Below are 118,195 nucleotides of genomic sequence, written 5' to 3'. Positions count from 1 at the left end.
GTCCAGCATCCCATTTTCCTTTGGCATGTTGTTGCCTGCCTGTCCACTTGCCTGCTTCTCACCCTCACCCGTCTGGCTGGCTTCACTCTCCCCACCCCTTTCTTGAGTTGTTGTCACTCTTTCCCTCAAGGAAGCAGCCCATCTAAACACTGAGCATTTCTCCATCTTGAGGAAAGACCCTTTGGGTGGTTCCCAGCCCCAGGAAAGGTCTGACTAATGGATGGGTGAATTATGACAGCCACAGCAGTGGGGGGTGTAAAGTGGTGCTGTTGCCACCTCCTCCTTCTCATCATCACCAGCTACTTTGCTGGTAGAGGTTGGTGGGTGGCAAAGGCAAGTTAGCTCTGTGCACCTGGCTTCCACCAGTAAGCACTGCTGCCACTGACCAAGAGAGGGAGGGGCAACATGTGGGGACTTCAAAAGGCTAGATGAGTGTCTTTCCCCAAAGATTAAATAAGCGCTTATATTGATTTCGTAATTGGCAGAGGGAGACCAAATTGAGATACATCCCATCAATCCTTACCCAGTGGTTTCTGTTTGGCATCCAATGAAGGCCTCGGGGGAATCAGTGCCTGTAATGAAATTGAAATTATATAGATGTTTAAAACTGTTTTGAAATTGTATTTAGGTAAGGAAGTGTTAATAGAATGTTAGTAGGTAGGTTCAGATGCGCTCAGATCTGATTTGTGCCAAAAATATTTTACCTCAAAGAACCATTAACATCAAATGTATAAAGGGAGGGCGTGTTCAGATACCTTTAGCCAGAAAAGACCCATTGGGAAAGAAAGGATCCCTGAAAGAAACAATGGAGAAAACTTGAGTGTTGGCTGAGAAAAATGAGACCTGTAACAGTATGACTGAAGTATATACACCATTCAATCTGTTGCCTAGCAACCAGGGAGAGGCCCAGTTTTTTGATACAATTGCCCCAGTGCCTTCTGAAGGCCCAGCTCAAGTATACAGAGAGTTTAACATGTCATGGAGGTGGGAAATAGAGTGTCATAGAGTGGGAAAGGGAGGGAGAAAGATTAAAGCTCCCTTACAGCTATTGCCCTTTATTGGGAAAACCTTTTCTAGGGCATATATTAGGTCCATTTACAAAATCTACTCAGAATGGGAAACATTTTGTGATTACAGTGGTTGACTTTGCAACTCGTTTCCCAGATTAAATAAGTCCATATACTGATTTCATGATCGACAGAGGGAGACCAAATTGAGATACATCCCATCAATCCTTACCCAGTGGCTTCTGTCTGGTTTCCAATGGAGGCCTCAGGGGAATCAGTTCCTGTAATGAAATCAAAATTATATATATGTTTAAAACTGTTTTGAAATTGTGTTCAGGTAAGAAAGTGTTAATAGAATGTTAGTAGGTGTGGATGCACTCAGATCAGATCTGATTCATTCAGAAAATATTTTACCTCAAAGAACCATTAACATCAAATGTATAAAAGGAAAAATGGAAATGGACTGCCTTCAAGTCGATTCTGACTTATGGCAACCTTTGAATAGGGTTTTCATGGTAAGTGGTATTCAGAGAAGGTTTACCATTCCCTTCCTCTGAGGCTGAGAGGCAGTGACTTGTCCAAGGTCACTCAGTGAGCTTCATAGCTGTGTGGGGATTCGAACCCTGGTCTCCCAGGTCGTAGTCCAACACTTTAACCACTGCACCACACTGGCTCTTGTATAAAGGAAGGGCCTGTTCAAATACCTTTAGCCAGAGTTACAGTAAACTGGAGAGGTTTTGAGGGAGAATAAAACATAGGGGTTAACCATGGGCAAAGTGAATGTTTTATTCTGGGGAAAGACATTATGTCTCATGGGAGACAGGTATACATTGTCACCAGATCCCCGAAAGAAACAATGGAGAAAACTTGAGTGTTGGCTGAGAAAAATTAGATCTGTAACAGTATGAAAGAAGTAAATACACCATTCAATCTGTTGGCTAGCAACCGGGGAGAGGCCCAGTTTTTTTAATATAATTGCGCTAGTGCCTTCTGAAGACCCAGCTTAAGTAGACAGAGAGGTTAAAAATGAGTCATGAGAATCTCTAAGATCCCTGGCACAGAAGAAAGCTCTTTTAATGAATCCCAAAGAGAACAAATCGGTAGGGAGAATCGCTTATTCTACAGGAAATGACTGTACCCTAACAGAATGGGAGTTGTGATGCTGAAAAACCACATAATTCCAAAGACATACAGACTTTAGCGGGTGAAATTGACCCATTATGTACCTGTGGCTGGACATATGGGAATTGGGAGAGCGCGTAGGCATGTAGCAATGAATTTCTATTGGCCAAATACCTCTAAAGAAGTTATAGAGTACTGTAAATTTTGTGAGGTGTGTCAATGAATGGGAAAGGGAAGGGGAAAGATTAAATCTCCTTACAGCTATTGCCCTTAATTGGGAAAATGTTTTATAGTAGGTCAATTCACAAAACCTACTCGAAATGGAAAATTACAGTGGTTGATTTTGCAACTACTTTTTTAATCAGTGGCATTGGCCCTATTAAAAACATTCTCACGTTTAGGATTTCCTGAGAATCTCATATCGGATAGGGGAACTGTAATCTTGTCAGATGTGATCAAATTTTGTGGAGGTATTGTGGTATAAAGCACGTCACATCTACAGCATTCATCCACAAACAAGTGATGTTTTCCAAAGAGCTTAGGCATTTAGTAGAGTGTTTTGGGATTCCCTTCCTCATATTTTGACCCTCGTAGAAACAACCAGATAAAACACTCTCACCTCCTGCTCTGCCTGCTTCCTGTCCTCTGTGTGGCTCAGGAGGAAGTCTTCGGCCAGGGCCACTGCCTGGGAACTGGTCTTTGCTCCACATCCCCTCACCTAGCTCTCCACCTCCGGTGAAGGGACAGCTAAGAACTGCTCCAGGATCACCAGGTCCAAGATCTGATTCCTTGTGTGTTGGTGTGCCTTCAGCCACTGAGGACAAAGATGGTGGAGTTGGCTGCAAACGTCTTGGGGTTCCGTGGTATACTGGTAGAGGAAACGCCTGACCTGCTGGTGCTGCAAATGTGGGCTAAGATTGCCTTTCTCACCCATGACCTTCTGCACAGTTCTTTCCCAGAATCCCCCACTGTTCCCAGTTTTGATGGCATTGGGGACTCTTTCTCATTTGGGGCAGCTGGGTTTTGCTCCTCCATCTGGGCTCCCAGGAAGCCTGCAGGACATCCAAAGGAACTCTTTTGTCTTCTGCCCATTTGTATCCATCCTAATGCATTGTTCTCTTATAGAACTACTCTGTGTGGAGGTGCTAAACAGTTCCGCCATGCACAGGTAAAATGGAAAATTTGGCAAAGAGGCCTAGGCATGCCTGTTATTGTACAGGGATGAAAAATAGCTTGCTGTATAATTGTATGCAAGTCTACTCAGAAGTAAGGACCACTAAACAAAAAGAGACTAACTAGTGAGTGGAACAAGACAGTAATTGAGCAAAACCAATAACAAGTAAAGAGAGTTTTAAAAAGTGAAACTACAGACTCTCCAGGGTATTTTTGGTGCTATTTCCCAAGGCTGCCAAACTGGTCTGTGAGTTGTCTTTTTCTGCAAATTATCACAGAGGCATGTAGCAATTGAAGCCTGGAGGGCGGGGAGACACTTTCCTGGCTTTGTGTGTGTTATTATTGCACAGTTAGCGATGTTTATTTTTAATTGTCTTTAAAATATATCTTCGATTTTAATTTCTGATTCTTCTCTCTACTACTTCCAGAACTTCTATGTATGTGTGTGTGAGAGAGAAGTGTATGTGACGATGGTACGCTCCTGGACCAGATCTGTGGAGTGGATATGGGAGCACTGTTTGGTGGTGGTTCTGTTGCTACCTGCAGGGTCATGACCAGAGAATAGCACTGAGGGATTCGGGATAATGTCTTGGCCCTATGACCTTTGTTGCATTTTGCTTATCATACTTTGGACACATCATGAGAAGACATGATTCACTAGAAAAGACAATAATGCTGGGAAAAACAGAAGGGAGTAGAAAAAGAGGAAGGCCAAACAAGAGATGGATTGATTCCATAGAGGAAGCCACAGACCTGAACTTACAAGATCTGAACCCTACCACCAGCACATAACTCAAGTGCTTAAAAGTTTGCGCTGGCTGCCAATATGTTACGGTGCCAGGTTCAAGATTCTTGAATTAATTTACAAGGCCCTTAAGAACTTGGATCCAGGATTTCTTCAGGATCCACTGATCCCTTATATCTCAGCCTGACCACTGAGATCTTTGGGGAAGTCTGTCTTGGTGGCGAGGGGCCCATGGCTCACATGCATGGCTCATAACTAGAAGCTGTGCTTTCAGTGTAGTGGGTCCAAGCCTGTGAAACTCCCTCCCAAGTGACATCAGACAGGCACCGTTTTTACTGAACCTCAGGTGCATGGCTAACACTTTCTTTTTCCAGCAGGCATTTTAAAGTAGTGTTTGGTTTTATGATGTTTTTATGTACATCAATATTTATTTATTTGATTTATATCCCACCCTTCCTCCCACCAGGAGCCTAGGGCAGCAAATGATATATAAAGTCTTCAATAAATAAATAAACAAATAAATAAGGAGCAGTAGGATCATCTCTCTCAAAGCAGGAGCCAAAGAGAAACCAGCCACAAAGGGGAGTTTTGGCCTCTACTGACCTGGTGAGATTCCTGCCACTTCAGGTTCCCACAGGAACCTGGAAAGAGATGACAGCAATTGACACAGTCTCAGTGAAGGCTGCGTACACATCCCCCTCACCCTCTCAGATCTGCAATTCCCAGCAGCCTTAACGAATTGCAGTCCCTGGGATTGTTTTTTTCCAGGGACAGGGGGATGTGCTTTAAATGAATGCTGTGTACGAACCAGAGACCAAAGAATCATCATTGAGCCAGAGCTGCTCCACCCCCCAAATTGGGCATAGTGGATGACAGCATGCAAATGGAAACCTGAAGTAGAGTGCGGTTTTCCTTGGGCAGGAGATGGAGAGAGCAAAGAGTTAAAAACGGTGTTGTGGGGCAGGGAAGGAAAATCTCCGGTAGGGCTTTTCAGCCTCTGGGGGCTTCTCCATGCAGCCCAATGCAAAGGGGGCAGCCAGACTCCGCAGTCCCCATTGCAGGAACCTCAGCGAACCTCCTAGTGAGGGAATTTGGGAGGAGGGGAGAAGTCGATCAGAACTCCTCTCCCACCATTGCATGGCCAGGTTCGCTTGGGAACCTGAAGTGTCGGAAATCTCGGCGAGAGGCCAAACCTCCCAAGTCTGTGCGTGCAGCGCAATGTTCCTCTCCTGCTTTGAGAGCAACGCGGGGAGACAGCAGTGAGCTTAGTGTGGCAGTGACTGGCCCAAGGTCACCCATGGAGCTTCATGGCTATGTGGGGATTCAAACCCTGGTCTCCCAGGTCATAGTCCAGCACCTTAACCACTACACCACACTGGCTCTCAACCCCAAGGAAGAGGGCAGGAAATGGCCCCAAAGGAAGACCAGGATATGCATTTCATTTCCTGACAAAAGATGAGAATGCCCTTTTTTCTGGTCAGAATGTTTTGTAGGCTGCTCTGAGAGTTTCTCAGGGCCATAAAAGAATATATAAATATGCTAAATAAATTGATAATGTGAGATACTTACGGTCAGGTTGGGGAGCCTCGTGGCGAACGCCAGCAGCCATTTGATGCTCCTGGTACACAGATCATGTTCTTCCTTTTGGTCCGATATGATGTAAAAACTCAGCTCCTGTGAGGCGAAAGAGCACCCCAGAATCCAGGAGCCAGTCTGGGCTACAGACACAGACTGGCAGCCCCCGCCATGGAGTCCCTCCCACTCAGCCCCTGCCTAAATGAAACCTTCCCTCATGACTGGCTGCATACTTACTTCCAACATGGAAGACAAGGTCTTCTAGCTAGCAGGCCCGTCAGCAGGGCCTTGAATGCGTCCTCCAGATCCTGAAGGTGAAGACCATTTTCATTCAGGTGCAGCCGTAGATTTGGGGCAAGACAAGTTTTGGAAATAAGGGGGGGAAAGATAGCATATTATTAGCAATGGATATAAGGAAGTGATACTGAAGAAAACTAGCAGAGAGAGAGAGAGCTTCAGCAGAGACTGAGGATTGCTTACAGAGGGGGAAACTGAGCTCACTCTCTACCTGAAAGAACAGCAAGAAATGTAAAGATATTGCACCAGATATACAAAGTCCAAGAATAACGATCAAAGAAGTAATCTCCAAAGAATTTACCTCAAGTCATGGATGAGAGTGGTCTTATTATGTACCGATCTGGCGTTAAACAACAACACACACAGGCCAGTGGGCACAGCAGATGAGCAACGAGGAACCAAACCATCAGAGGAGTGGCAGCAAGGAACAAGGTGCAGATAGCCCTGCCTTTGCCTTCTATGGTAATTCACCACATCCCCATGGCTATGTTTCCCTCTGTGGGTAATCACTGAAATTGGGGTGGCATCACCCATGTTCCTCCGTGCTAAGACTCTTCCTAAATACCTATTATGGGCCCAACACGAGCCCACCAACAAAGCCTACCAGAGCGAATTGTCCCAGTAGGCCTCTGTAAGCATTGGGAACAGTCACACCCATTCAAACTTTTTCACACAGGGCCCATCTACTCCCCCTCCTGTCTCACACCCAGGGAGGGCCAGCCTTCTGCCAGTTACAGACTCTCACTCTGAAGGCATCTGGCGACTTTCTCCTATGATTTAGTTCACTGCACAGGCTCCCACCCTGTGCAGGAACCACACATGCGCCACATGCCTTCCCCACCACCAATCTCCTCTAGACTGGTTTAACAGAAAACAAAATTAAGAAATACAAAACAAGACAAAGTAATAGAAGGGGGTAGTGCACTCGCTCTCGGGACTCCCTAAGGGACTCCCCCAGGGGCAATTCCCTTTGGTGTCACCCCTTCGGTGGCGACCCCACCGGCGGCAGACCTACCACCCAAGGGCAGCTGGGCTTTTATGGCTCCTGGCCCAGCAAAGGAGCTGCAAGATTAACTGCAGCCTCTGTCTGGAGCAAGGGCCAGGCAGGGGGTCCCAGTCCTTGCAGCACTTACCAGGGACTTCAGCTGTCTGGACAGACAGCAGCCCAAAGGAGCTAGCAGCCAGCACCCAGATGCCAGATACTCACCCCCAGGGCAGGTCTTCTTCAGTCCCCTCGTGCTGCAGTAGAGAAATTTGTGAAGGATAAAGCCCTTGAGGGCTAGTAGTCAAGCTGGCTCTCTCTTACTCCAGGGTGTCTCTGAAGGAGGTGTGGGAAACCTCTGGCCCTCCAGATGTTGCAGAACTACAACTCCCATCACCCCTTCCCATTGACCAAGCTTGCTGGGGTTGATGGGAGTTGCAGTGCAGCAACATCTGGAGGGCCTAATGGTGTTTGGGGATCACAAGTGGGGGAGGGTGACTGTCAAGGTGCCCTTTGGTGGACTTTCCCCCTGAAGGATCCAGTTGGCCACTGTGGGAACAGACGGGGCTCTTTGTGGGAGGGAACCTCAGAAGTGTAGTGGCACGTACCAAAGTGCAGGGTCCCTTCAGGAAAGTCACAGTCCTGCCCCGTCTAAGATTCTGCAACCGTCTAAAATTACAGAATAATCTGGCCAGGCCTGAATGCTGCTTTCTTCTTCTCTAGCAGTGCCACCATTTGCCTGCCCTTTCTCACTGTCAAGAGATGTTGCTCGAATTACTGAGTTCAGTGTCTACAGGTTTATCTCCTGCCGCTACCAAAGTGCTGGATGATGTAGATGGGATGCTATCCTCAGGATTCTCTCTGTCTACATCTGCAATTACAGAATTCTCCCTCTCCACAACTTGTCTGGGCTTTTGGGAGTAGGAACATTCCCCTTCCATGCTGATTGGCTTGTACTGGAGATATAGGGACTCTGATTCAGATCTGGCTCCCAAAACATTAGTGGCCTAAGACCTCATGGGACCCCTGAAAACTACACCCCTGTGAGGGATTGCTGAGCACCAGTCAACCTCTTCCTGGGCTCCCATCCTAACCATCTCCCTTCCCCCAAAACTGGACACCACCTCCTCCCTGGCAACCTCACCTGGCTTGGCTTCTGGCTTTTTTCTCCTGAAACAGGGGCACCTCCAGGAGGGCTTTTTGTTGGCCCCTGAAGGGCTGACCCTGCCAGGCCTGCGCCACAGAAGCCTCCACAGCCGCCTCAGACTAGAACAGAAGAGGGAGAGGTCAGAATGAGGCCCATAGCTGGAAAGGTTGTGGGGAGGGGAGGGGGGTCTGGAGAGGCCAGGGATCAGAGCAGGCAAGACAGAAATAGGGGCGCGGGCCCAAGTTTCAACTCTTTCAGGGCAGGTATCGCCTTTGTCATTTCAGGTGCATCAGAATCACTCTGTGTGTGTGCATATGTCTGTGTACTAAACCTTCCTCTCCCCAACGATCCCAGCGAAGCCGAGATTCCTCTCCCTGCGTTGCAAACTTTGCTCCGAGATGAGGATGAGGAGGCCTCAAGGAGTGCCCTGCAAGCCTCCAGGTGTGTGAGGAGAGAAGAGCCAGAGGCAGAACGTTGGGAGCAGATGGAGTGTGATGGAGAGTGATTGACAGGGAGGCGGAGAGAGTGTCTGTTGGGACCGTTGGAGAGATGGAAGGAGAAGAAAGGAGAGTGGGGAGGAGGGGGGCTTGGGGGAAAAGTTTGGGGGAGGAGGGGGGCTCCTGAGGAGCAAAGATTTGCCCAGGGTGTCAAAATGTTAATATTAGCATTTCGTGTAAGAGGGCAACTAGTTCCGTATATTACTTTGTTTAAATAAATACATATTTACTGTATTCATCTAGCCTTCCACGTGTCTTGTGGAGGGAGAGTCCTGCTGGTCTCAGGAGGGGGGTGGCAGGTGCCGTGATGGATTGCGGAGGGAAGCCCCAGAGCTCAGCAGCAGGGAACTGGGGCAACTGGCCAAGTGACCTGCAGGAGCCAAGGCTACATAGGGAACCCACTGACTCTTCCCCCAGGATACCAACACAAAACCAGGAATGGTGGAAAGAAATCTTACTTACATTTTAAACATGTTGAGGCCTCAATAATAGGGTAGTTTTAAAGGAGTTAACACTAATCCTTTAAGCTATGAGTTCCTTCATTTTTCAATTTAAGAAAACAATTACGTAACAAACACTGCTATCAGAAATGAACATCCCACCCAAAACAGAACAGAGACGTATAAGCAATTGCTTAGAGGGTTACATGGCAACTTTAAAAAAAAGTTAAACCCTTGACATTATTGATTTGCTAAAACCTCTCATGTCATCAAGTAGCCAAAAAAAAAAACAGCTGTCTGTCACATTCCAATGCACACTCCTGATTCTCACCTCTAGCAGAAGGAACAAGTGAAGCATTTCCTTCGCTCTTCTCCTGAGGCGCCCAGTCCCTCCTCCAGGGGTGTAGCTGTCCGGGGTCGTGGGGGGTCATAGGCCCATTCCTTTTTTTGGAGCAGGGTCCCAACCAGGCCCCTATGTACTGTATGAACTAACCAGCACATGGCAAGAGTCCCCTGGAAAAGGCTGGGCCCACGCAAGCAGGGTGCCCTCCATGCCTTGCTGAAGGCGGGGAGCGGACCTGAATAACTGCTGCCACATCGTCTTCAGCCTGGTCTAGTCTGGAGATGCTGATTCCTTTGTGATCCGTAAGCGGATTCAAGAAGTGCCCTGAGATGGAACCTTTTATCAAACTTATGAAATGAAAGCACACCTCTGCGTGTTTTCCTTTTGTGATGATTGGAGCTAATCAGAGTGAAAGGAGATGACTCAGCTCCTGAGAAGAGTCTTCTCAGGAGCTAACACACAGTCTCCTCTTTCATGCCGATTGGCTCCTAGTGTGGAGTGTGTGAGAGGGCAGGGAGAGCAAGGGTGCAAGGGAAAGTGGAAAGGGGTGTGTGGTGCGACTGTCATGAAGGAACCCTGCACTTAATGTGCCAGTACACTATTGCCCCCCTCCTTCCCGCACAAGCCCCCCCACCCTCTGCCGAGGCAAATCCAGGCTCTCGGAGGGGAAAGGGATGTTCTGAATTAGCCCTGCAAGGGCAGCAGAGACCATTTGCTAGAAACCAAGTCCTGGAAAGGCAGAGAGAAAAACCACGGTGGGAGATTTCAAACCCCCTCCCCATACGTGAACAGATGGTACCCTGAAGCTGACCTTAAAACAGAAGGGGGGTGAGAGAATAATCCCCCTGCTCTCTGAACTTCTTTGTCTAATTTCGGATATTTATAGTTATATCCTGACTGCTTAAACGTGTCCCAAGGTACTTTTTCTCCTTTACATTTTTGTTGAAAATCCAGCCCAAAGGAAAATTGGGAAGTTTCCTCACCACTCTGTCATTTGGGTGGGTCTTTATTTCTGTCTTTAAAATATTTATGGACTGGTCTTCATTATCAAATTCTAGTGTGGTTTACAAAGTATATTGAAGCAACAATATCACTAAATGCCAGATATTGAAATCAGCAACCTCCCCCTTCTCTAACAGATGCCAAACCACAATCCAGAGGGGTGCACAAAATATCTTTGCGTTTCTTGGTTTTTATAAAAGCAGGGGTTTGCTTCACTATACATTCCTTCTCCTTTTGATCAACCACATCTATGCAGGTTCCACCTCCCCACTCAAAGTGGAATCGGGATTGGAAGTGTGCAACAATCCCACACACTCCTGCTAATTGGATTCCCGATGCCAGACTGTCTGTGTCATCAGCTGCTCTCCACCCCCAGGCCCAGTACCCCACACCCTAAAAGACACTGTCCTGGGATCAGAAAGAAAATAATCATCTGGTCCTCTTCAAAGTACTGCTAAGTGTTTTGTTTGAGCTAATGGGAGTTAATTATCTTGCATACACATAGCAAATTTTCAGATACTTTAAATAAATAAAAATAAGCTTAAAAGGCTCACTCTAGTCCAGTCCATTCTTGGGGCACTATGCCACCAAAAATCTCCTTTCCCTCCCACCCCGATAATAAAAAAGATCCGGTCCAGCCCATGAAGAAATCAGAAGATTTACAAACCTGAACTCAGAAATGCTTGCTTAACAACCCTCTAAATTTTCATGGCGATACACAAAACAGTCAGAAAGAATCGAGAGTTCAAAGCGTAAAAAGAAAGAAAAAAACCTCAGAGCCCTTTTGGACTTCTTTCTGTCAGAGTTCTCATAATCTGTTGAAATTCATTAAAAATCAACCATTTTCACTGAGTACCTGTAATCCTATTACAGACTTTGCCCCGTTCTCTGACCTTCATCTCCTGCAGTTTAAAAGTTAAAAAAATGCCTGGCTGATTTTTAATTAATTTAAGAAAGTTTGCATTGAACTGAATGATGGGCATGCTCAGTAAGAACCAACTGTCCGTGTTCTAAAAGCCAGACTCCCAGCTGCTTGGCATGACTGCATGGGGGTAAATCCCACTGGACTCAATAAGCATGCAAATGATCAATCCATTCTCAGCAAACTTGCACAGGATCCCATTTCTTACCTCCCAGATTAAAAAGCAGAGAAATTCACTTTGTTGTTTGTTATGTGACTTCAAGCTGATTACGATTTATGGCGACCCTATGAATCAGTGACCTCCAATAGCATCTGTCATGAACCACCCTGTTCAGATCTTGTAAGGTCAGTTCTGTGGCTTCCTTTATGGAATCAATCCATCTCTTGTTTGGTCTTCCTCTTTTTCTACTCCCTTGTTTTTCCCAGCATTATTGTCTTTTCTAGTGAATCATGTCTTCTCGTTATGAGTCCAAAGTATGATAACCTCAGTGTCATCATTTCAGCTTCTAATGATAGTTCTGGTTTAATTTGTTCTAACACCTAAGTATTTGTCTTTTTCACCATACTACTATTTTACTGCTATTGTAAACTGCGCAGAGGCAGCACACCAATGTTGTTAATAACCAGCCAAAAATTATTAGCTTATTTAGTTATGTATTTGCTTAGAGGTATTTTGCTGTCTATGTCTGTCATTGTACTACCGACCTTACTGTATGCCTGTGAAACATGGACCATCTATAAACGACACTCCCAACTTCTTGAAAGATTCCACCAACGCTGCCTCTGGAAAATTCTGCAAATTACTTGGGAAGATAGGTGGACTAATGTTAGCGTATTGGAAGAAGCAAAGACCACCAGTGTTGAAACAATGATCCTCCGACATCAACTTCGCTGGACTGACCATGTTGTTCGGATGCCTGATCATCGTCTTCCAAAGCAGCTACTTTACTCCCAACTTAAGGATGGAAAACAGAATATCGGCAGACAGCAAAAGAGGTTTAAAGATGTTCTCAAAGCTAATCTAAAAAAATGTAACATGACCATCGAGAACTGGGAAGCCTTGGCCCATGAGTGTCCCAACTGGAGGTCGGCCATTATCAAAGGTGCTGTGGACTTCAAAGAAGCATGAATACAGGGTGAAAGGGACAAACGAGCTAAGTGGAAGGCACATCAGACAAATCCTCATCACGACCGTCTTCCATCTGGAAACCGATATCCTCACTGTGGGAGGCTGTGTGGATCTAGGATTGGTCTGCCGTCACTGACGGACTCACTGTTAAAGACCTTGCCTTGAAGACAATCTTATTCGGCCACGAATGATCGCCAATGAATGAATGGTGTGCATTTACCTAAGTAGCAGGCTTTTACCCTGCATTTCGATCACGGAGACTTAAGACTTAGTAAAATTTTTAAAAAGGTAGATTCTCTTCTATGGCACACATTTTTTCCTTTTGGTGATTAGTTTATTTACAACAATGTAGGTAAAGCAGGAAATCTACTCCCTCAAGTCCATAAAAAACCTTTTGGTTCTTTTGTCAGTGTTCAGATGGATTCCAGAGAAATGCTTCAGTGTGCAGGATTTAAATATCTATTGGTTTTACTTGACATGTTTTTAGGATGGGATGAGAAATACCTGCCAGACATGCAGATGCCTTCATAGTGGCAAAGAAATGGGACAGAGACCTCATCCCATGGTCTGGCCTCCCCCCCCCTCCTGGACAGTGTCTGTAGATCTCATTTTACTGGACAAGTGTTTAAAATTATTATTATTAATAATAATATTTATTTATTTATATATTTCTACCCCACCTTTTGGCCAAAAGACCCTCAAGGCAGCTTACAAAAAATAAACACAAATATAAAAATGCATCAACAAAAACAACACAATTTACAAAATGAGTGGTCAGACGCTCTAACACTTTCCCTTCTTCACATCAGAAGTACTGCTTGTTGTTATGTAAAATAACTTTGTACCTAAATAATAAAGCAGAGTTTAACAGCGGTCTGAGATGCTTTTGTGTGCGTATGTGTTTACCTTAGACGCAGGCTTTTACCCTGTATCGAGATCACTGAGGCTTGAGACTTAGTAAAATAAGAAAAGCTACTTTATTTATAGAAATACATAGTAGAGAGAGAAAGCATACTTAGTTCTAACTAAGCTGGAGCTGCAATGCCCAGACTTGGGAGTTGCCCTCGTGGCTCAGGAGGGAGAGAGGAACTAGTTGGAGAAGAAGAGAGGGAGGAAGGAGGGTCAGATAAGCTTCCCTAAGACAAATCAGTCTGCGATGGAAGGAAGACAAGTCAGAGCACAGCACAGGTAAAGGCAGCCAAGCCTAGCCCGCTGGAGGACCCTCACTCTATCTCCCTTATATTAACAGAGGCATAAGAATAAAAACAGCAGTGGCTCTTGCCCCACTTCCAGCACTGCTAACTGTGAGCAAGGATTGTCTCCAGACGAGATTTTGATGGCATGGCCCATGTGCGTGCCCTATTCACTACGTTTTCTCTCTCATCCTTCCACGTTAAAGTTAGAGGATGAAGCCATGTTGAAGTACTGTTGTGTATTCATTGATGCTGTTAGAACATTGCATTCATAGGTCAAAGAGGCCTTTCCAGAGCCCGTCACGGAGCCTGGTCATCCCACTCTCCCTGTTGATTGGTGGCAAGGTCCATATCTAGCGATGCTGACGACCCGTTCTGCCATCAAGGTGCAAACAACTGGACACATGTCACAGTGCAAGAAAGTTGAGCTGAGCTGAACCCAGAGACCTTCCTTCTGAACCTCTACCAACCGATTCTGTACCTGATGCAAATGAGACAAAGTTTTCCCATGACCCAGGACCTAGAAGAGCGGCAGCTGGTCCTGAGTCCTAACAGCCTAATTACCAGCACCTGGGGTGCGGATTGGCAGACTGATAGGAGACAGTAGCTACAGGCCAGAATAAAGCCTTTAAAAAAGTCCTCTTGTGAGCCTTAGCCCTGACAGGCAGCTGTGACTTTGACCCATGAAACAATTTCCCTGTTGACCTTGTATCTTTCACACTCATTGTGGCACCTGGATTCACAGCCACTTTGGACACTGAAAGGAAGAGGTGTTCTGGTGCTACAACTGAATTTGGCTCATGTTTCTCATCCTAAAACTCCTGCTGGATTGAGGAAGATAACTGACAATGAAATCTTGAAGAGTTGCCTGCAGAGGCAAGCCAAGATAATACTGGAAAATGCAGAAAGGGGGTGTTTCTTTATATACATGTTGGCCTCTTTCACTCTACTGTGAGTAACTGTTGGATATGCTCCCTACTCCCTGTCCATGGGGACGGAGGCATTGCCCTTGTACCCATCCCTTTGACTGAAGAGAACATCACTGACACAGCCCCCATTTTTGTGCCTATGGAATGGAAATGGTTAAGTGCAAATTCTACCTGGGACATAGCCCCTGTGGCCCAACAAAAGGGAGTTTGGTATGCCCTGGCAAGATTAGGTGAGTTGTTTTTTGGGAAACAAGACCAAAGGAAAGGAAAGGACTGGAGAAATAACCACACCCAGAATCCCACTTTCTGCCGAAATTATCATGATTTTCATGATCCCTGTAACTATTCTATTGATAACATGATCCATTATTCTGCCTTTACAATTCTGGTGGTCATCAGGCATGGGTCTGTAAATACCTGAACAATTGGGAAGCGTGTTTTCAGAATGGGACTAGGAACCCCCATGATCCAGGTGATGGTGTCCCTTGGTGGGGAATAGCTGGCCCCTACTACTAAAGGTACTATGTTCAACCATGGAAAAGCTGGTCTTTCCCTCTTCCACAAAGGCCCATGGGAAGCTCTAGCTGAACATTATTGTTCTGGGGATAAAGCCTATAAAATATTGCTAAAATATTGGATTGGCTCCTGCTATGCTGCCTCGCTTATACCAGCTGTCAGGGTCACTCAGGTACTCCCAGTTGGTAGAATCAGGAACAAGAGAGCCTCACGAATCAGAGGGGAAAAAAGAAATCATAACCTACTCGCCACTCTGCACAATGGGACATAGAAAACCGCAGGCCCTTAACGATGAGCTCAGTAATAAGGTGGTCTTTCCTGCCCTTGGCTGGCATGGCCACCATAGGTTCTGGAGTATTGAGACTTCAATCTGTAGTGGAAATTCTTGCAAATGAGACCAAAGAAGCTCTTCCGCTGGCCTCTATGGCTATAAAGACCCTACCGGCAACCCAAACCCAAATAAAGAAAATGGTTCTACAAAACAGGATGGCGCTGGACTATTTGTTTGCTGAAGATGGAGGGACTTGCGCCATCATTGGGAACGAATGTTGTTCCTACATAAACAGTTCAGCTGGAGAGATTGAATCCTATGCTAACTCCATAATATAACATGCTGAGAAAATAGCAGAAGTAGCTTATGTTCACTGGAGTAGCGATTTTGATTGGTGGGGATGGCTACCGGATCAAGGTGGATGGCTAGGAGGCCTAGTAAAAAATCTGCTAAAATATGTTCTAATGGGATTATGCTTGCTGGTGTAATAATCCAGTTGGTGTTACATTGTATTAGATGTTGTGTGACAAAGACTACTAAGTCCATCACGAAAACTGATGTTCGATTGATGCACATGGAGGTAACAATGACAGAGGGGGAGGAACTACAGGAAGCAGATAAAGTAATACATGAAATGTCATTAATTGAATATTGAATCTGGCAGCTAGAAACTGCCAGAGGGGGGGATACGATAGGGAAAAACTGGATAACTTGGGTGCTCACCCGTCTCTGGAAAAGCCAAAAACTCTCTGTCTCTGCAAAGGAAAAACTGACAAGCCACCGAACTAGCAGGTGAAGGAAATGGAACAGTCTGTGGTTAAGGTAAAAGAAGAACTGTCGGGGGTCTGAAACTCCCCATAAAAATCCTATTTGTAGCCTGGCTTCCCCATATGGATCCTTGCAAAGCATTTATACATCTCTTCCCTTTTACAGATCCTTTGATGTGCTGAAGGTAGCCATTCTGACAAAAGGTCTTTCAACACTACAAGCATTTATAAGGTTTGTTCCCTGTATGAGTTTTGTGATGCAAATTCAGTTTGCTACTCTGACTAAAGCTCTTTCCACACTCCAAGCATTGATAAGGTTTGTCCCCTGTGTGAGTTCTGTGATGCGAAATAAGTTGGCCGCTCTGACTGAAGTTCTTTCCACACTCGAAGCATTTATAAGGTTTGTCTCCTGTGTGAGTTCTTTGATGCATCGTAAGGGCACTACTCGATCTGAATGTCTTTCCACACTCCAAGCATTGATAAGGTTTGTCCCCTGTGTGACATCTTTGATGCGAAGCAAGGTGGCCACTCTGATTGAAGCTCTTTCCACACTCCAAGCATTGATAAGGTTTGTCCCCTGTGTGAGTTCTGTGATGCAAAGAAAGGTGGCTACTCTGACTGAAGCTCTTTCCACACTCCAAGCATTTATAAGGTTTGTCTCCTGTGTGAGTTCTTTGATGCGAAGCAAGGCTGCCACTCTGATTGAAGCTCTTTCCACACTCCAAGCATTGATAAGGTTTGTCCCCTGTGTGACTTCTGTGATGCAAAGTAAGGCTGCTACTCTGACTGAAGCTCTTTCCACACTCCAAGCATTTATAAGGTTTGTCTCCTGTGTGAGTTCTTTGATGCAAAGCAAGGTGGCCACTCTGATTGAAGCTCTTTCCACACTCCAAGCATTGATAAGGTTTGTCCCCTGTGTGAGTTCTGTGATGCAAAGTAAGGGTGCTACTGCGACTGAAGCTCTTTCCACACTCCAAGCATTTATGAGGTTTGTCCCCTGTGTGAGTTCTTTCATGTATACTAAGGGTGTCACTCCGACTGAAGCTCTTTCCACACTCCAAGCATTTATGGGGTTTGTCCCCTGAATGGGTTCTTTGATGCACAGTAAGGTTGCTGCTCTGACTGAAGCTCTTTCCACACTTGAAGCATTGATAAGGTGTGTCCCCTGTGTGAGTTCTGTGATGCAAAGTAAGGGTGCTACTGCGACTGAAGCTCTTTCCACACTCCAAGCATTTATGGGGTTTGTCCCCTGTGTGAGTCTGTCTCTCCTCTTGTCTCTTTGCTCCATATTGACTCCTCCGTTTCTGCTCCTGCACTTGCTCCTCAGCTTTTTCCAGTGATATTTCAGATGGTTCTCCCTCAGCCTTGACCCCCCAGATGTATCCTGATGGAATGAAAAGGAAAGGAGATAAAATGCTGTGGAGAAATCCTGTGACTATATTATGATTTGTACTTTGAAAACATATTTCTGGGAGCTCTGTTGATGTCAGAGTTTAACTGCCAAAGCTCAAGGCCTTGTACAGAGTTAGTTTAGGAGTAGGTGCTTGGTAACAGGTTGTGAAAAGAGATGCGGAGAGAGACAATTTTAACAAAAATCTGCTCTCTTGTTCCTCCATTTAAGGTGGACAGCCCAGTACTTATGCACAGCTGGAATTTACAAACCTAGGATGGATCCTGTCTGACAGGAACATGGCCCTTTCCACTGCCAGAAGGCAGCTCGCATCCCTTCCCTCCCAAAATGTTAGCCCCGTTACCTGCAACTCAAGACACTGCTGGAAGATGAGACCCCGGGTCAGAAGACACTCACCAAGCTACTGGGAAAGAACAACAGACAGCACCTACCCTGTGGAATTCGCTCCCTTTGAATATTAGGCAGGTGCCATCGCTGCTACCTTTTCGGCGCCTTTTGAAGACTTTCCTCTTCCAACAAGCCTTTTAGGCTGAGACCTATCCCAGTCTGCATCTGTGTTAGAATTGCTTAATAAGTTTTTTAATAATGCTTTTAACCCTTTTTTAAAGTTGTTTTTTTAAAACATGTTTTTAACACTGTTTTGTGTTAATGTATTTTAAGATCTGCTTTTATGATGTTTTAAAGTGTTTTTAGCGCTTTGTTTGCCGCCCTGGGCTCCTCCTGGGAGGAAGGGTGTGATGTTCCTGCTTATAGTGTAAATATGGTAAGTGCTGTTTATATAGAAGACATATGGTAAGTGGAGTTAAAAAGGAGGGGGAGTACATGAGCAGTAGAATGCTGGATGATTGGCTGAGCGTTTGAATGGCTGGGAGTATAAATGGAAGAATGACAGTTGAATCTGGGTGGATGTTGGGAGTGTGGAGAAAGAGGTGTTTGAGGGTGGAGGTCAGGAGTGTGGAGAAAGAGGGAGTTGGAGTTCTGATTAATAATAAGTCAAGTACAAAACAGGAATAGATGAAACCATATGCTTGTGAAACATTCTAAAACTAATCTTGTTATTTCTGATATTTAATAACTACTTATTTGGTTTACCAAAGGCCTGATCCTTGGCTGGGGGATATACATACCAGAAGGGAGGGCAAGGTAATTACCAAGGCTGAACAGAAACAGTATCTAATGGTGGCAGCGGTGAAGGGAGGAATGATAACAATTCAAGTATCCAGAGCAACCCAGAGTTGTATGCGTTATCTATAAAGATACAAGGGGGTTGGGAACAGCATAAGCACGCAGTCACAAAAGTAACCAGCTAGAGAGAGACTCAGGCAAAGTCTCTGGGAGTATTGGTTATAGGACGTGACTGGTGGTGCTGCCTAGCAGGGGGATCTAGTGAGATCTGTGCTAGAGCGGAGTGAGAAACCATATAAAGGACGGTCCGGACTGGTGGTATCCCTGGTGGTGCCTAGTGAAAGGCAGTAGCCACAAGCAGGTGGGAACCTGACAGGGAGAAGCAGGGGAGGACGTCACATGTGGTGGCTGTAGTGGTGCGATACGAACAATAGAGTCCCTAAAAGTGGTGTGGCTAAAAGAAATAACAAATAAAGAATACTTGTGAGAGTGACTGGCAAAGAGTGTGTGGCAAAGTGTGAGTGAACTCCTAAAAACATGGCTGAATATATAAAGATGAAAAGAGAGGAGCTGGTGGAGAAGTGCATAACATTCAATTTACCTCACGAGGGTAAAGGGGTAGATGAATTGCGAGTAGCATTGATAGCATTTGCATCTGTTCAACAAAAACAACCTGTCAGAGAAGAGAACCCAGAAGGGTACTCAAGCAATCCCGCTTATATAGAGTATTTGAGAGAGAAGTTAAAGTTGGAAACTGAGAGATTGAGGATGGAAGGTGCAAAGAAGGAAAAACAGCGGGAGTTGGAAATTGAGAGAATGAGAATGGATACTGAAAGGATGAGAATGGGGTTTGAGGAGAGGGAGAAGCAACGAGCATTGGATGCTGAGATACAGGTGGAAAAGTTAAAATTTGAAAGAGAGAAGTTTCATTCTGATGAAACTAGAAAGGACAGAAATGAAACCAAAATAAAGGTTACACCAAAAGATTTTGCGGTGTTTGAACCTGGACAAGACCCACAGATTTACCTCAACACCTTCGAAAAGGCAGCACAGATGTGGGGGCTACCGGAGGATAAATATATGCAATATTTATCAAATCTGATCAAAGGGGAATTGGCAGAGGTATACTAATATTTCCCCTCAGACAGGCCTGTCACATATGCCGAGTTTAAAGAGGCAGTGTACAAAAGATTCAGACTGGGACCTGACTACTTTAGGAAGTTATTTCGAAACTGTCAGATCCAAGCAGGGAGGTCTTTTGTTGAACTGGGAGCAAAATTGATGGACATATTTGGAAAGTGGATGGGAAGTGCCAAAGCTCAGTCAGTGGAAGAGGTGAAAAGCCTCATGATACTGGATCAATTATACCATCAGTTACCACCAGAAATAAGGCTCCTGGTCAAAGACCGTTCCCCTACATCTGTTCAAGAGGCCGCAGAGTTGGCAGATCACTTTGCCTCCAATAGAACTGGCTGGGTGGGGAAAACATCAAGAGAGTTTAAACCCACCCAGACCATACAGTGGTGGCAGAAAGGATGTAGTACCACAGCGAGTGAGTCCTCCAATAAAGTCTGAAGGGCACAGGACACCCCAGAGTGGATCTGTGTACCCTAAAATGGAGCAGAAATTATGTTATAAATGTGGTAGACCGGGGCACCTACGGTTTCAATGTGAGGTTGCCAACCCCATTAGTAATCCTGCTCAGGGAAGGGCAGTGAAAACAGAACCAAGGGAGTTAGAAACGAAGAAGGTTCAGTTCTGCCAGATAAACTGGACAAATGTAAAAGACTTTGATTCAAGTCTGAGGGAAGAAGTGAGTGTGCAAGGGGCAAATTATTGGGCATTGCTTGATACTGGTGCCGCTCAGACGTTACTGAGGCCAGATTTGATAAAATCTGAGGAAATATTACCTCAGGAAATGGTGTCAATCCAAGGAGTGAGGGGTGAACCAGAAAGCATACCCATGGCCCTGATAAAATTAAAGTGGAGAGGAAATGAGGAAATATGTAAAGTAGGTATTAATGCCCAACAACAAGAACCAGTGATAGTGGGAAGAGATGTTATGGGGGCACAAGGAAAAATATATGTGGTGACCAGACAACAACTTGGCAAAGCAAAAGAAACCATGTTAACAGAGGCCGAAGAAAACAGGGTGGAACCTGTTATCGAGCCTAAGGTCGCCATAGCAACCCCTGGCAGGCCTGCTAAAAGAGACAAACTGTATCAAATGGTCTCTAGTGAAGAGGCAGAGCAGTTCAGGGAAGAGCTGGATAAGGATGCAAGTTTGAAGCAAATGAAGGACCAAGCCCTTACACAAAATATTCCCTTTACTAACAATCTGAGGAATCAAATTGTGTGTGAGAATGGGATTTTATATAGACTGTGGATGCCTGCTGAGAGAGAGAGAATGAATGTGAACCAGTGAAACAATTGATGGTACCTAGCAAATACAGAGCCAGATTGCTAGAGGTAGCCCATGAAGTCCCATGTGCAGGGCATCTTGGAATAAAGAAGACCAAGAAAAGATTGGCTGCACACTATTATTGGCCAAATATTTCTAAAGACGTAAAACAATATTGTTTATCTTGTGACATATGCCAAAAGGTGGGGAAAAGTGGAGTAAAGACAAAAGCACCATTGAAGCCCCTTCCTATAATAGGACAACCCTTTTATAGAGTGGGAATAGATTTGGTGGGCCCTTTTTCCAAACCCACAAGGCATGGCAAGAAATATCTATTGGTGGTGGTGGATTTTGCCACCAGATATCCAGACGCTGAAGCACTAAGATCCGTGGAAGCCCCTGTAGTGGCAGAGGCTTTATTAAAAATCTTTATGAGACTGGGTTTCCCTCATGAAGTGCTGACAGATCAAGGCAGTGTATTCATGGGAGAAGTGATGCAATGTATATGGAAGTGTTGTGGTCAAAAACATTTAAAGACAACTACTTACCATCCAGCAACTAATGGGTTAACTGAGAGATTCAATGGGGTTCTGAAGGGCATGATAAGAAGTTATGTTCAAGATCACCCACAAGACTGGGATGAACGTTTGGGGTGCTTCTTATTTGCCTACAGAGAAGTCCCTCAGGAGTCAACAGGCTTCTCACCCTTTGAACTGATATTTGCTAGAAAAGTGAGGGAACCTTTGGAACTGTTAAAAAATTCATGGGAAAGGACCCTGGGAGAGTACAAAACATCTGTAGTCGATTTTGTATTAGACTTCCGCAACAAATTAGCATCAATGATGGAAGTTGTGCAAAATAATTTAAGTCAAGCTCAGGAGAAGCAAAGTTACTGGTATGATAGAACAGCCAGAGAATGTGTGTATGATGTGGGAGATATGGTTATGGCATTCATACCCAGGAAACACGATAAATTACAGGCCAACTGGGAGGGACCATATACCATAAGGGAAAAGCTTGACACAGTGACGTATGTGATAACCACAGACCAATTAAAAAAGCATAAAGTGGTTCATGTAAATATATTGAAACCTTATCACACCAGGGATGCAAAGGTGTTGCAAGTTACCTTATTCCCTGAGGGAAGTGGGCCTGAACTTCCAGATTTGGTACAGGAAAGCAAAGCAAAAGGAGGGGTAGATCAATTGGAATGGTCGGAGGAGGTGAAGGAAGAAGTCAAGAAACAGATTCTAAGAGTTTTTAAAAATTATGGGGATCTCTTCAGCAATAAACCTGGCCAAACCAGTATAGTCAGACATTCAATTGATACTGGAGATCATGCCCCAATCAGATCTGTTCCGTACCGTGTGAATGAAATTAGAAAGGAGGTTGAAGACATGTTGGAACTAGGAGTGATCAGGGAATCCATCAGTCCCTGGGCCTCAAGTATTGTACTGGTTCCGAAAAAAGATGGAACCACAAGGTTTTGTACTGATTATTGTTTAATCAATAAAATTACTGTCCCAGATGCATATCCTATGCCTAGGCTGGACGCAATGTTAGAGCTATTGGGAGCAGCAACCATTATCTCTACCATAGATCTGTGTAAAGGATTTTGGCAGATGGAATTAGACGAGCAATCGAGAGCCAAAACTGCCTTCAGTACACCAGATGGGTTATATGAGTTTGTGACTTTACCCATGGGACTAAGGAACTCACCAAGTTCTTTTCAGAGATTAATTAATACTGTGTTGCCAGGCATGTCAGATTTCGCAGTGGCCTATATAGATGATGTGGCCATTTTCAGCAAGTCAGTGCCTGAGCATGTCCAACACCTGACAGCAGTATTAGAGGCACTTAAGAAAGCAGGGCTAACAATAAAAGCCAAGAAATGCCAGTTTGGGTTGAATGAAGTGATCTATTTAGGACATAAGGTGGGGAGTGGGAAAATAACCCCCTTATGGAGCAAAGTTGAGGCAATACAATCGTGGCCCATCCCCTTAACTAAGAAACAAGTTAGGGCATTTTTAGGTGTAGCTGGTTTTTACCGTAAATTTGTAAAAGATTTTGGGGAAATCGCAACCCCCTTGCATGAGCTAACAAGGAAAAAGTGTGCTGAGCGTGTGGTGTGGACGGATGAATGTCAAAAGGCTTTTGACCTTCTGAAGCAAGCCTTGTGCCAAGGGCCTATATTAATAGCACCAGATTACGAGCAACCATTCATTGTGGCTACGGATGCTTCGGACCTAGCGCTGGGAGTCGTCTTGCTACAAGAGAAAGGATGCACCAGACATCCAGTGGCATATCTTAGTCGCAAGCTGACATCGAGGGAGAAGAATTATTCGCCGGTCCAAAAGGAGTGCCTAGCGGTCATGTGGGGACTGAGCAAGTTGCGCCCATACATGTGGGGACGAAGATTTACAGTGACGATGGATCATCGAGCATTGTTATGGTTACAGACTATGAAAAATCATAACACTATGCTGCAGAGGTGGTCCTGGGCTCTACAAGATTACCAGGTGGACTTCCAGTTCATAAAAGGCAAGGACAATGTATTGGCCGATGGACTTTCAAGGCAGGTGGCCGGGACTGCAGTGACGTGACCCAGACATGGGTGCAAAAAAGACATTTTCCCCAAAGAGACTTGTTTTTTTATTGTTAACGCGTCGTATGAATCCTAGAGCAGGAATAATACTTTGCTGTTATTTTAAGGGGGGGGGATGTGATGTTCCTGCTTATAGTGTAAATATGGTAAGTGCTGTTTATATAGAAGACATATGGTAAGTGGAGTTAAAAAGGAGGGGGAGTACATGAGCAGTAGAATGCTGGATGATTGGCTGAGCGTTTGAATGGCTGGGAGTATAAATGGAAGAATGACAGTTGAATCTGGGTGGATGTTGGGAGTGTGGAGAAAGAGGTGTTTGAGGGTGGAGGTCAGGAGTGTGGAGAAAGAGGGAGTTGGAGTTCTGATTAATAATAAGTCAAGTACAAAACAGGAATAGATGAAACCATATGCTTGTGAAACATTCTAAAACTAATCTTGTTATTTCTGATATTTAATAACTACTTATTTGGTTTACCAAAGGCCTGATCCTTGGCTGGGGGATATACATACCAGAAGGGAGGGCAAGGTAATTACCAAGGCTGAACAGAAACAGTATCTAATGGTGGCAGCGGTGAAGGGAGGAATGATAACAATTCAAGTATCCAGAGCAACCCAGAGTTGTATGCGTTATCTATAAAGATACAAGGGGGTTGGGAACAGCATAAGCACGAAGTCACAAAAGTAACCAGCTAGGGAGAGACTCAGGCAAAGTCTCTGGGAGTATTGGTTATAGGACGTGACTGGTGGTGCTGCCTAGCAGGGGGATCTAGTGAGATCTGTGCTAGAGCGGAGTGAGAAACCATATAAAGGACGGTCCGGACTGGTGATATCCCTGGTGGTGCCTAGTGAAAGGCAGTAGCCACAAGCAGGTGGGAACCTGACAAGGAGAAGCAGGGGAGGATGTCACATGGGGCAGGATATAAATTAAATAATAAATAAATAAATAAGTACGAGTAGTGCTGTGACTAATGAAGCAGCTGGGTCAAAGCCGAAAGGAAGCCCAGAGGCTGATGCGCAGAGATGCGAAATGAGAGTCCGGAGTTGCATGACGCACACAATAGGAACATGGAATGTGAGAAGCATGAACGAGGGAAAGTTAGAAATTGTTAAGCAAGAAATAGAATGCATCAACATTACAATACTTGGAGTGAGTGAATTAAAATGGATGGGAATGGGACATTTTCAATCAGGCAACTACAAAATATTTTATGCAGGAAACAAGAAATTAAGAAGAAAAAGGTATTGCTTTAATAGTGAGAAGTGATATAGCAAAAGCAACTAGGAGCTATTATGCAAAGTCTGAGTGAGTGATATTAATGAGATTTAATGGGAAACCTATCAACATGACCATCAACCAAGTCTATGCTTGTAAACACATGCAAGTAAAGCAAATCGAGAAATGCCAGATTACAGCAAAGCCTTTGACTGTGTAGATCAGTGATTCTCAAACGGTGCGCTGCGGTACACTGGTGTGCCGCAAGAGGTGACTAGGTGTGCCATGAATATTATGAAAGTATATTTTAAAAATGAGAAGAAACCCATTTGTATAGAGATTTATTACATCCATGATCATATAATTTTTATATGTTTTACAGTGCACCGCGAACCAAAAAAGTTTGAGAACTACTGGTGTAGATCATGAAAAACTATGGAATCATAGAATCATAGACCTTGTAGGCCATCGAGTCCAACCCCCTGCTCACAGCAGGAAATCCACAGCTAGAGCATCTCCCGCAGATAGCTGTCCAGCCTCTGCTTGAAGACATCCAGCAAAGGGGAGCCCACCACCTCCCTAGGCAGTCGGTTCCATTGCCGAACTGCCCTTACTGTCAAGAAGTTCCTTCTAATGTCCAATCTGAATCTACGCTCCTGCAACTTAAAACCATTAGACCTAGTCCTACCCTCTGGGGCAGCAGAGAACAAATCTGTACCCTCCTCTATGTGACAGCCCTTCAGGTACTTAAAGAGTGTAATCATGTCACCCCTCAGCCTTCTCTTCACCAGACTGAACATGCCAAGTTCCTTCAACTTTTCGTCATAAGACTTGTTCTCCATACCGGCTATCATCCTCGTCGCCCTCTTCTGAACCCGCTCTAACTTGTCTATATCTTTCTTAAAATGAGGCGCCCAGAACTGAACGCAGTATTCCAGATGAGGCCTGACTAATGCAGAATATAGTGGGACTATTACTTCCTTTGACCTGGAAACTATAGCTCTGTTTATGCAGCCCAAAACCACGTTTGCCTTTTTTGCTGCAGCATCACACTGCTGGGTCATGTTCAACTTGCGATCCACTACAATTCCAAGATCCTTCTCACACGCACTACTGCTAAGCTGGGTATTTCCCATCCTGTACCCGTGCATTTTGTTTTTGTGGCCTAAATGCAGAATCCTGCATTTGTCTTTATTGAATGTCATTTTATTAATTTCAGCCCAATTTTCTAGTCTATCCAGGTCCCTTTGGATTTTATTCCTGTCTTCCATTGTGTTGGCTATCCCTCCCAGTTTTGTATCATCCGCAAATTTCATAAGGCTTGCCTCCACCCCATCATCTAAGTCATTGATAAAAATGTTGAAGAGTATCGGCCCCAGGACAGAACCCTGCAGCACTCCACTCGAAACCTCCTTCCAGTCCGAAGCAGAGCCACCGACGACCATGTGATGTTCCTCTATTAGTGTATATATGGTAAGTGCTGTTTGTATAGGAGATACATGGTAAGTAGAATGAAAGAGGGAGGGGGAGTGAATGGGCAGTAGAATGCTAGATGATTGGCTGAGTGTTTAAAATGGCTGAGGGTATAAATGGAAGGATGACAGTGGAATCTGAGGGGTGATGAAAGTGAGTGGGTTGTTTTGGTGGGTTTGAGAGAGTTGTTTGTCAGGAGAGCATGAAAGAAGGAGGGGGGTGGAGTTCGGATTAGTATTAGATAAAACCATATGCTTATGTGCCTTATGAAGTAATCTAGTTATCTTGTTATCCTTGTTATCTGTGTTATTTAATAAATACTTAATTTGGTTTACCAAAGGCCTGATCCTTGGCTGGGGTTTCACAGACCAGAAGGGAGGGTGAGGTAAATAACCAAGGCTGAAGGGAAGCAGTAGCAAATGGTGGCAGCGGGTGAAGGGAAGAATTAATACCACAAGTATTCAGAGCAAACCAGAATTATAAGCAGTCTGAGTAAATCAAAGGGATTGGGACAGCTTTAGCACTCAGTCACAGAGGTAACCAGATAGAGAGACTCAGGCAGAGTCTCTGGGACTACTGGTTATAGGACATGACTGGTGGTGCTGCCTAGCAGGGGGATCTGTTGAGATCTGTGCTAGAGCGGGGAGAGAAACCATAAAAAAGGACAGTCCGGACTGGTGGAGTCCCTGGTGGTGCCTAGAGACAGGCAGTAACCACGAGCAGATAGGAACCTGACAGGAAGAGCCAGGGAAGGGCGTCACAGACCACTCTTTGAGTAGCGGTGGGATACGAACCAAAGAGAGTCTCAAACACAGGTATTGGCTGTAGCAGTGAGATACGAATACTGGAGAATCCCTAACAGTGGTGTGGCAAACAGAAATAACAAAACAAGATTACTTGTGAGAGTGACTGGCAAAGAGTGTGTGGCAAAGAGTGAGTGAACTCAAACACCATGGCTGAATATATAAAAATGAAAAGAGAGGAGCTGGTGGAGAAGTGCATAACATTCAATTTACCTCACGAGGGTAAAGGGGTAGATGAATTGAGGGTAGCACTAATAGGATTTGCAACTGCCCAGCAAAAACAACCTGTCAGAGAAGAGACCCCAGAAGGATACTCAACCGATCCTGCTTATATAGAGTACTTGAGAGAGAAGTTAAGATGGGAGGCTGATGAGAAAGACAAGCAGAGGGTGTTTGAGGCTGAGGAAAAAGATAAACATAGGGAGTTGGAAACTGAGAGATTGAGGATGGAAACTGAGAGAATGAGAGTGGATGCGAAATTACAGGCAGAAAAATTAAAATTGGATAGAGAGAAATTTCACTCTGAGGAGACAAGGAAAGACAGAGATGGAGCAAAAATAAAAATTACTCCAAAGGACTTTGCTGTCTATGAGCCTGGTCAAGATCCTCAAATTTATCTCACAACCTTTGAAAAGGCAGCTCAGTTGTGGGGGCTACCTGAAGATAAATACATGCAGAATTTATCAAATTTGATTAAAGGGGAATTGGCAGAGGTATATCAGTACTTCCCCTCAGACAGGCCAGTAACATATGCTGAATTCAAAGAAGCAGTGTTTAAAAGATTCAGACTGGGGCCTGATTATTTTAGAAAGCTTTTCAGAAACTGCCAGATACAGACAGGGAGGTCTTTCGTGGAGCTGGGGGCAAAACTGATGAACATATTTGGGAAATGGCTGAAAAGTGCAAAAGCTCAGTCTGTGGAGGAGGTGAAAAACCTCATGATATTGGATCAGTTGTGCCATCAATTGCCGCCCGAAATTAGGTTGCTGGTGAAAGATCGTTCCCCTAAAACTGTAACAGAAGCAGCGGAGCTAGCTGATCATTTTGCCTCAAACAGATCTGGGTGGATGGCAAAACCACAAAGAGATTTTAAAGCTAGACCAAATAACAATGGCAGAAAAGATGTGGTACCACAGAGAGTAAACCCTCAAATAAAATCAGAAGGGCACAAGACACCTCAGTTTGGGTCTGTGTTCCCTAAAACAGAGGAGAAAATCTGTTACCGATGTGGGAAGCCAGGCCACCTACGTTTTCAATGTGAGGTTGCCAACCCCATTAGTAATCCGGCTCAGACAAGGGCAGTGAAAACAGAGCCCAAGGCTTTAGAAACAGCGAAAAAGGTTCAGTTTTGCCAGATAAACTGGACAGAAGTAACAGACCTTGATTCAAGTCTGAGAGAGGAAGTGAGTGTACAAGGGGCAAATTATTGGGCATTGCTTGATACTGGTGCCGCTCAGACATTGCTGAGGCCAGATTTAATAAAATCTGAGGAAATATTACCTCAGGAAACGGTGAATATCCAAGGAGTGAGGGGTCAACCAGAAAGCTTGCCTGTGGCCCTGGTGAAAATGGCGTGGAGAGGCCGAGAGGGCAGATATAAAGTAGGCATTAATGCCCAGCAACAAGAACCAGTAATACTGGGAAGAGATGTTATGGGAGCCCAAGGGAAAATATATGTGGTGACCAGACAGCAACTTGGCAGAGAAAAAGAAGCCATGTTAAGGGGGGCTGAAGCAAACAGGGTGGAAACTGTTAGCGAGCCTCAGGTCGCCATAACAACCACTAGCAGGCCTGCTGAAGGAGACAAACTGTATCAGCTGGTCTCTGGGGAAGAGACAGAGCATTTCAGAGAAGAACTGAATAAGGATACCAGTTTGAATCAAATAAAGGAGCAAGCCCTGACCCAACAGATTCCTTTCACTGACAAACTGAGGAATCAAGTTGTGTGTGAGAATGGGATTTTATATAGACTGTGGATGCCTGCTGAGAGAAAGGATGAATGTGAACCAGTGAAGCAATTGATAGTACCTAGCAAATACAGAACCAGATTGCTAGAGGTAGCCCACGATGTCCCATGTGCAGGACATCTGGGAATAAAAAAGACCAAGAGGAGATTGGCTGCACACTATTATTGGCCAAACATCTCAAAAGATGTAAAACAACATTGTCTATCTTGTGGTATATGCCAAAAGGTGGGAAAAAGTGGAGTAAAGACTAAGGCACCCTTAAAGCCCCTTCCTATAACTGGACAACCCTTTTATAGAGTGGGAATATATTTGGTGGGCCCTTTTTCCAAACCCACAAAGCATGGCAAGAAATATCTATTGGTGGTGGTGGATTTTGCCACCAGGTACCCAGACGCAGAAGCACTAAGATCTGTAGAAGCCCCTGTAGTGGCAGAGGCTTTATTAAAAATCTTTATGAGGCTGGGTTTCCCTCATGAAGTGCTGACGGATCAAGGTAGTGTATTCATGGGAGAAGTGATGCAATGTATGTGGAAATGTTGTGGTCTAAAACATCTAAAGACCACTACTTACCATCCCGCCACTAATGGGTTAACTGAGAGATTCAATGGGGTTTTGAAGGGCATGATAAGAAGCTATGTTCAAGATCACCCACAAGACTGGGATGAACGGTTGGGATGCTTCTTATTTGCATACAGAGAAGTCCCTCAAGAGTCAACAGGCTTCTCACCCTTTGAACTAATGTTTACTAGAAAAGTGAGGGGACCTTTGGAATTGTTAAAAAATTCATGGGAAGGAACCCTGGGAGAGTACAAAACATCTGTAGTAGATTTTGTATTGGAATTCCGCAATAAATTAACATCAATGATGGAAGTAGTGAAAGAGAATTTGAGTCAAGCACAGGAGAAGCAACGTTACTGGTATGACAGAACAGCCAGGGAACGTGTGGATGATGTGGGAGATATGGTTATGGCATTCATACCCAGGAAACATGACAAATTACAGGCTAGCTGGGAAGGACCATATACCATAAGAGAAAGGCTTGACACAGTGACATATGTAATCACCACAGACCAATTAAACAAAAGCAAAGTGGTTCATGTAAATATGTTAAAGCCTTACCATACCAGGGATGCAAAGGTGTTGCAAGTTACCTTATTCCCTGAGGGAAGTGGGCCTGAACTTCCGGATTTGGTACAGGAAAGCAAAGACAAAGGAGGGGTAGACCAAGTGGAATGGTCAAAGGAGGTGAAGGAGGAAGTAAAAGAAGAGATTCTGAGAGTTTTGAAAACCTATAGGAATCTCTTTAGCAACAAACCTGGCCGAACCAGTATAGCCAAACATTCCATTAATACTGAAGATCATGCCCCAATCAGATCTATGCCGTACCGTGCGAATGGGAAAGTTTTGAGTGAGATTAAAAAGGAGGTCGAAGATATGCTGGAACTAGGAGTGATCAGGGAATCTATCAGTCCCTGGGCCTCAAGTATTGTGCTGGTTCTGAAAAAAGATGGAACGACCAGGTTTTGCATTGATTATCGGCTAATCAATAAAATTACTGTCCCAGATGCGTATCCTATGCCTAGGGTGGACGCAATGTTAAAGTTGTTGGAGGCAGCAACCATTATCTCTATGTTAGACCTCTGTAAAGGATTTTGGCAAATGGAACTAGACGAGCAATCCAGAGCCAAAACTGCCTTCAGTACACCAGATGGGTTATATGAGTTTGTGACCTTACCCATGGGACTAAGGAACTCACTAACTTCGTTTCAGAGGCTAATCAATACTGTGTTGCGAGGCATGGCAGATTTTGCAGTGGCCTATATCGACGACGTGGCCATTTTTAGCAAGTCGGTGCCTGAGCATGTCCAACACCTGACAACAGTATTAGAGGCATTAAGAAAGGCAGGCCTCACAATAAAAGCGAAGAAATGCCAGTTTGGGTTGAAGGAGGTGGTCTATTTAGGACATAAGGTGGGGAGTGGGAAAATCACCCCCTTATGGAGCAAGGTGGAGGCAATACAAGCGTGGCCTATCCCCTTAACCAAAAAGCAAGTTAGGGCATTTCTAGGTGTGGCTGGTTTTTATAGGAAGTTTGTGAAAAATTTTGGGGAAATAGCAACCCCTTTGCATGAATTGACCAAGAAAAAGTATTCTGAGCATGTGGTATGGACGGATGAATGTCAGAAGGCTTTTGATCTGCTGAAGCAAGCCTTGTGCAAAGGACCCATATTAATAGCACCAGACTATGAGCAACCATTCATAGTGGCTACAGATGCGTTGGACCTCGCGCTGGGAGTTGTCTTGCTGCAGGAGAGAGAAGGCACCAGACATCCAGTGGCGTATCTGAGTCGCAAGCTGACGCCGAGGGAGAAAAACTATTCGTCGGTCCAAAAGGAGTGCCTAGCGGTCGTGTGGGGGCTGAACAAGTTGTGCCCATACGTGTGGGGTGAAGATTCACGGTAACAACGGATCATCGGGCCTTGTTATGGTTACAGACTATGAAAAACCATAACACTATGCTGCAGAGGTGGTCCTGGGCCCTACAAGACTATCAAGTGGACTTCCAGTTCATAAAAGGCAAGGACAATGTACTGGCCGATGGACTTTCCAGGCAAGTGGCTGGGACTGCAGTGACGTGACCAGACGGAGGAACAAAAAAAGACATTTTCCCCATAGAGACTTGTTTATTTGTTAACGCGGCATATAAATCCTGGAACAGGAATAATACTCTGCCGTTGTTTTAAGGGGGGGGAAATGTGATGTTCCTCTATTAGTGTATATATGGTAAGTGCTGTTTGTATAGGAGATACATGGTAAGTAGAATGAAAGAGGGAGGGGGAGTGAATGGGCAGTAGAATGCTAGATGATTGGCTGAGTGTTTAAAATGGCTGAGGGTATAAATGGAAGGATGACAGTGGAATCTGAGGGGTGATGAAAGTGAGTGGGTTGTTTTGGTGGGTTTGAGAGAGTTGTTTGTCAGGAGAGCATGAAAGAAGGAGGGGGGTGGAGTTCGGATTAGTATTAGATAAAACCATATGCTTATGTGCCTTATGAAGTAATCCAGTTATCTTGTTATCCTTGTTATCTGTGTTATTTAATAAATACTTAATTTGGTTTACCAAAGGCCTGATCCTTGGCTGGGGTTTCACAGACCAGAAGGGAGGGTGAGGTAAATAACCAAGGCTGAAGGGAAACAGTAGCAAATGGTGGCAGCGGGTGAAGGGAAGAATTAATACCACAAGTATTCAGAGCAAACCAGAATTATAAGCAGTCTGAGTAAATCAAAGGGATTGGGACAGCTTTAGCACTCAGTCACAGAGGTAACCAGATAGAGAGACTCAGGCAGAGTCTCTGGGACTACTGGTTATAGGACGTGACTGGTGGTGCTGCCTAGCAGGGGGATCTGTTGAGATCTGTGCTAGAGCGGGGAGAGAAACCATAAAAAAGGACAGTCCGGACTGGTGGAGTCCCTGGTGGTGCCTAGAGACAGGCAGTAACCATGAGCAGGTAGGAACCTGACAGGGAGAGCCAGGGAAGGGCGTCACAGACCACTCTTTGAGTACGGTTTTCCAACCAGTTGTGAATCCACCTGACAGTATTTCCATGTAGTCTGCATTTGACCGGTTTGCTAATCAAAAGGTCGTGGGGGACTTTGTCAAACGCTTTGCTGAAATCTAGATAAATGACATCTACAGCATTTCCACCATCTACTAGGCTAGTGACCTGATCAAAAAAAGAGATGAGATTAGTTTGACAGGATTTTTTCTTGACAAACCCATGCTGGCTCCTACTAATCACAGCATTGTCATCTAGATAGTTGCCAATGGACTCTTTTATTATCCGTTCTAATATCTTTCCCGGTATTGAAGTCAGACTGACCGGCCTGTAATTCCCCGGATCTTCTTTTTTACCCTTTTTAAAGAGCGGGACGACGTTTGCCCGTCTCCAATCCTCCGGCACCTCTCCCGTTCTCCAGGATTTCTCAACATTGATGGCAAGAGGTTCCGAGAGTACATCCGCAAGTTCCTTCAATACTCTGGGATGCAGTTCATCAGGCACTGGAGATTTGAACTCATTTAGGTTAACTAGGTATTTCCTGACTATCTCCTTATCAATCTCGAACTGCAATCCCGACCCCTTCCTGAGATTGCTACCGATGCAAGGTTGCACACTGTTCCCTTTTTGGCAGAAAACGGAGGCAAAATAGGCGTTGAGCAGTTCTGCCTTTTCCTTGTTATCTGTCAACATTTTGCCATCCTCATTGAGCAGCAGTCCCACAGTTTCCTTGGTCTTTCTCTTGCTTCGAACATATCTGAAAAACCCCTTTTTGTTGTTCCTCGCTTCCCTCGCCAGCCTCAGCTCATTCTGGGTTTTAGCTTTCCTTACGCTATTCCTGCAAGCCTGAGCCGCTCGTCGGTACTCTTCCTTGGTGATGCGTCCTTCCTTCCATTCTTTATACATGCTCTTTTTTACTTTTACCTCCTCCACCAGTCTTCTGTGTAGTCACATTGGCTTTTTCCGATGTCTTCCGTTTTTCTTCCTCTTTGGAATTGTTTGCGATTGTGCTTTTTCTAATACGTTCTTCATGAACTCCCACGCTTCTTGGGCTCCTTTTTTCTTTAGTCTATCTAGCCACGGGATCCTACCCATCATTTCCCTGAGCTTGCTAAAATTGGCTTTCCTGAAATCCAAGGTCCATATTTTATATTCTTTTTTGGCTTTCCCCAGAATCACGAATTCCAGCATTACGTGGTCACTTTCCCCCAAGGTACTGACCGCTTTAATTCCCGTGACCAATTCGTCCGTGTTAGTTAATATCAGGTCCAGGATTGCCGATCCCCTTGTTCCTTCTTCTACTTTTTGAAAGAGGAAATTATCAGCAAGGCCCATCAGGAATTTGTTGGAGGCTTTGTGCTTCGCAGACTTTGTCTCCCAGCAGATATCCAGGTAGTTGAAGTCCCCCATCACTACTACTTCTTGCCTCCTTGAGATTTCAGAGATTTGTTTGAGAAAGGCCTCGTCTACCACCTCTTCTTGGCCAGGGGGTCTGTAGTAGACACCTACTACCATGTCGGTTTTATTTGTTTCTCCATTTATTTTTACCCAAATGGTCTCTACCGGACCCCTTTGTTCGCTCTCTTGGATTTCCATAGAGGTGTATTTGTCTTTGACGTATAACGCTACTCCCCCTCCTTTTCTGTTGCTTCTATTCTTTCTGTAGAGTTTATATCCTTGAATGGCTATATTCCAATCATGGGAGTCATCCCACCAAGTCTCTGTTATCCCTATGAAGTCATATTTGCCTTGATGCACTAAGACTTCAAGCTCCTCTTGCTTGTTTCCCAAGCTCCGCGAGTTGGTATATAGACACCAGAAGTCTCTTTTGTCCTGATTGGATTCCTCCGTTAATATACTGTGAGCTTTGCCGTGCATCCCTTTCTCTCTCCCAGTGTCTCCTGTACCCTTCAAATCCTTGCGTTTACAACCCGCTGTCTTTGGATCGATATTTAAGCTATCATCTCCATCCCCCAGAGGCTTTAGTTTAAAGCACTCTTGATGAGTTTTGCCATACTTCTGCCAAAGAGATTCTTCCCAGTCCTCGTGAGGTGCAGCCCATCTCTTGCCAACAGTCCCCCTCCAAGAAGCTTAGGCCATGGTCACAGAATCCAAACCTCTCCCGTCGACACCATGTGCATATCCAGTCGTTGACCTGCAGTTTGTTCCTTTCCCTTTGTAGTCCTCTATCCTTCATGGGAAGAATTGACGAGAAGACCACCTGCGCCCCCAAATCCTTGACCTTCCTACCCAGAGCCTCATAGTCCAAGGTGATCTGTTCCAAGGTGTTTCTGGCCAATTCGTTCGTGCCCACATGGATGAGGAGAAAGGGGTACCTATCTTGTTTCCCAATACTTTAAAAGAAATGGGGGTGCCGCAGCATCTGATTGTCCTGATGTGCAACCTATACTCTGAACAAGAGGCTACTGTAAGGACAGAATATGGAGAAACTGACTGGTTCCCCATAGGAAAGGGTGTGAGACAGGGGTGTATTTTATCACCCTATTTGTTTAATCTATATGCAGAACATATACGGAAAGTAGGATTGGACTGAGATGAAGGAGGTGTGAAAATTGGAGGGAGAAATATCAATCATTTAAGATATGCAGACGATACCATACTACTAGCAGAAACCAGTAATGATTTAAACGAATGCTGGTGAAAGTTAAAGAGGAAAGCACAAAAACAGGACTGCTGCTGAATGTCAAAAAGACTAAAGTAATGATAACAGAAGATTTGTGTAAATTTAAAGTTGACAATGAGGACATTGAACTTATCAAGAATTATCAACACCTTGGCACAGTCCTTAGCCTAAATGGAGACAACAGAATCGAGAGTTCAGAGCCCTTCTGGACCTGTTTTTCTGTCAGAGTTCTCATAATCTGTTGAAATTCATTAAAAATCAGCCATGTTCACAGAGTACCTATCATCCTAATACTGACTTTGCCCCATACTCTGACCGTCATCTTCTGCAGTTTAAAAGTTAAAAAAATGCCTGGCTGATTTTTAATTTAAGAAATGTTGGCTGGAACCCTACGATAACATTGGGCATGCTGAGCAAGAACCAACTGTCAGTGTTCTACAAGCCAGACTCACAGCTGCTGAGCTTGCCTAATCAGGGGGCCACACCCACACCAGACCTTGATTTCACGTGAGACAGTCATGGCTTCCCCCAGAGAATTCTGGGAAGTGTAGTTTGTGAAGGGGGCTGAGAGGAGACTCCTCTTCCACTGAGAGAGCTCCAGTGGCCAGAGTGGTTTAACAGTCAGCCACTCTGATTGAAGTCTGCGAGGGGAACAGGGCGTCTCCTTGCAACTCTGAGCACCCTTCACTAACTATAAATAAAGAAGTTGGGGAAATGCTGAAAAGCAATGATACTGTTGCGCACCACCCCAGTCTCTAAGTGGTGTGATTTCCAGGGGTCCCTGCGCTCGCCCAGGGTTTGGTTTCCTTGGAAAGGTCAGCGGAGACTGCGGTGTCTTTATGAAATATGGTTTATTTATTTACACACATTCCAAACTGAGCTTAGGATGGAGGGGTTCAAGGCATCAGCAGTCCAATATCCAGCTTCTCCATCAGGGTGACAGCAGGCACCCCAAAGCCATGGTGCAGAGAGCCAGTCTCTCTGCCTGCCTCCAGTCCCAGCCTTTCTCTGACACACACTAAAAACACAAGCCTCTCCTCAGGCTTGTGCCAGGAGGGGGGGTGCTCTTCCAAGAGTTTCAATGACAAAAGGGTCTCCCTGGCCCATTCACCTGTCCATGGGCACCTGATAGACACATTAGCCCACCTAGCAACTCCATTAGCGTAACAAAAACTCATCTGACCAGCAGAGCGAGATTCTCCCACACACCCCAGGCGCCAGTCTCCAGATCAGAGACTGGAAGGGGACTCATAGGAATTATCCATCTCAACCCCCCAAACTCACATTGCATTTTGCATTGGCGATCAACCCTAACTCACAACAATACTGTTCACAATGTTTTCCTTTTGGAAAAGAAAGGGGCTTCCCCTCTGCCCAGTGCCCACCCACCTAATCTCCTCCTCCCCTCTCCCTCCCCCTCGTCAGTTTTACATATCTTAAGCATGATTGCACGGGAGTAAATCCCACTGAACCCAATAAGCAAGCATATGACCAAACCTGCCCTCCCCTCCCACTTCCTTTGCCCCTCCCCCTCCTCCACCCCCATGGTCAGTTTTAGCTATCCTAACCATGATTGCATAGGAGTAAATCCCATTGAACTCAATAAGCACACAAATTATCAGACCTGCCTTTCCCATCCTTCCCCTCTCCTCTCCCTTCCTCCTTCCCTCCCCTCTTCCTTCTTCCTCCTCCCCTGCCCACTCCAGCCCTCCTTCCGTCCCCCCCATCAGTTTTACCTATCCTAAGCATGATTGCACGGGAGTAAATCCCAGTGAACTGTCAGGATACAGGATTGGGACCCTGGCACTTCAGAGGATGAGGAGGAGATCATTTTCCCAGAGTTGTGTGAAGAGGGGGAGGGAGAACTCTCAGAGATAGTGTTGCCCAGCAGCAGTGGCCTTGGAACTCCGTCAGACACAGATACAGACTCTTCTCAGGAATTTCGCACGCTAGCCCCCCTTCCCGAGTCAGAGCAGTTAGAACAAGAAGGAGGGGGGATTCAACTCCCTCAACAGCCAGAGAAAAGCCTACCTGATGGGCATGACGTTCACCCCCCTCTCTCCCCAATACCAGAGGTAAAATCATCAGAAGAGGAGGGGGCAGAGCCTCCACCTTCACCACGAACCCGGAGAAAACAAAAACGAGCAGAGGAGGGGTGGGGAAGAGAGAACTCTAAGGCGGAGTGAGAGAATTTGCGCCAGAAAGCCTCCTTTATAAGGATAAGGGGGGGCAGGAATTCCTTGTTCTGTCAACTCTCTTGCATGTCGCTGGACACGTGTACTGTGTTCCTTCATGAGAAGGCGCAGCCTCTGTTTGGATATTACCCTAATAAAGACTGAACTGCTTTCACAACCTGGTCTGGTTACTGATCAAACCTGTCCTCCTTCCCTCCCCCTTTTGCCTGCTCCCTTCCCCTCTTCATTTCCTCCCCTCTCCCCCCCTCTTCCTCCTCTTCCCATCCCCTGTAGTCAGTTTCACCTATCCTAAGCATGACTGCACGGGAGTAAATCCCACTGAACTCAATAAGCATGCAAATGATCAATCCATTCTCAGCAAACTTGCACAGCATTCCATTTCTTACCTCCCGGATTAAAAAGCAGAGAAATTAACTAATAGGCAAAAAACCTTGCACTTTAAGAACATACCTATAGCCAACAGATATTTCTATCAAACTTTAAAAAGCAGGGAAATTGGGCAGCTATAGTGAATGCACCAGGGGAGCAGGAGACCTGACCTCCGCTCTGAGATATTGGACTGCCCTACAAATATGTCAAAATGCAAACACTTTGGGGTAGTATTTCACAGTCCAAGCAATTTCCTCTGTATCTTGGAAGAATTTGTTAACATGTGCCTCTGAGTATATGGTGAGTGGTGGCCTATTAGTGAATACTGTCTACAGTTCTGGTTGCCTGACAGCAAAAATAGCATTCTAGAGGTGGAAGAGGTAGAGAAATGGCCAACCAAACTACTCAAGGGTGGCAACATTTGGAGATTTTTGCTGTAGAAAAAAAGCTTAGAGGAGACACGATAGAAGCGTATGATCACACCAGACATTTAAAGCACATTCAACACAAATGTAAAGCACATGCCTTCCCCCAATGAATCCTGGATAAGAGTTTTTCCTCACTACGCTATATTCCCAGCACCCTTCATAAATGACAACTCCCAGGACTCTTTGGAGGAAGCCATGTGCTTTCAATGTTCACGGTGGATCTGCCATGAAGGTGCGTGGTGTGGAGAAACTGGACAATACCCTCTGATGTAGTAGGGAACTTGCACCTGGCATGTAGGAAGAGGGAGGGAAGTAGCGCCCACCTGTTTGCACCCATTTCAGGAAAAACCTCACACGCTAAAAACGGTTGGTCTGCCAGGCTACCCTAAAACAAGGAGGGCAGGGCCACGTTCCTCCTTCCCTGAATTAGGCGGCGACCTTAATTCTAACAGACTAGGAAACTGGGGAGGGCTGGCAGAGTAGAAGTATTGAAAGAAGAGCCTCACTATTCAACTATCGCAGCTGAGCCAAAGGAGGACACATGAAGAAGCGGCCCATTTAGCTCACTGGTGTCTCCTTAGCTCTGCTCCAACTATGGGGCGCCTCAATTTCCAAGCTGAAGGCCACGAAATCCATCATCAGGACCACAGATGTTCCCAGAGATGCTACGATCCGGCCCAACTCAGCCAACCCAGCTCAGGGGAGAGGCGGACGGGACGGGGCAGAGCTGCAGCCTCCGATCTGGAGGGTCTGCGGGGAGGGGGCGCTTAAGGGGGGCCTCGCCCTCTCCCACCCTCCCCTCTCCCCCAATTGCATACTTCTGTTTCGAGGCTCCCTCCGCGCAACCCCGCTCGCCAGCATCGCAGCGCACGAAGAGGGGCTCTGAGCGCTTCCAGCCTGCATTTCTGCCGAGAGGCGGGGCAGGAAGGGGAAGTCCCTCGTTCGCTCTTTCCCTCCTCCGCTCTGTTGTCCTTTGTTAACCCTTAAGGAGCAAAGTGGCTGAAGTTCCTCGGCTGCTTCGCACAGAGAGAGAGGGGAGGCAGGAAGCCCCTTTCTGGCCGGTGACCCTTCCCCATTTTAAAAATAAAAGTGCCATGCACGTTTTTAAAAAAAGGCTTCGAGGGAACAGCTTAGGTTAGCCTAAACCCTGTTTCCTTTACCTGTGTTGAGTTGACATGTGTTGGCGCTGAAGGAGAGCAGGGCTCTCATGCCTTTAACAGCGGAGTGGCAGGCAGATATTAAGCAGAGTAAGCCTTTTCTAGCCCAGAACTAAAATTATGGGGAAAGCTTCACCTGTTGGATATTGTATTTGTCAGGCATCTTGTTATTTGTGTGTGACTCCCGATTTATCTCTGGGCACTCCTCCCCCCTCCATCTGCAAAAGAGGGTGCACGTTCGCTCATGATGCGAAGGGAATGTACATTTGTGTCATCGTCTGCGAGTGCAGCAGAGGGTGTGATCCACATGCAGTGGACTGGGCCCAGAAAATCCTCTTGGCAGTTTGGCACCCCTGGTTACCCCAGGGAAAGGCGTAGGAGTAGTCCTGTCCTCCATGAATTTGTCTAATCTTCTTTTAAAGCCATCCAAGCTGGTGGCCGTTACTGCATCTTGTGGGAGCAAATTCCATAGTTTAACAATGCACTGAGTAAAGAAGTACTTTACTGGAGTCGTCTGATCTGGCTACGGTGACACATGCCTTAGTTACATCCCGCTTAGACTACTGTAACGCGCTCTACGTGGGGCTGCCTTTGAAGACTGTTCGGAAACTTCGGTTGGTGCAACGAGCTGCAGCCAGAATGTTAACTGGGGCTGGTTACAGGGACCATACAACTCCCCTGCTGCAACAGCTCCACTGGCTGCCAGTCTGTTTCCGGACACAATTGAAAGTGCTGGTTATGACCTATAAAGCCCTATACGGCTTAGGTCCAGGCTATATGAACCTGTATGGGCCCTCAGATCTTCAGTAGAGACCCTTCTCACCATCCCAACACCTTCACAAGTGCGACTGGTGGGGACACGAGATAGGGCCTTTTCGGTGGCTGCCCCATGGCTCTGGAACTCCCTCCCTAGGGAGGCAAGAATGGCCTCCTCTGTGCAGTCCTTCCGCCGACAGCTAAAGACTTTTTTCTTCTGGCAGGCCTTTGGAACTGAAGGCTTTAAGGGTAGCGACTGAAGAGGATGCTGATTGTTATTGTTTTACTTGTATGCTCCTAAACTGGGTTGCAGTATTTTAAGTGTATATCTAATTGGTTTTAACATCTTAATAGTTTAACCCTGTTTTCATGCTGATTTTATTTGTTTATATGTTTTATATTTTTATAGGTTCTTAATGATATGTACTTGTTTTTATCTGGAAGCCGCCTTGAGTTCCAGTTTGGAAAAAGGGCGGGGTATAAATAAAGATAATAATAATAATACTTCCTTTTGTCTGTCCTGAATCTTCCAACATTCAGCTTCTTTAATGCTGAATTAGGCCCGGTGATTTGTCAGTTTTTATATTGTCCATTAAGCTTAGAACTTCCTTTCTCGTTACCACTATTTGTCTCAGTTCCTCAGAATCCCTTCCTGCAAATGTTAGTTCAGGTTCAGGGATCTGCCCTATATCTTCCACTGTGAAGACAGATGCAAAGAATTCATTTAGCTTCTCTGCAATCTCCTTATCGTTCTTTAGTACACCTTTGACTCCCTTATCATCCAAGGGTCCAATTGTCTCCCTAGATGGTCTCCTGCTTTGAATGTATTTATAGAATTTTTTGTTGTTGGATTTTATGTTCTTAGCAATGTGCTCCTCAAATTCTTTTTTAGCATCCCTTATTGTCTTCTTGCATTTCTTTTGCCAGAGTTTGTGTTCTTTTTTATTTTCTTCATTTGGACAAGACTTCCATTTTCTGAAGGAAGACTTTTTGCCTCTAAGAGCTTCCTTGACTTTGCTTGTTAACCATGCTGGCATCTTCTTGGCCCTGGCGGTACCTTTTCTGATCTGCGGTATGCACTCCAGTTGAGCTTCTAATATAGTGTTTTTAAACAACTTCCAAGCATTTTCGAGTGATGTGACCCTCTGGACTTTGTTTTTCAGCTTTCTTTTTACCAATCCCCTCATTTTTGTGAAGTTTCCTCTTTTGAAGTCAAATGTGACCGTGTTGGATATTCTTGGCAATTGGCCAGTTACATGTATGTTTAATTTAATAGCACTTTGGTCACTGCTCCCAATCGGTTCAACAACACTTACATCTTGCACCAGGTCCCGGTCCCCACTGAGGATTAAGTCCAGGGTTGCCATCCCTCTGGTCGGTTCCATGACCAACTGGTCTAGGGAATAGTCATTTAGAATATCTAGTAACTTTGCTTCTTTGTCATGACTGGAACACATATGCGGCCAGTCTATGACCGGGTAGTTGAAGTCACCCATTACTACCACATTTCCTAGTTTGGATGCTTCCTCAATTTCATATCTCATCTCAAGGTCTCCCTGAGCATTTTGATCAGGGGGACGATAGATCGTTCCCAGTATTAAGTCCCTCCTGGGGCACGGTATCACCACCCACAACGATTCTGTGGAGGAGTCTGCCTCTTTTGGGGTTTCGAGCTTGCTGGATTCAATGCCTTCTTTCACGTATAGAGCGACTCCGCCACCAATACGTCCTTCCCTGTCCTTCCAATATAGTTTATATCCAGGGATAACCGTATCCCACTGGTTTTCTCCATTTCACCAGGTCTCCGTTATGCTCACTATATCAATGCTCTCCTCTAAGACCAAGCACTCCAGTTCTCCCATCTTGGTTCGCAGGCTCCTAGCATTAACGTACAGGCACTTGTAAGCAGTGTCTCTCTTCAAGTGTCTTTGGCACTTGTGGTTAGGCCTGTGGTAATTTTGCTCTTCTGAATTTATATCCTGTGCCCCTGCTCTCACAATGCCTACGTCTAGGCCTACCGCTTTTAAAATTTCATCATTTCTTTGGTTTTTATCCCAGGGGGGAGGTTTATTCCGAACCGGACCTTTCTCAGCTCCTGTCAGGTTTCCCCCCTCAGTCAGTTTAAAAGCTGCTCTGCTACCTTTTTAATTTTAAGTGCCAGCAGTCTGGTTCCATTCTGGTTCAAGTGGAGCCCGTCCCTTTTGTACAGGCCCGGCTTGTCCCAAAATGTTCCCCAGTGCCTAACAAATCCAAACCCTTCCACCCGACACCATCGTCTCATCCACGCATTGAGACTGCGAAGCTGGGCCTGTCTGGCTGGTCCTGCGTGTGGAACCGGTAGCATTTCAGAGAAAGCCACCTTGGAGGTCCTGGCTTTCAGCATCCTACCTAGCAACCTAAATTTTGCTTCCAGGACCTCACGGCTGTGTGTGAAGTCACACAGGGGACAAAGCTTATAAATGCTTGGAGTGTGGAAAGAGCTTCAGTCACAGTAGCACCCTTACTTCGCATCAAAGAACTCACACAGGGGACAAACCTCATCAATGCTTGGAGTGTGGAAAGAGCTTCAGTCAGAGTAGCACCCTTACTTCGCATCAAAGAACTCACACAGGGGACAAACCTCATAAATGCTTGGAGTGTGGAAAGAGCTTCAGTCAGAGTAGCAACCTTAATTCGCATCAAAGAATTCACACAGTGGACAAACCTTATCAATGCTTGGAGTGTGGAAAGAGCTTCAGTCAGAGTGGCACCCTTAGTAAACATGAAAGAAGTCACACAGGGGACAAAGCTTATAAATGCTTGGAGTGTGGAAAGAGCTTCAGTCAGAGTAGCAACCTTACTTCGCATCAAAGAAGTCACACAGGGGACATAAGAACATAAGAACATAAGAAGAGCCTGCTGGATCAGGCCAGTGGCCCATCTAGTCCAGCATCCTGTTCTCACAGTGGCCAACCAGGTGCCTGGGGGAAGCCCGCAAGCAGGACCCGAGTGCAAGAACACTCTCCCCTCCTGAGGCTTCCGGCAACTGGTTTTCAGAAGCATGCTGCCTCTGACTAGGGTGGCAGAGCACAGTCATCATGGCTAGTAGCCATTGATAGCCCTGTCCTCCATGAATTTGTCTAATCTTCTTTTAAAGCCGTCCAAGCTGGTGGCCATTACTGCATCTTGTGGGAGCAAATTCCATAGTTTAACTATGCGCTGAGTAAAGAAGTACTTCCTTTTGTCTGTCCTGAATCTTCCAACATTCAGCTTCTTTGAATGTCCACGAGTTCTAGTATTATGAGAGAGGGAGAAGAACTTTTCTCTATCCACTTTCTCAATGCCATGCATAATTTTATACACTTCTATCATGTCTCCTCTGACCCGCCTTTTCTCTAAACTAAAAAGCCCCAAATGCTGCAACCTTTCCTCGTAAGGGAGTCGCTCCATCCCCTTGATCATTCTGGTTGCCCTCTTCTGAACCTTTTCCAACTCTATAATATCCTTTTTGAGATGAGGTGACCAGAACTGTACACAGTATTCCAAATGCGGCCGCACCATAGATTTATACAATGGCATTAAGATATCGGCTGTTTTATTTTCAATACCTTTCCTAATTATCGCTAGCATGGAATTTGCCTTTTTCACAGCTGCCGCACACTGGGTCGACATATTCATCGTGCTGTCCACTACAACCCCGAGGTCTCTCTCCTGGTCGGTCACCGCCAGTTCAGACCCCATGAGCGTATATGTGAAATTCAGATTTTTTGCTCCAATATGCATAATTTTACACTTGTTTATATTGAATTGCATTTGCCATTTTTCCGCCCATTCACTCAGTTTGGAGAGGTCTTTTTGGAGCTCTTCGCAATCCCTTTTTGTTTTAACAACCCTGAACAATTTAGTGTCATCAGCAAACTTGGCCACTTCACTGCCACTTCACTGCCACTGTCATGGGACAAACCGTATAAATGCTTGGAGTGTGGAAAGAGCTTCAGTCAGAGTAGCACCCTTACTTCGCATCAAAGAACTCACACAGGGGACAAACCTCATAAATGCTTGGAGTGTGGAAAGAGCTTCAGTCACAGTAGCACCCTTACTTCGCATCAAAGAACTCACACAGGGGACAAACCTCATCAATGCTTGGAGTGTGGAAAGAGCTTCAGTCAGAGTAGCACCCTTAGTAAACATGAAAGAAGTCACACAGGGGACAAAGCTTATAAATGCTTGGAGTGTGGAAAGAGCTTCAGTCAGAGTAGCAACCTTACTTCGCATCAAAGAAGTCACACAGGGGACAAACCGTATAAATGCTTGGAGTGTGGAAAGAGCTTCAGTCAGAGTAGCACCCTTACTTCGCATCAAAGAACTCACACAGGGGACAAACCTCATAAATGCTTGGAGTGTGGAAAGAGCTTCAGTCAGAGTAGCAACCTTAATTCGCATCAAAGAACTCACACAGTGGACAAACCTTATCAATGCTTGGAGTGTGGAAAGAGCTTCAGTCAGAGTAGCACCCTTAGTAAACATGAAAGAAGTCACACAGGGGACAAAGCTTATAAATGCTTGGAGTGTGGAAAGAGCTTCAGTCAGAGTAGCACCCTTACTTCGCATCAAAGAACTCACACAGGGGACAAACCTCATAAATGCTTGGAGTGTGGAAAAAGCTTCAGTCAGAGTAGCCACCTTTCTTTGCATCACAGAACTCACACAGAGGACAAACCTCATCAATGCTTGGAGTGTGGAAAGAGCTTCAGTCAGAGTAGCACCCTTACTTCGCATCAAAGAACTCACACAGGGGACAAACCTCATAAATGCTTGGAGTGTGGAAAAAGCTTCAGTCAGAGTAGCCACCTTTCTTTGCATCACAGAACTCACACAGAGGACAAACCTCATCAATGCTTGGAGTGTGGAAAGAGCTTCAGTCAGAGTAGCACCCTTACTTCGCATCAAAGAACTCACACAGGGGACAAACCTCATAAATGCTTGGAGTGTGGAAAGAGCTTCAGTCAGAGTAGGACCCTTACTTCGCATCAAAGAACTCACACAGGGGACAAACCTCATAAATGCTTGGAGTGTGGAAAGAGCTTCAGTCAGAGTAGCACCCTTACTTTGCATCACAGAACTCACACAGGGGGCAAACCTCATCAATGCTTGGAGTATGGAAAGAGCTTTAGTCAGAGTGGCCACGTTTCTTGGCATCACAGAACTCACACGGGACAAACCTCATCAATGCTTGGAGTGTGGAAAGAGCTTCAGTCGGAGTGACACCCTTAGTATGCATGAAAGAACTCACACAGGGGACAAACCTCATCAATGCTTGGAGTGTGGAAAGAGCTTCTGTTGGAGAGGCAACCTTGCTTCGCATCACAGAACTCACATAGGGGACAAACTTTATAAATGCTTTGAGTGTGGAAAGACCTTCAGTCAGAGTAGCACCCTTACTTCACATCAAAGATGTCACACGGGACAAACCTTGTAAATGCTTGGAGTGTGGAAAAAGCAAAAATGAGATGCCTCTGACACAAGCACTAAGTTCCCCTTCTGACCCATTTTATGCCTCCTTCTATAGTGAGGTGGATTTCGATCAATACTGAACAAGTCTGACTGCCATTTTCCCTAGACAGGGGGTCACATAGACAATAGAGAATAGTGCTGTTGTAGTGAAAATGTGCCAAGGACACTGATATTGCAGGAATGAAGGGAGGACGGATGGAACAGGGGGCAGAGCATCACTGTAGCATTGTAACATAGAATAAAGCAATGTAACTGTTGCCATGATTGTGACGGAGGTAAAGGTATATAACTGTCTGTAACTAACCACCATTTTGAGGAAGAGAGTTGAGTCCTGTACTCTACTCTGGCTAAGCGCTTAGCTAAATAAACAACCTTAAAACAGGCTTTGGCTTCATTATTAAGTCTCCTCAAAAAGAACTCAGTTGTAAATTCCACGACAATCTTGGTGGCAGAGGTGGGATGTGAGGATCTCCTGTCTGGGTCAACCCGAAGGGGGAAGGTCGGAGCGGCGGTTTGTGCACATTCTGAGAGGTAAGAGGACCTTGTTTTGATCAAATCCTCCCACAGCTCCCACCTCCAACCCCGGGACCCCTGGATGGGCGGTAAGAATTTCCCATAGTTTATCGAAGCCCCAGCGTTAAGGTCCCTCCCTGGTTACATCCACACTCACGACTAAAAGGTAAGCAGTCCCACAGTCTCTGGTTTGGGTGTTAGGATAGGTTTGGAGGACATCCTAATGAGCCGTGAATTAAACTGATACTGTTCCAACTTTTTCTCTCTGTCTGCTGGGGACGCCTGGCCTTGCTAAACTGTCCTTCTCCACCGCTTGATCAGTTTCAGCTCCGGACAAAACATGGGTGGAGGTGTGTCTTGTCCTGATGAAAAAACCGCCTTAGGGTACATGTGCCAAAATTATGGAACCCGTTTGGGTCCAAAAAAACTGCTCAAATGCTGGTGAAGGTGACTCACTGCTGGAGTGAGTGCACCTCCAACCGGCCTGAGCTTCAATTCCCGGAAACGGCACTTTTGACATGGACAAGCTCACCTATTTATGGGGAAAACTGGAGAAAACAAAGCCTAGGCATATAGATTTCTGGGTCCTGTGGAAAGAGGAGGCAGAACACAGGAAACAAATCTATAGTAACAAGTCTTCAAGATTTTAACAAAAAGTTAAAAGCACAACTGGAGGAAAAAAAGAAAATCGAGAAAGAAAAGGAACTAGAAAAAAATGCATGCCAGCACCCCTTGCTGCCTTTGTACCCAAGGTTGCTAGCCACCGCCCCTTTGCCGCCCTATAATGAGGTACCAGAAGATATTTTGGATATTTTGGGCCCCAATGGCTGGGAATGCTCAGCCTCAAGCTCAGGCAAATGCTATTTTACAGTCAGAGCAGACACCACTTCTCCCAGCTCGAGCGGGTGCCATTTTAAGCTCTGGAATACCCAAACGCTCTACAGAGAAGAAACACACCCACCCACCTAAACTTACTAGAGAAGAATGGCCACTGTCTCCTGAGGAATTAACATTTAAGGAGCAGTTTCCCCATCTTGTCGGTGCAAGAGTTACAAAAAGGGTTAAAAGCAAAGTTTGAAATTGTAGCTACATCCATAGACAGCCGCACCTGCCCCATTTGCCAAATAAAGTTGAAAAAAAAGACAGTGATGGAGGATTTACCTCTATCCAGTTTAATCCGGAAAACTTCCCTGGGTGCTTTCCCCAAGTTCAGCCAGCCGGGATGTACCCCCCACTCCCCCATCAACTGCAGGCGGACAAATTATTTTTGTGCATGTTCCCTGGACAACTGCAGATCTCAAGAACTGGTTCAGTATCTTCCCGAAACTCAGGAAGGCTCCCAATGAATTTAAAGAAAAGCTGGAAGCAATCATTAGTGTTTACAACCCAACTTGGGCTGACATGAACCAGCTGCTCTCTGGACTCCTGTCCCCAGAACAAAAAATCAGCCCTGATAGCCCAAATGGGAGTAGGAGAGGACAATGAGGGTCTTCCATGGAAGTCTGAGGATCCCGGACATACCACGCAAGCTGAGAGAACAGCTAGAAGCCGAGAAATACTGCCAACCGAAAGTACAATCGCTCTGCCCTTCCCTGTTAACCCTTCCTTGGCTCCCCACCGCATTCTTGCAGCAGTAGCATTCAAGAGGACGACCTTCAAGACAATTGGGCTCCCTACGCTCCATCACCCCTGCAGTTGTTTCCAGAGGAACAGTTTCAAAGAAGGGGAAAAAAATTAAGCATGCTCAACTTTTAACTTGATATTGTCTCAATAAACTAATTTCTCCATCTCTGATGCTACCATTCCTCTTACAGTTGCTGGCCAGCCGCAGCATTTCTCATAGACTCTTATGCTTCCAGGTCCACAGTTCATCAAGCTGACCTGTCTCATCCACCATCAGGAGAAATAGTGACTGAGTTTGAAGTAGGAGGTCAACTAGTAACCTTTTCAGCTGCTCCACTCACCTATGACCATATCTTTCTTTCCCTGGTACCAGTTCTGTCAATTTCTGTGTAAATTGCACAATACTGTTATTGCAGCTCTGATGGGTACATTTGGATCTTCCCTTTTCTAATCCTCATGATTGTTCCTTCTAAAGCTACAGAGGCCTTCCCTTGGAATGATGTGGGAAAACTGCTAGCAGTGGAACCAATCGAGATTCGGTGTCCACCTGATAAACCTTACCCATCAGTAAAGCAATACACTCTCTCAGCTGAAGCAATTGAGGACATCCAGCCTGTGATTGCCTCACTGCTACAGCAAGGTATTCTTGTATGTGATGTGCTTCCCTGTAATAGGAAAAAGCCGCTTCGTAGGTTTTTGGGAGCGGCTAAATACTAGGCATTGGATCCCAAACTTTGCAGCCTATTGAATGAAAGGCAGAATGTGAGGCTTCCTTTGTGGATTTAAGAAAGGCTGTGGCCCAGACTTCTGCTATGTTAAACCTTTTTTCCTCTTTTGCCATGAGTCTCAGGGTTCTGCTGCAGAAGTACTCTGTCAACCTGGTGGCTAAAGGATACCCTCCTTGGAGTACAGCCTTGTTTGTCCAGAAGTCTGAGGACTTGGTGCAAGGACGTTCCCTTGCTGTGTTGGTTCCCCATTCTGTGCATTCTCTCCTGCTGCACAGAAAAACTCAGTTCCTTTCTTCTCAATGTCAAACTTCCTATGGAACTGTTAGTGTTCATGTACCTCACAGCATTTCTTACTTCAGCTAGTTCACCTTGGGAGGTAGATAACTTCCCTTATTTACAAGGATATGATGACAATGGAACTATTCTGCTTACAACTTAACAACTCTGTGCCCCTCTCAACCCTGCTTCCCTTCCACCCCTTCCTTCTGATGGAGAACCTCATTCAATCTCTCCTCAAGATTGTTTGCAGGTCGTTGAACATCTCTCCACCCCTCGCCCCGACCTTCGTGATGTTCCTCTGGATAACCCTGATCTTATCCTTTTCACAGATGGCTCCTGCTTCAGAGATGACACAGGAGTTCTCAGAATTGGCTATGCTGTGTGCTCTCCACATGAAGTCCTAGAAACCTTTTCTCTGCCAACTCTCCAGTCTGCCCAAGCTGCAGAGCTCGTGGCTCTACAGAGAGCCTGCATTCTGGCATCCAGTTGCTCTGCTAATATCTATACAGACTCTTCTTATGCTTTCAAAACCTGTCATTTTGTGGGTCAAATTTGGTCACACAGAGGATTCTTGACTTCAGCTGGCACACAAATTTCTCATTCAGCTCTTATTTCTGCTTTACTGTCTGCTCTTCAACTTCCTAATTCTATTGCTCTCATGCACTGCTCTGCCCACACCACTGCTACTGATCCTGTTAGCCGTGGCAACTGCATGGCGGATGCTGCTGCTAAGGCTGCTGCTCTTAGTGCACCTCCTTCTCCCCACCTTCCTTCTCAATTGATTCTCCTCCCCTCATCTGTTCCTGAACTACCAGAACTCGCTTTGCTTCAGAAAGCTGCCCCAGAGCATGAAAAAGATCTTTGGGTCCGCTTTGGCTGTCGCTTATATCCTGACTCTGTCTGGAGGGATGTCTCAGGCCGCTTTGTACCCCCACAAGCACTTCTTTTCCCTCTTGCTCAGGCGACTCATCACTCTTCTCACCTGAGCAAAGGGGGGATGCTATTGCAAATTTCGACTCTCTGGTTTGCTCCTAAGATTACACCTGTTCTGGCCCAAGTGGCATCCACTTGTTCAGTATGTTTAAAACACAATGCTGGCAAACCAGAACGTCCTCTTACTGGCACCACTCCTTGAGCCTATGGACCATTTCAGCATGTTCAATTGGACTTCATAGAAATACCAAAATGCCAGAACTACAGATATGTATTGGTCATCATCTGTCATTTTTCTGGTTGGGTAGAAGCATTTCCATCACAACACGCAGATGCTGTAGCTGTCTCCAAGGCACTGCTTAAACACATCATCCCCCGATTTGGCTTACCTCTCTAATTGGATTCTGATCAAGGTACTCACTTTACAGCTAAAGTGGTACAACAGCTTTGCCATGCCTTAGACATTAACCCAGCCCAGCCCAATTACAGTCTTTATTGGAGGGTCACAAAGAACTTCTGGTCTACTGCACTAATCTTCCCAAAATGTTGAGAACTCTTTCCTCCCAGGTCCAGGAAGCCGCTCCTGTCCTGCTAGATGTGCCTGCTCATCGGTTCCAACCTGGCGATTGGATCCTGGTTCGTGAATTTTGGAGAAAAGATTGCCTTCAGCCTCGATGGTCGGGTCCTTTTCAGATACTCCTGACAACATTTACCGCAGTGCGCATCGCTGAGAGGACAGCTTGGATACACGCATCCCATTGTTGAAAGGCCCAGCCGCCAGGTGAGAGTGAGAGAGGCCAGCCGGATCCTGACGGGACACAAGGAGGAAAGACCAAGGGAAAGGAGTCCCTTCCTAAGGACCACCATCCCTACCATCTGAGGAGAGGCCCTCGCGCTGCCAGAGGACTTTGTGAGTGACATCCTATCTATCTGGGAGAAGTTAGGACTACGAAACCGAAGAGTGTCTGAGAAGACAAGACAAATATCTATCCATTCTAGAGCCAATGAGGTGCAACCCCTTCGGCAGATCAGCTCCCCAGATAGACTTTGAGCTTATCAAAGTAGCATGTAGCCCATTGGACTCTTTTGAACCTTCTTACACCGAGGTGGGGAGGCCAGTGACTTGCATTGCTAGAGATAAGTTTGGCTTCATTGCTGTTTGCTTGCTATTTCTTATAATCACAATTATAATATGGCTCCTGCGGGAGGTAGGCTTGGTTTCCTAATATTGTATAGCCTCCTTTTTACAGGACATCCTGATTGGAGTAGGAACACATACCTAAGGCTAATGATCGATCTCGCTAGAGGGATGAACAAGAGTACTTGCTGGATCTGTATGCATACCCCAACTTACAAAAAGGAAGGTATCCCACTGGTAGGAATACCTCTGAATGCAACTGGTCTTATCTCAGATGAATGGCTCAAACGCGATGAGTCTCTGAAAAGTCTCGATACTACTCAGTATGTAGCCCTGTCCGGATGGACAAAAGGTGAACTTTGTTTAAAGTTCATGGGAGAAACATTCATTGGTAGCAGCCAATGTGAATGGGTCCTTCATCAAGCCAAAGGTAGATGGAGTCTCAGTAACTCCGCTGGGCCAATTATGAGGAACAGGCCGAGGGTAATGGAACCATTGTGTATGGCTCTCGGGCACCAGTGGCTCTCATATTTCAGTGAAACCTGTACTCAAGAAGAAGCCACCATAGCCATGCTTATGTATGGCGAGAAAGGGGTGAGACAAGATAGATTTGCTCACATCCTTCCTCCCTTAATGGGAACAACACATAGTTATTGGTGGATCTGTGGATATAAGGATTGGAAGAAATTACCCATTAACGCAAAAGGAACTTGTTATATTGGACTTCTAGCCCCTGGAATCAGGATTGTGGACACCTTTCCTAAGGGTCTGATACGAAATTATCGAAGGGTAGCCCCAAGTCATAAAATCCTGGAAGCTTATAAAGATCTAAAAGCTCCAGGTGAGTCCTGGCTACGAGGTATCTTCCCCTTTTATGGGGCAGGGGCAAACCATTTAGATATCTTAAGAATTTGTACTCTGCTGGAGAACTTCATGAATGAAACTGCTGATGCCCTTTCTATGATTAACATTGAGCTTAAACAAGTCCAACAGTTTGTCTTACAAAACTGCATAACGTTGAACTATCTTTTGACATCGCAAGGCAGAGTCTGAGGTCTTATTGGCCCAGAATGCTGCACCTACATTGTTGACAGCTCTGTAAATATCACCGGAACTATTGAGAATATTCGCCTATTAGCATCTAAGGTGCATGAGGTTAAGACCTCTGGGTGGCAATGGAGTCCGGGGGATTGGTTCAGTGGCCTAAGAGGCTGGATAAAATCAATCCTCTTAGGACTATTGTTGGATATGTTGTTCCTCTTTGCCATGTATATCTTGGTTAATTGTGTATTGTTTTGTTTAAAGAGTACCATGCAAAAGACCACCCAAATGTTAACACTGGCTGAAGTGAAACAAATGTACTTGGAATTTGATAGACAACGGATGGAGGAAGAAGAGGAGGTGTTATCTATCATGCAAATTGGGATGGGACTCGAAAGGAGTCCCATAGGGGGGAGTGAGGTGGATTTCGATCAATACTGAACAAGTCTGACTGCCATTTTCCCTAGACAGGGGGTCATGTAGACAACAGAGAATAGTGCTGTTGTAGTGAAAATGTGCCAAGGACACTGATATTGCAGGAATGAACAGAGGACGGATGGAACAGGGGGCAGAGCATCATTGTGGCATTGTAACATAGAATAAAGCAATGTAACTGTTGCCATGATTGTGACGGAGGTGAAGGTATATAACTGTCTGTAACTAACCACCATTTTGAGGAAGAGAGTTGAGTCCTGTACTCTACTCTGGCTAAGCGCTTAGCTAAATAAACAACCTTAAAACAGGCTTTGGCTTCATTATTAAGTCTCCTCAAAAAGAACTCAGTCGTAAATTCCACGACAATATCTTCACACCAGCCATGCAAGGTAGGTTAGGCTGAGAATTAGTGACTGGCCCAAGTTGGGAAGTGAGGAAAAAGAATAAGTGACTTTAAAATACAAAACTGCACATGCTCAGAGTATTTTCTTTTTGTTTAATAAGGTTGCTAAAATATTTTGTGTTTGTGTTTTGCTGAGAGTTGTGAAACTACATGCTCAGAGTATTTTTTGTAATCCATGAAAGTTTCTGTAATAATAAATGTGTTAGTCTTTAAGACACCTCAAGACCTATTTTCTGGTACCTTATCCCACACACTTCCTTTTGTGGGGAAATGGGGCCCCTATCTGGGGAACTGTATCAAGGCCCCCAACCACCTTAATCCAGCCATGGATTACAGCGATTTAAAAATACAACTTTGAAATCAGTTAATAGTCTGGGTTCTAAAAATATCTCTCTCAGGGCTTAAAGGGTGGAATGTGTGCCTTCAGCAAATCCCCAGCCGTGAAGACTTTGCAGGCTAAAACCAGCACCTTCAACTGGGCCCAGATTCAAACACAAGAATTTGGGCCGAGAGCCCATCACGTCTGACTCTGCCAGCCTGAACCACACAAGGCAGGCATGGATCCAGTTTAAAGAGAGTGGCCTTCCCAGCCTCAGGCATCCTATCCACATTGCCCAGGAAAGAAGACCCAAGTGATGCAAGGGGTTGATTCTGTAGCCACAGGGAGAGAAGAGCCTGCCTTCACTGCAGGGTCCATGTTGGGTCAAGTTTAGCAGGAAAATGCCATCAGGGTTGAGTAGCATATATGCCAGTCTTCCACTTCGGACTGGAGTCTCCATGGCCTGCACTGGGGGGGGGGAACTGTGCCTGGGGTAAAGGACTAGGCAGTTCAGCATCAAGCTCGTGAGGTTGGTCCGGAAGCTGCAGCTGGTGCAAAATGCAGCAGCGAGACTGCTCAGTGGGGCAGGATATCTCCAACATGACACCCCTGCTGCTGCTGAAAGGATTGCACTGGCTGCCCGTTTGCTACCAGGCCAAGTTCAAGGTTCTAGTTTTGGTGTACAAAGCCCTATACAGCTTGAGACCAGGATACCTAAAAGACCGTCTTATCCCTTATATACCCAGCCGATTACTGCGCTTTGCAGGTGAGGGCCTCCTGCAGAGACCATCTTATGAGGAGGTCCGTTCTGCACAACGTAGGAAACGGACCTTTCGTGTGGCGGCACCTCCCTGTGGAATTCCCTCCCTTTGAATATTAGGCAGGCGCCATCTCTGCTATCTTTTTGGCGCCTTTTGAAGACTTTCCTCTTTCAACAAGCCTTTTAAGTAGAGGCCTATCCCAGTTTGTGTCTGTGTTGGAATGGCTTTTTAATATCTTTTTAAACCTTTGTTTAATAAAACAGATGTTTTTAAAGCTTTTTAAAGATATTTTTGAAGATGTTTTGTTTTAATTTGAAAGGATTCTAAATTCTGTTTTATGATGTTTTAAAGTGTTTTTAGTGATTTTGTTTGCAGGCCTGGGCTCCTGCTAGGAGGAAGGGTGGGATATAAATGAATGAATGGATTCCTGGCCGGCTAGCCACCCGCAGTAGTACAAAATGTGATTGTTTAAAAAAATAAGAAGGGGTGTGAAGGTGAACAGGGCCACCCCCAGAAGGCCCCTGCTGGCTCAGGGGCTGCCCTGAGGGGGTCTGTTGGCTGCTGCCACCCACCTGTCACTTGGGATCATCTGGGGATGCAGGGCCTGGACTTTGGCCCAAAGAAGCTGCGCTGCCACTGCTGGCTTCATTTTGGCTTCCTGCAGCAGCACAATCCTGATCCTATGCAGTTACTCAGAAGTAACCCTCCCCCACAAGCTCAGTGGTTCTTCCCCTCCCCGACAGGGTGTGTCTGGAGGGAGAGATGCTTACAAGTGATGCACTGCCCCTTTGGGGTTGGGATCTTCTGGGCCAGGAAGCCTGGCAGGAAAGCAAACCAAATGGGGCTCCCCCGGCTTCCCCCCGCTCACCTTCCCTCCCACTGCAGCCCCCCTCCACTCAGGGTCACCTGCACTATCTCTGCTGGGAACTCTCCCAGGGCATTCAGGAATCCAGTGGATTTCATTAGTCTCCGGAGGCTTAATCTGTCCACCACCCCTGCAGGGAAGGATCGGAGCCATAAGTTCACCCGGAAGTGCTCTGACCATGACAGTGGGGTGACATCCACCCTCCCATCTCCAAAGCACCCCTTCCTCCATCTGGAGCAAAAACCAAGTCGAGGGTGTGCCCTGCCCTATGTGTTGGGCTGGTTAAAACTTGAGACAGCCTCATGGTCGTCATGGAGGGCATGAAGTCCTGAGCCGGAACACCAGAGGCAGCCTCAGCGTGGACATTGAAATCACCCAGCACTATCGTTCTGCGCTCCTCCCACAGCCAAGATGGCCTCTGCCAGCTCAGTCAGAGAAGCTGCCGGGCAGCAGGGTGGACGGTACACCAGCAGCACCCCTAGTTTGCTGTCTCCTCGGCCCAACACCAGGTGCAGGCCCTCACAGCCAGCTCCAAGACAGAGTGGTTTCCTGGGGACAGAGATGGAAGTTCTGTAGACCACAGCAACTCCTCCCCCTCGTCCCTGCAGCCTGTGCTGGTGCTGCACCAAGTATCCAGGTGGGCAAACTTGGGTCGGATCAACTCCTCCAAGCTCACCCACCCAGGTAATGCACATCAAACTGGCACCTTCATCCACTGTCAAATCATGGCCTGTGGGCACAGCAGATGAGCAAAGAGGAACCCATCCATGAAAGGAGTGGGAGGGAGGAACAAGGCGCAGATAGCCTTGCCCTAGTCTTCTATGGTAATTAACCCCTCCATGGCTATACTTCCCTCTACCCGTGGCATCACCCATATCCCTCTTTACTAAGACTCCTCCTAAACACCTGATATAGACCAACGTGAGCCCACCAACAAAGCCTGCCGGAGCCAATTATCCCAGAAGCCCTCTGCAAGAATTGGGAACGGTCATACCCATTCAAACTTTTTCACACAGAGCAAATCTACTCCCCCGTCTCACAGCCAGGGCGGACCAGCCTTCTGCCAGTCGCAGACTCTCACTCTGAAGGCATCCGGTGACTTTCTGCTATCATTCCGTTCACTGCACAGGCTCTCACCCTGCACGGGAACTACACATGCGGCACACGCCCTCCCCACTACCCAATCTCCAGATTGGTTAGAAAAACGAAAGAAAGAAAGAGATGGGACTCCCCAAGGTGGGGGCCCTGCCGGTGGCAGACCCTCCGCCCAAGGGCAGCTGGGCTTTTATGCCTCCTGACCCAGCCAGAGGATGCCAGAGGATGCAAGATTGACGGCAGCCTCTCTCTGGAGCCAGGCTCTTCTTCAGAGCCCCTCGTGCTATTTGGGGCCCCAAAGGCCAACGCCCACAAACGGGGGAGCCAATTGGGAGGCACTTCTCTCCCCCCTCCCTCCGCCTTGCCCCGGGCCGCCTGGGGAGGAGGGGCTGCAAGGCAAAGGTGGCCAGAGGGAGGCGAAGGAGAGCGCTCCGGAGCTCCAAGAGGGGCGCGAGGACAGCCCAAGCAGCCTTCCTGGGTGCCCCATGTACAGCTCTGGGGCTTGTTCCTTCTGAGCAGGCTTGGTGAGGCTTGGGCAGCTGGAGGGGGAAGGTGGCCAGAGAGAGTTGGACGGGGGGGGGCTCGGCCGGTTCCACCCCCAAGCGGGGGAGGTATTGGGGAGCCTGGAGCCGAGCATCCAGTTCCTCACCCCGGGAGAGGGGGGCAGCTGTGCTGACACTCTCCCCCTCCCCCACGTGCGCCGAAGCCAACGCCAATTCTTGCGTCCGGACACCTGGATTCCCTGCAGTGGCGGCCGCGGCTGCGCAGGGGAGGCAAGGGGCAGGCGGTGCTGACCGGACTCCCTCTCTCTCTCTCAATGAAATTGTAATTATATATATGTTTAAAACGGGATGGTGTAAAAGCCGGAACAGAACAGGCCGGAACGGACCCTTTATAAAAGAAATTGATGCCAAAAACACTGGGATGTGTTAGAGACACTTGAGAACAACATTTAGGAACAGAAACCATTCTGATAGGATTTTTATTAACCCTTTAACAACCAAAATGCCCTCTGGAACGGAATGAAACAGCCCGGAATGTCGACTTCCCAGCGAGCCAGACCGCCCAAATCCACCAGTCCCACATGACTACATGGGATGCATGCAATAAGACACAAAACCTCCACGAAAACCACGTTGCGATACCCATTCCGGGCTATAATACGCTTTTACGTAAAACAGCCTGGAATGGCGACTTCCCAGCAAGCCAGACCCACCAAATTCACCAGCCACACATGTTGCTGCCTCTCCTTTTGTTGGGAAATGGGAGATAACACAGGATGACCCAGGAACCTCTGGCATGATCAGCAATACCCTTTCTTGCTGTTTGTAGGTCAACTAAGCAGCACTATTGGTGCTGCTACGAGGTTGCGAATGGCTGGTGAATTGGGGAGAGAGAGAGAGAGAGAGATTGGAGGGGCAAGTCGGCTGGCTTTTACTCATGGCTTTTCTGCTGTCGGTAATGGGAGAAGACACTGCTTGCTGCCACTGAGCCACCTCCCCAGTGTAAATATAGCATACCTGGGCTGCTGCCTTTTTGGTCTGAAAAAAGAAGGGATCATCCTGTCTCTGCAGAGACCAGCAGATCTTATAGTGCTCCTAGTGGGAAGAAGAGTAAACTGCAGCTATTCTCTAGCACCAAAAGCTACCTGTAGTTGCATTCAATACTAGTATAGCTTACTACAAAAACCTTGCTAGGAAAGAAAAACAAGAATGTACTATACACATTTCACACACATACCTCATTAATCATTACTAGAGCTGCCAACTAAGTAATAATATTTATTGGAGCAATTTGTTTTGCAGTTAAATTTGCATACTATCAACTTTTCATTCAGGATGTTTTAAGTAGATGACTGTATAATTTATAACTAAACACTACCGCTCATTGTTGGAATGAAAGGTCATCTTTAATATAACAGTAACATAAGAGAATCCAAGTATTGACAAAAATACAGAAGTGTGCTCTTAACTTTCAGCAGTACCAATTTAAATTTGACATCAAATGAAATTTGTCTCTGTTGTTAAATTAACTGAAGTTATATTTGGCTATATACCATTGAAAACAATTGGAGCGATAGCACCAATCGTTGCTTGTGTGTATGCAAGTGAAAGTGGTTGGTGTGAAAGCTTGTGGCCCAGAGCATTGACTCATACAGTTATGCATGACTGGTGCATTTGATTGGCTTGACTGGTTCAGATGTTGTTCTGGGCTCTGTTCAGAAAGATGTATTATTGCATAGAACGTGGCTTATGTGGAAGTTTTGTGTCTTATTGCATGCATCCCATACAGTCATGTGGAACTGGTGAATTTGGGAGGTCTGGCTCACTGGGAAGTTGCCGTTCCGGGCTGTTGTTGCTCTCAAGTGTCTCTAACAATTTCTTTTATTAAGGGCCCGTTCTGGCCTGTTCCGTTCCGGCTTTTACACCGTCCCGTTTAAAACTGCTTTGAAATTGTGTTTAGGTAAGAAAGTGATAGTTCAATGTTAGTAGGTAGATGCAGATGTGCTCAGACCTGATTTGTTCCAAAAATATTTTACCTCAAAGAACCATTAACATCAAAAGTATGAAGGGAGGGCCTGTTCAGATACCTTTAGCCAGAGTTACAGTAAGCTAGAAAAGTTTTGAGGGAGAATACGAGGTAGGGGTTAACAATGGGCAAAGGGAATGTTTTATTCTGGGGAAAGACTTTATGTCTCATGCAGAGCTCGGAAAAGTTACATTTTTTAAACTACAACTCCCATCAGCCCCAGCCAGCATGGCCACTGGATTGGGCTGATGGGAGATGTAGTTCAAAAAAGTAACTTTTTCAAGCTGGGAGGCAGGCATGGGAGGTAGTCATATTGACCCCCCCTTCCCACCCTTGCAACGAATAGGTTCATTTGGGAACCTGAAGTGTCGGAAGTCTTAGCAAGAGGCCAAATCTCCCCCCTCTGCGTGCAGCGCAATGTTGCTCTCCTGCTTTGAGAGCGGCGCGGGGAGGGTTAAAAAGAAGTGGCCTAGACTCCTAGAGCGGAAGGGAATTTAGGAGGAGGGGAGAAGGCGTATGGATCTCCCCATTCCCCTTAAATCGTCACTTCCTTTGGGAATCTGAAGTGTCCGGAGTCTCATCGAGAGGCCCAAACTCCCAACTCTGTGCGTGCAGTGCAAGATTCCTCTTTGGCTCCTCCTCTGAGAGCGACGCGGAGAGAGAGAGAGAGAGAGAGAGAGAGGGAGGAGGGATCCTGCCGCTTGGCTGTCTAGGGGTTAAAACTCGTTTCCTAGAGAGGAAGGGAGGGGGGATGAAGGGGCGGGGTCCTGCAGAAGAAGAAGAAAACACCTCCCTGCAAAGTCCTTTCCTTCCTGGCCTCTCACGTGGGGCTTGAAAGTGGCCTTTGTCTTTCCCAAGCGCTGCGTCGGTGGCCCCGTTGGGGATCTGGTGAGTCTCTCTCCCGCCCCGTTTTGTGCATTGGGGTGAATGGGGGTCCCAGGGCTGCAGGGGGCGGGTGCATAGAGGGCCTGCTCCGCTGATCCATCCGGGATCCGCTCCAACAGTGGTTTCTTATCAAAGTGCCGGGAGGTAATGAGTGAGGTACCGCAGGGCTCAGTGGTGGGCCAAGTGTTCTTCAGTATTTTTATGAACGACTTGGATGAGGAGGTGCAGGAAATGCTTATCAAATTTGATGATGATACCCAATTGGGAGGGATAGTTAATACCTTAGAAGGCAGAAAGAAAATTCAAAGGGATCTTTACAGGTTGGAGAACTGGGCTGAAAATAACAGAATAAAATTTAACAGAGATAAGTGCAAAGTTCTACACCTTGGAAAAAGAAACCAAATGCACAGTTATAAGATGGGGGATACTTGGCTCAGCAATACTACGTGCGGGAAAGGGCTGGGAATGGTTATTGATCACAAGCTGAATGAGTCGACTACAATGTAGCTGCAGAAAAAAAATGCTGTTTTAGACTGCACTGTATTGTTCCCAGATCACATTAAGTACTTGTTCCTCTCTGTTTGACACTGGTTTGGTTTCATCCTGAGTATGGCATCCACTTCTGGATGCCACATTTAAAGAAGGATGCAGACAAACTGGAACAGGTTCAGAGGAGGGCAACAAGGATGATGGGGACTGGAAACAAAGCCCTGTTAGAAGAGACTGAAAGAACTGGGCATGTTTAGCCTGGAGAAGAGAAGACTGAGGGGAGATATGATAGCACTGTTCACGTACTTGAAAGGTTGTCACACAGAGGGGGGCCAGGATCTCTTCTCGAGCGTCCAGAGTGCAGGACATGGAATAATGGGCTCAAGTTGCAGGAAGCCAGATGTTGACTGAACATGTGGAACCACTTACCTTCAGAGGTGGTTTGTTCTCCAACACTGGAGGCATTCAAGAGCCAACTGTACAGAATGAAATTTAACAAGATAATTGCAAAGTTGTACACCCAGGAAAAAGAAACCATATGCACAATTATCAGATGGGGGATACGTGGCTCAGCAATACTACATGCGAGAAAGATATGAGCCAATAGTGCAATATAGCTGCAAAAGAAAACAAATGCTATTTCAGGCTGCATTAAGTCTTGTTTCCAAATTGCATTTAGTACTAGTTCTCCTCTATTTGGCACTGGTTAGGCCTCATCTTGAGTACTGCATCGAGTTCCGGACACCACGTTTTAAGAAGGATGCAGACAAACTGGAACGGGTTCAGAGAAGGGCAACAAGGATGATCGGGGAACTGGAAACAAAGCCCTATGAGGAGAGACTGAAAGAACTGGGCATGTTTAGCCTTGAGAAGACTAAGGGGAGATATGATAGCACTGTTCATGTACTTGAAAGGTTGTCACACAGAGGAGGGCCGGGATCTCTTCTCGAGCATCCCAGAGTGCAGGACATGGAATACTGGGCTCAAGTTGCAGGAAGCCAGATGTTGATTGAACATCTGGAACCAGTGACCTAGGGAGGTGATGAGCTGTCCAATACGAGCCATTCAATTGGCAGCTGGACAGCCACCTGTTGGCTATGGTTTATTTATTTTTATTTATGTATTTATTTATTCGATTTATTAGTCGCCCTTCTGGCTGGATTAACCAGCCACTCTGAGCGACGTACAAAGGAAATACATATAATACATCAAAACATCAAAAAACTAGACAGTAGAAGCTAAACAATAAGGTAGAGGCAACTGCGTTTCAACAATAGGGCTTCTCGCCTGTATAGTCCGAAGGTGTAACTGCAGATGGAAGCTCCTGGTGTAAGTCTTCCCACATTGGCATAGAAACCAGTGTGGGTGATAGTCCGTTTGCAGGATCTAAAACGGCATCTTCCCCCCTCCCCGATCTTAGCATCCAGCAACTCCAGCAGGGAGAGAGGCAGGACAAAGAGGCCCCTCAAAATCGAAACCAACAGGGCAGTTCTTCTCAAAGAAGCCAAGGCGAAGGAGCCAGGGTGCAAACGCAACCGGTATCAGGCAAAGTGGACGAGGCCATAAGGTAGGACGGCGGCCGCTGCAGGGGCACTTCCTAACCCTCAGAAGGCAAAAGATCTTCATAGCAAAGCAGCGTCTTCCAAGGACAGGCCGCAGCACCAGGCCCTCCGAGAGGCCGCAGCTCATCTCCGGCTCCAGCCTGGCTCGGCGTGCTCCACCACAAGAGCCGGCAGTGGCCTGGAAGCAGCCTTTCCCAACCAGTGTGCCTCCAGATGTTGTTGGACCACAAATCCCATCAGCCTCAGCCAGCATCACCAATGGTCAGGAAAGATGGGAGTTGTGGTCCAACAACATCTGGAGGCACACTGGTTGGGAATGGCTGAGGTAGAGTATCACATCGCGTCCCTGGGTCATACCGATCGCTGGCGTCCAAGTCCAGGTCAAATATCGAGGGAGGCAGCATAGAGAAAGAGAGGGGGGACTCCACCACTCTGTGCGTTGTAGCCTTCAGCCGAGGGGGAATTACCCCGTGAAAGCCATCGGTGGTGGAGCTCCATCGCCCGTAGCTGTTGCCTCTACCGCCATCTTTATGCAACTTGGATACCTGCATTAAGCAGGGGGCTGGGCTCGATGGCCTTAGAGGCCCCTTCCAAATCTACTATTCTGTGATTCCAGAAACGCCCAAATCAGGGAGCAGATCTTCTTCCACTTGTCTGCCTCTCTGCAAAGCCAGAGGCCCTTTTTGATATATATATATAGGGGGCTGGAGAGGATTTAAAGTAGGTCCGCAATGCTGATTTGATCTCATGGCAGTGAATCCTCAATTGCACTTCCCTTGGAATTCCTGCCTCTCCCCCATGATCAGACTGTGCTATTATCAGTTCTCCTGTCTGACGCGCCCATTCAGACATGTAACCCCTGTGATGCCATGGGGATATTTTGAGATTGGACAGAAAGCACTACTGAGAATAACTGGTGGTTTTTCATTCAAAGGAATCAAATTCAGGAGACCTCAAATGAAAGTAAATAAATGTAGCATTAAATGGACATGAAAACAAAATAGATTATTATTATCATTCATTTGTATACTGTTTAATTGCCAACACGGCTTCTAAGTGTTTACAACTCTAAAAGCAATTCAAAAATATGAACAGACATATAAGTAAAAATAAAGTAAAAAAACACAGTAGAACATTTCATCCGAACTTAAGAGATAAACATCCATCATTGAAATGTACAATTAAGCCCATTAAAACAGCCCTTATTAAGAGAGGAACCAAACTGCGTCCACATCTGCAGATCAATCGTTCACGCTTGCTAGGGCAGAAAATAATTAGGAAAGGTATTGAAAATAAAACAGCCGATATCATAATGCCGTTGTATAAATCTATGGTGCGGCCGCATTTGGAATACTGTGTACAGTTCTGGTCGCCTCACCTCAAAAAGGATATTATAGAGTTGGAAAAGGTTCAGAAGAGGGCAACCAGAATGATCAAGGGGATGGAGCGACTCCCTTACAAGGAAAGGTTGCAGCATTTGGGGCTTTTTAGTTTAGAGAAAAGGCGGGTCAGAGGAGACATGATAGAAGTGTATAAAATTATGCATGGCATTGAGAAAGTGGATAGAGAAAAGTTCTTCCCCCTCTCTCATAATACTAGAACTCGTGGACATTCAAAGAAGCTGAATGTTGGAAGATTCAGGACAGACAAAAGGAAGTACTTCTTTACTCAGCGCATAGTTAAACTATGGAATTTGCTCCCGCAAGATGCAGTAATGGCCACCAGCTTGGATGGCTTTAAAAGAAGATTAGACAAATTCATGGAGGACAGGGCTATCAATGGCTACTAGCCGTGATGGCTGTACTCTGCCACCCTAGTCAGAGGCAGCATGCTTCTAAAGACCAGTTGCCGGAAGCCTCAGGAGGGGAGAGTGTCCTTGCACTCGGGTCCTGCTTGCGGGCTTTCCCCAGGCACCTGGTTGGCCACTGTGAGAACAGGATGCTGGACTAGATGGGCTACTGGCCTGATCCAGCAGGCTCTTCTCATGTTCTTATGTTCTTAAAATATGGGGGACAGACAAAAGCCTTCTGCCTGCACTTTTGACATGTTGGGGTTTTGGATTGCAGCTTAAAGAAGGGAAGCAGGGTTCTAGAGGGTGGAAATGGAGCTTACAAAGCATACATGAGGACCCTCATAGTTGCTGATACATCTGTGTAACGGTGGAAGGCGACTTTTGGAGCACAGCTGGCTGGAGATGTGTGTTTTTCTCTGTCCGTTGAGTCTGTGTAAGAGAATACAGAGAAAGGGAGGGGAATGAAAAGATGGAGAAGGTTCTACCCCAATTAATGAAATAATTGGGTCACGGATATGCTAAATAGTTGGTGTGAGAGCAACATGAGTAGCTGTGTGGGGAATAAAACTTCCATATGCAGAAGCAATATATCTGATCTCGGATGCAAGGAAGAAATGTTAATTTGTCTTCCAGCAAATACTGGCTGTTAGAACTCATCTGGCCTTGTAGCAGGAAGATGTTCCTCTATCACCGAGGCTGTGAGCAGTGAGGAATTCTGGGAAAGAACCATGCAGAAGGTCCCAGCTGAGGAGGACACCCTCTGCTCAGATGTGCAGCGCCAACAGCTCAGGCATTTCCGCTACCAGGAAGCCAAGGGCCCCCGGTACATTTGCAACCAACTCCACCATCTCTGCCTACAGTGGCTGAAGCCAGAGCGACACACAAAGAACCAAATCCTGGACCTGGTGATCCTGGAGCAGTTCTTAGCTGTCCTTCCACCAGAGATGGAGAACTGGGTGAGGGAATGTGGAGTGGAGACGAGTTCCCAGGCGGTGGCCCTGGCAGAAGGTTTCCTCCTGAGCCGAGCAGAAGACAAGAAACAGGCCAAGCAGCAGGTGAGAGCATTTCTTCAGATACTTTCAGGGGGCTCAAAATGTGAAGGAGGATATTCCAAAATTCTCTGCTAATTGCCCAGCTACCTTGGAAATCATCCAAGGAAGGATGTCCAATAACCTCCTAGGTTTGTGCCTCTGACATTCCTTTTCTAACCCTTTCCCCCAATTCCTGTTTTGACCCTTTGTTACTTTTTCAGGGAAAGGATCTCTTTGCAGAAACGGGCACCAATTTCCTTGATGCCGCAAAGCTTCCATCAGACACCTTTCAGGGCCCATTGGGTAAGGATTATTGGGGTTTATCTCAGTTTGGTCCCCCTGTTTTAATTTCGGAGGACGGTTATCTCCAGCCTTTTCCAGAGTACACATTTGTTTACATTTCACTGATTTATACATGGGGACCAACAGTTTGATTTGTGGAAAATGGCCCAAAGGGTAAGAGATGTGTTTTCATGCAACTGAAATATAAAACGTGTATAAACGCTCAACAGATGACCTCTTCTGAGGCCCATGTGCAATAGTTAAACACAATCATGTACTAATGGCTTCTCACCACCTTTGTGTCTCACAGGGAATGAAATGACACCAGGGAGACCTCCTCAGCTGTCTCTCTATTCCGATGGAGGGGAAGCAGCTGCTGTGGAACCAGATGAGGTAGGGGGCTGGATCAGTGGGGAGAGAAGGCTGGGGACAGCCCGAGTGCTTCTCTACTTGCTCACCTCTCTTGGTCTGAACAAAATCTGCCTCAACGAAGGCTTAAATCTTGATAATGGGGACCAGCCAAATCACTTTCATTATCCCTTTGGATATAGCTAGCGTTATTTATTAGTGTGAAGATTCTTTTCAGTAGTGTTTATTAATTTTGCATACTCTTTAATGCCACAGTTAATGCCAAGTATAGAAAGATCAAAATAGAAACACCCATCATTGAAATAAAACAATTTCATTACAATATTAAAATCAATATCCATAGAGAATTGTGCTCCAAAACAACACAGCAACAAATAGTAGATCCTAGGGCTGTGCAGATTCCTACTGACCTGCTCTGAGGCTATGATCCGAGGACCCTCTAACAGGCCAACCCGGGAACCACCCGCCCTGCATCCCATCCCCCATTAGTCTGGAGGTGGGGCTAATGTTTAATTCAGGATTTTTGAAAACCATTGTTAGACACATGGCTGGGAGGAGGAGGGGGAAGGAGAGTCTACATCTCTTCTGCCCGCCCCCCAGCCTTGAGCAAGGCAGTTCTGCATGGGGCCCCTTCACAAATGATCTCTTGATCCTGCGGGGCATCAGGCAGGAAGGAAAGTCAGGCGATGTTGGGCTCCTGCTATCCAGTGGGGTAGAAATGCAGCCCTAGGAGATAATATTTGTGCTGCTTTCAATGAATTAATCTTTCCATTTTTAGCGTCCAGTCTCCCTTGCGGATGTGGCTGTGTCTTTCACGAAGGAGGAGTGGGCACTGTTGGATCCTGACCAGAAAGCTCTGCATAGGGAAGTCATGGAGGAAAATGGTGGGCTCGTGGCCTTTCTCGGTAAGGCTCCCTGGTGGACCATAATATTTGGTTTGGAATTCAATTATTTATATCTGTGATGAACCCCAACATTACGGTTCACAAGCACCACCTACAGCATCTGACATTTTAAGCCCCCTGCCATCTACTCTTTGGTGTCTGAATATACGATCAGACTTTTGAAATATACGTTTTAGAGATGGTGGGGAAATGGAACTAGTTATTTCCTGGTTGGCCACTGGCATCAGAGATGGAGCAGGTCTCTTGATTGGGCCAAACATTCCACCTGAGAAAGGGGGCAGGCTGTACTAATCTTAGATTCCCATAAATATGTGAGGCTTTTGGTTTCCTGCAAACATCAGGTCAGGAGTCCAGAGATGCTCTTTCAGAAGAAGCCTTTTGCCAGGAACTCTGCCATTGTTCTGAATTCCAAGACACTGTTCAGGCAGGTAACATTTAACTATCAAAGACAGATTGACTTTACTATTTTACTTGCAAACCCCTTTTTGTGTCTGATGGTTGCACCCCCCTGTTTCTTCGCATATTCTCTTCTCCCTCAAAACAAAATTTTTATTGGTGTTTTGATACTTGGCCTCACTGTGTTTTATAGGAAGTTGCACATGGACTTCCAAGTGATGGATCTCTGTGGCCATCAGATGATCAGGTCTGAGAGCCCCTTTGAGAGCAATGTGAGGTTCCTGATGGGGAACTCCTCAGTGCAGCCAATCCCAGCAGGGCTCCCTGTCGGGGCTGATCAACCGATGGGTACTGAGAGAAATCTCCACTTCCCAAGGAACAATTAGGAGTGCTCTTTAAGCTCCCAGTCATTTCTTTGCTGCCACATCTTTACCTGCCCACGCTGGAAGTCAGAGGTCTGGGGAAAACATCCTCACACATTACATTAGGATGCTGGTGGGCCTAATGATTCCTGAGGGCCAGAGGTCCCCCATTGCTGCGTTAGCTGTAGAGTTTATCTATTGGCCGTGGGTTCTGCTGCATGCAAGGGATCTGACCTTTTCATCATACCTGTATATTTCCATTTGAAATAGACTGAACTGTCTCATTCTAGGGAATGCACAGGATCAAGGGTTCACATGAGTTTCCTTTGAACCTTATGGCCCTCCAGAATGCCACTTTTCAAACGTTCTGCTAACCTAAGTGCACCCTGTCTCTGAGCATAGAAGATATCCATAGGGGCAGATGAAAAGAGGAAAATCCCATGTAAGACTAGGGACATCCACAAAAAATAATGGGACTTCATAGCGGGATAACTAATAATGTTTATTTCATACACACTGAATTCTTGGTTACACAAGTAAGATATATTCCTGGCTTTAGCCAGTATACTGAGTTAAATTCTCAAAAGTAAAGCAATATAATATGATATGTCAGGCTATTACACAAAGCCTGTTCAATTAAACATTTCTTAGCATTAATCAAGCTTTAAAGCATGTTGTGAACTTGTGATACTATGATATAGTCATATAAGTCCAGACATCCTATTAGTATCCATCAGGAAAAGGATGAATATTCTCACCTGCTAAGTTCCAAGGCAAAGCAGCAGCAATGATGAGTGACCTCGTCCAAAAGGACTGGTAAATTGAAAGGTAAGTGACCTCATCCAAAAGGACTGGTAGATTGGGAGCCTCAACACACACTTTTATAAGAAAATTGAAGGAGAGATGACAGGGCATGGCAGGGAGCATGAAATGATACTTTGGGAATTTCAGGAGCTTACCTGTCAGGCCCTCTAAATTCACATGGAGACACTCAGATGCACAGCACTAAAGGCGTCAGTCAATCCCCAGTTGGGAACAGGAAAAGCCATAAAAGGCACTCAAGGAGGAAAAGCCATGCATGGCCTGTCAGTCTGCTTACCTAGTGGACATGATATCCCTGAGAGCTTGACCGCCTTCCAAGAATTGGATGAAAAAAGTTGTACAATTAAAATAAAAGGAAAAACTGGTTTCTTTCAACCTGTGGGGCTTCTTTTTAACACTGAACTCTGATGGGAAACATATGTCTAATCAATATTCAGTAAGGGCAGCTTAGCCCATCACACATAGCTCCTAACAGCTCTGGAGAGAATGCAGTGTTGTTCCATTTATCTGCACAACTATCTTGTGAAGTAGGCTAGGCTGAGAGAGAGCATTGGCCCAAGATCAACCAGTGAGATTGATCCCTGAGTCGGAAGCTGAACCCAGGTCTCCATGTCCCAAAGCCAACAGTTTGTAGTATACCACCTGTCCATTAAAAAGAGTTAGTTCACTTTCATCTGCCTCCCATGTGAGTCTTTTCCATTCTTCATGTATCAGAAGCATTCATTGGCATTGTTCAATAATTTAGGGTACCATTTCTTCCTAAGGCTCCAATTGTTTTCTTTCTTTGTTGCAGAAAGTGACAAATTGAAAACCAAGAATAAGAGAGACCGTGGCAAACTTCACACAGTTGGGGAGCGTGCAGAGAACTTAACTCCGAATTCCCAACACAGAATTCACACCGGGGTGAAACCATATAATTGCTTGGAAAGTGGAAAAAGTTTCAGTCTGAGCAGCCATCTCACTAACCATCAAAGAATTCATACAGGTCAGAAACCATATCATTGTGTGGAATGTGGAAAGAGTTTCAGTCGGAGAGACAGTTTTGCTTACCATGAAAAAGTTCACAGCGGGGAGAAACCATATCATTGCTTGGAATGTGGAAAGAGCTTTTGTGCAAGCACAAACCTTTATCGTCATCAAAGAATCCATAGAGGGGAGAAACCATATCATTGCTTCGAATGTGGAAAGAGCTTCAGTCAGAGCACCAATCTCACTTCCCATCAAAACGTTCATACAGGGGAGAAACCATATCACTGCTTGGAATGTGGAAAGAGCTTCAGTCAGAGCAGCAGTCTCACTTCACATCAAAAAGTTCATACAGGGGAGAAACCATACCACTGCTTGGAATGTGGGAAGAGCTTCAGTTGGAGAGACAGTCTCACTTCCCATGAAAAAATTCACAGCAGGGAGAAACCATATCAATGCTTGGAATGTGGAAAGAGCTTCAGCTGGAAGAAAAGTCTCATCTCCCATCAAAGAATTCATACAGGAGAGAAACCGTATCAGTGCTTGGAATGTGGAAAGAGCTTCAGCTGGAAGAAAAGTCTCATCTCCCATCAAAGAATTCATACAAGGGAGAAACTGTATCAGTGCTTGGAATGTGGAAAGAGCTTCAGCTGGAAGGTAACTCTCATCTCCCATCAAAGAATTCATACAGGAGAGAAACCGTATCAGTGCTTGGAATGTGGAAAGAGCTTCAGCTGGAAGAAAAGTCTCATCTCCCATCAAAGAATTCATGCAAGGGAGAAACCATAGAAATGCTTGGAATGTGGAAAGAGCTTCTGTCAAAGACACCATCTCACTTCCCATGAAAAAGTTCACAGTGGGAAGAAATCCTGTCAATGCTTGGAATGTGGAAAGAACTTCAGCCGGGAGGAAAATCTCACTTCCCATGAAAAAAATCACATAGGAGGGAAACCATAAATGCTGTGGCAGCTGGTGGTCACTGAGCCTGGCAGGGCTGCTAGGATGCCATGGAGACACAGCCAGTGAGGTCACAGAGGTTTAGGCAAGTTGGGAGGTGATTATATACTGATTATGGGGAAGGGTTCAGTCTCAGGATTCACGTGTACCTTTCTGTGCAGAATTGCTCTTTAATTGCTTTAATATATTTTTTAAAAAGTTTGCTTGTTTGGAAAAGGAAAGGAAAGCACTGGAAGAAGAAAGTATAAGAATCCATTGCTCTGTTTCCTCAACACATGGTGTCTTAAGGACATCAAAAAATGGCTGCTCATTCACAGTCAAGGCAGGGGAAATACTGGCAATCGGAGGATATCAAGCTGCTTTTTCCATTTATTTCAGCCGAGGGAAGGGCAAACGGAATTCTGGCCAGCACACCCTAATAAGCAGAACACTATTCTGGCACGTTTTACACACACGTCTTGAGGCAGGATATGTCTGGTCTCCAGGCAGGCCCACTCACGATTTAAATTGTATACAAACATTTTTTTAAAGTTATGCAGCGCCGTAGGGGGTGCCTGTGGCCAAGTCAAGGAGGTTCACATCCTCTGGGTTGCCGGGGGAAGCTGAGCTGAGCTGAGAGGACAGGAGGCCACCAGGTGTGCATCATGCCTTTACTTTCCCCATAGAATCAGAAGAATTAACTTTAGCATTCAGATATAGTAGAAAACCGTTCCTTCAGACCATTCATTTTTGCAATGTAATTAAATTGGTAATTTTAATGTATTTATTGCAATGTAAATAGTATTTCCTCTTTCTGTTTCTGTTAGTGTGCGCTTCTGTGCCTGTAAGAGTGGTATTCAATGCTAGTTCTACTCAGAGTAGACCAACTGAAGTTAAAGGGCATGACTAATTTAGGTTCATTCATTTCAGTGGGTTAGGTGAATATGAATTCAACTGATCCATTGAATGCAACCCTAGGATACTGCAGATCTTAGCTTTTACATCATATAAAAACTAGGGAATGCCTTCTCTAATTTCCTTGGAGGCTTTTTTTGGCAAAGGACCAATCTATTCTAGCAACAAAGCGTTTTATTTAACTAATATATAATATTAATACCAAACTTTTATTATGTGTTTACTCTTTTTTTTAAGGTTCTCCTATGATGCTTTGCATTTCAATGTTATGTCGTTAGGCCAGGGCTCCTTTGGACAGCTGAATAATTTGTAGAGCTGTGCACCGGATGCAGCTGAATCACAAACGCAATGTGGTCGATTTGTGATGTGTCCGGATTGAGTTGAAGCAGCTACAGATGTCTACCAAATTGATCAGCTGGTGTTGAATTATTTGTAGAGATTTGTACAGATCTATAGCTCAAAACAGTCTCTATTTAAGCCAGAAAGACAGTCATTGTACAACTTTCAGCGAATACTGAAGATGCCACTCTTCACTCTGGCCTTTGACACCTGAGATGTATATTTTTAGGATCCACCCTATTTTCTGTGATGTTGTTTAGGTTGTTTTAAACTGCTTTTAATCGTTTGTTTTAAAATTGTTGTAAACCGCCCTGGAACTCTGGGTGAAGGGCGGGAAATAAATCCTTATAATAATAATAGTCCACCAGCCTGTTTTCCTTTGGCTGGTTGTCGCCTGCCTGCCCATTTGCCTGCTTCTCGCCCTCACCCACCTGGCTGTCTTCAATCTCCCCACCCCTTTCTTGAGTTGTTGTCACTCTTCCCACCTCCTTTCCCTCAGGCAAGCAACCCATCTAAACACTGAGCCTTTCTCCATCTTGAGGACAAGACCCATTGGGAAGGAAAGGAGAAAGGTGCCCTGCTGCTGTCGTTGGGTGGTCCCCAGCCCCAGGGAAGGTCTGATGAATGGATGGGTGAATGATGGCCTCCCAGAGCAGCCACAGCAGTGGGGGGGCATAAGGTGGTGCTGTTGCCACCTCCTCCTCGTCGCCAGCTACTTTGCTGGTAGGGGTTGGTGGGTGGCACAGGTGAGGCAGCTTTGTGCCCCTGGCTTCCACCAGTACGCACTGCTACCACTGACCAAGAGAGGGAGGGGCGAGACGTGGGGACTTCAACGTGGTGGCAGCACAGCAGCGGGAGTGCTTGCTCTTCAGAAGCCAGGGAGCCTCAGGCACCGTGGGGCTGACACTGGGGTCTTGGGCTTCCCTCAACCTGCTTTCATTGGGTGCACATACACACTCCATTGCCAGCGTGGTGACAGATGAGTACAAATGTACTGAGAGATCCACTGTTTTCATTGACTGTTTCTGTATCTGGGGTATCCCAGGTGCTCCCTGCTAGATGGCGTGTCCAGGATTCTGTGGCCGCCCACCCCATGGGGGAAAGGACAGGGAGAGAGACCCGGATGGAGAACTTTCACTCTGTATCAGAAGATGGGCTCAAGAGCAGGCAGCCTGCACAAGGATTCCCCACCCAGTATTGCAGGAGTGGGAACCTGGTTAGCTCCAAGGGCCACATTTTTGTCTTTGTGAAGTTGCCTGATTGTCAGGTGTGTTCTCCCTCCCAGCTATCAAGATGCCTTGTGCCAGGTTCCCAGGCATGCAACAGCTAGGTGGCTGTCGGGCGCTTTTGAACGACAGCGCAGGGGGCATCACCAGCCCTATGCCTAGGCAGTTTGGGAAGCTCCATGCACGGGGCTGGCAAAGTGCGGCTTTCTCCCCTCTTCATCAGGTGACAGGGAGAGAGAAGCAAGCCTGCATTTTCTTCCTTCTCAAACTGGGGGGGAAGTAACGATAATGGTTACACTGTCTACGAGAGGTGATGTTTCATTTTCTTTTAGGGTGTGGTGTCCTTTGAGGACGTGGCTGTGTATTTCACGGATGAGGAGTGGGCGCTTCTGGATCCTGACCAGAGGGCGCTGCATAATGAAGTCATGGAGGAGAACTGTCGGATTGTGGCCTCTCTCGGTGAGGCTCCCTGTTGAAACAGCCTGTTGTGAAATTCAGTTGTTTATGTGATAAACCTCAATATTCTGATGTAGCTGAACAGCGCCACCTACACCATCTGGGATTCTACCCCCCCTGCAGTTAAGCTTAAGTGGACAGCTATCTACTGTGTTGTCTCTGAACATGCTTCCTCCAGGTTTTACAAACCTGTGTTGCATTTTATTGTCCTTCCCCCCCTTTCCTCACATTTTCTCCTCGCTCCCCCAAGCAAAATTATTTGTATTTTGATATTTGGCCTCACTGTGCTTTATAGGCAATTGCAGATGGACTTCAAAGTGATGGATCTCAGCAGCCATCATATGATCAGCTCTGAGAGCCCCATTGAGAGCACTGTGGAGTTCCTGATGGGGAACTCCCTAATGCAGCTGATCCCGGTGGAGGAATGCACTTTAAGCTGCCAGTCATCTGTTTGCTGCCACATGTTAACCTGCCCACATCGGAAATCCCAGGTCTGAGGAAAACAGCCTTGCACACCCCATTTTGACCCCTGCTGGGCCTAATTAGGCACATGGGACAAAGGTCCCCCACCGTTGCCTTAGCTGTAGAATTCAGGGATTGGCCTTGGGACCTTCTGCATGCAAATGACATCCTCTGCCAGTGAATGATGGGGTCTAACCTTTGTATTGTTCCATTGCTCCTAACGGTTCAGAAGGGAATACATGGTGTTGTTCCATTTATTTACAGAACAACCTTGTGAAGTAGGCTAGTCTGAGAGAGAAAGCAGGTGGTCCAAGACTATCCACTGGGCTTCATCCCTGAGTTGGAAGCAGAACCCAGGTCTCCACAGTCCACACCCAGCAATCTGCAGCACACCATCTGTCAGTTAATGCCAGTCAGCAGAGGCAGTTAACTCTGTAATAAGATCCGCCTCCCATCTAAGTCCCTTCAGTTCTTCCTTTATCACAAGGGTTCATTGGCATTGTTCGATAGTTCAGGGTTCCATTGCTTCCCAAGGCTTTAATCAGTTTCTCTCTTTGTTGCAGAAGGTGAGAAATTGCAAACTAGATTTATGGGAGACCACGACTATATTCACACAAATAGGGAGCCGTATAAATATATGGAGATTCGCGCCGGGGAGAAACCATATCAATGCCCTGAATGTGGAAAGAGGTTTAACAGAAGCACAAACTTCCGTCGCCATCAAAGTACTCACAGTGGGGAGAAACCATATCAGTGCCAGGAGTGTGGAAAGAGCTTTTTTCGGAAGTGTGATATGACTTCCCATCAAATATTAATTTAATTTTTATTAATACAGCCAAAGGCCATTCATATACAACAATACAAAAATAAAAATATTATCAGAATCGGTGATTGACTCAAATCATTAAAATAATTAGCTGCAATTAAAATCATTAAACGGTTTGATTATCAGATAGGTGATTCGTTATTATTTTTCTGGTTTGGATAGCACCCGCAGAGAATTTGGCGACTGCAAAGGTCACCTCTGGTAAGTGGTCACTTAATAAATAGTCTACATAAAAAATTTGAGCCCTTCCTGGAAGAGGTCGTAAGATAGGTGCAATTAATTGGCTTCTCAAGTCCTTATAATGTGTACATCGAAGGAGAACATGCTCATTGGTTTTGGGTTCTTGAATATCACATGAGCACATTCTCTCTGAGTAGGGAGTTTTATTATATCTGCCAGTGAGGATGGCAGATGGTAAGATGTTAAGGCGCATTAAAGTAAATGCTCTGCGATAATTAGGGAGCTCTAGGGTCGACATATATGTCATTAGTGTACAGAACTTTGGGTTATATCTCTGCTTCTTGATGAGAAGTAAGTGAGTCTGGAAGTCGAAGTCTTTCAGCCTTTGCTTAACTAGCTGGGTAGCAGATTCAAAACTCAATTGTAATATATAAGAAGGAGAGAGCCCTATACTTAATAATTTTTCATGGATCAATGTCACCCACGAAGAATGGTAATTGTCAAAGAGAACAAGGGGGGCCAGCCCTAAGGGGTTAAAACATAGCTTCAACCAGTATGCTATTCTCAACTTCCATATGTACGATTCTATAGATTGGAGGCCACATTCCAATCTTAGAATGTGGTTGGGTACACAGGTAGGCACTCCTAGAATAGCTCTTAAAAAGGGGTTTTGGGTAGCTTGCAGTTTTGTGAAATTTATAAATGTACTAATCTAAGAAGCAGTGGGCCCGTAAACATTACAGTTATGTAAATACAGTAATACCTCAGTTAACAAATTGTCCAGGAGAGCTCCTTCTAACAAAAAAAAAATTGGGGTGGTGTGGGCATGGGGGGTGTACACTCTGACATAGTCAGAAAGTGTCTACTTTTCTACTGAATGGCAGCTGCTGCAGGCAGTTCCCTCCCATGTGGCTGGAATGCACTCCTTGCCAGGTGACGCAGGCGCCTCCGCAGTAGACAATGCTTCAGGTGCCTTGGAAGCACTGCTTGGAAGGACGTGTCTGCTCGAGTGTAGGGGAGGATGGCAGAGAGACAGAGACCAAGCACAGGGTGGTAGTGATAGTGGCTGCCCCTTGCCTGCCAGCTCGAGTGTATGGAGAGAACTGTGTCAAAGCTTTAGATTGCTATAGCAAGAGGCTGCATGATAAAAGAAAAAAGGCCAGGCAGGCATCCCTGGATGCGTTTTGGAAGAAGCCTTCAAGCGGTCTGTATGCAAGGCTTACCTGACCTGGTTGTTTCATTTCAGACATGTGTATTGTTAGTTTTGAATTAAAAGTTTGCTGAAATATGTGGAACTGCTCTTCTGTCTTGTGGTGTAGAAACCTATCCCTATTCCTTCCACGTTATTCCTACCTCTGGTACCAAAGTTTCTGTTAAAGAAGTAATGTCCAGGAACGCATCTACTTCGTTAACTGAGGTATTACTGTATTTAGTATGCAGCTGTCTTACCTTGGTTCAGAATTGGTGTCACAATTTCTATTATTATTATTTATTAAATTTATATCCTGCCTTTCCTCCCAGTAGGAGCCCAGGGTGGCAAACCAAAACACTAAAAGCACTCTAAAACATCATAAAAACAAACATATATTAGAACAAAACATCTTTAAAAACATTAAAAAAAAAAAAGCTTTTAAAACATCTTAAAAAGCAATTCCAACAGAGAAGCAGACTGGCATACAGTCTTGGCTTGTTGAAAGAGAAAGGTCTTCAGTAGGTGCCAAAAAGATAACAGAGACGGAGCCTGTCTAATATTTAAGGGGAGGGAAATCCAAAGGGTAGATGCCACTACACTAAACGTCCATTTCCTATGTTGTGCAGAACGGACCTCCTGATAAGATGGTATCTGCAGGAGGCCGTCACTTGCAGAGCGCAGTGATCAACTGCGTATATAAGGGGTAAGACGGTCTTTCAGGTATCCTGGTCCCAAGCCGTGTAGGGCTTTGTACACCAAAACTGGAACCTTGAACTTGGCCTGGTAGCTAATTTCTAGGGTAGGTTCATGCCACAAGAACTACATTGCACAGAAGTAAGCACCGCTGCATTGTGTAGAGATTTCTCACTAATAAGTATGTACAGAATTGCAGACTGAACTCGTTAGCCTCAAATGTGATGCACAGGACTGTTAAGAAAGGTCTTCATAAATTTCCAGACCTATGGGAAAAGATTATTCCTCTCCCCCAGCTTATGAACATTTATGTCGTCTTTCCAGAATGGAATAAGATAGAAGGATATGAAGTGGATCTGGACCTGGGAGAGAAAAGGGGGAGGGATATAAATCTAATAAATAAATAAATATGGGGGGGAAAGCCACCCTAAAAATAAAATAATCTGGGACACAACCAGATATTCAGGCTTGCAAACATTGGACTTACAAGTAGGTCCTCAGCAAATCCAATTTACAGATGTCTATATATGTACCTAGCTCTCCACACTCTCTCCAACATGATAGATTTGTAGACGTAGTGATTTTGCTACGGGTGTGGGGAATTAGGTACTATCTATAATTTTATAAACTGTAATACAATTTTGTGTATAATAGAAAGTAAGCCTTTTGTCAGTGAATGAATTGTATAAAAATAAAGTCTCAAAGCTTGTTAATGCTCTTGTGGCCTGCGTTTTTACTGCTGATATAAATATACAATACGCAATATTTGGAGGATCTGAAACTGAGTGTAAGGGACTTCTTTAAACTTTCCTAGTGTTTGATAGCTAGTCAGTGGTGCCACCCGTGGGCCTGTGGGTGTGTATTGTGTAGGTTTGGCAGCCGCTGGAGATGTGTGTGACCATTATGCAAAAGTAGCATTGTGTCAGAGAAAGAAGCCCCCTGCCTGCAGCCAAGATAGACGAGCGGGTGAAAGCTGATAGCAGAGTGCATCTAGAGAAAACTGACCCAGATGGGGTTGCCAGGTGTCTAGTTTTTGCCCGGAGACTCTGGATTTTTGGGGTCCTCTCTGGATCTTCAGGTGAGTCACCTTAATCTCCGGACTCTCAGCTTTCTTTTTTTTTAAATTAAGTTCCTAGGTGGTCTGGTTCACAAGGTATACACCAAAATGTCCGGGCAACCCCACATCTTCTGTGAAATGATCTCTTAGCAGACTGCGCTAACCCCACCCTGGCAGGTTTGTAGCCAATAAGTGAAGTCAGGGTTGTGATTGACAAGGGATTTCTTGGCCTCCAGGCAGTACCTAGACCCCATTGCAAAGGTAGAAACTTGTTTTTTTTCCTGTTTATCTGAACATCTCAAAAACTGAGTAAGTATATAGCTTTCAGCAGTCTTTTTTTCCTCTTGTGCGCAGGCATCAAACAAGTTGAAATGTTCCTGGGCTGTTGAAGATGGCAGTGTTTTGAAAACCTTCCCAATAACCTTTAATCCAGTACTTGCTTTTCTGGGAGTAAAGCTGCAATGCTAATCCCACATACCCAGAGTAAACCCCTTTGAATTCAATAGGACTTACTTTTGAGTAGACATGATTAGGATTGTGCTGTAAATTAATGGGACTTTTGAGTGAACATAGCAAAGAATTGTGTTTGTGTTGTAAAGCTTTCTCTTCCCCCTCCAATCCTATTTTTAAAGCAATTAGGCAGGACTTACATAGGTATCACTGCTTTTATTATGTAGGAAACTAATACTGATCTTTTTTTAAAAAAAATGTTCTGCAATGCCCAACTGGTTTTGACAATAAACTATTATATGGGGTCTATGTATTTTTACATCTCCAGTGTGTGCATATATATGGAGTCTTCCCAACAACCCTGTGAGGTAGGGTTGGTGATCGGAAACCAAGGCAGCTCACAAGAAGAAATAAATCCCTTTAAAATCCAATAACCATAAAAGCAAATATAAACAGTTGCAAAACAGCTTAAAGTGGCATGATTTTGAATTTTGGGTTGGGTGAGTGAAGTTCCTTATCTCTTGAGGCTGCAGTTCTGTGCATGCTTCCCTGTTTGAGTAAGCCCTATTGAATACATTGGGATTTCCTTCTGAGTAAACAATCATAGGATTGCACTACAAATTAGGGTTGCCAGGCTCAGGGCCTGAGAATGATTATCTTTAAGAGAAGAGAAAATTCAGCCAAGTGCAGGTGTTCTTGCAACACTGTAATGGGAAAAACCACAAGGTGAAATTCTCCCTTCCCCCTGCACAACTTTTAAAGATGCAGAAGACCTCTTGGTTGCCAGGCCCAGCCTCCCAGAGGTGTTCTGTATCTTTAAAAGTTGTGCAGGGGGAAGGGAGAATTTCACCTTGTGGTTTTTCCCATTACAGTGTTGCAAGAACACCTGCACTTGGCTGAATTTTCTCTTCTCTTAAAGATACAGAATCAATCTCAGGCCCTGAGCCTAGCAACCCTACTACACTGGTTGTGTAAATAATAAACATCTTTATATAAATATTTCTTCATACTACGTCCCAATAAATATCTGATTTCACACTATGATTCTACAATACTACTTCCTCTACATTTTAAGTGTGCCCTTCTTCCTTGGGGTGTTCATGGTTCCCCTCTGTTGTTTTCATTCTGAGGGGCAGATTAGGCTGAGAGATGGTGAGTAGCCCATGGCCACCCAGTAAACTTTATAGTTCATTTCCATTTGAAATTAATTAAAATGATTTACATGCAGGCAATGTTTATTAAGTAGATCCACACAATCCATTTAAAGCACATCCACCTCGTATTTAAAGCACATGACTTCCCCCCAAAGAATTCTGGGAAATGTAGTTTCCCCCCCACAGTTACTGTTCCCACCACCCTTAACAAACGACAGTTCCCATGATTCTGTGGTGGGATTCATGTGCTTCAATATTTGTTTAATGTGCTTGAAATGAATGGTGTGGATCCGCCCTAGGTATGCTGTGCATTCATTAGTGAATTGAAAAGAACAAATTTAAAAGATCCTTTTTTTAAATGGGAAAGGCTGTAGATCAGTGCCAGGGCATATGCTTTGCATGCAAAGGTCCAAAATTCAATTTCTAGGAAAAGACTATTGCCTGGAATCATAGAGAGCCTATGCTAGTCCATGTGAGCTACATGGTACCAAATGGCCTGAGCCGGTACAAGGCAGATTCTTTTGTTTCTAAAAGTGGAAAGAGACTCAAGGGCCACAGTGACTTCACAATTTATTTATGTATTTTATTTACAAAATGTATATACCGCTTTATGGTACAAAAAAATCTCAAAGCAGTTTACAGAAGGAATTAAAACAAAATTATTGGCAAAAACAGTTAAAGACAGCTATTTAAAACATTCAAAATAATAAAAACCAACCATGAGTTAAAAACAGATAAAAAAACACAACAGCTTCTACCTGCCTGGGTAGGTTTGCCTAAACAAAATGTTTTTAGCAGGTGCTGAAAAGAGTACGATGAAGGTGTCTGCCTAATGTCAATAGGCAGGGAGTTCCAAAGTGTAGGTGCTGCCACACTAAAGGACCGATTTCTTACAAGAGCAGAACAAGTACTATGTGACATCCGTAACATGGAAAGCACACCTTGATCTTGGCCTGGTAGCAAATTGGCAACCAGTGCAGATTTCAGAGCAGAATTATTACGTGTTGATAGGGTCTCACTCATGTCAGCAATCGTGCTACAGCATGCTGCATTAATTGCAGCCTCCAGGTCAGGCTATTTCTGTGACCTTGTGCTGCAGGGGATTTCTGTGACCTTGGCTAACTGGCTGCCGGGATTTTTTATTTGTGGGTTTTGGTTAGGAATCCTGACTGGTTGTGAGATGCTGAGTTTTCTGCCTTACTCATAGGAATCTTGTGGTTGGTATGGTATTGCTTTTAGGAAATCATCACTGTCTTTTGTTTTTGTTTTTCTATTTGCATTTCATTTATGTTTAACCTCACTCCCTGACATCTATGGAAGCAACAACAGTGTTTCTGTGCGCTCAGCTTAACCCCCTTAATCCCACTGATGATGCACCTTGTTGGTTGCATGCCGGCTTGTTTCTTGTGCAATAGTGGTAAAAGAGGATTCACATACTGGGAAGTGTGGTTGCAATTGCTGTTGGTCCTAAGCTGCTGTCTGTGAAGGTAGACCAAACCATACATTTTTTCTCTCTGTCAATTATTACTCAGTGGAATTGGGTTGGCTGTCAAAGTTTATAGCAGCCCACAGGGTAGACAAAAAAGGGTGGAGAATCTTCTTACTCTTATTCTTTTCTCAAACCTCTTTATGAAGTAGGGTTGCCAGGTTCAGGGCCTGAGACTGATCCTGTATCTTTAGGAGAACAGAAAGTCAGCCAAGTGCAGGCGTTCTTGCAACACTGTAATGGGAAAAACCACACGGTGGAATTCTCCTTTCCCCCTGCAGGTTGCCAGGCCCAGCCTCCAAGAGGTCTTCTGTATCTTTAAAAGTTGTGGAGGCAGAAGGGAGAATTCCACCTTGTGGTTTTTCCCGTTACAGTGTTCCAAGAACACCTGCACTTGGCTGAATTTTCTCTTCTCCTAAAGATACAGGATCAGGATCAGGCCCTGAGCCTGGCAACCCTATTCTGAAGTGAAGGGTCCAATCTGTAAAGAGGTTTGGAGCAGCCATGTTAAAAGGGCAGGGCATTCCAAGCAGGGGGTTGCCAACTCTGCTTGGATATGGATATCTTTGCAGAGGATCCCTACTCAAGCCTTACCAACAGCACACACCAAACCATATCTGCTCAAAAGTAAATCCTCTTGAGTTCTATGGGGCTTAATCCCTTAGTAAGTGTGTTCAGAACTGCAGTTTTCAGGAGCATCCATCTTTACTCCTGAGTGCTCCCATGTAACATCTACACAACACTAGGCTCCTTTCTTCCTACAATGGCCTTCTGGTGACTGGGCTGGCCTGAGGGCACTTAAATCCTTCTTGCCACAATTAAGTAGGCTAGATTAAATGTTCTCTACCCAGGCTCTATGTTTCAGCTAAGATTTCTATCTTAATTTCCAATCAGAGAAATGTTTTTGTTTGCGTGGTGTGCTCCAAGCAACTGTGGTTGATAGGGTTGCCAGGTCAGAAGCATCCCAAAACCTGAGATTTTAGGGGCGGGCCCAAGTGATGTCACGGGGCAGGCCCAAGTGATGTCATTAAGCATGATACATTAAGCATCAATCACAGTTGTTTGGAGCGTACAATTAAAAAAAAATCTGACTGGAAATTAAGCTAGACATTTTAGCTAAAAGATGGAGCCTGGGTAGGGAACATTTAATCTAGTCTACTTGCTTTCGGCAAGAAGGGTTTAAGTGCCTTCAGGCCAGGCCAGTACCAGAAGGTCACTGTAGGAAGAAAGGAGCCTAGTGTTGTGGAGATGTTAGATGGGAGCATTCGGGAGTAAAGATGGATGTCCCTGAAGGCTGCAATTCTAAACACACGTACTAAGGGACTAAGCCCCCATAGAACTCAACAGGGCTTACTTCTGAGTAGATATAGTTTGGATTGTGCTGTTGGTAAAGCTTGACTAGGGATCCTCTGCAAAGACATCCATATCCAAGCAGGGTTGGCAACCCCCTGCCTGGAATGCCCTGCCCTTATCTTTTAATGTGGCTGCTCCAAACTTCTTTACAGATTTGACCCTTCACTTCAGAAAGAGGTCTGAGAAATGAGTAAGAGTAAGACGATTCTCTACCCTTTCTGTCTGCATAGATGCCCTCATCCTTCCCCTGTGCCCAGCAGAAGCTCTGGGCCAGGCGGGACACAATGGCATCTCATGGGGTGTATGATTTGTCCTGGTCCAGAGCAAATTACTTATTTTTCCTGTATGTCTTTTTCTGCTTTGATTTTGTATAGATGCCCTCTTCTGTGCCCTGTGCCCATCAGAAGCTCTGGGCCAGGCAGGACGCAGTGGCATCTCATAGAGGACACCCTCCCCTTTCCTGGGGTATGTCCTGTCCCAGAGCAGATTTTGGGGTGGGCACCCCCAGTTACTTATTTTTTCCTGTATGTTTTGGTCTGCTTTGATTTTGCATAGATGCCTTCCTCCGTGCCCTGCGCCCAGCAGAAGCTCTGGGCCAGGAGGGATGCAGTGGCATCTCATAGAGGACACCCTCCCCTTTCCTGGGGTATATGATTTGTCCTGTCCTAGAGCAGATTTTGGGGTGGGCACCCCGAGTTACTTATTTTTTATGATTTTATGACATCATTATGTATTTATGATAATATCAGAAGCCTGATGATTTTGATTGCATAAATGTATTGTTATTCTTGACGGGGAGAGTCCCCCGATCACAGTGATATATCATACAGGGTACCATACCCCAACATATATTTTGGGGTTCAGAAACATGTTTGAAGTTGCTGTAGTTGTCAACTCTTCTTTTTTAGTGTTTTGAACTTTCAAGCAAATAAGGAACTGGGAACTAGGAACCAACTTCAGCATCGTATCAGTTAAATAGATTAAACAGTTGCGGGGGGCGGCGGCTGACATTTTGGTGTATATCTAGGGAACCAGACCACCTAGAAACTTTTTTTTTTAATTGAAGCTGAGAGTCCGGAGATTAAGGGGTGCTAGCCAGAGAGCCGGAGGGACCCCCCAAAAACCGGAGACTCTGGCCGAAAACCGGAGACCTAGTAACTCTAAGCCCATGGTTCCTGGATACCCATTATATGCTGCTGAACCAGCAGCATAATCCAGTCTCCTCTAGGCCTTGTACATCTTACAGTCTTGCAGCTTGGCTGAAATCAGGCAGCACTTGAACATCATTCCCTGGATGTGTGTACCAAATTTAATTCTGATATCAATGCTCAGGGGAGTTACTGCTTTACAAACACTCAAAAGGCTAAACAGTGTGCTTTCTCTTGCATCTGTTTAGCCTGGACTTCATACAAAAATACTGCCTACTTCCTTCTCTACTGAACCCCTTCTCGCCAGCAGCATGGCTGCACCTGTCCCTAGGCCTTGTGTGTTGGCTGTGTTTTTTTTACACTTTTGAACAATCAGAATGTTCCTACACATTCCATTCACCAGTTGATAATTCATTGCGGGGGGGGGGGCAGGTTTATAGGAAGCAACCTTATACTGAGTCAGACCATTGGTCCACCTAGCACAGCATTATCTACACTGGTTGGCAGCAACTATCCAGGGTTTCAGACAGGAATCTCCCAGTCATATCTGGAGATGCCGGGAAATGAACCTGGGACCTTCTACACGCAAAGCATGTGCTCTACCACTGAGGTATGGCCCTTCAGCTAACAGAAGCTGCGCAAGCTCTTATGGCCAAAAGCTACAGAGAAATTAAAAACTGCAGCCTGTGTTTTGCTTTTGTTAAGATTATCTGAGTTACCCGGCAAAATTAGAGAAGCTCTTCAGCAGGACCTGGAAGCCAGTCTGAAAAATGTGTTTAAGGAATGTCAAAGCCTGAGTACACAGGTAAAGGGATTGTTTTCAAATCTAGTGTAAACATCTAAGTCCTTGTGTACTGGTTGTACACACAATGGCTATACAATGGTGAGGAAGTTTCCTTGTGACTTTTAACAAACTCAGCCTCGGAATCTTGCCTACAACTTGCACGCTCAGCCCTATTTCTCATTTACTGAAATGTAGCCACAATAGCAGGGAAGAAAGCATATATAAACCATTATTTTTTTTATGGTATCCAGTAATATGATGACAGCACATGTTAATTTTGGGATCAAGCTCCCTTGTGTGTGATTGTTCCCACAGTGCATGGGTACGCTCAGTGGAAAGAATTTCACTTGGCAATGAACAATGCCTTAATTTTACAGGCTCAGGGCTGGAGTTACAGACTCAACATGATGTTCACAAAAAGATACCCTGGCAATCAGGTCGCCAACTGATCAGAAAATAGCCCAGCTAGGCCTGCTCTTGTGCCTAAAATACAACAACAGCCCAAGTAGAAAGGAGCAGGTGAAGCTAATTTCTGTGCATCAAGCTGCTTTTAAAGACACAGCTGCCATGGCCAGTTGAAAAATTGGTGACCCTACATGGTAAAGGGCAGGAGGGAAAACTGTGCAAGGGCTTTCCCTTCTTCGTTTATATCCTGCTTTTCTTCCAAAGTGGTATATATAGTCCACCTCCATCATTTTTTCCTCACAACAACCCTATGAGGTTGATTAAACTGAGAGTGGCTAGGCCAAGGTCACCCTATGAGCTTCATAGCTGAGGAGGGATTTAAACCTGGGTCTCCCCAATCTTAGTCTAACATTGTAATCACTATGCTACACTAGACAAGAGCTATGGATCTCCTGCTGAGAATATTGTTAGGAGGAATATGCATACATATATGCCATAGAAATGCCCCCAATTACATAAAAACCAACCTCTGGTGTTGGTCAAAGTCAAATTTAGTTTGTTGAGCCTTCCCTGGGCTGGGCCACTGATGTGATCCACTCTGGTATTTGATGTGCAAATGTACAAATCCACTTACAAAGATATGGGCACACCCATACAAGCAAACATTCAGATATTCAGACTTGCAAACACCCACAGCATTAATGGAAGAGTGTTTGGTCACAGCAATAGGTGCACTTGCCCTGGGTGCAACCTGGATAGGGGTACATAATGAGCAGCTAATATAATCTAATATATTGGCAATTATGAAACAAATGTTAAATTATGTAAATTAGTCTCTTGCTCAGAGGCTTAGTGAGGGCAGCAGACCAGACAGAATGGCATTGTTCCATCTTCCCACTGGCCATGTGCATGCAGTCTAACTCAGTAAAGTGCATTCAGCCACTGCTTGGAGGAGTGGGGAGGAAGAGACATTGAACAGCAGGTTTTTTGACCCAACAGCTTTCTTAGCAGGAACCATCTATCTGAGCAGTAAGAGCTTGAGATTTCAGGAGCAGTACTGTTACAATCCATAACCATTCTTCCTGGCCCCTGAACCATTCATCCTGATTCTGGTTTCCTCTGCAGTAGAGTTGGGACTCTACCCAGGAATAAAACTGCAGGATAAGGAAGGGGGGAGGAGGGAGATGTGTTCCTCTGCCCTTTGTTACTTGGAACCAGAACTTGGCTGAGGCGTAAGCCAATCTCTAGATTTGAACCAATTAAGAGTAGAGGTCTGAGGAGAGGACCACTGCTGTAGTGACCTCATAGGGCTTTGTCTTAGCCGAGGCAAAAGCCTCGGTCAGGACCCACACCAGGGATTGACTGTTGGGCAGTTGCTGAGGCCCCCGCCTCTTCAGGGGCCCCACTGCTGATCCTTGGAGCCTCCTGATTCAGTTGCTCCTCCTTCTCCTTGCTGCTGTTGCCTGTTCCTCTCCCTTCTCTGAGCATGCAAGTAGTGTCAAAAGTGAGGAGATGGGCCAGCATTTCTCAGTTGCCTTCTGCTCTTCCTCTGGGCATTTGTGCACTTTGAACCCAGAAGAAGAAGAAGAAGAGGGCAAGTTGTTGCTTGCCTCTCCAATCTCCAGGCAGTGAGATCTCAGGGGTCCCTGCGCTCATCCAGAGTTTGGTTTCCTTTGGGAAGAAGGTCAGCAGAGACTGTGGTGTCTTTATGAAATATGGTTTATTTATTTACACGCATTCCAACCTGAGCTTAGGATGGAGGGGTTCAATGCATCAGCAGTCCAATATCCAGCTTTTCCATCAGTGTTACAGGAGGCACCCCAAATGCCATGGTGCAGACAGCCAGTCTCTCTGCCTGCCTCGAGTTCCCAGCAATTCTTCCTCACGACTGACAACACAAGCCTCTCCTAGCAGCCGGGGGGAGGGGAGGGAAGCTCTCCTGAAGAGTTTCAGTGACAAAAGGGTCTTCCTGGCCCATTCACCAGTTGCTGGGCAACTGATAGACCCATTATCCTACCTGGCCACTCTATTAGCTGAATGGGCAGAGGTGAAATGGAGGTGAAAGAGGAGATCTTGCCCAAGGGTCCCCCTGAAACTCGGAGCCAACACTGTCCTTGGTCACGAGAGGACAGGAATAAGCAGTAGCAAGTGAACAATATGATGATTTGCTTAAAGCTAACTAAAGCTGCCACTTCTGAAAAGTGTTATTTGACTTCTTTGGCTGATGACCTAACGGTCAAGCTGACTTTACTTTGGTGTTAGCTCCTGCACCATGCCCCGATTGCCACTGGGGGCAATAGTGGGGACATTTCAACCCCATCTCTAATAACTTCCTACAAACGTAGGGTTGGGGATGTCTGAGAGCTAGTATGATGCAGTGGTAAGAATGCTTGACTAGAACCTGGAAGATCAGGATTCAGGTCCCCACTCAGCTATGAAGCTCACTGGATAACTTTGGGCTGGTCGCGATCTCTCTACCTAACCTACCTTGCAGGGTTATTCTGAGGATAAAATGGGGAGGGAGAACCATGTATAGGAAAGGTGGGATATAAATGAAATAATCAATAATCCTCCCAAGTCGTAAAAGAATCACATTGTAACCCTCCATATCTGTGTCTCTCTGTGTGTGTAGAGTGGATCTGTGCAGAGTTGGGCATGTGAGGGAACAGACATGCAATTGTTTCATATACCCAGCTCATAATTCTATCTTCATGAAGTGCACCGCCGTTCTCTTTTCAGCAGTTTTACAGTGATAGTATAAACAGGGACTGAGCTGTAAGCTGTTCAGTCACACACAAATTGCTGCAGTGAGCTCTCGATTTTGGGAGGATCTGCTCTGTTCACTTCCTCAACGTGAAGGTTTTCTGGTCTCAATTTGCCTTGTGCAGAAAGAACTAGAAAGGATGACAGACAGCTTGCTCTCAGGTGACTTCTACAGTTATCCCAGAGGTATAAAAAGGAAAGGGCCATGCTGGCCCATAACTCCAAAATCCACAGTTAAGCAAAACCTTTATTGGGATCAACTCAAATGTCACCAGAGTGGCAAGCTTTCAAATTCCCCAGAACTCTGCATCAGGCAAGTGAGTAAATGAAATTGTAAGTTCAGTGTACAGATGTGCACCCTCAGAGGAGTACTGGATGTAATAACAGGACACACTCTTCTGTTTCTGTGGCTCAATAGGGGCAGGATTGGAGCTTGAGATAGATAGACAAATGGTCAAGGAACACCTAATCACTCTGAATGAGTTCAGGTCTCCAGGGCCCGATAAACTGCATCTTAGAGTATTGAAGGAACTGGCTGAAGAACTCTCAGAACTGCTCTCTATTATCTTTGCGAAATCATGGAGGACTGGTGAAGTGCCAGATGACTGGAGGAGAGCTAATGTTGTCCCTATTTTCAAAAAGGGTAAGAAGGAGGAACCGGGGAACTACAGACCAGTCAGCCTAACATCAATCCCTGGAAAAACTCTGGAGCAGATTATAAAGCAGTCAATCTGTAAGCACCTTGAAAGCAATGCAGTGATTACTAGGAGCCAACATGGATTTATGAAGAACAAATCCTGCCAAACTAATCTTATCTCATTTTTTTATCAGGTAACCTCCCTTGTAGACTGTGGGAATGCTGTGGACATAATATATCTCGACTTCAGCAAAGCTTTTGACAAAGTGCCCCATGATATTCTGATTAGCAAGCTAGCTAAATGTGGGTTGGATGGAACAACTATCAGGTGGATCCACAGTTGGCTCCAGAATCGTATTCAAAGAATGCTTATCAATGGTTCCTTCTCAAACTGGGTGGAAGTAACGAGTGGGGTACCACAGGGCTCGGTCCTGGGCCCAGTGCTCTTTAACATTTTTATTAACAACTTGGATGAGGAGGTACAAAGCTTGCTTATCAAATTTGCAGATGATACAAAGTTGGGGGGCATAGCTAATACCATGGAAGACAGAAAGAAAATTCAAAGGGACCTTGATAGGCTGGAGCATTGGGCTGAAATTCAACAGGGATAAATACAAAGTTCCACGCTTAGGAAAAAAAAAACAAATGCACAGTTATAAGATGGGGGATACTTGGCTCAGCAGTACGACATGTGAGAAGGATCTTGGAATTATCGTTGATCACAAGCTGAATATGAGCCAAGAGTGTGATGTGGCTGCAAAAAAGGCAAATGCTACATCAGGCTGCATTAACAGAAGTATAGTTTCCAAATTGCATGAAGTACTAGTTCCCCTCTATTCAGCACTGGTTAGGCTTCATCTTGAATACTGTGTCCAGTTCTGGTCTCCGCACTTCAAGAAGGATGCAGACAAACTGGAATGGGTTCAGAGGAGGGCAACAAAGACGATCAGGGGACTGAAAACAAAGCCCTATGAGGAGAGACTGAAAGAACTGGGCATGTTTAGCCTTGAGAAGAGAAGACTGAGGGGAGATATGATAGCACTCTTCAGGTACATGAAGGGTTGTCACATAGAGGAGGACCAGGATCTCTTCTCAATCGTCCCAGAGTGCAGGACACGGAATAATGGGCTCAAGTTGCAGGAAGCCAGATTTTGACTGGACATCAGGAAAAACTTCATAACTGTTACAGCCATACGACAATGGAACCGATTACCTAGAGAGGTAGCAGGATCTCCAACACTGGAGGCATTCAAGAGGCAGCTGGACAGCCATCTGTCGGGAATGCTTTGATTTGGATTCCTGCATTGAGCAGGGGGTTGGACTTGATGGCCTTTTAGGCCCCTTCCAACTCTACTATTCTATGACTCTATGATTTTTGTATGTTTGTTGGTGTTCTTCTTACTTTGCTTCATTCCTCTGTTACTATTGTTTCTACAGAGAATCTAATGTAGAAAATTTTATTTCTCTCATTATTCATTGTAGAAACCTGTGTCAAATTTATTTTTATTAATTTCAAAGCCTTTTTATTGGTCAGTGTCATATGATTGTGAAGACAGCCTTTTGTGTTTCAAATTGGAGGTTATGCTCTATTTGTATTTTGGGTGCATTACCAGTTGAATCTGAAACTGCAGTTTGATGTAAAATCAGACTGATTCCAATATGTTGCTCCTTCAGCAATGACTCTAGCTGTTGGGAAAAAGAGGATGCATGTTTTCAGCCTGCTATGTTTAAACCCCTTCATTTAAGGCAAGGTGGGCACAGTCAATTAAAAACATAGAGCACACCTAGGATTTTGCTAGAGTAATTATTTCACCTCCCACTGTTTTATCCTGAGCAAACTGAGACACTCCTGATGTCCACTGGAGACTATTCTGCAGAATAGTCAGTGCCATTATTCCAAAATTGTTTTTGGAGTTCTTTTAGTGTAAATTTGGCAGTGTTGCTGTACTTCACATATTCACAGAAATAAAAGCAAATGATTTCCTATAGGAAACTTCACTAAAATTGCAAAGTAAATCTGACATATTTAAAGTGACTATCTGAACTATGTCAACTGTCTTAATAATGTTGCTTCCTCCCTGCTAAAACAAGATCAACACAGCACATGTGTTGTTTCTATTATTTGGGCTGATTGCAGGTGTTGCCACCACTTACCATATGCTCAGAGGCACATGTTACCAAATTCTTCCAAGCTACACAGGAAGTGGATTGGACTGTGAAAGACTGTTTGCATTTTTACAAATTTGTAGGGCAGTCCAATATCTCAGAGAGGAGGTCAGGTCTCCTGCTCCCCTGGTGCATTCACTATAGCTGCCCAATTTCCCTGCTTTTTAAAGCTTGATAGAAATATCTGTGGGCTACAGGTACAGTACATTCTTAACCCGCAAGGTTTTTTGCCTATTAGTGAATTTATCTGCTTTTTAATCTGGGAGGTAAGAAATGAGATCCTGTGCAAGCTTGTTGAGAATGGATTGATCATTTGCATGTTTATTGAGTTCAGTGGGATTTATTCCTGTGCAATCATGTTTAGGATAGGTAAAACTGACTGGGGGGAGGGACGGCTGGAGTGGGCAGGGAAGGAGGAAGAAGGAAGAGGGGAGGGGAGGAGGAAGGAAGAGGAGAGGGGAAGGAGGGGAAAGCCAGGTCTGATCATTTGCATGCTTATTGATTTCAATGGGATTTACTCCTATGTAGTCAGGGTTAGGATAGGTAAAACTGACCATGGGGGAGGAGGAGGAGGAGGGGAGAGGAGAGGGAAGGAGAAAGGGAGGGGAGAGGGGAGCGGAAGGAGGGGATTGGAAGGGGAGGGGCAAAGGAAGGGGTAGGGGAGGGCAGGTTTGATCATTTGCATGCTTATTGAGTTCAATGGTATTTACTCCTGTGCAATCATGCTTAAGATAGGTAAAACTGACCATGGGGAGGGGGAGGGAGAAGGAGGGGATTAGAGAGGGAGGGTGAGCAAAGTGGGAAGAGGGAGGGGATGGGAGGGAGAAGAAAGGAGGGTAGGTTTGATCAGTTGCATACTTTTTGAGTTCAATGGGATTTATTTCTGTGCAATCATGTTTGAAAATGGAAATGGACTGTCTTCAAGTCGACCGGATTTATGGCAACCCTTTGAATAGGTTTTCATGGTAAATGGTATTCAGAGGTGGTTTTACCATTGCCTTCCTCAGAGGCTGAGAGGCAGTGACTGGCCCAAGGTCACCCAGTGACCTTCATGGCTGTGTGGGGATTCGAACCCTGGTCTCCCAGGTTGCAGTCCAACACTGACCTGGGGGAGGGGCAGGGAGGGGACGGGGAGGGGAGGAGATTGGATGGGTGGGTACTGGGCAGAGGGGAATACCCTTTCCTTTCCAAAAGGAAAACATTGTGAATAGCATCACTGCTTTTCAGGGTTTCCCCCATCTTTTTATTCTACAGCAGGCAAATGCAGCCTCCCACCCAAATTTCAACCAAAGCTGTTGCTGGCCACATCCACACCAGACCTTTATTTCACTTTAGACAGACATGGCTTCTCCCAAAGAATCCTGGGAAGTGTAATTAGTGAAGGGTGCTGAGAATTGGTAGGAGATGCCCTGTTCCCCTCACAGAGCTTCAATCAGAGTGGCTGACTGTTAAACCACTCTGGCCACTGGACCTCTGTCAGGAGAATAGCAGTCTCATAGAATCACAGAATCATAGAATGGTAGAGTTGGAAGGGGCCTATAAGGCCATCAAGTCCAACCCCCTGCTCAATGCAGGAATCCAAATCAAAGCATTCCCGACAGATGGCTGTCCAGCTGCCTCTTGAATGCCTCCAGTGTTGGAGAGCCCACTACCTGTCTAGGTAATTGGTTCCATTGTCGTATGGCTCTAACAGTTAGAGTTTTTTCTGATGTCTCCTCTCAGCACCCTTCACAAACTATACTTCCCAGGATTCTTTGGGGGAAGCCATGACTGTCTCAAATTAAATCAAAGTCTGGTGTGGGTGTGGCCCCCTGATTAGCTAAGCCAAGCAGCTAGGAGTCTGGCTTTTGGAACCCTGAAAGTTGGTTCTTATTGAGCATGCCCAACATTATCATTCAGTTCAATGCAAAAATTATTAAATTAATTAAAAATCAGCCAGGCATTTTTTAAACTTTTAAACTGCAGAAGATGAAGGTCAGAGTATGGGGCAAGGTCAGTAACAGGATTACAGGTCCTCTGTGAACATGGCTGATTTGTAATGAATTTCAACAGATTAGGAGAACACTCAGAGAAAAAAGTCCAAAAGGGGCCTGGGTTTTTTTCCTCTCTCTTTAGACTTTGAACTCTCTATTCTCTCTGACTGTTTTGTGTATTGCAATGAATATTGAGAGGGTTGTTAAGCAAGCGTTTCTGAGTTCAGGACTATATGTTTTGTAAGGTTTTGTTTTGAAATGAGTTTATGGGAAGAATCAGAATGGCATGGATAATAAATTATCTAGAATGCATATGCTCTAGAACAAGGCTCATCAACCTTTTTGGACCAGTGGGCACATTTTGAATTTTGAGAGTGTGCTGTGGGCACCAGTCATAAAATGACTGTCATGGGGAAGTGGTAGAACACAAGATGGCATGTCATAACACAAAATGAGAGAGAATGCAGTCATTGCTGCTTCTCCCTGCCCCCCAACCTCTTGTTTACCATGTGAAATTTGCAATGTCCTGCTAGTCGTGATTGTGAGATATACCTGTTAAAGTCACAAGAACCCTGTTTCCTCCAATGCCAATCCTAAACAAGGACCAGGCTGCTATCCAGTACCCACTTACATGGAAGTAAGCCCCATTAAACACAAGGAGACTTACTGCTGAAGTAGACGTGTGTGCCATTGTACTGTAAGTTAACTATACGCTGATTTCTTAATGAGTGTCTGGACATCAGCTCCCGCACAGCAGAAGACATGCCTAAGCCTCTTTGCAAAGTTTTCACATTTTGCATTTGCTATTTGAGGAGGAGATTCTTTAACATTCTCCTGCACTTATTGTGTAGCAGACCTATGGTTTGCTTAATGCTATGGCAGGACACCCACTCACCGGATCCTCACCTTGTAGTGGTGAGTGGGCTTGAGTGTTCCAATGAACCCTGGGAACAATGCCGGCGGGATTCATGTACTCCCAGCAGGGTCACCCATGGCAGTAAGGTCAAGGGAGAGGAACCAGACAAAGAACGATCCAAGAATGTCCTCTACAGCAGAACAGGCGGAGGATAACAATGTGTATGTTACAACAGCTGTGAAGGTGGATGAAGGCTGCAGCAAACAAAAGACTTCAAATTGTCATGGTATCCATGCCATTGGATCAAAGCCTTTTTCTGTCAAGATTGTGTGTTGATCGTTGTGTGCCGATCTCCCCACATAAAACAAATTCACGCACAGGCATCTTCCAAATATATTGGAAGACAATCTTACTCGGTCATGAGTGATTGCCGATGATGGCAGGACAGTAGTAATATAGATTCCTCGAGTCACCAAGAAACCTTTTGTTTAATCCAAGGGTGGGGAACCTGTGCCCCTCCAGATGCTCGTGGACTCCAACTCCCATCAATCCCAGCTAGCATGGCCAATAGTCAGGGATGACAGAAGTTGGGAGTCCAGCTGCAACATCTGGAGAGCCACAGGTCCCCTACTCTTAGATTGGAAAAAGGCTAACCTACCTTCATATCACTATCATCACCTCCTGGAAACACATGTACGCCAAATATATCCCACCCCCAATACTCTTTCCAGAGCTAGATCAAAGTCTTCTCCCCATCTTAAGTAGGAAGAGATGAATATGTGTAAAAGGTGATGGCAGGTACAAGGGACTTTGCTGCCCCTAAGATAGGATTGCTTCCAACCACTGGTGGCTTTCCCCCAGGGCTCTTTTTATTTCCATTCTTACCCCCCCACTCCCCCTCTCCCCGCGTCCCCCCCCCGCAGGCGCTTCCAGCCCCCTCCTGAAATTGGTCTTCTCCACCAACTTTCACCCCCTCTATCGGTTGCCACGGCAACTTTGTTTACAGCGTAATTTGGATCAATGGAATCCTAAGAAGATCTGACAAGGGGCTAGTTGCTAGGCAACGAGAAGCCTGGATGTCTGCAACTCGTAGCGTTTCTCATCCCTCATTCTCTCCCTCCGCCCATGCCCTCCAAGTTCAAAGGAGTTGGGAAGGATTGCTTTGGGACTAGGGTTAACCCCTTCAGGCACGGTGAGTCTGGAAAGGGAGCCCTTAAAGGAGCTTGAGCGCTCCCAGGGAAGAGTCTCCCAGGTACGTGGAAGCGGCGTGGGAAATGCTTGGTGCGAGCCACACGTGACAGGATTCTTTGTCAATCGCCGATAGGGGGCGCTGTGGTAAACACAGAGACTAGTCTGATAGCCCGTAAAGTAGAAACTCAAGCAGGCCTCAAAACTGCAGCCAGACAATAAGAGAATTGAACACGGTTTGCGAGAGGGGGATGGGAGGGTGGCCATCCTTCACTTTTCATGGTGTGGTTGATGCTTAACGTATCGCGCTTATTGACATCATTTGGGCCTGCCCCTGTGACATCACTGACTCGCCTCCTTGCACTCTGATTGGCTCCAATCATCAGGAAAGGACAAGGAAGCCTGTGAGAAGACTCTTTTCAGTGGCTAACACATTCCCATTTCATGCTGATCGGCTGGTAGGATGCTGGAGACATACCCTGGCCCAGGACGACTACACCCTAGTCAAGGGTGGGGCAGCAATACTAGCTTGGAGACCAAGATGCGTATGCAGCGCCTGATTCCTGTTTGGCTCCTGCTTTGAGAGAGAGAGAGAGAGATTGTCGTAGAGAGAGAGGTGGTCCTACTGTGCAGCATGCTAAGGGTTAAAATGAACTGAACTAGACTCCTAGAGAGGAAGGGAATTGGGGGAGGAGGAAGAGGAGGGGGAAGAATCCAACAGGGCAAAAGCACCTCCCTGCAAAGCCCTTCCTTCCTGGCTTCTCATTTGGGGGCCTGGGAGGAGAAAGTGGCCTTTGTTTCTCCCAAGCGCTTCTGGAATCTGGTGAGCCTCTCCCCACCTCCACCCCAATTTTGTGCATTTGATTGAAACGGTGCCCCAGGGCTGCAGCGGGAGCATGCACAGGAGGCCTGCTCAGCTGATCCATCCGGGATCTACTGCAACACCCAAATCAGGAAGCGGTGGATCTTCTTCCACCCCTCCTCTCTGCAAAGCCAGAAGACTCCTTTTGAGAGGGGGGGGCTTCCTGGCTTTGCAGAGAGAGAGAGAGAGATGGGGGAGGGGTTTAAACTAGACCCGCAGTGCTGCTTTGATCTCATGGACCTGCGTCCCTAATCGTGCACCTGGAATCACTTCCTCCCTGCCCCCCACTTAGCCAGGCACAGCAGTGTTGTCAGTGCTGCACCACTGAGCCAGGGCCCTCAAAACTCTGGAGGGCTGCCACTGGGAGCGTCGTCCGGCGAGGGAGGGTGCCCCGGCAGGGAAGGAGTGTTAAGGCCCAGACCAGTAGTCCAGATGCTCTACCTTCTCTCTATCAGATTGAAAAAATAGATTCATGGCCCTCACAAGGAGGGACCTGACCCACTCCCCTCCCGCCCACTTTTTGTTTGATTGTCTACAGTCACAAGTGTTTTGTTCTGGGAGAGGACCCGGTTGCTAGCCAGACTTTTTCCTCTCTCCTGATTGTGTAATAATTTCATCACAGAGCAGTATCTTGGCTTTGCAGGACTCGGTAGCACCTGTAATCAGGATAATCTTAGCCTTCAGACAGAAATTAGAAGACGGGGGGAACAAGGAGTTCATTCACTCCTGTTGGATGATTCTGCAGTGCAGAGATCAAAGATGGAAGAGCAAGGCTCAGCTGGCCCCAAAGCAAGAAGAGGTCCCCACATCACCCAGGCAGGGAGCAGTGGGGGATTCTGGGGAAGAACTGTGCAGAAGGCCCTGAGTGAGGAGGACACCCTCAGCTCAGATGCGCAGCGCCAGCTCTTAAGGCAGTTTTGCTACCAGGATGCTGAGGGCCCCCGAGAGGTCTGCAGCCGACTCCACCACCTTTACCGTCAGTGGCTGAAGCCAGAACAGCACACGAAAGCTCAGATTCTCGACCTGGTGATCCTGGAGCAGTTCTTGACTATCCTTCCAGTGGAGATAGAGAGCTGGGTGAGGGAATGTGGAGCGGAGACCAGTTCCCAGGCGGTGGCCCTGGCAGAAGGTTTCCTCCTGAGCCAGGCAGAGGACAAGAAGCCAGCAAAGCAGAAGGTGAGAGAGAGTTTCATCTGGATAGTCCCAAGGGGCAAAAAATGTAAGGGAGTGTATCCCCCAAAAAACACTGTAACTAATTGCTAGTCTGTTTGGTAAGCATGCAGGGAAGGATATCCCAACCCCTGAGGCTTTTGCCCCTGTATTCCTTTTCTAATCCTCCTCATTTGACATTCTAAATCCTCGTTACACTTTCAGGTAAAGGATCTGTTTGCAGAAATGGGCACTGATTCCCCTAAGGCAGAGAAGACTCCATCGGACGCCGGTCAGAGGCCACTGGGTAAGGATTAAGAGAATGCATCTCAATTTGGTCTCCCTCGGTAATTTTGAAATACATGCTTTAATCTTTCCTATGAAGACACTTCTCTCCAACAGTATGCATTTATTTACATTTCACTACTTTATACTCGCCATACTACCCTGAACACTCCCGATCTGATCTCAGAAGCTAAGCAGGGTCAGGCCTGGTTAGTACTTGGATGGGAGACTGCCTGGGAATACCAGGTGCCGTAGGTTTAGAGGAAGGCAATGGTAAACCTGCTCTGAATACCTCTTACCTTGCAAACCCTAAGAATACATCCAAAAAAGATTCATAGGGTCGCCATAAGTCGTAATCGACTTGAAGGCATATAACAACAAACTTTATACATGGGGACCAGCCCTTTGATTTGTGGCCAAGAGCTCAAAGGGGGGAGGAAGATGCATTTTTCACACAACTGAAATATAAAATGTGTACAAACATGATCAATAGATAAGACTTCTTCTGAGGCCCTTGTGTCGCTGACTCTCTGAGAAGATCACATGCTAATGGCTTCCCACTACCTCTGTCTCTTGCAGGAGATGAAATGATTCTGGCAAGATCTCCTCAGCCCTCTCATCTTCGTGATGGAGGGGAATCAGCTGCTGTGGAGCCAGATCAGGTAGGGGGCTGGATCAGTGGGGAGAGAAGGCTGGGGGCAGCCTGAGTGCTTCTATACTTGCTCAGCTCCCTCAGTGCTTGGAATGTGGAAAGGCTTCGAAGGCCACTCAAGGCCGGCTTAAATCTTGATGATAATAATGACCAGCCACCGCACTTCAACTAGCCTTTTGGATATAGCTAGTGTTATTTATTACTATGAAGATTTTTTTTCAGTATTGTTTGTAAACTTTGTGCATGGTTTAATGCCTCAATATGACCCTCCGTGGTGCAGAGTGGTAAGCGGCATTAACGCAGCCGAAGCTCTGCTCACGGCCGGAGTTTGATTCCAACAGAAGGAGGAAGCCGAATCTCCGGTAAAAGGGGTCAAGGTCCACTCAGCCTTCCATCCATCCGTGGTCGGTAAAATGAGTACCCGGCATATGCTGGGGGGTAAAGAAAGGCCAGGGAAGGAACCGCCAATCCCACCCCATATATACGGTCTGCCTAGTAAACGTCACAAGACGTCACCCTAAGAGTCGGAAACGACTCGCACTATAAGTGCGGGGACACCTTTTTTTAATGCCGCAATGAGCTTCTAAGCCAAATATAGAAACCACTTCCACAAAGATTAAAATCGAAACACCCATCGTTAAAAGAAAACAATTTCATTACAATATTAAAAACAACATCCATAAATAACTGTGCACCAAAACAACCCCATAAAAACAACACAGCAATTAGTAGTAGATATTAGGGCTGTGCAGATTCCCTTCGACCTGCCCTGAAGCTCCAACCTGAGGACCCCCTAACGGGCCAACCGGGGACCACCCACCCTGCATCCCATCCCCAATTAGTCTGGAGATTGGGCTAATGTTTAATTCAGGATTTTTGAAAACCATTTGTAGACGCATGGCTGGGAGGAGGGCGAAGGAGAGTTTACGTCTCTTTCACGCACACACCCCGGGCCTAGAGTAAGGGGGTTCTTCGGGGTGCTCCTGTTGGCTTGTGTGCGTAGTTGTGTGAAACAGCATACATTACATTGGAGTTAAGTTGAGCAAGAAGACTTCTTCAGAGCATGTTAAGAGTCTTTATTGCAAGACATTAAGGCCAGAGGCTTAAGAGTAAATACATGTGGAGATTCTTCTCACCCCCCTTCTGGTACATCTCTCTCCATAGATAAACACAAAGACACAGCCTCTCAGCTCAGAGGCATAATTCAGAAGAACAACAACTCACATAGACTCTGTTACAACTTTCCCAGCTGTTATCAGATGGCTACCATAGCAACGACCCTGGCCGTCCGTTCCCAGACAGGACATAGACATAACTCCCCCTTAACCACAGTTACGTCTTCACACTTGCAGGCTTCATGGAAAACTACTAGAGACAGTAATGCCTACTGGTCACCAGCCCAACAGCTCCTTCACAAGTGGTCTCTTGACCCTAAAGGGCATCAAGCAGGAAGGAAAGTCAGGCGATGTCGGGCTTCTACTATTCAATGCGGTAGACATGCAGCCCTAGGATATAATATTTATGCTGTTTACAATGAATTAATCTTTCCATATTTAGCATCCTGTGTCCTTTGAGGATGTGGCTGTGTCTTTCACGGAGGAGGAGTGGGCACTGTTGGATCCTGACCAGAAAGCTCTGCATATGGAAGTCATGGAGGAAAATGGTGGGATCGTGGCCTCTCTCGGTAAGACTCACTGGCGGACCATAATATCTTTTTTGAATTCAGTTATTTATATCTGTGAGGAATCCCAACGTTCTGGTTCACAAGCACCACCTACAGCATCTGGGATTCTAACCCCCTGCAGTTAACCTTGAGCTATGAACTGTTTGCTGTCTGAATACGTGATCAGACTTTTGAAATAAACATTTTAGAGAAGGTGGGGAGATGAAACTAGTTACTTTCTGGTTGCCCACTGGCATCAGAGATGGAGCAGGTCTCTTGATTGGGCCAAACATTCCACCTGAGAAAGGGGGCAGGCTGTACCAATGTTAGATCCCAATAAATATGTGAGGCTTTTGGTTTCATGCAAATATCAGGTCAGGAGTCCAAAGATGCTCTTTCAGAAGAAGCCTTTTGCCAGGAACTCTGCCACTGTTCTGAAATCCAAGTCTCTGTTCAGGCAGGTAACATTTAACCAGCAATGGTAGATTGACTGTTATTTTACTTGCAAACCTGTGTTGCGTTTGATGGTTGCCCCCCTGTTTCTTCCCATTTTCTTTCCCCCCCCCAAAAAAACATTTTTATTGGTATTTTGATAGTTGACCTCACTGTGTTTTACAGGCAGTTGCAAATTTATTTTATTTTATTTATTTATTTATTTATTAAATTTATATACCGCCCCATAGCCGTAGCTCTCTGGGCGGTTCACAACAAAAAAAACCAGTAACATACAATTAAAAACCACATATCATCAATTAAAATAGGTTAATTATACAAAAGTTAAGACATAATTAAACACATATTAAATGCATATTAAATACTAAAATGCAGGAATGTTAGAATGCTAAAATGCTAAAAGTTAAAATGCTAAAAATGCTAAAATGCCTGGGAGAAGAGGAAGGTTTTTACCTGGCGCCGGAAAGATAGTAATGTTGGCGCCAGCGTATCTCATCAGGAAGAGTATTCCATAATTCGGGGCCCACCACTGAGAAGGCCCTTTTTCTTGTCATCTTCCGGGCTTCTCTCTGAGTAGGCACCCAGAGGAGGGCCTTCGATGCTGAGCATAGTGTACGGGTAGGTTCATATCGGGGGAGGCGTTGCCTCAGGTATTGTGGTCCCATGCCGTGCAAGGCTTTATAGGTTAAGACCAGCACCTTGAATCGAGCCTGGAAACATATAGGCAACCAGTGCAAGCGGGCCAGAATCGGTGTTATATGTTCGGACCGTCTGGTCCCAGTAATCAGTCTGGCAAATGGACTTCCAAGTGATGGATCTCAGTGGCCATCAGATGATCAGGTCTGAGAGCCCCTTTGAGAGCAATGTGAGGTTCCTGATGGGGAACTCCTCAATGCAGCCAATCCCAGTGGGGCTCCCTGTCAGGGCTGATCAACTGATGGGTACTGAGAGAAAGCTCCGCTTGCCGAGGAACAATTAGGAGTGCACTTTAATCTCCCAATCATTTCTTTGCTGCAACATCTTTACCTGCCCACGTTGGAAATCAGAGGTCTGGGGAAAACATCCTCACACACTACATTAGGATGCTGGTGGGCCTAATGATTCCTGAGGGCCAGAGAGTTACCTGTAGAGTTTATCTGTTGGCCGTGGGATCTGCTGCATGCCAATGAAATCCTCTGCCAGTGACTGATGGGGTCTACCTTCTTATCATATTTGTATATTTCCATTTGAAATAGTCAGAAGTACCTCATTCTAGTGAATGCACAGGATTGGGGGTTGACATGACTTTCCTTTGAACCTTATGGCCCCCCAGAGCTCCACTTGTCAAACGTTGTGCTCACCTAAGCGCACCCTGTCTCTGAGCATAGAAGATATCCATAGGGGCAGATCAAAAGAGGAAAATCCCCAAGACTAGGGACATCGAGCCTCTGCTTAAAAGCCTCTACAGGAAGGGGAGACTGCTAGATTCTGAAGCAGCCCATGCTACACATTTCAACCCGGATCACTCCCCTTTCAACAACATTCATGGCTTCCCTGAACCAGAATCCCAGGAGCCATAGTTTGTGAGGGGTGCTGGGAGTTGTTTAGAGACCGACCCATCGTCCCCTCCCAGAGCTACAATTCCCAGAGCTCCTTGGGAAGACTGTCTGTTTTTGGAGATAAATAAATAACTTTTCTCTCTGCTGTTCCTCCCTTTTCCCTCCTGTTTCTGGAAGGTAGGCAGGCAGGAAGGAAGGAAGGAAGGAAGGAAGGAGGTCTGACGATAAAATAAATGATGAAATTTATTTGCTCTCACTAGTGGGTCGTCTAAAGTGTTGACTAATTTAATAATTAAACCAGAACTTGCAGACACAGATAACGTTTAAAAATGTTGTGTAAATTTGTATAACTATTAGCAGAGAACGTCAATGGTCTGAGATGCGTGTGTGCCAGTGTGTGCGTTTTACCGAAGTGGCAGGCTTTTATCCTGCATTGAGATCGCGGAGACTTAAGACTTAGTAAGAAAAGAAAAGCTACTTTATTTATAGAAATACATAGTAGATAGAAAGGCAGACCTAGTTCTAACTAACTAAGTTGGCGGCGCAACGCCCAGGCTTGGGAGTTGCCCACATGGCTCAGGAGGGAGAAGAGAAGAAAGGAAGGGCAGAAAGGAGGAGGGGCAGATAAGCTCCCTAAGATGTATCAGTCTAACAATGGAAGGAAGTCAGTCAGAGCATCACAGGTAGAGCTAGTCAGGCCGGTCCATCTGGAGGACCCTCGCTCCATCTCCCTTCGGGAACATGAACAAAAGAACAAAACAGGAGTTGCTCTTGCCCCACTTCCAACACCCACCCCTTTCTGAGGCACTCTCTGTTCCCCGCATGCATGGAGCCAGCCTAACAGTTCAAGGGGGCACAAAAAAAGGCGAGAGGCCAGGATTTTTTTTCTGCAATAAATGTCATTCTTTATTTTTTGGAAAAATATTTAGGGCGGCCAGAAACATTTTAGGGGGTCATGGCCCACCAACCCCCTCCTACGTTTCTAGTCCCCCCATCAAAATGTTCCTCTTGACCTATCTCTGGGGAAGCCTTGAAGTTCCCCTGAATTCTCCTGCAGGTTGGGAGAGAAGCAAAGAGGGTGGTGGGAAGCCAGGCCAGATGTTGCTGCCCCTCCAGTTCTGCTGGGGGGGGGGCATTTGAGCAGAATGACCGTTGCTGGAACCGGAGTGTGTCCTGTGACGGGAAGGTGGGGCTGGGGGCTCCAAACCAGACTCAGCTGCTGCTTCTCACTCTGGACTACCTTATCGCAAGCGACAGCATCCCCCCTCCAATATTGATTTATTTTTCCATTAATACCCCCCACTTTCCTCCCAAGAGCTCCAGGGGGTGTGCATGGGTCTGTCCTTCCCCCATTTTATCATCACAAGAACCCTGTGATGTAGCTTAGGCTGAGAGGAGGTGACTGGCCCTCAATATCAGTTAGTGTGGAAGATTTGAACCCGGGACTTCCAGGTCACAGTTCAGCTCTCTAACCACTATGCCATACTGTCTCTCCATGGGGAGAATGGAGTGTAGGTTGATATTCTCAGCTGGTTGAAAACTAAAATGTAAAATAAGCCTCAAGTTAGAAAGAGATTTCCTCTAAATATCAACAGGCCCAAAGTCACAGAACAAGACCTTAGAAGCCTAGAGACAAACGCATCAGAAGGAGAAATAAGAAACACAATTCAGGCACTGGGAAATTAAAAAGCTCCTGGTCCAGATGGATTAATGAGGGAATTCTAAAATATTTGCAGAACTATTAACACCACACTACTTAATAATGATAAGGACCCATTAGGACCCAGGCGTCTGATGGATCCAGATGGATTCCTGAATGCGCTTGGGGATTCTCTGGAGCAGGCCCACGGCCACTCGGTTGAGACCCTGGTGGAGGGGTGGAATGCTACAATCACCGGGGAATTACATTGGGTGGCTCTGAAGCGCCCTCTCCCCCCCGAATAGAGCTCAGACAGCACCATGGTATACTCCGCGGTTGCGAACTCTGAGGCGGGAAGTGAGAAGGCTAGAGTGCCGGTGGCTGCAGCAGCCTACCATGTGGCGATAAGGGCAGCAAAGAAGGATTTTAATGCTGCCTCTATTGCGTCTACAGAGTGTTGTCCCAGGAGGCTGTTCCAAGCGGTCCAGAGCCTCGTCGGTCCAGTTGCCCCGGAACTGATGGAACATGTTAAGGCCTCCTGTGATGAGTTTTTCGGATGTGATGGCATCCACCCGAGAGTTCTCAGAGAACTCAAATGTGAAATTACTGATCTGCTAACTAAAATATGTAACTTGTCCCTCAGGTCCTCCTCCGTGCCTGAGGACTGGAAAGTGGCAAATGTAATGCCAATATTCAAAAAAGGATCCAGGGGGGATCCCGGAAATTACAGGCCAGTTAGCTTAACTTCTGTCCCTGGAGAACTGGTAGAAAGTATTATTAAAGCTAGATTAACTAAGCACATAGAAGAACAAGCCTTGCTGAAGCAGAGCCAGCATGGCTTCTGCAAGGGAAAGTCCTGTCTCAGTAACCTATTAGAATTCTTTGAGAGTGTCAACAAGCATATAGATAGAGATAATCCAGTGGACATAGTGTACTTAGACTTTCAAAAAGCTTTTGACAAGGTACCTCACCAAAGACTTCTGAGGAAGCTTAGCAGTCATGGAATAAGAGAAGTCCTCTTGTGGATAAGGAATTGGTTAAGAGGCAGAAATCAGAGAGTAGGAATAAACGGACAGTTCTCCCATGGAGGGCTGTAGAAAGTGGAGTCCCTCAGGGATCGGTATTGGGACCTGTACTTTTCAACTTGTTCATTAATGACCCTGAATTAGGAGTAAGCAGTGAAGTGGCCAAGTTTGCTGATGACACTAAATTGTTCAGGGTTGTTAAAACAAAAAGGGATTGCGAAGAGCTCCAAAAAGACCTCTCCAAACTGAGTGAATGGGCGGAAAAATGGCAAATGCAATTCAATATAAACAAGTTAAAATTATGCATATTGGAGCAAAAAATCTTAATTTCACATATACGCTCATGGGGTCTGAACTGGCAGTGACCGACCAGGAGAGAGACCTCGGGGTTCTAGTGGACAGCATGATGAACATGTCGACCCAGTGTGCGGCAGCTGTGAAAAAGGCAAATTCCATGCTAGGGATCATTAGGAAAGGTATTGAAAATAAAACAGCCGATATAATGCCGTTGTATAAATCTATGGTGCGGCCGCATTTGGAATACTGTGTACAGTTCTGGTCGCCTCATCTCAAAAAGGATATTATAGAGTTGGAAAAGGTTCAGAAGAGGGCAACCAGAATGATCAAGGGGATGGAGCGACTCCCTTACGAAGAAAAGTTGCAGCATTTGGGGCTTTTTAGTTTAGAGAAAAGGCGGGTCAGAGGAGACATGATAGAAGTGTATAAAATTATGCATGGATAGAGTGGATAGAGAAAAGTTCTTCTCCCTCTCTCATAATACTAGAACTCGTGGACATTCAAAGAAGCTGAATGTTGGAAGATTCAGGACAGACAAAAGGAAGTATTATTATTATTATCTTTATTTATACCCCGCCCTTTTTCCAAACTGGAACTCAAGGCGGCTTCCAGATAAAAACAAGTACATATCATTAAGAACCTATAAAAATATAAAACATATAAACAAATAAAATCAGCATTAAAACAGGGTTAAACTATTAAGATGTTAAAACCAATTAGATATACACTTAAAATACTGCAACCCAGTTTAGGAGCATACAAGTAAAACAATAACAATCAGCATCCTCTTCAGTCACTACCCTTAAAGCCTTCAGTTCCAAAGGCCTGCCAGAAGAAAAAAGTCTTTAAGAACATAAGAACATAAGAAGAGCCTGCTGGATCAGGCCAGTGGCCCATCTAGTCCAGCATCCTGTTCTCACAGTGGCCAACCAGGTGCCTGGGGGAAGCTGTCGGCGGAAGGACTGCACAGAGGAGGCCATTCTCGCCTCCCTAGGGAGGGAGTTCCAGAGCCATGGGGCAGCCACCGAAAAGGCCCTATCTCGTGTCTCCACCAGTCGCACTTGTGAAGGTGTTGGGATGGTGAGAAGGGTCTCTACTGAAGATCTGAGGGCCCATACAGGTTCATATAGCCTGGACCTAAGCCGTATACGGCTTTATAGGTCATAACCAGCACTTTGAATTGTGTCCGGAAACAGACTGGCAGCCAGCGGAGCTGTTGCAGCAGGGGAGTTGTATGGTCCCTGTAACCAGCCCCAGTTAACATTCTGGCTGCAGCTCGTTGCACCAACCGAAGTTTCCGAACAGTCTTCAAAGGCAGTCCCACGTAGAGCGCGTTACAGTAGTCTAAGCGGGATGTAACTAAGGCATGTGTCACCGTAGCCAGATCAGACGACTCCAGTAAAGTACTTCTTTACTCAGCGCATAGTTAAACTATGGAATTTGCTCCCACAAGACGCAGTAACGGCCACCAGCTTGGACGGCTTTAAAAGAAGATTAGACAAATTCATGGAGGACAGAGCTACTCCTACGCCTTTCCCTGGGGTAACCAGGGGCGCCAAACTGCCAAGAGGATTTTCTGGGCCCGGTCCACTGCATGTGGATCACACCCTCTGCTGCACTCGCAGACGATGACACAAATGTACATCCCCTTCGCATCATGAGCGAACGTGCACCCTCTTTTGCAGATGGAGGGGGGAGGAGTGCCCAGAGATAAATCGGGAGTCACACACAAATAACAAGATGCCTGACAAATACAATATCCAACAGGTGAAGCTTTCCCCATAATTTTAGTTCTGGGCTAGAAAAGGCTTACTCTGCTTAATATCTGCCTGCCACTCAGCTGTTAAAGGCATGAGAGCCCGGCTCTCCTTCAGCACCATCACATGTCAACTCAACACAGGTAAAGGAAACAGGGTTTAGGCTAACCTAAGCTGTTCCCTCGAAGCCTTTTTTTAAAAACGTGCATGGCACTTTTATTTTTAAAATGGGGAAGGGTCACCGGCCAGAAAGGGGCTTCCTGCCTCCCCTCTCTCTCTGTGCGAAGCAGCCGAGGAGCGAACGAGGGACTTCCCCTTCCTGCCCCGCCTCTCGGCAGAAATGCAGGCTGGAAGCGCTCAGAGCCCCTCTTCGTGCGCAGCGATGCAGGCGAGCGGGGTTGCGCGGAGGGAGCCTCGAAACAGAAGTATGCAATTGGGGGAGAGGGGAGGGTGGGAGAGGGCGAGGCCCCCCTTAAGCGCCCCCTCCCCGCAGACCCTCCAGATCGGAGGCTGCAGCTCTGCCCCGTCCCGTCCGCCTCTCCCCTGAGCTGGGCTGGCTGAGTTGGGCCGGATCGAAGCATCTCTGGGAACATCTGTGGTCCTGATGATGGATTTCGTGGCCTTCAGCTTGGAGATGGAGGCGCCCCATTGTTGGAGCAGAGCTAAGGAGACACAAGTGAGCTAAATGGGCCGCTTCTTCGTGTGTCCTGTCCTTTGGCTCAGCTGCGATAGTTGAATAGGGAGGCTCTTCTTTCAATACTTCTACTCTGCCAGCCCTCCCCAGTTTCCTAGTCTGTTAGAATTAAGGTCGCCGCCTAATTCAGGGAAGCAGGAACGTGGCCCTGCCCTCCTTGTTTTAGGGTAGCCCTGCAGACCAACCGTTTTTAGCGAGTGAGGTTTTTCCTGAAATGGGTGTAAACTGGTGGGTGCTACTTCCCTCCCTCTTCCTACATGCCAGGTGCAAGTTCCCTACTACATCAGAGGGTATTGTCCAGTTTCTCCACACCACGCACCTTCATGGCAGATCCACCGTGAACATTGAAAGCACATGGCTTCCTCCAAAGAGTCCTGGGAGTTGTCGTTTATGAAGGGTGCTGGGAATATAGCGTAGTGAGGAAAAACTCTTATCCAGGATTCATTGGGGGAAGGCATGTGCTTTACATTTGTGTTGAATGTGCTTTAAATGTCTGGTGTGAGCATACACTTCTATCGTGTCTCCTCTAAGCTTTTTTTCTACAGCAAAAATCCCCAAATGTTGCCACCCTTGAGTAGTTTGGTTGCCCATTTCTCTACCACTTCCACCTCTAGAATGCTATTTTTGCGGTCAGGCAACCAGAACTGTAGACAGTATTCACTAATAGGCCACCACTCACCATATGCACAGAGGCACATGTTAACAAATTCTTCCAAGATACACAGGAAATGGCTTGGACTGTGAAGTACCACGCCAAAGTGTTTGCATTTTGACAGATTTGTAGGGCAGTCCAATACCTCAGAGAGGAGGTCAGGTCTCCTGCTCCCCTGGTGCATTCACTATAGCTGCCCAATTTCCCTGCTTTTTAAAGTTTGATAGAAATATCTGTTGGCTATAGGTATGTTCTTAAAGTGCAAGGTTTTTTGCCTATTAGTTAATTTCTCTGCTTTTTAATCCGGGAGGTAAGAAATGGAATCCTGTGCAAGTTAGCTGAGAATGGATTGATGATTTGCATGCTTATTGAGTTCAGTGGGATTTACTCCCTTGCAATCATGCTTAGGATAGGTGAAACTGACTACAGGGGATAGGAAGAGGGGGAGAGGGGAGGAGAGGGATGGGAGCAGGACAGATTTGATCATTTACATGTTTATTGAGTTCACTGGGATTTACTCCTATGCAATCATGCTTAGGATAGGTAAAACTGATGGGGGGGCGGAAGGAGGGCTGGAGTGGGCAGGGGAGGAGGAATAAGGAAGAGGGGAGGGGAGGAGGAAGGGAGAGGAGAGGGGAAGGAGGGGAGAGGCAGGTCTGATAATTTGCGTGCTTATTGAATTCAATGGGATTTACTCCTATACAATCATGGTTAGGATAGCTAAAACTGACCATGGAGGTGGAGTAGGGGGAGGGTTGGGAAGGGCAAAGGAAGTGGGAGGGGAGGGCAGGTTTGGTCATATGCTTGCTTATTGGGTTCAGTGGGATTTACTCCCGTGCAATCATGCTTAAGATAGGTAAAACTGACGAGGGGGAGGGAGAGGGGAGGAGGAGATTGGGTGGGTGGGCACTGGGCAGAGGGGAAGCCCCTTTCCTTTCCAAAAGGAAAACATTGTGAACAAAATCCAAATGCAAAATGCAATGTGAGTTTGGGGGGTTGAGATGGATAATTCCTATGAGTCCCCTTCCAGCCTCTGATTTGGAGACTGGCGCCTGGGGTGCGTGGGAGAATCTCGCTCTGCTGGTCGGATGAGTATTTGTTACGCTAATGGAGTTGCTAGGTGGGCTAATGTGTCTATCAGGTGCCCATGGACAGGTGAATGGGCCAGGGAGACCCTTTTGTCATTGAAACTCTTGGGAGAGCACCCCCCCCTCCTGGCACTGAGGAGAGGCTTGTGTTTTTAATGTGTGTCAGAGAAAGGCTGGGACTGGAGGCAGGCAGAGAGACTGGGTCTCTGCACCATGGCTTTGGGGTGCCTGCTGTCACCCTGATGGAGAAGCTGGATATTGGACTGCTGATGCCTTGAACCCCTCCATCCTAAGCTCAGTTTGGAATGTGTGTAAATAAATAAACCATATTTCATAAAGACACCTCAGTCTCCGCTGACCTTCTTCGCAAGGAAACCAAACCCTGGGCGAGCGCAGGGACCCCTGGAAATCACACCACTTAGAGACTGGGGTGGTGCGCAACAGTATCATTGCTTTTCAGCATTTCCCCAACTTCTTTATTTATAGTTAGAGAAGGGTGCTCAGAGTTGCAAGGAGACGCCCTGTTCCCCTCGCAGACTTCCATCAGAGTGGCTGACTGTTAAACCACTCTGGCCACTGGAGCTCTCTCAGTGGAACAGGAGTCTCCTCTCAGCCCCCTTCACAAACTACACTTCCCAGAATTCTCTGGGGAAAGCCATGACTGTCTCACGTGAAATCAAGGTCTGGTGTGGGTGTGGCCCCCTGATTAGGCAAGCTCAGCAGCTGTGAGTCTGGCTTGCAGAACACTGCCAGTTGGTTCTTGCTCAGCATGCCCAATGTTATCGTAGGGTTCCAGCCAACATTTCTTAAATTAAAAATCAGCCAGGCATTTTTTTAACTTTTAAACTGCAGAAGATGATGGTCAGAGCATGGGGCAAAGTCAGTATTAGGATGATAGGTACTCTGTGAACATGGCTGATTTTTAATGAATTTCAACAGATTATGAGAACTCTGACAGAAAAAAGTCCAGAGGGCTCTGGTTCCCTCCCCCTCTTTTTAGACTTTGAACTCTCGATTCTATTGTCTCCATTTAGGCTAAGGACTGTGCCAAGGTGTTGATAATTCTTGATAAGTTCAATGTCCTCATTGTCAACTTTAAATTTACACAAATCTTCTGTTGTCATTACTTTAGTCTTCTTGACGTTCAGCTGTAGTCCTGCTTTTGTGCTTTCCTCTTTAACTTTCATCAGCATTCGCTTCAAATCATTACAGGTTTCTGCTAATAGTATGGTGTCATCTGCATATCATAAATTGTTGATATTTCTCCCTCCAATTTTCACACCTCCTTCATCTTGGTCCAATCCCGCTTTCCGTATATGTTCTGCATATAGATTAAACAAATAGGGTGATAAAATACACCCCTGTCTCACACCCTTTCTGATGGGGAACCAATCGGTTTCTCCATTGTCTGTCCTTACAGTAGCCTCTTGTCCAGAATATAGATTGCGCATCAGGACAATCAGATGCTGCGGCACCCCCATTTCTTTTAAAGCATTCCATAGTTTTTCATGATCTACACAGTCAAAGGCTTTGCTGTAATCTGGCACTTCTCGCTTTGCTTTACTTGCATGTATTTGCCATTGAAGCATAGACTTGGTTGATAGTTCTGTTTCCCATTAAATCTCATTAATATCACTCAGTCAGACTTTGCATAATAGCTCCTAGTTGCTTTTGCTACATCACTTCTCACTATTAAAGCAACACCTTTTCTTCTTAATTTCACATTTCCTGCATAAAATATTTTGTAGTTGTCTGAATGATAATGCCCCATTTCCATCCATTTTAATTCACTCACGCCAAGTAATGTAATGTTGATATGTTCCATTTCTTGCTTGACAATTTCTAACTTTCCCTGGTTCATGCTTCTCACATTCCATGTTCCTATTGTGTGCGTCGCACAACTCCAGACTCTCCTTTCGCATCTGTGCGCATCAGCCTCTGGGCTTCCTTTCGGCTTTGACCCGTCTGCGTCATTAGTCACAGCGCTACTCGTACTTATTTGTTTATTTATTTATGAAGAGAAAAGTCTTCAAAACAAGCCAAAAAGATAGCAGAGATGGCACCTGCCTAATATTCAAAGGGAGCGAATTCCACAGGGTAGGTGCTGTCTGTTGTTCTTTCCCAGTAGCTTGGTGAGTGTCTTCTGACCTGGGGTCTCATCTTCCAGCACTGTCTTGAGTTGCAGGTAACGGGGCTAACATTTTGGGAGGGAAGGGATGCGAGCTGCCTTCTGGCAGTGGAAAGGGACATGTTCCTGTCAGACAGGATCCATCCTAGGTTTGTAAATTCCAGCTGTGCATAAGTACTGGGCTGTCCACCTTAAATGGAGGAACAAGAGAGCAGATTTTTGTTAAAATTGTCTCTCTCCGCATCTCTTTTCACAACCTGTTACCAAGCACCTACTGCTAAACTAACTCCGTACAAGGCCTCGAGCTTTGACAGTTAAACTCTGATATCAACAGAGCTCCCAGAAATATCTTTTCAAAGTACAAATCATAATATATTCACAGGATTTCTCGACAGCATTTTATCCCCTTTCCTTTTCATTCCATCAGGATACATCTGGGGGGTCAAGGCTGAGGGAGAACCATCTGAAGTATCACTGGAAAAAGCTGAGGAGCAAGTGCAGGAGCAGAAACTGAGGAGTCAAGATGGAGGAAAGAGACAAGAGGAGAGACAGACTCACACAGGGGACAAACCTTATCAATGCTTGGAGTGTGGAAAGAGCTTCAGGTGGAGTAGCGCCCTTACGATGCATCAAAGAACTCACACAGGGGGCAAAGGTTATAAATGCTTGGAGTGTGTAAAGAGCTTCAGTCGGAGTAGCGACCTTACTTTGCATCAAAGAACTCACACAGGGGACAAACCTTATCAATGCTTGGAGTGTGGAAAGAGCTTCAGTCAGAGTGACACCCTTAGTAAACATGAAAGAACTCACACAGGGGGCAAAGCTTATAAATGCTTGGAGTGTGGAAAGATGTTCAGGTGGAGTAGTGCCCTTACGATGCATCAAAGAACTCACACAGGGGACAAACCTTATCAATGCTTCGAGTGTGGAAAGAGCTTCAGGTGGAGTAGCAACCATATAGTGCATCAAAGAACTCACAGACAGGACAGACCATATCAATGCTTGGAGTGTGGGAAGCGCTTTAGTCAAAATAGCACTCTTACTTCGCATCAAATATGTCACACAGCGGACAAACCTTATAAATGTTTCGAGTGTGGAAAGAGCTTCAGTCAGAGTGGCCACCTCACTTCGCATCAAAGAACTCACACAGGGGACAAACCTTATCAATGCTTGGAGTGTGGAAAGAGCTTCAGTCAGAGTAGCACCCTTAGTAAACATGAAAGAACTCACACAGGGGACAAACCTTATCAATGCTTGGAGTGTGGAAAGAGCTTCAGTCAGAGTAGCAACCTTACTTCGCATCAAAGAACTCACACAGGGGACAAACCTTATCAATGCTTGGAGTGTGGAAAGAGCTTCAGTCAGAGTAGCACCCTTAGTAAACATGAAAGAACTCACACAGGGGGCAAAGCTTATCAATGCTTGGAGTGTGGAAAGAGCTTCAGTCGGAGTAGCAACCTTACTTTGCATCAAAGAACTCACACAGGGGACAAACCTTATAAATGCTTGGAGTGTGGAAAGATGTTCAGGTGGAGTAGTGCCCTTACGATGCATCAAAGAACTCACACAAGGGACAAACCTTATCAATGCTTGGAGTGTGGAAAGAGCTTCAGTCAGAGTAGCACCCTTAGTAAACATGAAAGAACTCACACAGGGGACAAACCTTATCAATGCTTGGAGTGTGGAAAGAGCTTCAGTCAGAGTAGCACCCTTAGTAAACATGAAAGAACTCACACAGGGGACAAACCTTATCAATGTTTGGAGTGTGGAAAGAGCTTCAGTCAGAGTAGCAACCTTACTTCGCATCAAAGAACTCACACAGGGGACAAACCTTATCAATGCTTGGAGTGTGGAAAGAGCTTCAGTCAGAGTAGCACCCTTAGTAAACATGAAAGAACTCACACAGGGGGCAAAGCTTATAAATGCTTGGAGTGTGGAAAGAACTTCAGTCGGAGTAGCAACCTTACTTTGCATCAAAGAACTCACACAGGGGACAAACCTTATAAATGCTTGGAGTGTGGAAAGATGTTCAGGTGGAGTAGTGCCCTTACGATGCATCAAAGAACTCACACAAGGGACAAACCTTATCAATGCTTGGAGTGTGGAAAGAGCTTCAGTCAGAGTAGCACCCTTAGTAAACATGAAAGAAGTCACACAGGGGACAAAGCTTATAAATGCTTGGAGTGTGGAAAGAGCTTCAGTCAGAGTGGCACCCTTAGTGAACATGAAAGAACTCACACAGGGGGCAAAGCTTATAAATGCTTGGAGTGTGGAAAGAGCTTCAGTCAGAGTGGCACCCTTAGTAAACATGAAAGAAGTCACACAGGGGACAAAGCTTATAAATGCTTGGAGTGTGGAAAAAGCTTCAGTCAGAGTAGCACCCTTAGTAAACATGAAAGAACTCACACAGGGGACAAAGCTTATAAATGCTTGGAGTGTGGAAAGAGCTTCAGTCAGAGTGGCACCCTTAGTAAACATGAAAGAAGTCACACAGGGGACAAAGCTTATAAATGCTTGGAGTGTGGAAAGAGCTTCATTCAGAGTAGCAACCTTACTTCGCATCAAAGAAGTCACACAGGGGACAAACCGTATAAATGCTTGGAGTGTGGAAAGAGCTTCAGTCAGAGTGGCCACCTTGCTTGGCATCACAGAACTCACACAGGGGACAAACCTCATAAATGCTTGGAGTGTGGAAAGACCTTCAGTCGGAGTGACACCCTTAGTATGCATGAAAGAACTCACACGGGACAAACCTCATCAATGCTTGGAGTGTGGAAAGAGCTTCTGTTGGAGAGGCAACCTTGCTTCGCATCACAGAACTCACACAGGGGACAAACCTTATAAATGCTTTGAGTGTGGAAAGACCTTCAGTCAGAGTAGCACCCTTACTTCACATCAAAGATGTCACACGGGACGAACCTTATAAATGCTTGGAGTGTGGAAAAAGCAAAAATGAGATGCCTCTGACACAAGCACTAAGTTCCCCTTCTGACCCATTTTATGCCTCCTTCTATATCTTCACACCAGCCATGCAAGGTAGGTTAGGCTGAGAATTAGTGACTGGCCCAAGTTGGGAAGTGAGGAAAAAGAATAAGTGACTTTAAAATACAAAACTGCACATGCTCAGAGTATTTTCTTTTTGTTTAATAAGGTTGCTAAAATATTTTGTGTTTGTGTTTTGCTGAGAGTTGTGAAACTACATGCTCAGAGTATTTTTTGTAATCCATGAAAGTTTCTGTAATAATAAATGTGTTAGTCTTTAAGACACCTCAAGACCTATTTTCTGGTACCTTATCCCACACACTTCCTTTTGTGGGGAAATGGGGCCCCTATCTGGGGAACTCTATCAGGGCCCCCAACCACCTTAATCCCGCCATGGATTACAGCGATTTAAAAATACAACTTTGAAATCAGTTAATAGTCTGGGTTCTAAAAACATATCTCTCAGGGCTTAAAGGAAAGGGTGGAATGTGTGCCTTCAGCAAATCCCCAGCCGTGAAGACTTTGCAGGCTAAAACCAGCACCTTCAACTGGGCCCAGATTCAAACACAAGAATTTGGGCCGAGAGCCCATCACGTCTGACTCTGCCAGCCTGAACCACACAAGGCAGGCATGGATCCAGTTTAAAGAGAGTGGCCTTCCCAGCCTCAGGCATCCTATCCACATTGCCCAGGAAAGAAGACCCAAGTGATGCAAGAGGTTGATTCTGTAGCCACAGGGAGAGAAGAGCCTGCCTTCACTGCAGGGTCCATGTTGGGTCAAGTTTAGCAGGAAAATGCCATCAGGGTTGAGTAGCATATATGCCAGTCTTCCACTTCGGACTGGAGCCTCCATGGCCTGCACTGGGGGGGGGACTGTGCCTGGGGGAAAGGACTAGGCAGTTCAGCATGAAGCTCTTGAGGTTGGTCCGGAAGCTGCAGCTGGTGCAAAATGCAGCAGCGAGACTGCTCAGTGGGGCAGGATATCTCCAACATGACACCCCTGCTGCTGCTGAAAGGATTGCACTGGCTGCTCGTTTGCTACCAGGCCAAGTTCAAGGTTCTAGTTTTGGTGTACAAAGCCCTATACAGCTTGAGACCAGGATACCTAAAAGACCGTCTTATCCCTTATATACCCAGCCGATCACTGCGCTTTGCAGGTGAGGGCCTCCTGCAGAGACCATCTTATGAGGAGGTCCGTTCTGCACAACGTAGGAAACGGACCTTTCGTGTGGCGGCACCTCCCTGTGGAATTCCCTCCCTTTGAATATTAGGCAGGCGCCATCTCTGCTATCTTTTTGGCGCCTTTTGAAGACTTTCCTCTTTCAACAAGCCTTTTAAGTAGAGGCCTATCCCAGTTTGCGTCTGTGTTGGAATGGCTTTTTAATATGTTTTTAAACCTTTGTTTAATAAAACAGATGTTTTTAAAGCTTTTTAAAAATATTTTTGAAGATGTTTTGTTTTAATTCGAAAGGATTCTAAATTCTGTTTTATGATGTTTTAAAGTGTTTTTAGTGATTTTGTTTGCAGGCCTGGACTCCTACTAGGAGGAAGGGTGGGATATAAATGAATGAATGGATTCCTGGCCGGCCAGCCACCCGAAGTAGTACAAAATGTGATTGTTTAAAACAATAAGAAGGGGTGTGAAGGTGAACAGGGCCACCCCCAGAAGGCCCCTGCTGGCTCAGGGGCTGCCCTGAGGGGGTCTGTTGGCTGCTGCCACCACCTGTCACTTGGGGTCATCTGGGGATGCAGGGCCTGGACTTTGGCCCAAAGAAGCTGCACTGCCACTGCTGGCTTCATTTTGGCTTCCTGCAGCAGCACAATCCTGATCCTATGCAGTTACTCAGAAGTAACCCTCCCCCACAAGCTCAGTGGTTCTTCCCCTCCCCGACAGGGTGTGTCTGGAGGGAGAGATGCTTACAAGTGATGCGCTGCCCCTTTGGGGTTGGGATCTTCTGGGCCAGGAAGCCTGGCAGGAAAGCAAACCAAATGGGGCTCCCCCGGCTTCCCCCCACTCACCTTCCCTCCCACTGCAGCCCCCCTCCACTCAGGGTCACCTGCACTATCTCTGCTGGGAACTCTCCCAGGGCATTCAGGAATCCAGTGGATTCCATTAGTCTCCGGAGGCTTAATCTGTCCACCACCCCTGCAGGGAAGGATCGGAGCCATAAGTTCACCCGGAAGTGCTCTGACCATGACAGTGGGGTGACATCCACCCTCCCATCTCCAAAGCACCCCTTCCTCCATCTGGAGCAAAAACCAAGTCGAGGGTGTGCCCTGCCCTATGTGTTGGGCCGGTTAAAACTTGAGACAGCCTCATGGTCGTCATGGAGGGCATGAAGTCCTGAGCCGGAACACCAGAGGCAGCCTCAGCGTGGACATTGAAATCACCCAGCACTATCGTTCTGTGCTCCTCCCACAGCCAAGATGGCCTCTGCCAGCTCAGTCAGAGAAGCTGCCGGGCAGCAGGGTGGACGGTACACCAGCAGCACCCCTAGTTTGCTGTCTCCTCGGCCCAACGCCAGGTGCAGGCCCTCACAGCCAGCTCCAAGACAGAGTGGTTTCCTGGGGACAGAGATGGAAGTTCTGTAGACCACAGCAACTCCTCCCCCCCTCGTCCCTGCAGCCTGTGCTGGTGCTGCACCAAGTATCCAGGTGGGCAAACTTGGGTCGGATCAACTCCTCCAAGCTCACCCACCCAGGTAATGCACATCAAACTGGCACCTTCATCCACTATCAAATCATGGCCTGTGGGCACAGCAGATGAGCAAAGAGGAACCCATCCATGAAAGGAGTGGGAGGGAGGAACAACGCGCAGATAGCCTTGCCCTAGTCTTCTATGGTAATTAACCCCTCCATGGCTATACTTCCCTCTACCCGTGATCACTGAAATTGGGTGGCATCACCCATATCCCTCTTTACTAAGACTCCTAAACACCTGATATAGACCAACGCGAGCCCACCAACAAAGCCTGCCGGAGCCAATTATCCCAGAAGGCCTCTGCAAGAATTGGGAACAGTCATACCCATTCAAACTTTTTCACACAGAGCAAATCTACTCCCCCGTCTCACAGCCAGGGCGGACCAGCCTTCTGCCAGTCGCAGACTCTCACTCTGAAGGCATCCGGTGACTTTCTGCTATCATTCAGTTCACTGCACAGGCTCTCACCCTGCAGGGGAACGACACATGCGGCACACGCCCTCCCCACTACCCAATCTCCAGATTGGTTAGAAAAACGAAAGGAAGAAATAGATGAGGGCAGCGGCCCCGCCCTTGGGACTCCTCAAGGTGGGGCCCCTGCCAGTACCCTCCGCCCAAGGGCAGCTGGGCTTTTACGCCTCCTGACCCAGCCAGAGGATGCCAGAGGATGCAAGATTGACGGCAGCCTCTCTCTGGAGCCAGGCTCTTCTTCAGAGCCCCTCGTGCTATTTGGGGCCCCAAAGGCCAACGCCCACAAACGGGGGAGCCAATTGGGAGGCACTTCTCTCCCCCCTCCCCCCCCGCCTTGCCCCGAGCCGCCTGGGGAGAAGGAGGGGCTGCAAGGCAAAGGTGGTCGGAGGGAGGTGAAGGAGAGCGCTCCGGAGCTCCAAGAGGGGCACGAGGGCAGCCCAAGCAGCCTTCCTGGGTGCCCCACGGACAGCTCTGGGGCTTGTTCCTTCTGAGCAGGCTCGGTGAGGCTTGGGCAGCTGGAGGGGGAAGGTGGCCAGAGAGAGTTGGACAGGGGGGGCTCGTCCGGTTCCACCCCCAAGCGGGGGGGTGGGGGAGGTATTGGGGAGCCTGGAGCCGAGCATCCAGTTCCTCACCCCGGGAGAGGGGGGCAGCTGTGCTGACACTCTCCCCCTCCCCTACGTGCGCCGAAGCCAACGCCAGTTCTTGCGTCCGGACACCTGGATTCCCTGCAGTGGCAGCCGCGGCTGCGCAGGGGAGGCGAGGGGCAGGCGGTGCTGACCGGACTCCCTCTCTCTCTCTCAACGAAATTGTAATTATATATATGTTTAAAACGGGATGGTGTAAAAGCCGGAACAGAACAGGCCGGAACGGACCCTTTATAAAAGAAATTGATGCCAAAAACCCTGGGATGTGTTAGAGACACTTGAGAACAACATTTAGGAACAGAAACCATTCTGATAGGATTTTTATTAACCCTTTAACAACCAAAATGCCCTCTGGAACGGAATGAAACAGCCCGGAATGTCGACTTCCCAGCGAGCCAGACCGCCCAAATTCACCAGTCCCACATGACTACATGGGATGCATGCAATAAGACACAAAACTTCCACAAAAACCACGTTCCGATACCCGTTCCGGGCTATAATACGCTTTTACGTAAAACAGCCTGGAATGGCGACTTCCCAATGAGCCAGACCCACCAAATTCACCAACCACACATGTTGCTGCCTCTCCTTTTGTTGGGCAATGGGAGATAGCACAGGATGACCCAGGAACCTCTGGGGTGATCAGCAATACCCTTTCTTGCTGTTCGTAGGTCCACTAAGCAGCGCTATTGGTGCTGCTACCAGGTTGCAAATGGCTGGTGAATTGGGGAGAGAGAGAGAGAAAGAGAGAGATTGGAGGGGCAAGTCGGCTGGCTTTTACTCATGGCTTTTCTGCTGCAGGTAATGAGAGAAGACACTGCTTGCTGCCACTGAGCCACCTCCCCAGTGTAAATATTGTTGGTCAGTGAAGCATGCTGTGAGACTCACAGACAGGGTTTTTAGCAGAGAGAGTGAAACCTGAAGCAGAAGGGTTAAGCTGTGAGAACAGAGCGCCAGGTTTGCCAAGGTCAGTAGCTGGCTGGGAAAGCTGATAAGGTGGGAAGCTTGGAAAAACTGAGTGTGGGGGAAACTGTCTGTGGAGAGAACTGTGTCTAATGTCTTTGCCTAGTAAAGACTCTTACAAGAAACTTGCCTGGCCTAGCTTATTCCTGTTCTATGCAGCTCTTGGATTCCACCCTTGTATGATCTACACACGCACACACGCAACAGGTGTTATGGGCCCAGCTTATCATACAAGGTAGTGGGTTCGAGAGCTGTTGACGTGGCGTTGTTGCAGAGAGAAACAAAGTGCAAGAAAGAGGCAAGTAAGAGTGGGCAACATGGCCGTAAACCTGTTATCCGGGATGCCGATGGAGAGGCTGAATGCAGTAAACTACTCCAGCTGGAAATGGAGAATGAGAGCAGTTCTGATTAAAGAAGAGTTGAATGATGTCGTAGAAAACCCCCCTCCGGCAGCTCCTCCAGCAGCGTGGTTGAAGAAAGACGAGAAAGCGAAGGCTTTTATTACTCTGGGGCTGTCTGATTCACAACTGTTGCTGGTGAGTAATGAGCCGACAGCTAATCAGATGTGGGAGAAGCTAAGAGCCGCTCATGTGCAGCAAACTGCTGGGAGCAGGCTGTGTTTAGCACGGAAACTTTATCAGATGCGTTTTACAGATGAAGTGACTATGACAGAGCATCTGGCTGAATTTCGTAGATTAAATGCTGAGCTGCAAGATAGAGGAGTGCATCATAGTGACATTCAGATGGTCTATATCCTGTTATCTTCATTTGATCAAAAATGGGACGTCCTGGTATCTAGCCTGGAAACTTTACCCGACGGACATCTGAATTTGGACTTTGTAGAACAGAAACTTCAACAAGAATGGAATAGAAGACAAGAGAATAAGAAACCAGAGTTAAAAGAGACTGTGGCTGTACAACAACAACAAAATCAAAGAAGCAGGCAAGAGAATAAAATATGTTATTTTTGTGGGTCCCGTGGACATATACAGAGACATTGTTTAAAGAAGAGGAATAACAGGGACTTTGGAAGTCAGAGAACAAGCGTGAACTTTGTTACTAAGGAGGACAATAAACTCATTAACTCTAAGTGGCTTCTCGACAGTGGAGCGTCTAATTGCCTAATCACAGACTCTAGTTTATTTTACACTTCAAAGCCGACGCAGGAGAAGCTTTATCTGGCTGACGGATCGACTCAGGACGCGATTGCAAAAGGCACTCTCAGGTTATGTACTTTGGGGACTATATTGACAGATGTATTACTGGTGTCTGGTTTAAAATATAACATTCTATCAGTAAGAAAATTGGCTCAAATAGGTTGTAAAGTTACATTTGAAGGGGATAGATGTTTTGTGAGAAAAGATGGTGAAATATGCATGCAAGGGAAATTACAGAACCAAATGTTTATGGTTGAGTGCAATCTTGATAAACACACGTGTGCTTGGATAGGAGTTAATAAAGATAAACATGATAATTGTTTCCATGAATGGCACAGAAAATTGGCACACGCACATTTCGAAAAGGTACAAAACACCCCAAAGCATAGTCAAGATTTGAAGTTAACACATTGTGAGCATGTGGATGAGTGTGAGGTATGCTATAAAACAAAAATGACTGTGACTCCGGTAAATAAGAGCTGTGAAAGCACGACCACTAAACCCTATCAGCTCATACATGTGGATTTGGCTGGACCTTTCCAGTGCTCAAAAGGTGGAGCAAGGTTTTATTTAGTG

The 118,195-nt window shown here is 46.0% G+C and overlaps 3 protein-coding genes and 2 pseudogenes across 5 annotated transcripts; 4 read left to right on the top strand and 1 right to left on the bottom strand.

The window, feature by feature from the left end:
- Positions 1–13,394: 13,394 nt before the first annotated feature.
- Positions 13,395–39,455, bottom strand: LOC133378960 (zinc finger protein 501-like). Its single transcript, XM_061613571.1, has 3 exons — positions 39,407–39,455; positions 39,065–39,262; positions 13,395–17,441 (listed from the first exon to the last, which is right to left on the bottom strand). The coding sequence occupies exons 1-3, from the start codon at positions 39,453–39,455 to the stop codon at positions 16,273–16,275; spliced, it is 1,416 nt and encodes a 471-aa protein (XP_061469555.1). The 3' UTR covers positions 13,395–16,272.
- Positions 39,456–42,607: 3,152 nt separating this feature from the next.
- Positions 42,608–56,300, top strand: LOC133378959 (zinc finger protein 91-like; annotated as a pseudogene).
- Positions 56,301–58,853: 2,553 nt separating this feature from the next.
- Positions 58,854–72,012, top strand: LOC133381604 (zinc finger protein 883-like). 3 transcript variants are annotated; one of them, XR_009761704.1, is made up of 8 exons: positions 58,854–59,202; positions 61,109–61,255; positions 63,676–64,097; positions 64,295–64,376; positions 64,666–64,748; positions 65,503–65,629; positions 68,003–69,229; positions 71,924–72,012. XR_009761704.1 is itself a non-coding variant. In XM_061620937.1 (7 exons), the coding sequence occupies exons 3-7, from the start codon at positions 63,771–63,773 to the stop codon at positions 68,962–68,964; spliced, it is 1,581 nt and encodes a 526-aa protein (XP_061476921.1). In that variant the 5' UTR covers positions 58,854–59,202; positions 61,109–61,255; positions 63,676–63,770; the 3' UTR covers positions 68,965–71,916. The 3 variants fall into 3 exon arrangements, 2 of the variants coding, with proteins under 2 accessions (XP_061476921.1, XP_061476922.1); XM_061620937.1 differs by lacking the exon at positions 71,924–72,012 and having other exon boundaries at positions 68,003–71,916; XM_061620938.1 differs by lacking the exons at positions 61,109–61,255; positions 71,924–72,012 and having other exon boundaries at positions 68,003–71,916.
- Positions 72,013–93,652: 21,640 nt separating this feature from the next.
- Positions 93,653–111,965, top strand: LOC133381563 (zinc finger protein 271-like). Its single transcript, XM_061620818.1, has 5 exons — positions 93,653–94,858; positions 95,057–95,138; positions 95,696–95,778; positions 97,326–97,452; positions 109,130–111,965. The coding sequence occupies exons 1-5, from the start codon at positions 94,442–94,444 to the stop codon at positions 111,544–111,546; spliced, it is 3,126 nt and encodes a 1,041-aa protein (XP_061476802.1). The 5' UTR covers positions 93,653–94,441; the 3' UTR covers positions 111,547–111,965.
- LOC133382554 (5S ribosomal RNA) lies at positions 95,260–95,374 on the top strand (annotated as a pseudogene).
- Positions 111,966–118,195: the final 6,230 nt, after the last annotated feature.

This window comes from Rhineura floridana, chromosome 3, assembly GCF_030035675.1.
Source record: "Rhineura floridana isolate rRhiFlo1 chromosome 3, rRhiFlo1.hap2, whole genome shotgun sequence".
Classification (NCBI taxonomy): domain Eukaryota; kingdom Metazoa; phylum Chordata; class Lepidosauria; order Squamata; family Rhineuridae; genus Rhineura; species Rhineura floridana.
This window is presented reverse-complemented; position numbering and strand designations above follow the sequence as displayed.

Excerpts from the sequence above, each read along its gene's own strand:
- LOC133381604 (XM_061620938.1), top strand. The coding sequence starts at position 63,771 with ATGCAGAAGGTCCCAGCTGAGGAGGACACCCTCTGCTCAGATGTGCAG. Across the intron at positions 64,377-64,665 it reads CACCTTTCAGGGCCCATTGG|GGAATGAAATGACACCAGGG; the intron begins GTAAGGATTATT and ends TGTGTCTCACAG. Across the intron at positions 64,749-65,502 it reads CTGCTGTGGAACCAGATGAG|CGTCCAGTCTCCCTTGCGGA; the intron begins GTAGGGGGCTGG and ends TTCCATTTTTAG.
- LOC133381563 (XM_061620818.1), top strand. The coding sequence starts at position 94,442 with ATGGAAGAGCAAGGCTCAGCTGGCCCCAAAGCAAGAAGAGGTCCCCAC. Across the intron at positions 95,139-95,695 it reads CGCCGGTCAGAGGCCACTGG|GAGATGAAATGATTCTGGCA; the intron begins GTAAGGATTAAG and ends TGTCTCTTGCAG. Across the intron at positions 95,779-97,325 it reads CTGCTGTGGAGCCAGATCAG|CATCCTGTGTCCTTTGAGGA; the intron begins GTAGGGGGCTGG and ends TTCCATATTTAG.
- LOC133378960 (XM_061613571.1), bottom strand. The coding sequence starts at position 39,455 with ATGAGAGCCCTGCTCTCCTTCAGCGCCAACACATGTCAACTCAACACA. Across the intron at positions 39,263-39,406 it reads CACATGTCAACTCAACACAG|CAGCCGAGGAACTTCAGCCA; the intron begins GTAAAGGAAACA and ends CTCTGTGCGAAG. Across the intron at positions 17,442-39,064 it reads GAGGGAGCCTCGAAACAGAA|GATACATCTGGGGGGTCAAG; the intron begins GTATGCAATTGG and ends TCATTCCATCAG.